The sequence below is a fragment of the Nicotiana tabacum genome, chromosome 8 (genome assembly GCF_000715075.1).
Source record: "Nicotiana tabacum cultivar K326 chromosome 8, ASM71507v2, whole genome shotgun sequence".
Classification (NCBI taxonomy): domain Eukaryota; kingdom Viridiplantae; phylum Streptophyta; class Magnoliopsida; order Solanales; family Solanaceae; genus Nicotiana; species Nicotiana tabacum.
The window spans coordinates 152,591,151-152,735,329 of NC_134087.1; positions in this window are offsets into that span (position 1 = coordinate 152,591,151).

The following is a 144,179-nucleotide window of genomic DNA, read 5'->3' on the forward strand; positions in this document are numbered from 1 at the left end:
GATCTGCACATGAAAAACATATAAAAAGGGCATGAGTACACTACAGCGGTACTCAGTAAGTGCCAAGCCTAACCTCGGTCGGGTAGTGACGAGGAAGGTCAGGGCCCTACTGAGGTTAAACAAAATATAAAGTTCGACACTGTAGAACATAACAGTATAAATAAGTACAGCAATAAAAGTGGCACAAGATATAAAGGACAACAACAACTATTACAGAGGCAAAGTAAGCACAGAAAGAAATACGGCTCAGCACCAAATCACAACAATCGGAGATCTCCCGGGATACAGTCCTGTAGCCCCAAATATACGTATCCAATTGATCTCCTGGGATACCGTCCCGTAGTCTAACTCATAGTGCGTGGGGATTTGACGGAATACCGTTCCGTAGTCCCAAAAGTAAATACCCAGTATCGGGGAAATCTACCGGGTGCAGTCCCGTAGTTCCATATAACTATGCAGGGGGATCTACCGGAATCCCACATCCGTAGTTCCAAATGTAAACAGACAAGAAGGGGGGGGGGAGTTACCGGAATCCCACATCCGTAGACCCAATGTAAATACACAATAGCAATAGGAAAATATTCAGAAATGTTAAATTGCATATTAAGGAAAACAAGTAATTCCAGCCTAGCATGCTACACAGAATTCAGGTAAAGCAGTTTGAGCAAATAAAGCAATTAAATCACTTAGACATACTTTCCTAAGCTAACAACAGGCTTAATAGTGCAAGTAATAAAAACATGAAAGGAAACATACTAGTAATTACTTAATGAAAATTGAATTTCCAACAATTAGCACAAGTACGCACTCGTCACCTCACGTACAAGGCATTTCAATTACCAATAATACCAAATCCTAAGGTGAAGATCCCCCACACAAGGTTAGGCAAGCCACTTACCTCAAACCGACTCAAAATCAACCCGAGACCACGTTCTTGCCACGAGTACTCAACTCCAAATGGCCCAAATCTATTCAATTCAATTGCATAATGTAAATAACACTTCAAGTAACTGATTCTACAAAGAAATTCTAAGCTAATAAGTGAAATTAGGTAAAATGACCAAAATGCTCCTCGGGCTCACATCTCGGAATCGGGTAAAATTTATATTTCCAGAATCCTCACACTCTTATGAGTTCAGTCATACCAAAAACACCAAAATCAGACCTCAAATGGTCCCTCAAATCATCACTCAAAGATCTCTAATTAATCAAGCCCTAACCCCCAAATTACCACTGATTTTCCTTAATTTTTCATGCTTATAATGATAAAAATCACTCCAATAATGAGTTTAGGGACCAAAGACCTTACCCCAATGAACTCCCCTGAAAATCTCTCTTGAAAATGCTCCCTAAGCCTTATTCCCATTTGAAAAGAGGTGAAAAATAGGTCAAATTCGCGAAGGCAAGCATTTATAAGTTTCTGCCCAACTAATCCGCTTCTGCGGTCCCGCTTTTGCGGACAAACGGTCGCATCTACGACAATCACTAACTATGCCTATTTCTGCACCTGCAATTCCCCATTTGCAGATGCGGTACTGCTTCTATGGCTCCTGCTGGCTTGTCCCCTTTCCTTTTCTGCGATGGATTCGCCGCTTCTGTGGCTCCGCACCTGCGGAACCCAACCGCAGGTGCGGTTATAACGGAGATCAGCAGCTTCAGCTGCTTCAAACCACTTCCAATTATTCCGACGACTATCCGAAATCATCTCAAGGCCCCCGGGACCTCAACCAAAAGCACAAACAAGTCGAATACCACTGTCTAAACTTATACCAATCCTTAAAACACCTAAAACGACATCGAAACGACGAATCAACCATGGATTCAAGCCTAAGAACTCCAAAACTCTAAAAATATGATTTCGATCGAAAAGTGTATCAAACCTCGTCCGAATGATCTGAAATTTTGTACACACGTCACATTCAACATTACGGAGCTTCTCCAACTTCCGAAATTCCATTCCGACCCTCGAATCAAAATCTCACTATCGAACTGGCCTAAATTAGCTACGGACCTCCAAAACACAATCCGAACATGCCCCTAAGCCCGAAATAACCCAACGTAGCTAATGGAACCATCAGAATTCCATTCCAAGGCCGTCTTCACACTGTTCCGACTATAGTCAAATTTCCAACACTTAAGCTCTCATTTAGGGACTAAGTGTCCCAAAACTCTCTAAAACGCAATACCGAACATTCCGACAAATCAAAATAGCAGAAATAAACACGGGGAAAATAGTTAATAGGGGATCGGGGCATTAATTCTTAAGACGACCGACCAGGTCATCACATCCTCCCACACTTAAATATTTATTTGTCCTCGAACGAGCATAGAGACATACCTGAAGTAGTGAAAAGATGAGGGTAACGGCTGTGCATATCCTACTTAGTCTCCCAGGTCACCTCCTCGACTGGCTGACCCGGCCACTGAACCTTTATTGATGCAATGTTCTTTGACCTCAGCTTTCTAACCTGCTTGCCCAATATTGCCACTGGCTCCTCAACATAGGATAGATCCTTGTCCAACTGGACTGAACTGAAATCCAACACGTGCGACGGATCACTGTGATACCTCTAGAGCATCAAAACATAAAATACCGGATGAACTCATGCTAAGCTGGGAGGTAAGGCAAGCTCATAAGCAACCTCCCCAACACGCTGAAATATCTCAAAAGGTCCAATAAACCTTGGACTCAACTTTCCCTTATTCCCAAATCTCATAACGCCTTTCATAGGTGAAACCCGAAGCAGAACCCGCTCTCCGACCATATAGGAAACATCACAAACCTTCCAGTCCGCGTAACTCTTCTGTCTGGACTGGGCTATACGGAGTCTATCCTGAATCACCTTGACCTTCTCCAAAGCATCCTGAACCAAGTCTGTGCCCAATAATCTAGCCTCACTCGGCTCAAACCAATCCACCGGGGATCGACACCGCCTACCATATAAAGCCTTATACGGCGCCATCTGAATGCTAGACTAATAGCTGTTATTGTAGGCAAACTCTACCAATGGCAAGAACTGATCTCAAAAACCTCCAAATCAATCACACACGCACGGAGCATATCCTCAAGAATATGAATAGTGCGCTCGGACTGTCCATCCGTCTGATGGTGAAATGCTGTGCTTAACTCTACCTAAGTACCCAACTCATGCTGAACGGCCCTCCAGAACCGTGATGTGAATTGAGTACCTCTATCTGAAATGATGGAAACTGGAATACCATGCAGACGAACAATCTCCCGGATTTAAATCTCTGCTAGGTGCTCCGAAGAATAGGTAGTACACACAGGAATGAAGTGTGCGGACTTGGTCAGTTGATCCACAATCACCCAAATAGCATCGAACTTTCTCAAAGTCCGTGGGAGCCCGACTACAAAGTCCATGGTGATCCGCTCCCACTTCCACTCCGGAATCTCTATCTACTGAAGCAACCCACCCGATCTCTGGTGCTCATACTTCACCTGCTAGCAGTTGAGGCACCGAGATACAAACCCAACTATATCTTTCTTCATCCGCCTCCACCAATAGTGCTGCCTCAAATCCTGATACATCTTCGCAGCACCCGGATGAATAGAATACCGCGAATTTTGGGCCTCCTCTAGAATCAACTCTCGAAGCCCATCAACATTGGGTACAAATATCCAACCCTGCATCCTTAATACCCCGTTCTTACCAATGGTCACATCTCTGGCATCACCATGTTGAACCTTGTCCTTGAGGACAAGCAAATGGGGGTCATCATATTGACGCTCCCTGATACGATCAAACAAGGAAGACCGAGAAACCATACAAGCTAGAACCCCGACTGGGCTCCGAAAGATCCAATCTCACAAACTGGCTGGCTAAGGCCTAAACATCCATCGCCATAAGACTCTCCGATGCTGGTAAATAAGCCAAACTCCCCAAACTCTCTGCTTGGCGACTCAAGGCATCGACCACCATATTGGTCTTGCCCGGATGATACAAAATAGTGATATCATAGTCCTTCAGCAACTCTAACCATCTCCTTTGGCACAAATTTAGATCTTTTTGCTTGAACAGGTGCTGCAAGCTCCGATGATCGGTATAAATCTCACAAGGAACCCTGTATAAATAATGACGCCAGATCTTCAGGGTGTGAACAATGGCAGCTAACTCAAGGTCATGGACAGGGTAATTCTTCTCATGTACCTTCAACTATCTGGACGCGTAGGCAATCACCTTACCGTCCTACATCAACACCACTCCAAGGCCAATCCTCGAGGCATCACAATAGACAGTGTAAGATGCATGCAATATCAAAATTGGGGCTATAGTCAAAGCTGTCTTGAGCTTCTGAAAGCTTGCCTCACACTCTTCCGTCCACTGGAATGGAGCACCCTTCTGACTCAACCTGGTCATAAGGGCTGCAATCGATGAAAACCCTTCAACAAAACGATGGTAATAACCCGCCAAGGCAAGAAAACTATGGATCTCTGTAGTTGAGGATGGTCTGGTCCAACTTTGCACGGCCTCTACTTTCTTCGGATCCACATAAATACCCTCACTCGACACCACGTGGCCTAAGAATGCCACAGAATCCAACCAAAACTCACATTTCAAGAACTTAGCATATAACTTCTTTTCTCTCAAGGTCTGAAGCACTGTCCTTAGGTGCTGCTCATGATCTTCTCGACTCCGGGAATATACCAGAATATCATCAATAAAGACAATGACGAACGAGTCAAGATACAGATGGAACACACTGTGCATCAGATGCACGAAGGCTACTAGGGCATTGGTCAGCCCAAATGACATAACAAGGAACTCGTAATAACCATACCGAGTCCTAAAAGCAGTCTTTGGGATATCTGGCTCCCGAATCTTCAACTGATGGTAACCTGAGCACAAGTCAATCTTAGAAAACACTCGTGCACCCTGAAGCTGGTCAAACAGATCATCAATGCGAGGCAAAGGATAATGGTTCTTCACTTTAAAATTTGATCAATTGGCGATAATCAATGAACATACGCATAGAACCATCTTTCTTCTTCACAAACAAGATAGGAGCACCCCAAGGTGATACACTGGGCCTAATAAAACCCTTATCAAGCAATTCCTGTAATTAATCCTTCAATTTCTTCAACTCAGGAGGAGCCATACGATATGGAGGAATAGAAATGGGATAAGTGCCCGGCGTTAGATCAATGCCAAAATCAATATCTCTATCAGGCGGCATGATTGGAAGATCAGCTGGGAACACATCAAAAAAAGTCCCGTACTACTAAAACTAAATCAACTGAAGGGGTATCAATACTGACATCTCTCACATAAGCTAAATATGCTTCACACCCCTTCTCAACCATACGATGAGCCTTAAGGAAGGAAATAACTCTACTGGGAGTGTGATCTAATGTACCCCTCCACTCAACACGCGGTACACCTATCATAGCCAGCATCACGGTTTTGGCATGACAATCAAGAATAGACTAATGGGGCGAAAGCCAGTCCATGCTCAAGATAATATCAAAATCTACCATGCTGCTCAACAATAAATTGGCTCTGGTCTCAAAACCACTAAGAAAAACCAAACACAACCGATAAATACGGTCCACAACAAGAGAATCTCCCACAGGAGTAGAAATATAAACAGGGGAACTCAAAGAATCCCGAGGTACACCCAAATGCAAAGCAAAATAAGAAGACACATAAGAATAAGTGGAGCTTAGATCAAATAGAACCGATGCATCTCTGTGACAAACCAGTATAATACCGGTGATGATAGAACCGGAGGCAACAACCTCGGTACGGGCAGGAAGGGCATAGTATCGAGCCTGGCCTCCCCCTATAGGGAGACCTCTACCTCCTCGACCTCTACCTCTAGCTGGCTGAGTAGGTGGGGTAGCAACTGGAGCTGTAACCATAGCCTAAGAGCTCTACAGGGTGCGTTGTGGTTGAGAAGTCTGTGGAGGCACACTCCTCCCAAGACTAGGGCAATTCCTCACCACATGATGGGTGTCACCACACTCAAAACAAGCCTTGGGAGGACTTGGCGGCTGTGACTGGCATAGGCCAGTTCGGTTGGACTGACCTTTCAAAACACCCCGCACAGGAGGCACGTTAGACACGGAGGTACATAATAAGGCTCCCGAGGTCTAGGAGGAGTTGTAATACCACTGGCTACTGGAAGAGCTGAATGAAAAGGGAAACTCATATAACCCCTACCACGACGACCTGCAGCTGGGGCACGAGCACTAGAATAATGGCCCGACTCTCGAGACCTCTTGGCCTCCCTCTCCTCTCTCTCCCTAGCATGCATACCCTCAATCCTCCTAGCAATGCTCACCACCTAATGATAAGAAATATTCATCTCCAACTCACGAGCCATGATAGACCTAATGCTGGTAATAAGGCCCTCAATAAACCGGTGAACCCTCTCGCAAATAGTAGAAACCAAGGCTGGTGTATGTCTAGCCAAACTAGTGTAACAAACAGCATACTCTGAGACAGTCATAGCACCCTGATACAAATAATCGAACTCTGCGTGCCATGCGTCCCTGAGGCTCTGAGGTACATACTCTCTCATGAACAAATATGAAAACTGAGTCTAAGTTAGTGAAGCAGTCTCATCCGGACTGTCTAACTCATAGGTGTGCCACCACTCATAGGCGGCTCCTCGAAGTTGGAAAGTAGTTAAGGAAACCCCACTCGATCCTGAGATACCCATGGTATGGAGAATATGGTAGCACTCCTCCAGAAATCCCTAGGAATCATCTGAATCTAACCCACCGAATACAGGAGGATCATACTTAACCTCTCAAGTCTCCGCTGCTCATCCTCTGAAGCCGCTACCCAGGGCTGACCTGGGACTACAGGTTGTACAGGAATAATCTCTAGGACCTGATCAACATGCACTCGCTGCTCAGGAGTGCGGGTAGTGGTAGTTTGTGTTCCTCCCCTAGCCTGAGATGTGGCTGCAGCAAGGGGAAGCATCCCTGCCTGAGCCAGAGTGGTGTACATGCTCATGAACTGCGCAAGAGTCTCCTGAAGCGCTGGAGTGGTAGTAGCAGTAGGCATATCAGGTGCCTAGGCTCCGGTTGGAACTGCTAGTGGTACCTCAATGGCAGCTCGCGCGGGTGATCTAGATGCACCACATGCGCGTCCTAGGCCTCTACCCCAGCCCTGGCCTCTGACGGCTGCAGGGGTGTGGGTGCCTGATCATCTCGGGTAGCACGTGTCCTCACCATCTGTGGGAGAATAGAAGATAGAAGTTTAGAATTGCGACATCAAAATCTCGCACGATAAGGAAATTAAATGAAATGGAATTTTCCTAACAGTTACATAGCCTCTCGTAGATAAGTATAGATATCTTCGTACCGATCAACAAGACTCTAATAAACCGGCTTGTGATTCATGACTCCTATGAACCTAGAGCTCTGATACCAACTTGTCACGACCCCGGTTCAGCCCTCCGTGAATCATTGTGACGGCAACTAATCTCTGCGACTAGGTAAGCCTAAAATGCGGAAGATAAACCAATTGTGGAAGAAAATAATTTAAAATAGAAATAGTGAAATAAACAGTGTTTAATAGTGCCGCTCGACATACACAATATCAACTCTCAAAACTAATACTTTTCCCAAAACCCGGAATCTCATGAAACCACAAGCTTTTGAATGTCTACCAGTGTCTAAGTCTGAGTCAAAGTATCTGGATCTGCACATGAAAAACATGCACAGAAAGGGCATGAGTACACCACAACGGTACTCAGTAAGTGCCAAGCCTAACCTCGGTCGGGTAGTGACGAGGAAGGTCAGGGCCCTACTGAGGTTAAATAAAATATAAAGTTCGACAGTATAGAACAAAAAAGTATAAATAAGTACAACAGTAAAAGTGGCACAGGATATAAAGGACAACAACAACTATTATAAAGGCAAAGTAAGCACAGAAAGAAATACGGCTCAGCACCAAATCACAACAATCGGGGATCTCCTGGGATACCGTCCTGTAGCCCCAAATATACATATCCAATAGATCTCCCGGGATCTCGTCCCGTGGTCCAACTCATAGTGCGCGGGTATCTACCGGAATCCCGTTCCGTAGTCCCAAATATAAATACCCAGTACTGGGGGAATCTACCGGGTGCATTCCCGTAGTTTCATATAACTGTGCAGGGGGATCTACCGAAATCCCACATCCGTAGTCCCAAAATAAATAGACAATGGGGAACTACCGAAATCTCACATCCGTAGTCCTAAAATAAACAGACAAGGGGGAGCTACTAGAATATTTAGAAATGTCAAATTTCATATTAAGGAAAACAAGTAATTCTAGCCTAGCATGCTGCACAGAATTCAGGTAAAGCAGTTTGAGAAAATAAAGCAATTAAATCACTTAGACATGCTTTCCTAAGCTAACAACAGACTTAATAGTGCAAGTAATAAAAACAGGAAATGAAACATACTAGTAATTACCTAATGAAAATCGGATTTCCAACAATTAGCACAAGTACGCACTCGTCACCTCACGTACAAGGCATCTCAATTATCAATAATACCAAATCCTAAGGGGAAGGTCCCCCACACAAGGTTAGGCAAGCCACTTACCTCGAACTGGTTCAAAATCAACCCGAGACCACGTTATTGCCACGAGTACTTGACTCTAAATGGCCCAAATCTATTCAATTCAATTGCATAATGTAAATAACACTTCAAATAACTAATTTTACAAAGAAATTCTAAGCTAATACGTGAAATTAGGTAAAATTACCAAAACGCCCCTCGGGCCCACATCTCGAAATCGGGTAAAATTTACATTTCCAGAATCCTCACACTCTCATGAGTTCAGTCATACCAAAAGTACCAAAATCGGACCTCAAATGGTCCCTCAAATTATCACTCAAAGGTCTCTAATTAATTAAGCTCTAACCCCCAAATTACCACTGATTTTCCTTAATTTTTCATGCTTATAATGATAACAATTATTCCAATAACGAGTTTAGAGACCAAAGACCTTACTCCAATGAATTCCTCTGAAAATCTCTCTTGAAAATGCTCCCCAAGCCTTCTTCCCATTTGAAAAGAGGTGAAAAATAGCTCAAATTTGTGAAGACAAAAATTTATATGTTTCCGCCCCGCTTATCCGCTTCTGTGGTCCTGCTTTTGCGGACAAATGGTCGCATCTGCGACAATCACTAACTCAACATGTTTCCGCACCTACGACTCATCATTCGCAGATGCGGTACCGGTTCTGCGGTAATTCTCCCGCTCCTGATGGCTTCTCTCCTTTCCGCTTCTGCAATGAATCCGCCTCTTCTGCGGCTCCGCACCTACGAAACCCAACCGCAGGTGCGGTTATGACAGAGATCAGCAGCTTCAGCTGCTTCAAACCACTTCCAATTCTTCTGAAGACCATCCAAAATCATCCCGAGGCCCCCAGGACCTCAACCAAAAGCACAAACAAGTCTAATACTGTCCAAACTTATACCAATCCTTAAAACACCTAAACAACATCGAAACGACGAATCAACCACGGATTCAAGCCTAAGAACTCCAAAACTCTAAAAATACGCTCTCGATCAAAAAGTCTATCAAATCTCGTCTGAATGACCTAAAATTTTGCACACACGACACATTCAACACTACGGAGCTTTTCCAACTTTCATAATTTCATTCCAACCATCGGATCAAAATCTTACTATCGAACCGGAAACTTCAAAATTCAACTTTCGGCATTTCAAGCCTAAATAAGCTACAGACCTCCAAAACACAATCTGAACACGCCCCTAAGCCTGAAATCATCCATCGGAGCTAATAGAACCATCGAAATTCCATTTCGAGTCCGTCTTCATATTGTTTTGACTACGGTCAAATTTCCAACACTTAAGCTCTCATTTAGGAACTAAGCATCCAAAAACTCTCCGAAACTCAAAACCGAACATCCCGGCAAATCAAAATAGTAGAGATAAACACGGGAAAAGCAGTTAATAAGGGATCGAGGCGTTAATTCTTAAGATGATCGGTTGGGTGGTCACAGAGTGATATTCATCTAAAAGTACATATTTTTTTCTATATTTACGCCTCATATCTTATGTATATTTGTTGTGTTTACATTGTTCTTGGGGTATTTTGAGCTCATTGCGTGTTGTACGTATTTAGGAATATTTTGCATGAAAGTGAAAGTAAAAGAAGTGATTTGGTGTGAATTAGAGCTAACTAATTTGTTTGGATGAAAGTTTGTTGAAAGAGGATGAATTGGTACAACACAAAAAATAAAGACACAAGAAAGTGTAAGAAGGCATAGCTCGTCCACTAGCCGCGCATCAGGGGAGAGGAAGACGAGCTAAGAGAGTCTGCCCCTGCACAAAATAATTACACAAGCCCTATCATGCGAGGCATCACGGGAAAAGAAGGAAACAAAGTTACTAGGAGCTTGTTCGCATAAAGCGCATTGCTCGAAGGCCAGACACGGTGCCTGGTCTCTCTATCTAAAATTAGATTGATTAGATTGCCGTCTAACCGCACTAGGTTATATATACATCTTTTTGAGGAGACACTACTTGAGAGATAAGAAACACACGTGGAGTGGAGGCCAATGGAATTCGACGACAAATTTACCTTCTCTTCTTTTCTCTCTCTTATTGGTTTATGAATTGCAATATTATGCTTTTGAGTAAAATGATGAGTAGTAAACTTGTCATTTAGGGTTTTGATGGAACCAATTATTGGATGAATTCTTGATTGTGTTTTATTATAATTGAATTTATTTACTCTATTTGTTCAACTATAATTTTCTTGTTGTTAATTGAATGACCATCGATTAATTGTACTGTTATATCTTTATTTCTTGAGAAAAAAAATGTTTGATTAGATTGTTATTGAACAACATGGCTTGGTGTAATTTAAAAATTAATTACCTAGGTTTAAAAGCGGGATTAGATTTTTGTGGGTAGTTTGAATAGCAAGCTAGAGTTAGTTCGAGAGAATAACTCTAAGACAATTACTGCTCTTGATCGAGAGATAATTGCATTAACAAGAGATCATGATTTGTAGTTAATAACTCGGCGAGATTATAATAAACATGTTAGGTGTTCATCGCGATAATGGAGAAACTCACAATCCTAGGCTTTTTACTCTTAAATTTTCCTTAGTCTCTTTAGTTGATAATTTTTATTGCTTTTTAATATTTGTAATTAATTAATTTAAAATAAAAATCACAATATTTATAACTAAAAAGTTACTTGAACTTGTGTTTCTTAGCAATATCGAAAGTTGTAACTGAAGTATAGTTCCCTGTGGGATTTGACCCTAGATTCACAAACTACGTTATGTTTGCAGCGATTGCTTATCCTTTTTAAGACTAGAGTTAAGCATGATCAAATTTTGATGTTGTTGCTGGGGAGCTAATGAATTAGTTGTAGCTGTAAATATTACTAAGTTAAAAAATTAACATTTCATTAATATCTTTTTTATTTTGTTTTTTTACTTGTTGATTTGATAAACATGGCATCTTGAAACTATAGGAGTTTGGATATTGATAATTCTTCTTTGATTTTTCTTGTGCATATTATGGAGGAAACCATCCATGATAATAATGTCTAGATGTTCTTAAGAGTGAGTTATGGATACCAACTCAATATTATGTGTGAAATTTGTGTGATATGTGTGGTGGTCAAAATGATCATTTATATGATTTTGTGTATATTTCTTATCATCTCCCAATCCATTATTATGATGATTCTAATCCTTCTTGTGACGTTAGTACGAAAAATGAAAGGGAGGACATGGACATAAAAGAGATCAGTGATATGTTAAAGTGCCTTGTGGAGAAAGATGATGAGAACCAATGTCACGATCCAAAATCCCACTAAAGGTTGTGATGGTGCCTAACCTGCTTACTTAATGAAATCCAATTATTAAGTCATTAATAGAGTTATGATATAGATGTGAAAGCATAATAAGTCTGAAAATAGCATTATAATATACATAAGTCTCTGACAGGGTCAAAACATGAGCACAACTGTCTTATAACATCTCAAAGCCTGGTTTCATAATGTCGCAAACAACTAAAAAGAGTAAATAGTCTCAATTGAGCATAAAAAGGAAGTAAATAGACAAAGGTAGATAAGTTGGGAATGGGAACTCCATGTGTTACAAATCGGATTAAGTAAAGTAGCTCGCCACAAAGTCTCCAACAAAAACTCCTATTCAGCTGGATGGGTTGTCCCGTCCCAAACCTGGGGAGCCGTGGTTGGCACCCGGTACCATAGTGGCCCGAGCGAATCACTATGTAACTCATTCATTGCTTTTATAACTATCATGGTCTAACATGACCATATCTCGTAATGTATAATTGTAAGTGGGCAATACTGTATCAATAAACTATCGTTCTTAAAATATGAATACATATGGGCCGTCAAGGCCTTTGACATACTGTACAAACTGAACATCTGTCTACAAAGCCTCTAAGATTAATTAACATCAAATGGGACAGGGTACCGGCCTCCCCGTAAGTCGGTAGTAAAACTTTGACACGATGACTCATAGACTCGGCTGCACTCCGAATGAGGTGGAGTCTTACCGATCCTTCGTTGAATGCCAATCTCGTCTACTATGAGGGCTCGTCAAACTGATTACCTATACCTGCAGGCATAACCAACAAAAGAATGTCAGTATGAATAATGTACTGAGTATGTAAGACATGTAAATAAATATATAAAGAGGATGGAAGAAACATGGAGTAAAGGACTCAACCTGTAAGTCAGGATAGCTTTTTAAATTATGAAATACTTATAATGTCATGCATATGCGTATGAATGTCATGTCGTGCATAGTTACATGTGTTTATCATATCATCAAGCCCCTGAGGGTATCCCATCATATCATTTTGGCCACTGTGGGCAAAATCATCAATGTATACCAGCTGATCAGATGGTGGTGCGTATATAACGTCATAACTGTCACACCTCATTTTTCCGCCCCCGCGAGGGTGCAAGGGGTTTTTTCCAATTAAAGGACAGTCGAAACGGGATTTATTTCTTTATTTCAGAGTCGCCACTTGGGAGATTTAGGGTGTCCCAAGTCACCTATTTTAATCCCGAATCGAGGAAAAGAATGACTCTGTATTACAGTCTGCGCACCAGAAATCCGGATAAGGAATTCTGTTAACCCGGGAGAAGGTGTTAGGCATTCCCGAGTTCCGTGGTTCTAGCACGGTCGCTCAACTGTTATATTTGGCTTGATTATCTGATTTTATTCAAATATGGACTCATGTGCAAGTTTTATCTTTTTATTTCATTATTATATTTTTTAAAGAATGTGAACATCGTTTAAAAACATGTCTTTGGATTGGGTCACATAAAATGCATCCACGATCCGGAACGTATTTTTATTCAATGTTTTGGGATTTGGTTTTGGGTCGCATAAATGCATACCCGTGTTTAAGAATGTATTATTATTATATCGCGCCTAAAGCAATTAGCGATTTATTACTTTGGGGTAGGGCCGTGAAATTTGCTAAACGACTCCTCCTTAATTCTAAGCAATTAAATGTACATTTATTGAGGGCCCCGCAATCTATACATTTTATTAAGCGAGGCTCATCTCATTTATTTTCCTAAATGGATAAATCTTAAAGCGACTACATTTTGCTATTTAAAATTAGTCTCTAAAATGAATAAAGAAAATCCTAATTAATTACAATTTTTTTTTATTATTATTATTTAAGAAAACATGACACGCTAATTGCTTGATTCATACAAATATTGATGAAAAAGGAATTTTATTCTTAATTTCGAAAATTATAAATTAAATAAAAATTCAACAACTAATATTCAAAATAAATAAATATAGCTAGATTAAAACTCAGCATTGTTATTTTTAAAAAAATATTATTGAGATTAATTATTCGCAATCATTTGAAACTAAATTTAACCATAATTACTAAAGCTTATTAGAAAGTTTATTAGACTTAAACGTTCTTCTAATCTTGTTTAAGCTCAAGTCATGCCTTAATGCCTAATTTACGATGTTTAATTTAAATTCGTGTCTTAGCTAAATTTAGCTACTTGTTCATGATCAACCTATAATCTTGAAGCCTTCATAACTAGTGAATTAACCTATTTTGCCGAACCGATTTATTACAGACTAACTTATGATATTATTTTCTTATTTCAGTCATTATTTAGTAATTCATGAAATAGCTTAAATACAATCAACAAAAGGAACAAAGAAAAAAAAACGAAATTAAAACTTCAAATTTTCATTCTTCATATGTATTCACGCTTCATATTTCGGATTACAATAACCAGCTTTTCAGTTGTGTACCTGATATTGGAAGCAAAAGAAAATGAATATGAGAATCAGCAGCAGCAGTAAAATCAGTACAATACAGCAACAATAGCCCAACAACAGTAACAACCCAGTAACAGACCGGTGGAGTAGTAATCCCAAAAAAAAAACAAAAGCTTCCGGCTTTGATGAAACAACAATATTCTAATTTCAAACAACAAAAGAAAGCAGAATGTTTTTTCTTAGGTTTTTTTTTTTATTTGAAAGCTTAAATATTTTTCGGAATTTTCTATCTCTTAAATGTTCAGCCCTTTTCTCTCTCTTATTTTCAGATTTGTTTCTCTCTCTCGTATCTATGTATTTTTCTCTATCTCTCTCTCTATTTTTTTTTTTTTGCACACCAAAGAAAAATCATTTTATTTTTGAATTTTTTGGGAGTAATTCTCATATAGGGCAAAAATCACGTGCTTACAGCTGCCCCTCTTTGCCCGAAGACACGAAGGGTTTTCGTGCAAAGATAAAGCGAGCGATTTTTGCCCATCCGAGTACTCCGTTGAAGCATTTTTTGAAAAAGATTTGACCAAACCTTTGCTTCAAAGGTTTCCTACATATCCTGGGCTAAACAGGAATCAGGTCAATGTAGTTCAAGAAATTTTGGTAGCTGGGACTACCGTTGGATTGCAATGTTACTGTTGTTGCATGCTATTACTACTGCTTACCGATCTCCTTGTTACACCGTGCTTAAAAAAAACAAGAAGCTAGGCTAGAGTACAATTTGTTTTTGTTGCCTTGCTTCCTTGTCTGCTTGCATTTCTTTCGGTGCTTTACTTCTTTTGACACATGTACTTGAGTTTGTACTGTGACCTCTTGTTGCAACCTTCTGTTTCCCGGTGCCGGGGAATTTTATTGTTTCCTGCTGGGGATTCCTATTGTAACCCTCTGTTTTATTGTCCTCTGACTTGATCTTGAAATGTATGCCTCTGTTATCTGGGCGGGCTCCCAACTTCAATACTTGAAAATTAAAGACTTGAAATGTATGCCTCTGTTATCTGGGCGGGCTCCCAACTTCAATGCTTGAAATGTAAAGATTGAAATTTATGCCTCTGTTGTCTGGGCGGGCTCCCAACTTCGACGCTTGAAAATAAAGACTGAAATGTATGCCTCTGTTATCTGGGCGGGCTCCCAACTTCAATGCTTGAAATGTAAAGACTGAACGTATGCCTCTGTTTTATGGGCGGGCTCCCAACTTCAATGCTTGAAATGTAAAGACTGAATGTATGCCTCTGTTCTATGGGCGGGCTCCCAACTTCATCAACTGAAATGTAAAGAATAAAATGTATGCCTCTGTTATCTGGGCGGGCTCCCAACATCAACAACAACTTTTAAAAATAAGCGTCATTCCTCTCTTCAGGCGGGCTCCTGACTTCAAATACACAACTTTTAAAATAAATGCCTTTCCTTTCTTCAGGCGGGCTCCTGACTTCAACAACAATTTTGAAAATAAATCGCCATTCCTCTCTTCAGGCGGGCTCCTGACTTCAACAATACATCGTCATTTCTTTATTTAGGTTGGCAAGATTTCAAACACTAAATCGCCAATCTATTCTTCAGGGGGGCTCCTGACTTCAACAACTTCTTCTTTTTTTTTTCAAATTCAAACTTCTTCTTTTTTCAAATTATCCTAGGAGAAAATTCATAAAACTAGGATTTGATATCTTATCTTAGGAGAAAGATTCATCGGACTAAGATTTGATATCTTATCTTGGGAGAAAAATTTCATCAGACCAAGATTGTGACTCTAGGAGATAAATCGACAGACTAGGTCCATTTTGTTGTGATCTTAGGAGAAAGATTCATCCGACTAAGATTTTATCTTGGGAGAACAATTTCATCAGACCAAGATTTTGACTCTAGGAGATAAATCGTCAGACTAAGTCCATTTTGTTGTGATCTTAGGAGAAAGATTCATCCGACTAAGATTTTATCTTGGGAGAACAATTTCATCAGACCAAGATTTTGACTCTAGGAGATAAATCGTCAGACTAGGTCCATTTGTTGTGATCTTAGGAGAAAGATTCATCCGACTAAGATTTTATCTTGGGAGAAAAATTTCATCAGACCAAGATTTTGACTCTAGGAGATAAATCGTCAGACTAGGTCCATTTGTTGTGATCTTAGGAGAAAGATTCATCCGACTAAGATTTTATCTTGGGAGAAAAATTTCATCAGACCAAGATTTTGACTCTAGGAGATAAATCGTCAGACTAGGTCCATTTGTTGTGATCTTAGGAGAAAGATTCATCCGACTAAGATTTTATCTTGGGAGAACAATTTCATCAGACCAAGATTTTGACTCTAGGAGATAAATCGTCAGACTAGGTCCATTTTGTTGTGATCTTAGGAGAAAGATTCATCCGACTAAGATTTTATCTTGGGAGAAAAATTTCATCAGACCAAGATTTTGACTCTAGGAGATAAATCGTCAGACTAGGTCCATTTTGTTGTGATCTTAGGAGAAAGATTCATCCGACTAAGATTTTATCTTGGGAGAAAAATTTCATCAGACCAAGATTTTGACTCTAGGAGATAAATCGTCAGACTAGGTCCATTTTGTTGTGATCTTAGGAGAAAGATTCATCTGACTAAGATTTGATATCTTATCTTGGGAGAAAAATTTCATCGGACCAAGATTGTATTGGGAGGTAAATTCATCAGACTAGGACTTTTTATCCTAGGAGAAAAATGTAAAGATCAATGATTTGAGAACTTACCTTCGTAATTTCTTCTTTTCTTTTCTTTTTCCTTTGCGCTGCTTTGTTCTTGCTTGCTGGGGATAATACCGCTGTGGGAGTCTCCTTTCTTCCCCTCCTCCATTCTTTATATATTTTTTTATTTTTTTTTCTTTTTTTATCTTCTCTCAACACTGCTGGGGATAAAAGTGTTATCTTTTGGGATAACGTTGTTGAGGATAATGCTGCCGGGGAATTTTATCCCTTCAAATCGATGCTTCATTCTTCTGGAAGCTGCTGGGGATGATAATGGCTTTTTGCTTTTCTGAGCACAAGCGTCATCCCTTTATTCTGTCTGCTGGGGATAACTTCCTCCATTGAAACTTATTATGTTGGGGCAACACTGGTTCAAAGACCACTTCCTTGAGACTGGTGTTATCTTTATTCTTCCTCGAGTGGGTACCTGACTTCCAGAAAATTTTCCAAATGAAAGGAAAATTTTCTGCCCCAGTTTTACAGTCTCCCTTATGGCATGCATTTCTGTCATCAATGCCATTCCCTTTACCTGTTTCAAATCAAACAAAATTTGTTAGTTTAAAACGTGGTGGTTGGTTGTGATACTCCCACTGGGATGGTTTTCCCTTTTCCCTTCCTTGCTCTGCGTTCCACAACATGTTGGGGATGATATTATTTGCTGGGGATAATCCTTTTCTGCTGGGGATATCCCTCTTCTTTCGTGGCATGGCTCGGAAACTTGCATTTTTCCGACCTTTTAGTCTCGCATGAATTTCCCAAATCATGCTTATTGTTTTTCTTGTTTTGTCCAAGGGCTCTGGTCTTGAGGTTTAATAACCTTTGATTTCGGCAAGGATATCCCTCTTGACACTCGTCAATCCTTTTGCTGGGGATATCTTTCTTGACACTGGCCTCGCGCTTGTTCCTTCCTGACTATATCACTTGGATGTACTAGTCAGATCTTATCTTGGAAAGCTGATGGTCTACTTTGAAGTCATTTCCCACTGGTCTTGACCAAACAGACTCTACTGGGGAAATTTCTATGAAAGGAAAAGATAAAAGGGAATAGAATAAAAGACAAAGGAAAAAAATGACTCTTTAACAAAAGAAACTATAAATAAAAACCTATCAAACGAAAACACTGACTCTAATGGTCATGACATGCATATGTGGCCTATCCTTCGTCATCAATCGTCTTTTGAGGTCTTCCCTTGACTATCCCCCATCTGATTCCCAATCTTATTCGACCTGTAGTGCCCGAAGGGTTTTCACTATCAAGCCTCTCTCATTTTGGTTTTTCTCTCAGCTTGCGTCGCCTTATGGTGTCCGTGAAAATTTTCACCGATAAGACTCTCTCATTTGTATCACTTTCCAACTGGGGATTTGGAGTGTTGCCGGTATGACTCTCTTTGCTGGAGATTAGAGTCCTTTCTGCTGTGGAACAGAATGTGATGTTCGTCGGTAAGATTCTCATTTGTCTGACTTGGCATCTTTTGCAGACTGATCAGAAGGTCTTTCTTTGGACCGTAATGTGGGTTTTTTGGATAGGCTTAGAAAGAAAGGGTATTAAAGGCACAAAAACAAATCAATTTGGGGTTCAAAATTACAACCTTCGAAATCATATTTGTTTATAACAAGCACAACCCTTGCCCCAGTTTCTTGCTTGGGGATTATTTATTTATTATATATATTTTTTAAATTTTTTTGTTACACTATGCATATTACGCACATTATGCGCACTATGCACCCTATGACCGAGCTGTGAAGCGCCTACGTATCCTCTTTGAGGAATCAGGTCAAACGTAGTTCCCAACTCCTCTTTGTCATTTGACTTTCTCTTTTTTTTTTTATTTTTTTTTATCATCTTTCTTTTCTTTTCCTTTTTTCGTTTTTTTTTTGATTTTTTTTTACCTTCCAGGCTCGTATTTCCTAGTCGTTGCTATTGATTCCGAACGAGGGGTATGAAAGAAAATAAATAAGGCTCAAAGGGGGTAACGAAGGATAAAGTGTTTAGATAGCAGAACAAAATGCCTTCTTCATTCCAGTCTTCAAAACATGCCAAATGCAAACAACACAATTGATCATAGATTTATAGTCTCTTCCGATGGTGCTGGACTTGACAATTATGTTAAACACTTGCTTTTTCATTTGTCATTTCTAAAGCACCGTTGGGCGACACTCTTATTCTCATGAACGACCCTCATGCCAATTTGGCGAATCTTGCATTTAACGGTTTTCTTTAAGTTTTACTTGCCCTAGTTCCACATGACTCGGGCTTCAAATAATCTCAAACCGTTCTTATTTCCTTTAAATGCTTTGATCACCTCTCTAGGGTTTTATGATTAACTTTAAAGACCAGGCCCAAACTGTGTGCACATGTCATGTCACTAGAATCGGCGTTGAATAAAAATGATAAAAGTACTAAACCAAAAAATGACTGGAAACAATAAAAGACCGGCTTTTGTATTAGACTACCGGCGAAATGGTTTGAATAATAAAACAAACAAAACAACCAGAATAAAATCCTAACACAGCCTTGACAAAACTTAAACAAATTGATATGACAAACTGGAAAGATAAGAAGGTTTCACACAAGACAATATTCGGATTACAACCCTAAGAATAATCCGGACAACAGAAATGACAACAAAATAAGACACCACCAGCTTCTCTTTTGCTAACCAAGGAACGGAACGTCCTCCCACTTTATCAAAATTGGCATTTTAGCCACTTGAGCGTTCGCATCAATACTGCCAAGACCATTATCAGCTTTAATATCATCAACCTTAGTCAACAAGTCCCAATAGGATTCGAGTGCTTCTGTTATCAAGCCTGATCCCTGCAAAGTGTGCTTCTGGGTCTTGTATTTCCGGCTTACCACAAACCAACCACCTTAACTTTCTTTGTGATTCAAAGCGAAACAGGTTAGAATGGACTCCGTTGGTCCCCATTGTTAACAACATTTTTTTTTCTTTTTTTTTTTCGATTTTTTTTTCATTTTTTTCATTTTTTCTTTTTCATTTTTTTTTCATTTTTTTGTTGTGGTCGAATCTTATGGAGATTGCCTACGTATCATGACCCCGCATGAATCAGACCTTGCGTAGTTCGGACCAATAAAAGATGAACAATACTAATCATTTTTTTTCAATTTTCATATTAAAATAAACTGGGTTTCAATGGTTTGAAGATGACCTACAAACTCGAAAATCAAACAACCCACATATTTTAATCAAAAGATTTACAAACTCAAAAACAAACGGCCAGCTTCCTTTCCCCGTTTGACAAATGCAATCAAACGGCTATTTTTGCAAATGTGGCCCCTTCCAAATCTCACATGAATTTTGAGGTCGGGGAGGATTATTTTGACACTTTACAAACTTGTCCGTATTTTTACGAAAATAGCCTTTCGACAACTGAAAGATACTCTAAGGCTATTTCGGTAAGAACGGTTTAAGACGCGCCCGAAGCTAGCTCGGCTTTATTTTGACCAAAAATTCAAATGGTATTCACCTAACCGCTGACTCTTTGTTGTTTTTTTTTCAAATTATAATAAAAACCTAGTGTTGCAAACACGGCCCTTCAGCACCTCGGGGACGAAGATTTTTTAAGGCTGTGTGGGTCAACTTGTCCAAAAATTCTAAGCATGACCCAAAAGGTGGCTGTTTATGCAAAGTCAGCCTTCCGGCGTCCCTTTCGGGAACATTCGGCTATGTCTTGATAAAACAGCGTCACCCGACTTCTTTATGACAAAATTAAAATTTGACATATTTTTTTTGTTGCTTTTAGCAAAATGGGAGGTTGGACACCGCCCGACTTATTTATGACAAAATTAAAATTTTGACACGTTTTTATTTATTTATTGGTTTTTGGCTATTTTAGCAAAAAGGGGGGTTGGACCCGATGAGGGTTGCCTACGTATCTCACATCCGGTGAGAATCAAACCCGCGTAGTTCGGGCAGGTCATGAATAAAGTAAATAAACTAATTTTAATTTTTTTTTTTTATTTTTTTTTGTAAAAGAACTGCTTTAAAAGAAGAAAGGAAGTATATTTTTTGGATTTTTGATTGATTTTCTTTTTCAAAGAAAGACTTCTAAGAATTCCTTTTCTTTTGATTTGAACTTTGAGAATTTCAAAAGTAAAAGGAAGATATTTTTTTTTTGTTTGAATTTTTATTTGTTTACTCTTATTCTAAAGAAGAAAGAAAATATTTTTTGGAATTTTACCTCTAATAAAAGAAATGCTTCCTAAAATGTTTTTTTTTGAATTTTCTTTTCAATTGTTAAAGAAGAAGGAAAATATTTTCGGATTTGTTTTATTTTATTATATATATATTTTTTTTAATAATTAAAAAGACTTTCTAAAGAAGTCAATAATGGAAAATATTTTTGAATTTTTTGTTTTGAAAATTGGGAGTCTAAAAAAAGAAATTTCTAGACTTTTTGGTAGGACAAATATTTTTGCAACAAATAAAGATATATATACATTTTTTGGAAATAAAGAAAAACTTTTTGAATTTTTATATATATATATATATATATTTGCAACAAATAATAAAACCACTTTCAACGGCCGACTCTTTTTATTTTTTAATTTTTTTTTTTTGCATTTTCATAAACAAATAAATAACAAAAAAAAATATTTTTAAAAATAAGACTCTTTTTTTATTTTCATTTTCATGGCAAGACAAACTATATATTTTTTCTATTTTTTTTTGAAAAAAACAAGACAGAACAACGACTTTTTTATTTTCCTTCTATTTTTTCCTTTGCTTTTAGTAAAACAAACTAATAAAATATTTTTTTTTTCAAAAGTTCAGCAGAGTTTTGACAGTATTTGGGCATTGGTTTTTTTTCAAAAATAAACAATCAATTCCCTAACCACTATTTCTTTTTTTTTTCAATTTCAAAATATTATTCCTGATATTCAAAAGTCAGTCAACACACAAGTCCGAATCAAATAAATGCGCAAATAGCAGCAAGTAAGATGCATCAGGATGGTCATTTTCATTTTTTGGTACACCTGTCCTAGACAGACCCAACCCCTGTGTTGAGCCTCCAAAGTCAAATGCACGTGATGCAAACAAACGCTCCTACTAGGGATCCGGCATGTAGCTGAGTTATTCTAAGTGAAAAACCTGAGGCATATTGTTCTAGCCCTGACTTACCCAAGTGGACAACTTGAGCCGAAATGGGGGCAACGTACCGGGAGCACGAAAGTCTGCCCGGCCTAGTTACTTGTCCCAACTTCGTCTTATTTGGTATGACTTTTAACAGAAAGGTGGTCCACACGCACGTGTACACCATAAATTCAGAAGACTCGGAAAGAAGAAGGGTTTCGTAGCAATTTTATATACATAATTCAGATAATATTAAAGCGGTAAAAGCATCATTTAGCACATTAGGCATATAACATGTAAAAATCAGATAAAAAATAAAGCCAACTATAACAGTTATTTTAAGCTCGAATTCTTGAAACTTGAACCAGTGGTTCTGGAATTAATCCAATCCCCAGCGGAGTCGCCAGAGCTGTCACACCTCCTTTTTCCGCCCCCGCGAGGGTGCAAGGGGTTTTTTCCAATTAAAGGACAGTCGAAACGGGATTTATTTCTTTATTTCAGAGTCGCCACTTGGGAGATTTAGGGTGTCCCAAGTCACCTATTTTAATCCCGAATCGAGGAAAAGAATGACTCTGTATTACAGTCTGCGCACCAGAAATCCGGATAAGGAATTCTGTTAACCCGGGAGAAGGTGTTAGGCATTCCCGAGTTCCGTGGTTCTAGCACGGTCGCTCAACTGTTATATTTGGCTTGATTATCTGATTTTATTCAAATATGGACTCATGTGCAAGTTTTATCTTTTTATTTCATTATTATATTTTTTAAAGAATGTGAACATCGTTTAAAAACATGTCTTTGGATTGGGTCACATAAAATGCATCCACGATCCGGAACGTATTTTTATTCAATGTTTTGGGATTTGGTTTTGGGTCGCATAAATGCATACCCGTGTTTAAGAATGTATTATTATTATATCGCGCCTAAAGCAATTAGCGATTTATTACTTTGGGGTAGGGCCGTGAAATTTGCTAAACGACTCCTCCTTAATTCTAAGCAATTAAATGTACATTTATTGAGGGCCCCGCAATCTATACATTTTATTAAGCGAGGCTCATCTCATTTATTTTCCTAAATGGATAAATCTTAAAGCGACTACATTTTGCTATTTAAAATTAGTCTCTAAAATGAATAAAGAAAATCCTAATTAATTACAATTTTTTTTTATTATTATTATTTAAGAAAACATGACACGCTAATTGCTTGATTCATACAAATATTGATGAAAAAGGAATTTTATTCTTAATTTCGAAAATTATAAATTAAATAAAAATTCAACAACTAATATTCAAAATAAATAAATATAGCTAGATTAAAACTCAGCATTGTTATTTTTAAAAAAATATTATTGAGATTAATTATTCGCAATCATTTGAAACTAAATTTAACCATAATTACTAAAGCTTATTAGAAAGTTTATTAGACTTAAACGTTCTTCTAATCTTGTTTAAGCTCAAGTCATGCCTTAATGCCTAATTTACGATGTTTAATTTAAATTCGTGTCTTAGCTAAATTTAGCTACTTGTTCATGATCAACCTATAATCTTGAAGCCTTCATAACTAGTGAATTAACCTATTTTGCCGAACCGATTTATTACAGACTAACTTATGATATTATTTTCTTATTTCAGTCATTATTTAGTAATTCATGAAATAGCTTAAATACAATCAACAAAAGGAACAAAGAAAAAAAAACGAAATTAAAACTTCAAATTTTCATTCTTCATATGTATTCACGCTTCATATTTCGGATTACAATAACCAGCTTTTCAGTTGTGTACCTGATATTGGAAGCAAAAGAAAATGAATATGAGAATCAGCGGCAACAGTAAAATCAGTACAATACAGCAACAATAGCCCAACAACAGTAACAACCCAGTAACAGACCGGTGGAGTAGTAATCCCAAAAAAAAAACAAAAGCTTCCGGCTTTGATGAAACAACAATATTCTAATTTCAAACAACAAAAGAAAGCAGAATGTTTTTTCTTAGGTTTTTTTTTATTTGAAAGCTTAAATATTTTTCGGAATTTTCTATCTCTTAAATGTTCAGCCCTTTTCTCTCTCTTATTTTCAGATTTGTTTCTCTCTCTCGTATCTGTGTATTTTTCTCTATCTCTCTCTATTTTTTTTTGCACACCAAAGAAAAATCATTTTATTTTTGAATTTTTTGGGAGTAATTCTCATATAGGGCAAAAATCACGTGCTTACAATAACATATGACGACCCGACCAGTTGTCTTATGAGTTACCGCTCCGTTTAGCCCATTTCTGCTTCTTTATGCTTCGTTATACTTGTTTTAATGTGATCAAGTTGATTAGTTTGCGTTCGGAGAGGATTTGGTAAGAAATGAGACACTTAGTCTCTTTTAAGAAGACTTAAGTTGGAAAAGTCAACCAAATATTGATTTATGTGTTAGAGGGCTCGGATGTGAGTTCCGATGGTTCGGTTAGCTTCGGGGGGTAATTTATAGCTTAGTAGTGTGATCGGAATTGGTTTTGGAGGTCTGGTGTAGACTTAGGCTTGAATTGGCGAAGTTGATATTTTGGCAATTTCCGGTTGGTAGGTGAGATTTTGATTCGGGGTGTCAGAATGGAATTCTGAGAGTTGCAGTAGCCTCGTTATGTCATTTGGGATGTGTGTGCAAAATTTCAGGCCATTCGGATGTGGTTTGGTTAGGTTTTTGATCGAAAGCGTATTTCGGAAGATTTTAGAAACTTAAGCTTGAATCCGATGTGTTTTGAGTGATTTGATGTTGTTTGAGGTGTTTTGATGATTGGAGAAAGTTTGGATAAGGTTTTAGGATATTTTGGTGCCTTTGGTTGAGGTCTCGGGGGCCTCGGGTGAGTTTCGGGTGGTCAATCGGACCATTTCTAAGTTTGAAAAATTGCAGAAGTTCAGGTTCAGCTGTTGCAGGGTTTTGCCCTTCGCGATCGTGAGGGGAGTCCTGCGATCGCATAGAAGGAATTGAGGAAGTGGCGCAGTTGCTCTTCACATTCGCAGAGCTTGGCTCGCGATCATATTATTTGGGGAGAGTGTGCATCGCGAACGCGTGAGGTGGTCCGTGATCGCATAGGGTCAGGGGCTCAAGCATTGCGATCGCAGGGTCTTGGACGCGATTGCATAGAGTTATTTTGGGAAGTTTAATAATTTGTTCATCGCGATCACGTGGGAAGTGCCGCGATCGCGAAGAAGGAAATGCAGGCCTGGGCAGAATGTTTTAATTCATTTCATCCGCGATTGTAGAGCTCATTTACTCCATAGTTGGTCTTTTGAGAGCTTTTTAGAGGAAAATTGAAGAGGGATTCAAGGAGAAACGTTTGGAGGTAAGAATTTCGGACCTAAAACTCAAATCTATTATGAAATCCACCTAGAAATCATGGAATCTTAAGCTAAAAATGGAAGAACTAGGGCTTGGAATTTTGGATTTTTGATTTGGGGATTTGGAGAACTATTTGGGGTCGGATTTGAGAACTTTTGGTGTGTATGAACTCGTGGGGTGATAAGAAACCCATTGATGTGAAAATTTCTAAGTTTCCAGAAGTGGGCTCGGGGCTTGGGTTTTGCTAATTTCGGGATTTTTGGTATTTTTCGATTGTTTCCACTTGGGCTTTGTTCCCTTAGCATATTGTGACGTATTCGTTTTGATTTTGGTTAGATTCGACGCGAGTGGAGACCGATTCGTGGGGTAAAGGCGTCGCGGAGTAGTATTTTCACCGGTTTGAGGTAAGTAACCATTGTAAATCTGGAACTGAGGGTACAAAACCCCGGTATTTGACTTGATTTAATAAAAGCGAACGCACATGCTAGGTGACGAGCCTGTGGGCGTGCACCGGTAGGGATTTTGACTTGGTCTCTCTCGTAGCGACTATTAAGCCGTGTAATTGATTTGGAAATCTATATTATTCTATGCTGCAGTCAATTATACTGTATTATGGGTTGTATGCCATGTTTGGGGCCTTGTGCCGATCTGTAGAGACCCTTAGGGGCACTTTGACTGTTTTCATCACTTTCCTTGTTTAAAGCATAGCCTCAGTCATGTTTTTACCTGTCAAATGTTTAAAACTGGTTTTGCCATTTTGCTCCTTTTGTGAGGGATGTATGGGCTGAGTTTCCTAAATTATATTGTTACGCTCGAGAGGCGATGAGGTTAATGACTAAGAGAGGTCGAGAGCCTAATCGTGAGGATATATATATAGATCGGGCTGCACACCGCAGCGATATACCGTTTGGGATGTAGGAGCTCCTCCGGAGTCTGCACACCCCAGTGAGCGCAGTCGACTATATACATGGATCGGGCTGCACGCCGCAGCGGTTATTATGATTTCTGTTATTATGAGGAGCCGAGTGCTGAGAGTGAGCACTCAGTGACGAGAATTTAGTCCGGAGTGATTGAGAGGCTGCCCGAGGGGCCACATTCTGAGTGATTCCTTTCCCGAGAGGCCTTGTTATGGTGTTTTCATTACTTCACTCTTCCTTTTTAAAACTAAACCTATGTCGGAAATACTGCTAAGTATATGATTTCAAGTTTTAAGCTGAAAGTGTGGATTTTATGACGAAACGCATTTTAAACTGTTAAGTTGAGCTATTATCCTGTTGCTATTTTCAGTTATATGTTTTAATTACTCGTCACTATCTTCAGTCTTTATTTATTTTAGTTACTCACTGAGTTGGCGTACTCACGTTACTCCCTGCACCTTGTGTGCAGATCCAGGTGCCCGAGGGGCAGAGTGAGGACTTTTTGCCGAGTTAGTATTCACTGGAGATTATGAGGTAGCTGCATGGCGTCCGCAACCCTATTTTCTACTCTCTATCCAATTTATTTTTTTGCATTTCCTAGACATGATGTACTAGATGTTCAGTTATGTATTAGAGGCTCTAGACTCGTGACACCAGATTTGTTGGGCTGTGTAGTAGTGGCTATGTTGATTTTTCGCATATTTCTATAATTGTAATACTATTAATGGATTCCGCATTCAAAACTTATGTTAGAAAAATGGCTTAATGTTATTGGTAACTGGGATGTGATTATGGTTGTCGGCTTGCCTAGTATTGTGATAGGCGTCATCACGATCGGTATTCGGGGTTGTGACAAGTTGGTATCAGAGCCTAGGTTACATAGGTCTCGTGAGTCATGAGCCGATTTAGTAGAGTCTCGCGGATCGGTACGGAGACGTCTGTATTTATCCTCGAGAGGCTGCAGAACCTTTAGGAAAAACTTCATATTCTTGAAATTCTTGTCGTGCAAACTTATTGATTCGATTACTAAACTTCCGTTATTCTATTCTCTCACAGATGGTGAGGACACGAGCTATCAGACGGGGTGGACGACCACCGGCGCCACCATCTGAGGCCACCAGAGGTCGAGGTCACGGTCGAGGCCGTGGCAGGGGTAGAGCAGTTAGATCAGCACTAACAGACCCACCAGCTGCCCTAGTTCTCGACTAGGTCCCTGTTGTGGATGTTGCAGCAACACCAGTGCAGGCACCAGCTGTGCCTATCGTGATTCCAGGCCTTTAGGAGGCCTTAGTTCAGATCTTGTCAGTGTGTACCGGTTTGGCACAGGCGGTTTCAGCTACTACAGCCGCAGCTACTTCCCAGGCCAGGGGAGGCACTCTGACTCCCATTGCTCGCACACCTGAGCAGGTTGTGCAGGGACTTCAGATGCCAGGGGCACCTCCACCCCAGCCAGTTTCACCATCTCAGGAGTTTATAGTACCAATTATGCCCGATGAAGAGCATCGTCGACTTGAGAGGTTTGGTAGGCTCCAGCCTCCGTCATTTAGTGGTGCAGAGGGCGAGGATGCCCAGGGTTTTCTAGATAAGTGCCAGCGGATGCTTTGGACAGTAGAGATTCTTGAGACTAGTGGTGTGGCATTTACCACCTTTCAGTTTTTTGGGGCTGCCTTCACTTGGTGGGAGGCGTATGAGAGGCGTAGGCCTGCTGGTGCAGCGCCCCTTACTTGGCAGTGGTTCTCTGTTCTCTTCCTAGAGAAGTATGTACCGCAGCCGTGCCGAGAGGAGTTGCGCAGGCAGTTTGAGCAGTTGCATCAGGGGGAGATGTTTGTGATGCAGTATGAGATGTGGTTCTCTGAGTTAGCTCGATATGCAGTTTGGATGGTTCCCACGGATCGAAAGAGGATTAGGAGGTTTGTTGATGGCCTTACATATCAGCTTCGAATTCTCATGACTAGAGAGAGGTGATAGGTGCTACCTTCGAGGAGGTGGTTGACATCGCCCGTGAGATTGAGTCGGTTCGCCAGCAGGAGCGAGAGGAGAGGGAGGCCAAGAGGCCTTGGGGATTTGGTAGCTTCAGCAGTGCTCTTTCGAGGGGTCAGTCCCAGTAGGGCAGAGGCCGTTCTTTCAGGCAGGCACATTCAGCCCGCCCAGGTTACCGTGGAGCATCTTCGGGTCATGGTTATCATGGATCTCAACAGGGCCAGTCATCACTTAGTGCCCTTTCAACTCAAAGCTCTTCTCGTTCTCCATCAGTCTAGGGTTCTTCCATGCCAGGTTCTTCTGCTGGTCATTCCGGCGCCAGGGGTTCCCTTTAGTCCCCATCCCCAGCACCGGGGAGTTGTTATGAGTGTGGATAGTTTGGGCATATGAGGAGGCAATGTCCTCATCTTCGTGATGGTCAGTCTCAGTAGAGGGATCAACCCTCAACTTCTGCTCCAGTTACTTCACACCCGTCCAGCTAGCTAGGGGTGGAGGTCAGGCAGCCAGGGGCCGCCCTAGAGGGGGAGGTCGATCTGGTGGTGGTCAGGCTCGTTTCTATGCCCTTCCGAGTAGATCAGATATTGATGCTTCAGATACCGTGATTTCAAGTATTGTTTCAGTCTGCCACAGAGATGCCTTTATATTATTTGATCCCGGTTCCACCTTTTCTTATGTGTCCTCGTATTTTGCTCGTTATTTGGGTACGCCCCGTGATTTTCTTGCCTTACCTGTTCATGTATCTACCCTAGTGGGTGATACCGTTGTTGTAGACCGTGTGTACCGGTCGTGTGTGGTGATTATTGGGGGTCTAGAGACCCGAGTAGATCTATTATTATTGATCATAGTGGATTTTGATGTCATTTTGGGCATGGATTGGTTATCTCCGTGTCGTGCTATTCTGGACTGTCATGCTAAGACAGTCACTTTGGCTATGCCGGGTGTGCCAAGGATTGAGTGGTGAGGTGTGACTGATTATGTTCCTAGTAGAGTGATCTCTTTCTTGAAGGCCCAACATATGATTGGGAAGGGTTGTCTTTCATATCTAGCGTTTGTGAGGTATGTCGGAGCTGAGACTCCTAGTATTGATTCTGTTCCAGTTGTGAGGGATTTTCCCGATGTGTTTCCTATAGACCTATCGGGCATACCACCAGACAGGGATATTGATATTGGTATTGATCTGGTGCCGGGTACTTGGCCTATTTCTATTCCGCCGTATCGTATGGCACTAGCGGAGTTGAAGGAATTGAAGGAGCAGCTTCAGGAACTCCTAGATAATGGGTTCATTCGGCTTAATGTGTCACCTTGGGGTGCGCCAGTTCTATTTGTGAATAAGAAGGATGGCACAATGAGAATATGCATTGATTATAGGCAATTGAACAAGGTAACAATTAAGACCCCTTTGCCTCGCATTGATGATTTATTCGACCAGCTTCAGGGAGCGAGAGTGTTCTCCAAAATTGATCTCCGTTTGGGCTATCACCAGTTGAAGATCAGGGATTCAGATATTCTTAAGACTGCTTTCAGGAACAGATATGGTCATTATGAGTTCCTTGTGATGTCTTTCGGTCTAACCAATGCCCCAACACCATTCATGCACTTGATGAACAACGTGTTTCAGCCTTATCTTGATTCATTTGTCATAGTCTTCATTGACGATATTCTTATGTATTCGCGTAGTTAGGAGGAACACACAGAGCGTTTGAGAGTCGTATTACAGAGATTGAGAGAGGAGAAGCTTTATGCAAAATTCTCTAAGTGTGAGTTCTGGCTCAGTTCAGTGGCTTTCTTGGGACACGTGGTGTCCAGCGAGGGTATTCGGGTTGATCCAAAAAAGATAGAGGCAGTTCAAAGTTGGCCTAGGCCGTCCTCAGCCACAGAGATTCGCAGCTTTCTTCGTTTGGCGGGCTATTATCGCCAGTTTGTTCAGGGATTCTCATCTATCGCATCGCCCTTGACCAAGTTGACTCAGAAGGGTTCTCCATTTGTATGGTCGAACTAGTATGAGGAGAGCTTTCAGAAGCTCAAGACAGCTTTGACCACCTCTCTAGTGTTAGTTTTGCCATTAACTTCAGGTTCCTATACTGTGTATTGTGATGCTTTGAGAGTTGGAATTGGTTGTGTATTGATGCAGGAGGGTAGAGTTATTGTTTATGCTTCTCGTCAGTTGAAGCCCCATAAGAAGAACTACCCCGTTCATGATTTGGAGTTGGCTGCTATAGTTCATGCACTAAAGATTTGGAGGCATTATTTGTATGGTGTATCTTGTGAGGTATTCATTGATCATCGCAGTCTTCAGCATTTGTTCAAGCAAAAGGATCTTAATTTGAGGCAGCGGAGATGGTTGGAGTTGCTTAATGATTATCATATCACTATATTGTACCATTTGGGAAAGGCCAATATGGTGGCCGATGCTTTGAGCCAAAAGGCCATGAGTATGGGGAGTTTGGCATATATCCCAGTTGGGGAGAGACCTCTTGCAGTTGATGTTCAGGCCTTAGCCAATCGGTTGGTGAGATTAGATATTTTGGAGCCCAGTCGGGTGTTGGCTTGTGTGGTTTCTCGGTCTTCCTTATATGATCGCATCAGAGAGCGCCAGTATGATGATCCGTATTTGCTTGTCCTTTGAGACAGAGTTCAGCATGATGATGCTAGAGATGAGACCATCGATAATGATGGGGTGTTGAGGATGTAGGGCCAGATTTGTGTGCCCAATGTGGATGGGCTTCGGGAGTTGATTCTGGAGGAGGCCCATAGCTCGCGGTATTCCATTCATCTGAGTTCCGTAAAGATGTATCAGGATTTGAGGCAACACTATTGGTGGAGAATAATAAAGAAGGATATTATGGGATTTGTGGCTCGGTGTCTCAATTGTCAGCAGGTGAAATATGAGCATTAGAGATTGGGTAGCTTGCTTCAGCAGATGTTATTCCTGAGTGGAAGTGGGAGTGGATCATTATGGATTTTGTGGTTGGACTTCCACTGACTTTGAAGAAGTTCGATGCTATCTGGGTGATTGTGGATCGGCTGACCAAGTCCGTGCACTTCGTCCTTGTGTGTACTACCTATTCTTCAGAGAGGTTGGCAGGGATCTATATCCGAGAGATTATCCGTTTGCATGGTGTCCCAGTTTCCATAATTTCAGATGGAGGTACTCAGTTTACTTCACAGTTTTGGAGAGCCATACAGAGAGAGTTGGTTACTCGGGTGGAGTTGAGCACAGCTTTTCATCCTCAAATGGACGGACAGTCCGAGCGTGCTATTCAGATATTGGAGAATATGTTGCATGCCTGTGTCATTGATTTCGGAGGGTCATGGGATGAGTTTCTATCGCTGGCAGAGTTTGCTTATAACAACAGCTTCCAGTCGAGTATTCAGATGGCTCCATACGAGGCTTTGTATGGGAGGCGGTGTAGATCTCTAGTTGGTTGGTTCGAGCCCAGTGAGGCAGGCTATTGGGGACTGATTTGGTACAGGATGCTTTGGAGAAGGTAAAGGTGATTCAGGAGAGGCTTCGTACAGCGCAGTCGAGGCAAAAGAGTTATGCCGATAAGAAGGTTCGAGATGTGTCTTACATGGTTGGCGATAAGGTTCGATTGAAGGTTTCACCCATGAAGGGTGTCGTGAGATTTGGGAAGAAAGGGAAATTGAGTCCACGGTTTATTGGGCCTTTTGAGGTGCTTCGGAGGATTGGGGAGGCGGCCTATGAGCTTGTTTTGCCACCCAACTTGTCGAGTGTGCATCTGGTATTTCATGTTTCTATGCTTCGGAAGTATATTGGGGATCCGTCTCATGTTTTGGACTTCAGCATGGTTCAGTTGGATGATGACTTGACCTTTAATGTAGAGCTAGTAGCTATTTTGGGTCGTCAAGTTCGGAAGTCGAGGTCAAAGGATATAGCTTCAGTGAAAGTGCAGTGAAGAGGTCAGCCCGTGGAGGAGGCAACCTAGGAGACCGAGCGGGAGATGCGGAGCAAATATCCTCATCTATTTGAGGCTTCAGGTATGTTTCTTGACTTGTTCGAGGACGAACGTTTGTTTAAGTTGGGGAAGATGTGACGACCCGGCCAGTCGTCTCATGAGTTACCGCTCCGTTTCCCCCATTTTTGCTTCTTTATTCTTCGTTATCCATGTTTTAAGTGATCAAGTTGATTAGTTTGCGTTCTGAGAGGATTTGGTAAGAAATGAGACACTTAGTCTCTTTTAAGAAAGTTTAAGTTGGAAAAGTCAACCATATGTTGACTTATGTGTTAGAGGGCTCGGATGTGAGTTCCGATGGTTCGGTTAGCTTCAAAAGGTGATTTATAGCTTAGGAGTGTGATCGGAATTGGTTTTGGAGGTCCGGTGTAGAATTAGGCTTGAATTGGCGAAGTTGATATTTTGGCAATTTCCGATTGGTAGGTGAGATTTTGATTCGGGGTCGGAATGGAATTCCGAGAGTTGCAGTAGCCTCTTTATATCATTTGGGATGTGTGTGCAAAATTTTAGGCCATTCAGATGTGGTTTGGTGGGGTTTTTTGATCGAAAGCGTATTTCAGAAGATTTTAGAAACTTAAGCTTGAATCTGATGTATTTTGAGTGATTTGATGTTGTTTGAGGTGTTTTGATGATTGGATCAAGTTTGGATAAGGTTTTAGGATGTGTTTGTGCCTTTGATTGAGGTCCCAGGGGCTTCGGCTGAGTTTCGGGTGGTCAATCGGATCATTTCTAAGTTTGAAAAATTGCAGAAGTTCAGGTTCAGCTATTGCAGTTTTGCCCTTCGCGATCGCGAGAGGAGTCCTGCGATTTCATAGAAGGAATTGAGGAAGTGGCCTAGTTGCTCTTCACGTTCGTAGAGCTTGGCTTGTGATCGCATTGTTTGGGGAGAGTATGCATCGTGAATGCGTGAGGTGGTCCGTGATCGCGTAGGATCAGTGGCTCAGGCATTGCGATCGCAGGGTCTTGGACGCGATCGCATAGAGTTATTTTGGGGAGTTTAAAAATTTGTTCTTCGCAATCACGTGGGAAGTGCCGCGATCGCGATGAAGGTAAAGCAGGCCTGGGAAGAATGTTTTAATTCATTTCATCCGCGATTTTGGAGCACATTTACTCCATAGTTGGTCTTTTGAGAGTTTTTTGAAGGAAAATTGAAGAGGGATTCAAGGAGAAACATTTGGAGGTAAGAATTTCGGACCTAAAACTCGAATTTATTGTGAAATCCACCTAGAAATCATGGAATCGTAAGCTAAAAATGGAAGAACTAGGGCTTGGAATTTTGGACTTTTGATTTGGGGATTTGGAGGACCATTTGGGGTCGGATTTGAGAACTTTTGGTGTGTATAAACTCGTGGGGAGATAAGGAACCCGTTGATGTAAAAATTTCTAAGTTTAGAGAAGTGGGACCGGGGCTTGGGTTTTGCTAATTTCGGGGTTTTGGTATTTTTTGATTGTTTTTGCTTGGGCTTTGTTCCCTTAGCATATTGTGACATATTCGTTCTGATTTTGGTTAGATTTGACGCGAGTGGAGACCGATTCGAGAGGCAAAGGCGTCGCGGAGTAGTATTTTCACCGGTTTGAGGTAAGTAACCATTGTAAATCTGGAACTGAGGGTACAAAACCCCATATTTGACTTGATTTGATAAAAGCGGATGCACATGCTAGGTGACGAGCATGTGGGCGTGCACCGGTAGGGATTTTGACTTGTTCCGTCTCGTAGCGACTATTAAGCCGCGTAATTGATTTGGAAATCTATATTATTCTATGTTGCAGTCAGTTATACTGTATTATGGGATGTATGCCATGTTTGGGGCCTTGTGCCGATCTATAGAGACCCTTAGGGGCACTTTGACTATTTTCCTCACTTTACTTGTTTAAAGCATAGCCTCAATCATGTGTTTTACCTGTCAAATGTTTAAAACTAGTTTGATCATTCTGCTCCTATTGTGAGGGCTGTGTGGGCTGAGTTCCCTAAATTATATTGTTATGCCCGAGAGACGGTGAGGTTAATGAGTGAGAGAGGTCGATAGCGTAAGGTAAATGACTGAGAGAGGCCATAGGCCTGGTTGTGAGGATTATATATATATATGGATCGGGCTGCACGCCGCAGCGATATAGAGTTTGGGCTATAGGAGCCCCTTCGGAGTCTGCACACCCCCAGTGAGCGCAATCGACTATATATATGGATCGGGCTACACGCCGCATCGATATATGGATTGGGCTGTACACCGCAGCGATTACTATGATTTTTGTTATTATGAGGAGCCGAGTGTTGAGAGTGAGCACTCAGTGACGAGAATTGAGTCCCGAGTGACTGAGAGGCTGCCCGAGGTGCCATATTCTGAGTGATTCCTTGCCCCAGAGGCCTTGTTATGCTATTTTCATTGCTTCACTCTTCCTTTTTAAAAGTAAGCCTCTGTTGGAAATACTGCTAAGTATATGATTTCAAGTTTTAAGCTGAAAGTGTGGATTTTATGACGAAACGAGTTTTAAACTATTAAGTTGAGCTATTATCCTGTTGCTATTTTCAGTTATATGTTTTAACTGCTCGTCACTATCTTCAGTCTTTATTTACTTTAGTTACTTACTGAGTTAGCGTACTCACGTTACTCCCCGAACCTTGTGTGCAGATCCAGGTGCCCGAGGGGTAGAGTGAGGACTTTCTGTCGAGTCAGTATTCACCGGAGATTATGAGGTAGCTGCAATGACGTCCGCAGCCCTGTTTTCTCCTCTCTATCCAGTTTATTTTTTTTAATTTCCTAGACATGATGTACTAGATGTTCAGCTATGTATTAGAGGCTCTAGACTCGTGACACCAGATTTGTTGGGCTGTGTAGTAGTGGCTATGTTGATTTTTCGCATATTTCTATCATTTTAATACTATTAATGGATTCCGCATTCAAAACTTATGTTAGAAAAATGGCTTAATGTTATTGATAACTGGGATGTGATTATGGGTTATCGTCTTGCCTAGTACTGTGATAGGCGCCATCATGATCGGTATTCGGGGTCGTGACATAACCTTTCCCGTATCCCATATACATATATATACATATATATATGCGTATATAATGTCATCTAGTCATGGGTCAATGTACATGTATAAATGCATGAAATGCATATGAAATACGTTAATAAAATCTCTCGGTACGTCATAAGACTATTATGCCTCTGATTAATATCATGAAACAAACTTTATCAACTTACGTATTTTCTGAGACCCATGAACAAACGATAGAATAATAAGACATATGGGAATTCAAGAACATAGCCATCTCTAAGACTTCTATAAATAGAGTCATTTATGAAAGTTGTGCATTTACTCGTTTCATTCGTATCATATAGATCATGCCAAAAGAAAAGAAGGAATAGCCTTAACATACCTGAGGAACCTCTCCTGTCTATTGTTAATTCACTATTATGTAATAGGATCCTCCGATACAGAAAAAAGATAGTGCTTACAAACTTTTGGAATTATTTTAAGTCAATGCAGAGATTGATTCTCTAGAAACAATTGAATTTCGTAACATATATCTTCCAAATTATCTGACTCCTTATCACTAAAAACTTCATTTTGCTTCAAATTCTCTTCACAACAAATACTTTCAACATGCTCTTCTGCTATTTCTTGATCATTAGCTTCTTTTTCATCAAAAACCTCAGCTTTTGCTTTTTCATCAATTCCATTCTTGAAAAAAGAGAAATAGAACAATTTTTCCTTAGAATTTGGTGAATCTTCAAAACTCTTATCAATCTCATCTTCTTTTCTAATTTGATCCAACTTCAACTCTTTAGCTATTACAATTTCTTCTCCTTCATTAGAATTCACAAAGATTTCTTGAATAGTAAAGCTTTTAACTTCTGGCTTTTCTATTAATCCAAAAGCATATTGTCCCCATATATATATTCAAACTTACTCTGAACAAAAACAGAGCTCTCTATTTTATCAAATTCTAATTTTTTGTCACTTTTGCATTCCAATTGAATGGCTCTAAAATGTGAATCACTCTTCTTATCTCCCTCCACCATCCTGTCTATGTATTTCTCCAAGAGAAAGAAAATCTTGAACATGAAGCTAGAAAAGAAACTCCATAGGGAATTGACCACCAAGTTATTGTTGTGTACATAAATTGACTCAAAAATATTTTATTAAAGTAGCTTTTGTGCTTAAGGTATTTATTGGTACTCATGACTTTTCCAAGTACAAGTAAAGGAGAAAAAACACAAGCTAATAGTAGACTACAACAACAACAACAACAACAATAACGACCCAATATAATCCCACAAGTGGGGTCTGGGGAGGGTAATATATACGCAGACCTTACCCCTACCCCGAAGGGTAGAGAGGCTGTTTCCAGGAGACCCTCGGCTCAAAAAAAGCAACAGAAGCCGATATATTAGTACCATAAAAATGCATAATAAAATAACAGCAATATAAGAGACTAGTAGTATAGTAATCTTGAATTCATAAGGAGAAAGTGGAGAGATCACTAAAGGAGAATGAAATTTGAGGAGAAAAAATCCTAAGCATCTGCTAAAAACATGTCTTGTTTTTACTATTTTTTTTGGAGACCTAACATGTTGGCAAAAATTGAGGAGAAGAGAGAAATGAGAGAAGTCATGAGAGTGAAAGATACGGACATGAATTGATGAATGATCAGTACAAATAAAGAGATGAAATGAATTTATTTTGTATCAAGGCTAACCCATTACTTGCCATCTAGCCAAAATGACTAAGAGTCATTTGGTTAAGAATTGGCTTGTTGCCACGTGGAGGGTGGGGTGGGGTAGGGTGGGGATTCTAAATCTTTATCTACTAATTTATTAATAAATTAAGTAATATCCCGTTACCCGATAATTAACCAATTACACACATAATTAAGAATTATTCCAGATTATTTAAAATTCTACTTATTTTTAATACACTTTATACATCCTATAATCATGGTCATATGGTACCGCATAAAATAAATACATACACCATTATTTTTATTAAAAGATCCATGTAAAAATACATATATTTTCTCAACTTATAATTTTCCTAATCTTATATAAAGAGTAAAAAATTCTGGTAGCTTAATTCTTAAAATGGTAAAAAGATAACCTTCTTTTTTTGTGAGAAAATAATTTCTATCTTTACAATAAAGAAAATCCCATAAACTTCCTCATATTATGTGTATAATTTAAAATATATTTGAAAGTAGTAATATTAATAACTATATAAAATCATATTTTTCAAACTTTTTACAAAAATATTTCACTCAATATAAATACCATATCAAAATGTATCTAATGGTATCAAGGTTGTTTTTCCAACTTTATTACAATATTTACTGGATTTTTTGTATTTTATAAATACTTCTTGGTTCAGTTTACATAATTACTTATCAAGAATTGATGCAATCATGCATATAGTAAATCAGATGTATGGCTTAGAGCTTGCATGAGGGTAATGAGGTTTCCAAATACAATTGAGACTTTCGTAATAAATTTCTATTTTTATTATTTTGCTAACATCGGGATATGAACAATGTAGGATCTATTTTTGAAAGTCTCAATCGATAAGAGGTCTTTAATTCAAGTTACAATACTCCCTCTGTCTCATACTAATAGTCGTGATTACTAAAATAGTGTCTCAAATCCTCTGTAGAAAAGTACGGGATGTAACATGGGTACCGCCAGTACTAGCCTCAGAACCTGCGTAATAATATGGAGAATTGTAGTTTGAGTACAAAACCATGGTACTCAGTAAATATCAAGTCTAGCCTCGAAGAAGTAGTGATGGAAGCGCTCGACATCGACACTTACTAACAGTCTAATTATTAGGTAAAAATATAATAAGACACCAAGTAAAGCATGGTATCATCATATAGGTAAAAAGGCTTGAGATACAGTACATATGGAACTTAGGCATGCTTCCCAGGCATGGAGATCAAATCTGGTGTTAAAGACCTCAATTCTCGCATAAAGAGACGATATAAATCAACCAACATTTATATAAAATCTTAGATATCTAAATATGCATACTCAGATCCCTTCTCAAACCTCACAACACAAATTCATGTGCTTGGAATCTGAAATTGATCATAGATATGGCTCACTCATAAACTTACGATTCCAAATATATGATTAGAATCCAAATTAGGTTTTAATTTCATAATCAAAACCCCCAAAATACTCTCTAAAGTTCATACCAAAACCCCAATTTTTACGCTTTAAAATTCTATGTAGATTCTTGAAATACAATCACAAATGAGTAGAAATAACTTACTCTCTTGACTTGTATGAAAATTTCCTTGAAAAGTTTCCCCTCTCCAAGTTTAGGGTTCAAAATATGATTAGAACGAGAAAAAATTCCGAAAATCACAACTTATATAGTCTATCCAGTTATATCCTAAGCGAACGCGGCCACTACCTCGCGATCGCAGACCATAACCTGCCTCAGCCTACAAATCCTCCTTTACAAACGCGATAGGAGTATCGTGAACGTGAAGGCCATCTGCCTCGCCTTATCACTAATGCGACCAGCTCCTTCAAGAATGCGAAAGCCAATTATCATTCACCCTTCGCGAACACAACTCCTCCTTTACGAACGTGATGTACAAAACCTCCAGGCCAAATTCCTTCTTCGTGAACAAAATCCTACTCCCACATTCGCGATGCATACTAGACACTAGCAAAATCATCCATCTCAAACATGCTTCAGGTGGTCCGAAACTCACCTGAGCCCCTGGGACTCCATCGAATCATACAAAAAAGTACACAAACACTATCCGGACCTATCCAAGACCTCCAAACCCATAAAAAAACATCATATCTAAAAATCGAAGATAAAACCACATGTTGAACTTCTCTTAAGTTCAAGAACTTCTAAGCTTCCAACCAAGTGTCTGATTCATGCCTAAACACCTTAGATCTCAACCAAGCTTATCACACAAGTTTCATACAAAAACATGAACATATCCCAAGATCGAAACAACAATCGAAGTCCGATAACCTCAAAGTCAACTATTAGTAAACTTAAGAACTCTTTAATTCTTCAAATTTCCAACTTTACAAATAAAGTCAAAACCTTTTAGCAACCTCCAAATCCAAATCTAAAAATACGTCCAAGTCCAAAATCAACATACGAATCTATTGGAACCATCAAATCCCAATTCTGAGGTCGTTTTCACAGAAGTGAAACATTGATCAACTCTTATAACTTACACTTCCAAAAATGGAACTAAGTGTTCCAATTCACTCTCAAGGATTCCCGAAATCAAACCAACCATCTCCAAAAATCATAAATTATCAAATAGACATACAAGAAATATCAAATAGGGGAACATAGCTCTAATACATAAAATGACTGGCTAGATCTTTCCATTCTGTCCCTCTTAAACAAATGTTCGTCCTTGAATGGGCTTAAAAATAATAAAATGCCAAAAGGATGAGAAAATCTAATTCGCATAACATGTTCGGTCGCCAAAGTCACTTCTTGAACCGGTTTACCTCTCCACTAGACTCACTAAATGCAATATTTTTTTACCTTAATTTCTGAACCTGCCTATCCAAAATGTCCACCGGCTCTTCTACATAAACTAGATTTTTATCCAACTGCACTGAACTGAAATCTAACATATGTGACTTGTCTTCACAATACTTCCAAAGCATGAAAACATTGAAATAGTGGATGAACTCCCAACAAGCTAGGTGGCAAGTTAAGCATATAAGCCACTCACCAACTCTCTCTAAAATCTAAAACGGACCAATATAGCTGGGGCTCAACTTGCCCTTTTTCCCAATTCTCATCACGACCTTCATATGCGTTACTCTAAGAATCTAAGAAGTACCTTCTTACCTTCCATGAAAACGAAATCACGAACCTTCTTATCAGCATGACTCTTCTGCCTGGACTTCTTTGTATGAATCTGCTTGTGAATCAACTTCACCTTCTATAAAGAACCACGAACCAAGTCTGTGCCCAACAACCTTGCCTCTCCAGGCACAAATCAACCAACCAGAGAAAAACATCGTCTACCATATAAAGCCTTATATACTGCCATATAAATACTGGACCGGCAGCTGTTGTTGTTAGAGAACTCTGTTCAATGGTAGGAACTGATCCTTATAGCCTCTAAAATCACTAACACATGTTCTCAACATATCCTCAAGGATATGAATGGTCTGCTCAGAGTGCCCATCCGACTCTGGGCGAAATATAGTGCTAAGCTCCACCTGCATGCCCAACTCTCACTGAACTGCTCTCCAAAAGCGAGATGTGAACTGAGTACCACGGTTTGAGATGATAGAGATAGGCAAGCCGTGCAAATGGACAATCTCTCTAATGTAGATGTGAGCCAACTTATATATAGTGTAAGAAGCCATGACCGGAATTAAATGCACAAACTTGGTCAATTTATCCACAATGACACAAACAACATCAAACTTCCTAAAAGTCTGTGGCAGTCTTACCTCAAAGCCCATAGTAATGTGCTCCTACTTCCACTCTAGTATATCCATCTTCTGAAGTAGACCGCCAAGATTCTAATGTTTATACTTGACCTGCTGACACTTCAAGCACCGTGAAACATGACCAAAAATGTCCTTTTCACCCTCTGCAACTAGAAATGCTGCATCAAATCACGATACATCTTCGTAGCACTTGGATGATTAGAATACCTCAAGCTATGAGCATTCTTAAGAATCAACACTCTTAAACTATCCACATTAGGAACACAAATTCGACCCTGAAGTCGCAATACACCATCATTACCAATGACCACCTCTTTAGAACCACCTCGTAACACCATGTCCTTAAGGACAAGAAAATAAGGATCATTACACTAGCAAGCCGTAATGCACTCATATAAGGAAGAGCTCAGAAATATCCAACCTCACAAATCTATTGGCCAAAGCCAGAACATATATAGCCAAAGGCCTCTCTATAACTAGAATAAATGTCAAACTCCTCATACTCTCTGCCTTCCTACATAAAGCATCCATTACGATATTAGCCTTACGGGAATGATGCAAGATAGTGATATCATAATCCTTTAACAGCTCCAACCACCTACACTGCCTCAAATTAAATCCTTTTGCTTGAACAAATGCTGAAGACTCTAACTATCATTGTAAACCTCACATAACACACCATACAAGTAATGTCTCCAAATCTTGTGCACATGCACAATAGCTACTAACTCCAAATTATGAACTGGTAATTCTTTTCATGGGGCTTCAAATGGTGTGATACATAGGCAATCACCCTGTCGTCCTGCATCAACAAACAACTAAGGCCAATGTTTGAAGCATCATAATAAAAGAGTACATCCTGAATCCTAAGGGTAATAGAAAAACTAGAATGGCAATCAAAGATTCTTAAGCTTTTGAAAGCTCTCTTCACACTCATTGGACCATCTTAACAGAGTGCTCTTCTGAGTCAAATTGGTCAATAGTACGACAATAGATTAAAATCCCTCCACAAAGCGATGATAATAGCTTGCCAAACCCAAGAAACTCCTTATCTCTACAGGTGTAGAAGGTCTAGGCCAAACTCTGAATTGCCTCCATCTTCTTCAGATCCACCTTGATACCATCACTAGACACCAAGTGGCCCATGAATTCCATCGAATCAAACCAAAACACATACTTGGAAAACTTAGCATACAACTTCTTCTCCCTCAGAATCTGAAGCACAATACTCAAATGTTGCCTATGCTCCTCCCTACTATGAGAATATACCAAGATATCATCAATGAATACAATGACAAAAGAATACAAATATGGCTAAAACATATTGTTCATCAAATTCATGAAAGCTTCTAGGGCATTAGTCAAACCAAAAGACATCATCAAAAACTCATAATGTCCATAATGACTCCTGAACACCATCTTAGGGATGTCTGAAGCCCTAATCTTCAACTCGTGATAACCCAACCTCAATCAATCTTTGGGAACTCCCTGGCACCCTGCAGTTGATCAAATAAATCATCAATACGAGATAATGGGTACTTGTTCTTGATAGTGACCTTGTAAAACTGCCTATATTGAATGCACATCCTCATGGAACCATAATTCTTCACAAATAACACTGGTACTCCCTAAGGGTAAATACTCGCCCTGATAAATCCCTTGTCCAATAACTCCTACAACTACTTCTTAAACTCCTTCAACTCAGCTGGAGCCATATGATATGAGGGAATAAATATGGGTTACTATCACGACCCAAGTTTGCCCTCTGTGAACTGTCGTGACGGCACCTAGTCTTTATGACTAGGTAGGCCTAATAATTGAGAAAAAGAAACAAAATGTGGAAAAACTAATAAAAACTGAAGATAAGAAAATATAAAAACGTTTAAGATGCCGCTCGGCATATACTAACTGTTGAATAACTACAAGGGTCTAACTCCAGAATGTCTAAACAAAAGCAAATACATAAGGGCTATAACTATAAGAGGGAATAGAAAGGGACTCCTCGGTATATGGATTCAACAGATATACCTCAAAGTCTCTGAAGGATTGTCTCGCCTCAAGGATGGTAGGGCTGACCCGAAAAACCCGGATCTGCACATGAAAAACATGCGTAGAAAGGGCATGAATACACCACAGCGGTACCTAGTAAGTGTCAAGCCTAACCTCGGTCGGGTAGTGACAAGGAAGGTCAGGGCCCTACTGAGATAACAATATATAAGAAAAAGTAAGACAGTGTAAGGTGCAATAGTATAATAAAAAAAATATCAGTAAATGAGAAGAAAACCCAGACAATACACACTCAGTATACAAAAATAGCGATAGGGGATCTCTTGGGATCCCGTCCCGAAGTCCCAAACGTAAATACTCGGGGTTATCTCAGTATCCCAAGGATCTCTTAGTATCCTCAATATGTGTGCAGGGGATCTCTCGGTATCCCAAGGATCTCTTAGTATCCTCAATATATGTGCTGGGGATCTCTCGGTATCCCGAGGATCTCTTAGTATCCTCAATATATGTGCTGGGGATCTCTCGTATACCGCACTACAGTCCAAATCAATATATGTACGGGGGATCTCCCGGAATACTCATCCGTAGTCCCAAAATAAAAACACAACAATCTCAAGGAAAGAATCCACAATTTCATTCAAGCCCGTACCAAAAAGAACAGAGACTTATATTCTAACATGCTGCACAGAATTCACGTAAATAGTTTAAGCAGATAAGATAATTAAATTCACGTAATCATGCTTTCCTATACTACACAGTAGGCTTAAAGTACAAGTAATGTTCAAGAAGAAAGAATGACACAGTTAATTTACTTAATGAAAACGGGTTTCCAACAATTAGCACGTGTACGCACGCGTCACCTCACGCACATGGCATTCATATAATAACAATACCAAACCCTAGGGGGAATGTCCCCCACACAATGTTAGAAAAGTCACTTACCTCGAACCGGCTCAAAAATCAACCCGAAACCCCACTCTTGCCACGAGTACTCGACTCCAAATGGCCTAGATCTATTCAAAGTAATTGCATAATGTAAATATGACTTCAAGTAACTAATTCAACTAATAAATTTGAAGCTAACACGCGAAATTAGGAAAATCGCCCAAAAAGTCCCCTGGGCCTACGTCTTAGAATCAGATAAAAGTTACGGATTATGAACCCTCATTCACTTACGAGTCTAAACATACCAAAATTGTCCAAATCCGATGTCAAATCCCCAATCAAAACTCGAAAATTAGGTCTAAGAACTTTTTCAATTTTTTCCTCAATTTCTCACCCCAAATTCGAAATTAGATGATGAATTCATGTTTAGATTAATGGGTTATAAGCAAAAAGGAGTTAAGAATCATTACCCACAAAATCCCTCCGAAAATCTCTCCAAAATTAGTTTCCTACCGAGCTCCAAATTCAATTTTGTGATATGAACTCAAAACCCTCGATTTTGAACTTTATGTTCTGCCCAGACACGTCCTTAATCGCGATCGCGGAAACTCCCACACGATCGCGAAGAGAAACTTTGCTGACCCCCAAAATAACCCTACACGAACGCGATAAACCCTACACGATCGCGATGTTGCGCGGCTCAGCTCTACGCGATCGCGGTTGACCTCATGCGATCGCAAAGAGAAAATCTTCCACTCCTCAGCTGCCTCACTTCTTCCTCTTCGCGAACACGACGTAGCCCACGCGTTCGCAATTCAACTCCTGTCAATACTACGCGTCCGCACTTCCTTTCCCGTGATCGCGTAGAACAAAATCCCCTCTGCCTCATCTAAGCCTTCGTGATCGCGAGCCTCCTCACACGATCGCGATGAAGAAAAGTCTGCAACAAATACCAGCAAAAATCTAATCCTTCTGCAAGTCCAAAAACTGTCCATTGAGTATCCGAAACACACCCGAAGCCCCCGAGACTTCAACCAAACATGCCAACCAATCCTAAAACATCATTCATACTTGTTTTTTAAACCTTCAGATTGCTCAAAACAACATCAAAACACCAATTTAACATCAGATTCAAGCCTAAGAACTCCAAAAACTCTCAAATAACGCTTTCGATCAAAAAGTCTATCAAACCTCGTCCAAATGACCTGATATTTTACAAGCACATCACATTCAACACTATAGAGCTACTCCAACTTCCGGAATTCCATACCGACCCCGATATAAAAATCTCACTATCGAACCGGAAACTTCAAAGATTCAACTTTTGGAATTTCAAGCCTAAATAAGCTATGGACCTCCAAAACACAATCCAAACACGCCCCTAAGCCCGAAATCACCCAACGGAGCTAACGGAACCAACGAAATTCTCTTCCGATGCCGTCTTCACACTACTCCGACTACGGTCCAAATTCTAAAGCTTAAGCTCTCTTTTAGGGACTAAGTGTCCCAAAACTCTCTGAAACTCAAAACCAAACATCCCGGTAAATCAAAATAGCAGAAACAAACACGGGGAAAGATGTTTATCGGGTATTGGGGCTTAAATTCATAAAACGACCGGCCGGGTCGTTACATCCTCCTACACTTAAACATTCATTCGTCCTTGAACGAGCATAGAGACATACCTGAAGTAGTGAAAAGATGAGGGTAACGACCTGCATATCCTTCTCGGTCTCCTAGGTCGCCTCCTCGACCGGCTGACCCCGCCACTGAACCTTTACTGATGTAATGTTCTTTGACCTCAGCTTCCGAACTTGCCTGCCCAATATTGCCACTAGCTCCTCAACATAAGATAGATCCTTGTCCAACTGGACTGAACTGAAATCCAACACGTGCGACTGATCATCGTGATACTTCTGGAGCATCGAAACATGAAACACCAGATGAACTCCTACCAAGCTGGGAGGTAAGGCAAGCTCATAAAAAACCTCCCCAACACGCCGCAATATCTCAAAAGGGCCAATAAACCTCAGACTCAACTTCCCTTTCTTCCCCAATATCATAACGCCCTTCATAGGCGAAACACAAAGTAGAACCCGCTCTCCAACCATATAGAAAAAATCACGAACCTTCCGGTCCGCGTAACTCTTCTGTCTGGACTGGGCTGTATGGAGTCTATCCTGAATCACCTTAACCTTCTCCAAAGAATCCTAAACCAAGTTTATGCCCAATAATCTAGTCTCACCCGGCTCAAACCAACCCACCGTGGATCTACACCGCCTACCATATAAAGCCTTGTACGGTGCCATCTGAATGCTGGACTGATAGTTGTTGTTGTAGGCAAACTCCGCCAGTGGCAGGAACTGATCCCAAGAACCTCCTAACTCCATCACACATGCACGGAGCATATCCTTAAGAATCTGAATAGTGCGCTCGGACTGTCCGTCCATCTGGGGGTGAAATGTTGTGCTCAACTCCACTTGAGTACCTGACTCATGCGGTACGGCCCTCCAGAACCGTGATGTGAACTGAGTACCTCTATCTGAAATGATGGAAACTAGAATACCATATAGACGAACAATTTCCCGAATATAAATCTCTACCAATCGCTCCGAAGAATAGGTAGTACACACAGGAATGAAGTGTGTGGACTTGGTCAGCCGATCCATAATCACCCAAATGGCATCGAACTTTCTGAAAGTTCGTAGGAGTCCAACTACGAAGTCTTGGTGATCCTTTCCCACTTTCACTTCGGAATTCTATCTGCTAAAGCAACCCACCCGGTCTCTAGTGTTTGTACTTCACTTGCTGACAATTGAGGCACCGAGCTACAAACCCAACTATATCTTTCTTCATCTGCCTCCACTAATAGTGTTGCCTCAAATCCTGGTACATCTTCGTGGCACCCGAATGAATGGAATACCGTGAACTATGGACCTCCTCTAGAATCAACTCTCGAAGCCCATCAATATTGGGTACACAAATCCGACCATGCATCCTCAATACACCGTCATCACTAATAGTCACATCTCTGGCATCACCGTGCAGAACCTTGTCCTTGAGGACAAGCAAATGAGGGTCATCAAACTGATGCTCTCTGATACGATCGAATAAGGAAGACCGAGAGACCATGCAAGCTAGAACCTGACTGGGCTACGAAAGATCCAATCTCACAAACTGGCTGACTAAGGCCTGAATATCCATCGCCATAGGCCTCTCTGCTACTGGTAAATAATCCAAACTCTCCGCCCGGTGACTCAAAGCATCGGCCACCACATTGGCCTTGCCCGTGTGATACAAAATAGTGATATCATAGTCCTTCAGTAGCTCTACCCACCTCATCTGACGCAAATTAAGGTCCTTCTGCTTGAACAGATGTTGCAAACTGCAGTGATCAGTATCAATCTCACAAGGCACACTGTACAAATAATGGTGCCATATCTTCAAGGCGTGAACAATAGTAGCTAACTCGAGATCATGGATAAGATAATTCTTGTCATGTACCTTCAACTGTATGGACGCGTATGCAATCACCCTACCGTCTTGCATCAATACCGCTCCAAGGCCAATCCTCGAAGCATCACAATAGACGGTATAAGATACCGAACCTGTAGGCAATATTAAAACTGGGGTTGTGGTCAAAACTGTCTTGAGCTTCTAAAAGCTCGCCTCACACTCTTCCGTCCACTGGAACGGAGCACCCTTTTGAGTCAACCTGGTCATAAATGCTGCAATAGATGAAAACCCTTCAACAAATCGACGGTAATAACCTGCCAAGCCAAAAAATCTGCGGATCTCTATAGCTAAGGATGGTCTGGGCCAACTCTACACTGCTTCCACTTTCTTCGGATCCACCTTAATACCCTCACTCGATACCACGTGGCCTAAGAATGCCACGGAATCCAACCAACACTCATATTATGAGAACTTTGCATATAACTTCTTTTCCCTCAGAGTCTGAAGAACTATCCTTAGGTGCTGCTCATGATCTTCCCGACTCTGGAAGTATACCAGAATATCATCAATAAAGACAATGACGAACGAGTCAAGATATTGTCGGAACACACTGTGCATCAAATGCATGAAGGCTGTTGGGGCATTGGTCAGCCTAAATGACATAACAAGGAACTCGTAATGACCATACCGAGTCCTGAAAGAAGTCTTTGGGATATTTGGCTCTCGAATCTTCAACTGATGGTAACCTGAACGCAAGTCAATCTTAGAAAACACTTATGCACCCTGTAGATGGTCAAACAAATCATCAATACGGGGCAAAGGATAACGGTTCTTCACTGTAACTTTGTCCAACTAGCGATAATCAATGCACATACGCATAGAACCATCCTTTTTCTTCACAAACAAGACAGGAGCACCCCAATGTGATACACTAGGCTAAATAAAACCCTTATCAAGCAATTTATATAACTGATCCTTCAACTTCTTCAACTTAGGAGGGGCCATACGATACGGAAGAATAGAAATAGGCTCCGTGATTGGCAACAGATCGATGCCAAAATCAATATCTCTATAGGGTGGAATGCTCGAATGATCAGCTGGAAACACATCAGAAAAATCCCGTACTACTAGGACTGAATCAATTGTAGGGGGTATCAATACTGACATCTCTCACATAAGCTAGATAGGCGTCACACCCCTTCTCAACCATACACTAAGACTTAAGGAATGAAATAACTCTACTAGAAGTATGATCGAAGGTACCCCTCCACTATACTCACGGTACACCTGGCATAGCCAACATCACGGTTTTGGCGTGACAATCAAGAATAGGATAATGGGGCGACAACTAGTCCATGTCCAAGATAATATCAAAATCTACCATGCCGAGCAATAATAAATTAGCTCTGGTCTCAAAACCACTAAGAGCAACCACACACGATCGATAAACGCGGTCCACAACAAGAGAATCTCCCACAGGAGTAGAAACATAAACGGGAAACTCAAAGAATCCCGAGATACACCCAAATGCGGGGCAAAATAAGAAGACACATAAGAATAGGTGGAGCCTGGATCGAATAAATTGATGCATCTCTATGACAAACCAGGACAATACCTATGATGACAGAATTGGAGGTAACAACCTCGGTACGGGCAGGAAGGGCATAATATATGGCCTGTCCTCCCCCTCTGGGAGACCTTTACCTCCTCAACCTCCACCTCTTGCTGGCTGAGCAGGTGGGGTAGCAACTGGAGCTGTAACCATAGCCTGATCTGCGGGGCACGCTGTGGCTAAGAAGTCTATGGAGGTGCACTCCTCCCAAGTCTAGGGCAATCCCTCACCACATGGTGTGTGTCACCACACTCAAAACAAGCTCTGGGAGGACGTGGCGGCTATGACTGGCTCGGGCCAGGTCTGCTGGACTGACCACTGAAAGTACCCCGTGCAAGAGGCGCGTTAGATACTGGAGGCACATAATGAGGCTCCTAAGGTCTAGGAGGAGCTGGAATACCACCGGCTGCTGGAAGAGCTAAATGAACGGGGCGACTTATATAACCCCTACCATGACGAACTACAGCTGGAGCACGGGTACCAGAAAAATGGCCCAACTCTGGAGACCTCTTGGCCTCCCTCTTCTCTCTATCCCTAGAATGCATACCCTCCACTCTCCTAGCAATGCTCACCAAATGCTGATAAGAAATATCCATCTCCAACTCACGAGCCATGCTAGACCTGATGCTGGGAATGAGCCCCTCAATAAACCGGTGAACCCTCTCATGAACAGTAGAAACCAAAGTTGGTGCATGTCTAGCAAAGCTAGTGAAACGGACAGAATACTCCGAGACAGTCATAGCACCCTAGCGCAAATGCTCAAACTCTACGCGCCATTCATCCTTGAGGCTCTAAGGAACACACTCTCTCAGGAACATATCTGAAAACTGAGTCCAAGTCAGGGAAGCTGCCTCATCCGGATTGTCTAACTCATAAGTACGCCACCACTCATAGGCGGCTCCTCGAAGCTGGAAGGTAGTGAAGGAAACTCCGCTTGATCCTGATATACCCATGGTATGGAGGATACGGTGGCACTCATCTAGAAATCCTAGAGCATCATCTGATGCTAGACCACTGAATACAGAAGGCTTGTACTTCTTGAACCTCTCAAGCCTCAGCTACTCATCCTCGAAAGTCGATGCCCTGTCCTTGGGCTAATCTGGGACTGCAGGCTGTATAGGAATAATCTCTGGGACCTGATAAACATGCACTCGTTGCTCAGGAGTGCAGGTGGCGGGAGTTTGTACTCCTCCCTTGGCCTGAGATGTGACTGTAGCAAGGGGAAGAAACTCGGCCTGAGCCAGAGTGGTGTACATGCTCATTAACTATACAAAAGTCTCCTAGAGAGCTGGAGTAGTAGTAGTAGTAGGCGTATCAGGTGCCTGGACTCCGACTGGAACTACTGGTAACACCTCGATGGCAACTCGCATGGGTGCTCTAGCTGCACCACGTGTGTGTCCTCGGCCTCTACCCCGGCCTCGACCTTAGACGACTTCAGTAGGGGGCGCGGGTGCCTGATCATCTCTGGTAGCACGTGTCCTCACCATCTATGAGAGAATAGAAGACAGAAGTTTAGAATTGTGATATCAAAAATCTTGCACGACAAGGAAATCTAATGAAGTGGAATTTTTCTAATAGTTACATAACCTCTCGTAGATAAGTACAGACATCTCCGTACCGATCCGCAAGACTCTAATAAACTGGCTTGTGATTCATATCTCATGTGAACCTAGAGTTCTGATATCAACTTGTCACGACCCAAGTTTGCCCTCCGTGAACTATCGTGACAGCACCTAGTCTCTACGACTAGGTAAGCCTAACAATTATGGAAAAAGAAACAAAATGCAAAAAAACTAATAAAACTGAAGATAAACAAATATAGAAACTTTTAAGATGCCACTTAGTATATACTAATACAAGATCTCAAAAACTGAACAACTTTCCAAAACCCAAAATCTCATAAAATCACAAGCTGTTGAATAACTACAAGGGTCTAACTCCAGAATGTCTAAACAAAAGCAAATACATAAGGGCTATAACTATAAAAGGGAATGGAAAGGGGCTCCTCGGTCTGCGGACGCGGCAGATAAACCTCGAAGTCTCTGAAGGATTGCCTCGCCTCAAGGATGGTAGGGCTAAGCCGAAGAACCTGGATCTGCACATGAAACACATGCCCTTATGAATACACCACAGCGGTACCCAGTAAGTTCCAAGCCTAACCTCGGTCGGGTAGTGATGAGGAAGGTCAGGGCCCTACCGGTTATCAATATATAAGACAAAGTAAGACAGTGTAGGGTGCAACCGTATAATCAAAACAATATCAGTAAATAAGAAGAAAATCTAGACAATACACAGTCAGTACACAAAAATATAGACTTGGGATCTCCCGAGATCCATTCCCGTAATCCCAAACATAAATACTCCATGATCTCTCAGTATCCCGAGGATCTCTTAGTATCCTCAATATGTGTGCTAGGGATCTCTCGGTATCCCGAGGATCTCTTAATATCCTCAATATATGTGCTGGGGATCTTTCGGTATCCCACACTACAGTCCAAATCAATATATGTGCGGGGGATCTCCCGAAATACTCATCTGTAGTCCCAAAATAAAAGCAGAACAATCTCAAGGAAAGAATCCACAATTTCATTCAAGTCCGTACCAAAAAAATAGAGACTTGTATTCTAACATGCTACACAGAATTCACGTAAACAGTTTAAGCAGATAAGATAGTTAAATTCACGTAATCATGCTTCCCTATACTACACAGTAGGCTTAAAGTACAAGTAATGTTCAAGAAGAAAGAATGACACAGTTAATTTACTTAATGAAAACGGGTTTCCAACAATTAGCACGTGTACGCATGCGTCACCTCACGCACATGGCATTCATATAATAACAATACCAAACCCTAGGGGGAATGTCCCCCACACAATGTTAGAAAAGTCACTTACCTCGAACCGGCTCAAAAATCAACCCGAAACCCCGCTCTTGCCACGAGTACTCGACTCCAAATGGCCAAAATCTATTCAAAGTAATTGCATAGTGTAAATATGACTTCAAGTAACTAATTCAACTAAATAATTCGAAGCTAACACACGAAATTAGGAAAATTGCCCAAAAAGTCCCCCAGGTCCACGTCTCGGAATCGGGTAAAAGTTACGGATTATGAACCCTCATTCACTCATGAGTCTAACCATACCAAAATTAATCAATCCGATGTCAAATCCCCAATCAAAACTCGAAAATTATGTCTAAGAACTTTTCCAATTTTTTCCCCAATTTCTCACCCCAAATCCGAAATTAGATGATGAATTCATGCGTAGATTAATGGGTTATAAGAAAAAAGGAGTTAAGAATCATTACCCGCAAAATCCCTCCGAAAATCTCTCCAAACTTTGTTTCCTACCGAGCTCCCAATTCAATTTTGTGATATGAACTCAAAACCCTCGATTTTGAACTTTATGTTCTGCCCAGACGCGTCCTTAATCGCGATCGCAGAAACTCCCACACGATCACGAAGAGCAACTTTGCTGACCTCCAAAATAACCCTATGTTAATGCGATAAACCCTACGCGATCGGAATGTTGCACTGCTCAGCTCTACGCGATCGCGGTTGACCTCATGCGATCGCGAAGAGAAAATCTTCCACTCTTCAGCTGCCTCACTTCTTCCTCTTCGCGAACGCGACGTAGCCCACGCGTTCACAATTCAACTCCTGCCAATACTACGCGTTCGCACTCCCTTTCCCGCGATCGCATAGAACAAAATCCCATCTGCCTCATCTAAGCCATCCTGATCGTGAGCCTTCTCACGCAATCGCGATGAAGAAAAGTCTGCAACAAATACCAGCAAAAATCTGATCCTTCTCCAAGTCCAAAAATTGTTCGTTGAGTATCTGAAACACACCCGAAGGCCCCGGGACTTCAACCAAACATGCCAACCATTCCTAAAACATCATTCAAACTTGTTCCAACCTTTGGAACGCTCAAAACAACATCAAAACACCAATTTAACATCAGATTCAAGCCTAAGAACTCCAAAAACACTCAAATTACGCTTTCGATCAATAAGTCTATCAAACGTCGTCCGAGTGACCTAAACTTTTGCAAGCATGTCACATTCAATACTACGGAGATACTCTAACTTCCGAAATTCCATTCTGACCCCGATATCAAAATCTCACCATCGAACCGGAAACTTCAAAAATTCAACTTTCGGCATTTCAAGCCTAAATAAGCTACGAACATCCAAAATGCAATCCGAACATGCCCCTAAGCCCGAAATCACCCCACGGAGCTAACAGAACTAACAGAATTCCCTTCCGAGGCCATCTTTACACTGCTCCGACTACGGTCTAAATTCTAAAGCTTAAGCTCTCTTTTAGGAACTAAGTGTCCCAAAACACTCTGAAACTCAAAACCAAACATCCCAACAAATCAAAATAGCAGAAACAAACATGGGGAAAGAAGTTAATAGGGGATCGGGGCGTAAATTCTTAAAACGACCGGCCGGGTCATTATAGTTACATTCCCGGCACCAAATAAATACCAAAGCCAATATTCTAATATAGTGTCATGCCCGATAGATCTTTAGGAAGCACATCGTAGAACCCCCTCACCACTAGACTGAGTAAAAAATAGGAGCCTCAACACTGTTATCTCTAACAAAAGCTAGATACGCCAAAAAAGCCCTTCTCAACCATCTGCTGAGCCTTAGAAATGAAATCACCATACTAGGGGTATAACTAAGATAACCCCTTCATTCCAACATCACTAATCCTAGCATAGCAAACGTCATAGTCTTAGCATAACAATTAAGAATAGCATGATATGGAGATAGCCAATCCATACCCAAAATCACATCCAGATCCACCATATTTAGCAATAAAAGATCAACCTTAGTCTCATAACCCCCAATACTAACAATACAAGACCAATGTACATGTTCTACCATAATAGAATCACCAATAGGTGTCAATACATAAACAAAAATATCAAGAGAACCACTAGGCATGTATAACCAAGGAGCAAAACATGATGACACATATGAATAAGTAGACCTCGGACCGAACAACACATAAGCATCTTTATGACAAACTGAAATCATATATATGATCATAGCATCTGAGGCCATTGCCTCGGCCTACCAGGAAAATCATAGCAATGAGCTTGACTGTTGTTGGTCGGACCTACACCAACCTAACCTTCTTCTCTAGGGCAACCTCTTGCTTTATGTTCTCCCCCTCTAGCTGACTGGGTAGGGGGTAATGTATATATGTGGGAACTACTAATTGATAGCACTAAAAGATGATAGAACTAGAGTGTTGAAGAATGGTCGAGCCACTGCACCACGGGCTACAAACTATGTAGAATAAGTTGCCCTACCATGATGGCCTCTACCAAACAAACCCTACTTCCAGATGAGGTACTATTGAAACTACCAAAATAATGAGGCCTCTTATCTCTTATCAGGTCCCCCCCTCCCCTGACTGTGAATATGCTCGATCCTCCGAGCTATCTTTACGACCTGACGGAAGGTATTCCCAATCTTTGACTCTCAAGACATATCAACCCTAATACCATAAGTCAAACCCTCAATAAATCACTTCACATTCTCTACCTCGGTAGGGCTTAATGTAGATAAGAAAGTCCATGATGTGGATTCTATGGAGGTCGAGAAGGTACTTTTGAAAGTTTCACCTAAGAAGAGCATGGTGAGATTTGGGAAAAAGGACAAGTTGAGCCCGAGGTTTATTGGCCCATTTAATATCTTAGAGAGTGTTAGAGAGGTTTTTATAGGAGTACATCCGATATTTCATGTTTCGATGCTTCAAAAATATCATGAGGACAAGTCGCATGTATTAGACTTCAAAATAGTGTATCTTGATGAGAATATGACTTATGAAGAAGAGACGGTAACTATTACAGATCAGCAAGTTCAGAAGTGGAGATCTAAGGAAATTCCTTCCGTAAAGGTGTTTTGGAAAGGTCAACCGACTGAGGAGGCTACTTGGGAGTTCGAGTCCGATTTAAGGGTTAGATATCCACATATTTTTAGTAGTTCAGGTACATTTCTATGTTCGTTCGAGGACAGACAATTCTTTAGAGGGGTAGAATGTAACGACCTGATAGGTCATTTTGAGTTCTAGATCTATGTTCCTTGCTTTATAACTTTGAAAAACTTTAGATGATGATTTATGACTTGTGTGTGTGGTGCATTTTGATTTCTAGAAAGTTTAAATATGTTTCTTCAAAGAAAACTTGATTTTTTGAACATTAAAGTTGTTAGAGTTGACCACAGTCAACAATCTTGGTAAAAAAATTTGGATCGGTATTTTGATAATTCTGGTAGGTCTGTATGATGATTTTGGACTTATACATATGTTTTATTGGTATCCCGGATGATCCGAGACTATTTCGGTGCTTATTATAGATATTTGAAAATTTAAAGTTATGAATATGTGAATTCTTGAGTTTTGAGGCTTGATTCTTGACAGTAGATGTTATTTTGATATTTTGAGCTCACAAGCAAATTCGTATAAGGTTATTATACTTGTGTGGATATTTAGAGTGGGGCCCGAGGGGCTCAGAGGAGTTTCAGATTAGTTTTGATCTGTTTTGGAAAGATTTGGTGCTACAGTCATTGCAATTACAATAAGCTTCTCACAAATGCGTGGCTCACAATTGCAAAGAAAACCTTGCATTTGCGAAGGTGGGATGGGGAGGCCAACTTCGCAATTGTGAAGCTGGAGTCGCATTTTCGACCCTCGGAATTGCGAGGTATGTGTCTCATTTGAGACATATGTGGCTCCAAGGCCATTTTTGCATTTGCAAACAATGGTTCGCATTTGCAAGCTGCTCAATTACGAACCATAGTTTTTAATTGCGACATCTGCAGCTGGGTTAAAATAGGGGATTTCAGGATTAGCTCATTTTATTCTATTTTGAAACCTAGACTTTGTGGGAGGTGATTTTTGGAGAGAATTCTCCTCCTAATTTCAAGGGTTATAGTTTTAACTTGTTTTTTTATCAATTTCCATAACTTTTCATGATTTCATCCCTAAATCTTAGATTTCATAGAGTAGAAATAGGGTTTCGGGTAGAAACTTAGGATTTTATATTTTAGAGATTTATAACTCGATTGAAGTCAGATCTCATAACAAGTCACATATTTGGACTCGGGGATGAATGGGCAATCGCGATTTGATCTTGGTTTCGAATTTCAACCAGGAGGGCTCGAGTTGACTTTTTCAAGCATGTTAAAGATTGAATTTTGATACTAAGGTTTCTAAAACTTGTTTTGACTCATTTAGGCATTATTTGTTTAGATTCAAGTGGTTCGAGGCTTGTTCTAAAGTAAAAGTTGGGTTAGATTGTTGCTTTTGTTTCGAAAAAGGTAAGTATTGTGGTTAACCTTGATTTGAAGGAATTAGGATTTAATTGGATCTATTTGGTACGTGATTTATGTGTTGTGGGTGGCGTATATGTAAGGTGACGAGTGCATATGCGCTGTCATGAGATTAAACTATGCTGGTGAAACTAGTTACTTCATGAATTTACATATTTCATACTTTTACTTGTTATATGTCTTTATTTGATACATGTTTTTATTTGATTTATGCCTTTACTTGTTACATGTCTTTATTTGTCATATGCTTCTACTTGTTTCATTCCTTTACTTATTACATGTCTTTACTTGTTACATGCCTTTATATGTTACTAGCTATATGCCCTTACTTGCTCTATGCCCTAACATGTTTCATGCCTTATTCCTCTATGCTACATAGGATTGTGTGACTAATTGATTGTTCAAGTTCTAATGCCTTGTTGGAGTCATAAATTGAGATATATGTGTGAGGTTAGCTCTGGGACATTGGGTTGGCTATTATACTTTGTTCGTGTTCTTTTTCCTTGGTGAATTAAGCATTTTTGTTCTCTTTTATGTTATGTTGTGAGTTTCACCATACTTGGTTGTTTATTGGGTGCTTTCACATGAATTGGTATGTTGGATCGGTTTTCACGCCGCAACAATATAAATTATTGATGATATTGAGATTTGGGTCAGGTTGCATGTCACAACACTATGTATTTGGATTAGATTGCACACCATAATAAATATGATGTCTTATGGTTATATCTTGGTTGTTGTTCTCCGCTGTAGTGATGTGTATATAGATATGCCATGATGTTACTTTCGGGAACCTTGCAATATATTCTCTTATTTAATATTATTATTTTATTAGTCTATTTATATTTTGCTATTGCTTTCTGCTTATTACTTGCACATACTTATAAGTAAGTTTTTTGTCATAGCCTCGTCACTACCTAGTCGAGGTTAGGCTCGACTCATTGGGTCGATTGTACTCGGTTGTACTCGTACTATATATCTGTGCTTAATATGCAGATCCTGGTATTAGTTCTAGCGGTGCTCCTAGGGGGGATTAGCTCGGAGTATTCAAGAGACCTGAGGTAGTGCTGCATGTCGTTCACAGACCCTAGACTCCCCTTCCTATTCTTTTATTGTTGTGTATTGTGCCAGACATAATTGTATTTTCTTGCAGATGTTATATTTAGTACCCTTAGTAGCTCATGTATTTGTGACATAAAATCTTAGGAAATGGATTAGACAACTCTTGGCTTTAGCCTTATTGTGTATTTATTAGTTTTTACTCTTTATCTTTATTATTATGTTGTAAACTATCAGATTTGCTTTATTTTTCTTATTAAGTGTTGTCTTGCCTAGCAAGCGGTGTTAGGCGCCATCACGACCCCTTGATTGAAATTTTATATTATGACAAGTTGATATCAAAGCCCCAAGTTATCACAATCCAAAATTCCATCAAGTCGTGATGGAACCTAACCCAGCCCGCTAGGTAAGCCAAACAACAAATAACACAACTCAAATAAAATAAAATATTATCAATAATCAATAAATAAGAAGGCTTAATTCCATAAAGTATCCCAAAAATTGGTAGTACAAGTCGTGAGCGACTAAGATTAAGAATACAACTTTGGTACGAAGAATAAATACAACATATGTTCGAAGTTTACATAAATATAGTTATAAGTCCTAAACTATCATGAACAAGTGGTAGCTTGAATCTGGATTGGTCGTAGAACTTCAATGCTAGCCTTCATAATGCACATCAGCTCAACTCCAATATCTTCACGCAAGGTGCAGAAGTGTAGTATCATGTACTCATTAAGTATCAAGACTAACCTTGGTGAAGTAGTAACAAGGGTTTAAGTCACAAGATACTCACTATACTTAACTTGTACAGCTCAATAAGATATACATGTACACAACAACAATGCCGAAATCTAAGCATGAAATACAATTAAGATCATCGGTACATATAGAGAAGATATGCATAAGCATTGTAATCACACTAACACTTCCACATATAGACAAGATACACATTTGATATCAAATAAATCGTCGATAATGGCATATAGAGAAGATATTCATAGGTTTTATACCAGTTTAATAGCTCAACATATAGAGAAGATATGTCCCTAACATCATTAAATCATCAACAGTTGCTTATAGAGAAGATATGCACAAACAAGCAAGCGCAGTAACCTAGGTTGACATAAACGCTCGTCACATCGCATATATGTTGCTTCTCACACATCCCAATTAGACAAAAAGGTCATATTATAAGGGTTAATCCCTCACAAGAATATTAGGCAAGATACTTACCTCATCCAGGATAGCCTTCAACCTCAAATCGCATAAACTCCTTGGTCTATCCCTCCAATCACGCAAATCCATGCCAATAATCGACCAAAAAAGTCAAACAATATCATAGGAAGCATTCCCAATAAATAAAGCTTCAATTTTTGAAGAATTCTCAAAAAGAAGAAAAAAATGTCAACCCCGATTTGTGCGCCCAAAGTCCGAAACCAATACCAAATCTCGATGATTCATAACCCTCTTGCATTGCATGAAAATCTCCTTGAAAAATTGCCCCCTTCAAGTCTGTGGTTCAAAATATGATAGAATGAGTAAAAATCCTGAAATCCCAATCCTATATTCTTCCTAGGGATTACCCTTCGCGGTCGCGAAGCACAAAAATCGGTTGCCCAAAATAAGCCTTCACGATCGCGTTTAGCCCTTGGCGAATGCGAAGGTTTCCATTTCTGCCTGCATTGCGAATGCTATATCGCAATCTCGAACCCGCAGAACAACCCCCGCCTACCTCTTTCTTTACGTGAACGCGGGCCACAACATGTGAACGCTTTAAACCAGCTCCTCCACACCGCACGAATGTGATGATAAAAATATTGCCAGTCCAAGATCCTGCTTCGCGATTTCATACCACACATCAAGAACGCAATTAACAAAAATCCCCTAGCTTAGCAACTCTTCGCGGTCGTGATTCATACGTAAACACTAAAAAACCAGCAACCTCAAAGTGTTCAAAATTATTTGAAACTGCCCTGAATCTAATCGAAGCCTCTCGGGACCTTTCCAAACATGCTAACAAGCCCACACACCTAATTCATACTTATGAAAAGGCTCGAAACACCACAATTAATATAAAAACAAGAATCAAAGGTCAAATCATTCTCTTAACTTTCAAACATTTCAACTTCGCCGAACGCGTCCGAATCACACTTTAACATTCTGGATCATAACTAAACTTTGCACACTAGTTTCAATCAACTAAATGAACCTATAAAAGGTCTCCAAATGACAATATATGTTCGATAACACTGAAGTCAACTCCGATCAAATATGTGAACTCACCAATTCTTTAAATTGCCAACTTTCGATATATAGAATCAAAATGTTCTACGAACATCCAAAATCAAATCCAAACATACATCCAAGTCCCAAATCACCATACTAACATATTGAAACCATCAAATTCTGATCCCGAGATCGTTTACTCAAAAGTCAAACCTTGGTCAACTCTTCCAACTTTAAGCTTCCATAATAATAATTACTCTTCCAAATCAATCTTGAACCTCAAAAACATCAAACTAACCATAAACGCAAGTCATAGTGCATCATATGAAGCTACGCAAATTCTCAAATGGCCTAACAGAATGCTGAAGCTCAAAATGACTAGTCTGGTCGTTAGATTCTCCCCCACTTAAACATAAATTCATCCACGAATGTGCCAAAAGTCGTACCATAGTTACCAAATCGTTGTATAAACTCATCATACCAATACCCAGGGGTGATCTCACATCGCCTCTATCCTGACCCAAACCGATGGGCTACGATGGGCACCCGCTATCACAACCTCTTTTTTCTACCCCGAAAGGGGGTATAAGGGAGTTTTTCCACTTAAAGTGACAATAATCGAAATGGGATTATTTATTTAAGATTCAGAGTTGCCACTTGGGATAATTTATGGTGTCCCAAGTTACCGATTTAAAATCCCAAATCAAGGAATTTTGACTCTTATTTACGGTCTGCGAATACAGAAATCCGGGTAAGGAATTCTGTTAACCTGGGAGAAGGTGCTAGGTATTCCCGGGTTCCGTGGTTTTAGCATGGTCGCTCAACTATTATTATTGGCCTAATTATCTAATTAATTACATCTTTGAAACCTATGTGCATTTTTATCCCTTCTAAAACCGCTTTTAATAATCCACGATTGTCATACAGCTAATTATTTGATTACACATAGTGAATCATGTCACGGGAACCGTACCCACGATCTACAACACGTTTATTTTATTAACAAAATTAAATTATGGTCGGATCACATAAATGTACCCTAGATTTTAGAAATTAAGCATCACAACTACGTCACGGGAACCGTACCCGCAACTATGATGATTTATTATAGCGCGCCTAAAGCAAGCTACAATGTTTATGAATATTAACGGCCTAAGCATGCTCCTAATGAATATAGGTGAGTAACAAAGCAATAGACAATCAAAAACTCAATTTCATAAACTTTAGCACCCGAGCCCCTTTAATCTAATTTAACGTAATTCCGTTGATGAATAGTAACCCAATTTCTATACTGTGACAAAATCATGTTCAGCTATAACCAATTCGAGTAAACACGAGCAGATAACCGAGCAAGAAAATTCAAAACCACGGAGAACAATCTTTTATATCTGAAAAGGCTTCAAATCTTATTTTTGACAAGATTCACTGTACTCTCATATCTGTAGTAACTGCTTTACACTGATGCTCTACTGAAAATACTTTTTCGGGTATCACAGTTTCGATTATAAAAGAACTGAAAGCATAGTCAAATCTTAAAACAATATAATTCAACCCAGTATGCTACGACTTCTAATAATGAAGACAAACAAAGCAAAACAAAGGAGCAACACCATAAAATCATACATACAGTTATCATCTTAAAGCAAACTTTTGATTGAATGCAATTATATTTGTTTTTCAACTTAAAGAAAATTCTTACACGAAAATAGAACACAACAAAGATCTGGAATAGAATAGAGTGAATCATGACCGGAAACAACACCGAGAACCTCGAACGGAAAACCTCGAAATAGCCGCATCTAACGCTGATCGCTCGAACGGGATCTCGCCAACAACTTTGCTTGTTGTGTGTGTAACAGAGCTATTTTTTAATGGAGATTTGTGGAGTTTTTATGGCTGAAATAATGGTGTCTTCAGCTGCGATTAACGGAGCTCGCCGGAACAGATTTTCCGGCAAAAAAATGAAAAGAGATTTCGCCAGCAAATAAAGTCACCGAACAACGCCTCGAATCAACTCGAGCACAAAATAGCTTTCAAACTAAAATGAACTCCATGAGTTTGAAAGTAAAAATTGAGATCGAACGAGAAGAAGCAGAAACTCGGCATATGTATATTGGTTCGAGCAGTCTTCAGGTTTTGGTGTTCTGCAGTTGCTTTTGGTGGTTGGAAGAAGAAGGGGCTAGCTGGTGTATGAGAGAGAGAGAGAGAGAGAGAGAGAGAGGTCTGTTTGTTTGGTGAGAAACGACGATGGCGATGGGGTGGCGTTGAGGGCTGGTGGGGCTGTCCGGCATGAGTAGCCAGTGGAGAAAGGTGGATTGGAGGCTGTTGGTTCTCTTTGGTCTTATGGTTCTAGGGTTTGTCTAATATCTCTATGAAGAAGAAGATATGGGTCCCTAGGGTTTTTTGGTTGTGTCCTTAGGAAGATGAAAGGTCCTCCTCGAGTAAAAACTGCTGAACTTTTTTGCTAGGTCTAGGGTTCTAATTTTAATGTCTTTTTTAGGGTCTTAGGGGTATTGGGCTTGGGTTATTATGGGCTAGGTCCGAAAATTAGGCCTAAAAAATGGGTTGTTTGAGCCAAAATTTTATTCTTTCTCCGTGAACAAGACTAAAAATATGACCTCATTTATCAATTAATCCTACTTAAGTAAAATAACTATTAAAATAAGACTAACCGTTAAAACAAGCCTATTTTTTGATATTTTTCAAATATCATACTAAAAGATAAAAATGGAATTAGAAAAAATCATTGCAAAAAATAAAATAATATTCCTAAAAACAAAGTGGAACTATTTTTGTATTTTTGAATTTTATGTAAAGTAGATAAATTAAAAGTAACTAGATAAAATATTAATTAGCTAAATAAAAGAAAATATTTTTATAATTTTTATTTTTGTGATAAAATAAAGTAAAAGAGTCAAAATTAATTGAAATAGCGATATTAGGCCTAAATTAAATATTAATATGCTAAAATATGTAAAATCTTGGGGAGGGTCAAAAATCACATGTCTACAGTTGCCCCTCTTTACTGGAAACGCGAAGAGTTTTCAGACAAAAAAAGACGAGACATGTTTTTTGACCCGACCCTTATTTAGAGAGACCAAAAACTAAGAGAAAAGAGAATGTGAATGAGCTCTGGTATCTAAACTGCCTACATATCCTTTGTTATAAAGGAATCAGGTCGCATGTAGTACAAAATTAGGAACAGTGATGGAGTATACCGAGGTGGAGAGCCGGTCGAGGTGCCTTTCTGTCGAGGTTCCGGTCTGTGGTCCTGTTATTACATCAAAATCAAAAAATGAAAAAGACTAACTAAGCTTGTCAACTATGAGTTACAAGATTCCTATCTATAAGTCTTCTAAAGCTTGATCTTGAATCTTAAATGGTTCTTCATGCAGACTTTAGATTTGAACCTTGACGCTTGCTAGTTGCAGGTGCTGGTTCATTTTTCTTCAGCTTTTTCGGATCAAGACCAGACATGTAGCACTCGTGACTTCACCCACATCTTGAGCAGTTCACATCTTTTCCTTCTTCTGCATTTTGGATTCACTTCGTTTTCCTTTCTTTTATTCCGGATTGATACTGCTTCTATTGGTCATCTCAGAATGTTGATTCGCCTTCTTACCGCGAGCTTCTGCTGCTTCTAACTTGAATTGTACTCCAAAATGACTTCCCTTGTTCTCCAGGTGGGCGCCTGTTGCTGAATATTTTGAAATGGATTCCCTTGTTTTTCAGGTGGGCGCCTATTGTTGAATATTTTGAAATGGATTCCCTTGTTTTCCAGGTGGGCGGTGATTGCCAAAACTTGAACTGTATTCCCTTGTTTTCCAAGTGGGTGCTTGATTGCCAAAACTTGAACTGGATTCCCTTGTTCTCCAGGTGGGCGCCTGATTGCCAAAACCTGAACTGTATTCCCTTGTTCTCCAGGTGGGCGCCTGATTGCCAAAACTTGAACTGTATTCCCTTGTTCTCCAGGTGGGCACCTGATTGCCAAAACTTGAACTGTATTTTCTTGTTCTCCAGGTGGGCACCTGATTGCCAAAAACTTGAGTTGTATTCCCTTGTTCTCCAGGCGGGCGCCTAATTGCCAAAACTTGAATTATATTCCCTTGTTCTCTAGGTGGGCTCCTGATTTCCCAGACTTGAACTGTATTCCCTTGTTCTCCAGGTGGGCGCCTGATTGCCAGAACTTGAAACTGTATTCCCTTGTTCTCCAGGTGGGCGCCTGATTTCCAAAAACTTGAATACTCCCTTGTTCTCCAGGTGGGCGCCTAATTGCCAACATTTGAATTGTACTCCTTTGTTTTCTAGGTAGGTGTCTGCCATTGCAACAAAACAGACAAAACAAAAGAAATTTTTCTGCCCCAGTTTGGTACTGGGAACATCTGTGAGTGTTAATCGAATCATGTTACCCAAAAGATCTCTAAGAAATTAAAAGCTAAATCCTATTATCCAAGAGGGCCTTTAAAACTTCAAATTAAATCTCATCTTAAGAGTGACATCTTTAAAGCTGAATTATATTTCCTAAAGGTAGAACTTACCTAAATCTTGTTATCTATGAAGGTCTTGAAATTTAACTAGGTCCCATTATCCAGAAGGGTCCTGAGAACTTTTAAAATTAAATCTCATTATCCAGGAGGGCCCTGAAATTTTTTAAATTAAATCCCATTATCCAGGAGGGTCCTGAAAAGCCAAGAATGAACTTACCTGAGCCATGCTCTTTTCCTGGAGGATCTAAGCAGAACGAACAAAATTCCTTGCCCCTGAAGCATGCTTTTCCTCATGGAAGGTTCCTGCAGATAGAACAAATTTTTTTTTTCTCCTTCTCAAACCGCCTTTGTGCCAACAAAATTTGGGCACGACACTTGAAATTCAAGCTTCCAAGCTTTGATTTGGACATAGTCTTCGTCCCTGTTTCAAACAAAGAAAACTTGTGAGTTTAAATATGATGGTTGGTTTGTGGCCTTGACTTTGATGGCGATTGCTCCTTCACTTCCCATGATAACTTTGATTTCAACTCGAAAGACCTTGCTTGTTTACTTACTAACCACGTTCTCTGTCACCCTTATCACAGAAAATACCTCTGATCCATTCAAACCCAACATCCTCTATCTGTTGCATTTTGCTCATGATTTGACATTTATCGAACCTTTGTATTTCACATGAATCCCAAAACACGTTGATTTTTACCAACTCAGTGCGCTTGTTGTTCTTTCCTGATGTAGGCCACTGGCCTTGGCCTTGAGGTCTATTGCTCCTTCACTTGTCATGATAAATTTGATTTCCACTTGGAAGACCTTGCTTGTTGTTGGTTAACCACTTTCTCGGTCAACCTTATCAAAGAAAATATACATTTGATCCATTCAAACCCAAATACCTTATCACATGAATCCCAAAGCGTGTTGATTATTAACAACTCAGTGCCCATGTTGTTCTTTCCTGACTTATGCCACTTTGATGTGCTAGCCAGATCCCGTTTTGGGCAATTAGAAAGCTAGTGGCAAATTTTGAAGTCATTTCTCACTTGTTCTAACCAAACAGACTGAGGAAGAGGAAGTAAACAAGACAAAAGGAATAGAGTAAAGGATAATGAAAAGAGATTATTCCTAATAAGAAAACTACAAAGTAGAAACTTATCAGATGTGGATACCAACACTAGTGACAATGACATGCACCTTTGGATAAAGTGGACTTATATGTCAAGCAAGTCTGATGTTCAACTCTTGTTATACCCCTAAACCGAGAAACTAGGCTTCAATACTCCGATTATCCAATCTGATTCACGATCCTTATTCGACTTGTAGTGCCCGAAGAGTTTTCACCATCAAGCCTCTCTCATTTTGTTCTGTCTTTCAGCTCAACATAGCCTTATGGTGTCTGTGAAGGTTTTCACCAATAAGACTCTCTCATTTTGTTCTTTTCTTTTTGTTTCCTCTGATTCTACAGATGACAAGGCATTAACCATGGTAAAAACATCATATACTATTGGCATTTCTAAACTCAGCACTCTCAAAGATTATCCGGGAGGTCTTATTGGACTGTAATGTGGCTTTTTTGGACAGGGTTAGAAAGAAAGGATATCATAAAGGCTCAAAATAACTAAGACAACGGGGTTAAATTATTTACAACTTTTGGAATCCATTCTAAAAACTTTGCCCCAATTTCTAAAACAAGGGAATTTGATTCTTTTTTTTCTTTTTCTTTTGATGGAGTTACTAAGAAAGACTTGTTTACCATGAAAATGGTAACAATAATTAAATTTGTAAATGGGATTCTAAAAATACGTTATCTATTCTCGAGCTAGATGTTAGACCAGATGGTACTAAGAATGTGGAGTTTAATGATGAAATCAAGATAAAAATAGGGTGATAATCAAACCTGAATGCTTACTGCCCGGGTTTGTTTTACCAAAGGGATACAGGTAAAACAAGGAGCTGAACGAGCCGAGGAACCTACTGCCCAGGCGTAGGATCGGTCGATGGGGGCCTCGGGGCCGAAGTCCGGATCGAGCTCAAGGTATTAGGGACGGTCGGGAATGGGATAACAATTAAGGATATGATTAAATGAGGCTCTTTATGGTCAATACCAAGCAATGAAATGAAGAACAAGTAAGAAAGCGATAAATATTAAGGTGGCCTCGGGCCAATGAGAACGGGCGAGTTTAGAAAGAAGAGAGAGAGAGAGGGAGAGAGATATTATTGTACTTGTGGAGAAATGGAGCAACATCAGCCTCCTATAAGGTAGTGTGAGTTCCCTTTATATAGGAGGGGAACTCGGCTACTAGTACATGGCCATTAATTATAAAGTATGGAGATGGGATCGCTTGACGCGATGCCTCAACATAGGCTCTGGATAGGCCAGCGCTGTCAGACTTAGCCATGTGCCTTGGGAGCTTCCCCTTTTGTCCTAGCTTCGATCTCCGTCTTCTCTGAGTCTGGCCTCGACGAGCCCCGAGGGAGGGGACTCAGTCGTGGCTCCATGTCCTCGGGGTCTCGAGGCATCCCTTCGAAATGACTTGATAGCAAGAAAATAAGTCTTCTAATTTTCACCGCATACAGGTAGTCCCCACGTTTCCCAGAACGAAGCGAAGGGAAATGATTCTGACACTTGACTCCTCGAGCTTCCTACGGTGACGTCACACCATTGATGCAACTTGTGGAGCGAGCTTTTGTGGCAACCGGGGCATCCACAAGCTTGTGTATTTCGACTTCTTTCAATGCACTGCCGATTCCCATTCTCCAAGGTGAATGTACAGCTGTTGATTCGGCTTTTCAAGGATGTAGTAATTGCGTCCGCTGGTAAATCTTCCAAAGCCTCTATGACTGTGTCGTAACCCCCTATAAATGGGGGTGCTTTGGCATTGTTTTTCATATCCCAGTACATTCGGTGGCTTATTTGCCCATTCCTTCTTATCATCTTCTTCTATCCTTGAACACCATGCTTGGGGCGCATGGGCTCATGGCCTCAAGGCCGTTTGGCGGAGCTCCCTTAGATTGTGTTGTGGTCCTTTGCTGGGGATTCCCTTTTATCGAGAACAATCATGTTGTCCTGTTGCTGCTATGGTCATTGACATGTTTGTTGTGGCTGTTGCTGTTGGCCTAAGATAGTGACGGACAGGGAGTCGGTTTTCCCCTTATGTAGACAGCCGTTCGGACTATGCACCGCTGCTCACTCTCCTACCGGGCCCTGGTGTGGCACTTCATCCCTTGGGTTTTTTCTTTCCCAAGGGATAAAATGGCACTACCGGTCGTCGAGGTTGGGGCCCACCGAATCTTCAACCTTTGTCTTCAGCGGGCCATGTCTTTTTTCTCTGCCTCCTCTGCATCCCCTCCTTTTCCTCTTCTTCATCTTCTCCGGTGGGAATCCCCCGGGGGATTGAGCTGGGAACCTAGAGGAGGTGGTCGTCCAAGGAATCGCCCTCGATGATGAGTGCTCGAGGGGGTGGTGCTCGAGGATGCTGATACCGGAGATGGGTTTTTTAGGATGGACCGGGCTCTCGGATTTCATCACATGTACATCCTTTCGTTCCTCTGTTTTAGGCGTAGAGAACCTCTGTAGTCTTTTGTAATTGTATGTAAGGACTCCTAGAGGGCTATTGTACATGGATTTTTATGAATATGAATATACTTCATTGACTTCTGCTTTCGATTCCTACCTCATAGTTGCAGGCTCTCATGCCCTTCGAGGCCTTTAGAATGTCTTCCTTTATTGTCGATCGCTGATATCTAACTTGGACGTGAGCATCCTTTCCGATCCTCTACTGATCTACATGGCTTCTTTCCGAGCCCATTGTCGTATCGACATGGCTTTTTTCCGAGCCCATCGTCCTACTTCGGACCAAACTTGAATTGATCTGATAGGCACGGGTTGTCGAGCCCTCCGAGTTGCATGGAGATAATACGCCGAGTTTCGGAGCTTTCAAGAATGTTATCCTGATTGAAGTCAGCTTTGGGTACCTAGGGGTCCCTTTTGATCTTGATGCATATAGCTTTTTAAAGCGTATAGGATAGACTTCTGTTGAGGAGTTGCCTGTACTTAGGCGCTGCCTCGGGCCTTCGTAGAGCCTTCGTGATCGGAGCTTCGCGTGCTTATGTCTCTTTTTAGAAAAGGAAACCAGGAGACCGAGTATCATCTTGAGTCGAGTGATGGCGTTGAAAGCTTCCCAAAGCTCGACTTTTTTTTGGCAGAGGTCCTCGAGGTCGAACACTGTCTCGAGACTGAAGATAATACAATTGACTCCTTGAGGCCTGACCTTTTATTGATGGATGCCCCTAGGGTCGGGTATCACCCCATCGATCTGTATCGAGGTTGTTAGCATCCCAGGGCTCACTCCAGGTAGGCGAGTCGTCGCTACTTCTCGCATATATGTGGGGCAGCTTCGGCTTCTTCGAAAGACCTCACTATTTTAGATAGCTGCCCTTCCGCTTTGGCATAGGGTTCTTCATTTCTTCAGGCGCAAAAAGGCATTGGCGCGCGTCCTTGCTCTGGTCTGTCAATTTTACCATAGTTATGGAGACTATTTCGGGGTCGGCCCGGCAGGGAGTGGAGATTGCTGCTCCCGGCGCTCAGGATCCGCGGGAGTTCGCTCTGAAAACCGTGTCTTTGATAAAAGATGAACATCTGGAGATGGTGAGGAGATACTGCGGATGGAGTGAGAAGATTATGCTGCAGGTGCTTTCCCCCGATGAGAGTATTACGGAATCTGCTGATGGATTCTTGAGCGTATACCTATATCGTTTTGCATTTGGCCCCCTTGATAGGGTCATTCTTGATTTTTGCTTGAAGTATCGAGTTACTTTGGCATAGATACATCCGTCATTTTGGCAAGTGGTGCTGATGATGAGGTTCTTTGTGGAGAGGGTTGGGCTTGAATTCATGCTTAGCCACCTCTCCAGGCTATACCGGCCCTTTCATCACCAAGGCCTGCTAACCATGAGGTGTCGTCCATCCACGCCCTTTGTTGTCGATGACGGAGAAGATGGGGATTGAGAGTGGGCCAGTTGGTTTATCCGGGTCCGGACGGCCGACATTATCCCTGTGGGCTTTTGCTATTTCCCGAGGGATGGAATTATGCACGTGAGTGGAGTGTCTGGTGCTTTTTCTGATTTTGCTTATAGCGAAAATCATTTGAGTAATTGTGTTTTTACCCTTTTGTAGCAACTTCTTGGACGCCGGGCGAAGTTCTTGACCTGTCCGGCTGGGTCCGGAGGCTGGTGACCTATTCGACCTGCAATGAGTGTAGGTGGCGAGTTGTATTCTGCATCATATGGGGAGCAAAATACCAAGGTATGCGTGCATGCTGCCTTTGCCTTAGTATATTTGAGGTAACATTTTCCCCCTTTCTTTTGCATTGGCTTTGCCATTTGTAAGTATTGAGCGGTTCTTTGGGATGAGGCAGTGCTCTTCCGAAGGGGGGAAGGAGGCATCGGCCTCCGAGCCGAGGGATGATGGCAATAAATGGAATTGTCACTCGCAGTGTGATGGAGCTTTTAGTGGCGACGAAAGGGCTCATTTCTTTGAGGATAGGGCATCGTCCAAGCCTACTGTTCCCAGAGTATCTGATTCTCGGATGGTTGTTCCTCCGAGTGAACATGCTTCGCCCGAGGTTGGTTCTATTGGGGTCGAAGAGGCAGGATCAATAGGAGTGTGCTCTAACTCCGAGGAAGTCCACCGGCTTCACTTCGTGGTGAGTTTAGGCGCAGTTTTTTTGTATTGTGCATCCTCCTATCTTCATCGAGTTTTCCTTTTCCAGGCCTGTGATAGGCTCAGGTCTGAGCTGCTTCGTCAAAGAGCCTGGCTTCGAAAAGTTCTGGACGAGGGCAAGTCCCTTAGGCTCTTTAGAGAGGAGAAGGAGGTTGAGTTGCTGCATTGGCGATATGAGGCATACTGGATCTCAAATTATGAGAGCTATCTGATGGAGCAGGTAACCTTTTGTAGCACGCGCTTCGCTCCTTTTGGACCTTCAGGTTAACCCCTTTTTTTGTTATATTAGCTGCAGAAAAATACGGAGGACTCGGAGTACCTCAAGGGCGACGTCGATCGCGTCAGAAATGCTTGTGGTGAGCTAAGGGGTCAGGTACAAGCTCAAGCTTTGGAGGAGACAGGCGCTTTGGCCAAGGTCCTTGCCTTCGAATCCCAACTCCGCTTGGACCGTGACAACGCTATAGTTCAAGCAGATATGATTGGGATACTCAAGTCTAATCTCTCGAAGATCAAGGCCGAGATAATCGATGCCCGTGCTGAAGCGGCACTAAGCTGAACTAAGGTTGATCAGCAGATGGCAATTCGTATGAAGGACGCTGCTGATGCCCAGGCCGAGCTGAAGCGGGACCTCGATCGGGAGAATTAGATCAAGGAATATGTTCGTTGCAGATCCCGAAGAAAGGTACTCGAGGAAATCGATGCAAGGGGCTTCATTCTCTCAGAGGAATTAGCTCGAGCAAGGGCTGACGAGCGTGACGCTCGGTCACTTCTTGCTGACGTCGCAGTAAGCGAATCCAGAAGGCTATAGCCTTTTGGAGCAGAGTGTAGATTTCGCTATTTTCCGCTTTGTATTTGATACTTGTAGGGCATGTTTGTAGATGGAGAGTGTGCCTTTTTTGTGTATGTAAGATAAGAGGAAACTTGAAGCTTTATTTCTTCTCTATCTCTTTCTGTATTGCTTTTAACCAAGCTGGCTGGCTTCTGTATTTGGTGGGAGCCCCGTAGGTCCGGAACTAATCAGGTAGGCCTGGGGGATTTTAAGTGCAACCTTTGACGTGAAAAGGCGTTGGGGCCTCTATGCTTTGCCCAGCTGTTTAGGCTTAGTCTCCGAGTCAGGCCTTGACTCGAGCTTGCCTGACCTTCGGTCATCTGTGCCCATGAGGGCGGATGGTGATTGTTCTCATTTCTGGCCCTCTGGCATTCGCTGTTTTAACTATTTTGGGTCCAGTCTCCGAGTCGCGTTGCGATTCGAGCTTCAATTGACCCTTAAGTTATTTCCTGCATGCATTGGCGGACAATGGTGGCCTTTATTTCTCACCCTCGGGCGTTTGTTATTTCAACTAATCCAGGTTCAGTCTCCGAGTCGCGTTGCGATTCGAGTTTTAATTGACCCTTAAGTTCTTTCGATTTTCAGACCGGTGATAGTGCCTCTTATGCTATTTTGGTCATTGAGACCTTTTAATATGTGGCTCGGAGGCTTGTCAAGTTAACTATTTTGGATCTGGTCTCCGAATTGGGTTACGATTCGAGCTCAATTTAATCCTCAAGTTGTCAATTTTCAAGCTGGTGACAATGGCTCTTACGCTGTTTGGTCATAGAGACCTTTTAGTGTGCAGCCCGGAAGCTCGTTTGGCTGGCGACAATGGCTCTTACGCTGTTTTGCCCGTGGCCTTTTTGTAGGCTTTGTTTTCCGCTCGCTAAGGTCTTTTGAAATAATTTTGCCTGACCCATCGTCGGTTCCGAAAGAACCTCGATTTCAAGTCATTATTGGCGATGTTTGAGCACCTCGGAAGGTTTTTAGCTTGTAGGTCGAGTAAATCAATGCCTTGTGATTTGGAGCTGACATGGTCGAAGCTCGTTTTTACCTATTGATGGAAGCCTATTTTAATCGGTTCTTTCCGAAGTATATTCGAAGTAGTGGCCTACGATTTTGTTTAGCGACGGTCGGGCATCCCCGTGTCGCGTTATTTTGGCTGTATCAGCCGTTTTGACAATAGTCATGTGCATTTGACCGGAGCCATTTTTTATCCCGAGTGATATTTTAGGCATCTACACCGAGATATGCCCTTTCGGGATTCTTACAAATGTTACGTATAGCCTAATCTTCGGGATTTTCATGCTTGTTGAGGTCTTATAGTTTGTCATGCCTGTTGAGGTCTTACAGTTTGTCATGCCTGTTGAGGTCTTACAGTTTGTCATGCCTGTTGAGGTCTTACAGTTTTTGTTGTAATGTAGAATAGATCTGGTTATGCCGAGTCTGCCCGCTAGAGGTCTTACATTTTCGTGTTTTCCAGTGCATGGTGATTAATTATAGTCTCAGAGTCATCGAGTTTGTTTAAGCTCGAAGGCCGCTTTTCGTGAGCTCGGAGTTGCCTTGCAGGGGCTTTATGAGCCTAGAGTTCTGATCCTGGGGTCGTGCGGCTGCCAAATTATTGACGTTAAGTCTCCAAATATTTCGGGAAGCATTAGGTGGAGGGGTCCCTGCCGGGAGTATACTACGATTTCCTTGTTTGGAGAACGAGATGCTGAAAGATATTCTTTTATTGCTTGGTGTAAACACATATCATTTCATTGTTGTGAGCTCGATCTGCATGGGCGCGGCTCCTTAGACCATTTAGTCCGGTACATAGTTCCCTATTAAAACTCAGTCTGTCTTTCCCCGATCTTTTTGAGGGGATGGCGCCCATGAAAGAAGATCATCGCTCTTCATTTGACTATAGAAGAAGGCCTGTGACCTTATCAGATCCTCATCTGGGGGAACATTGCTCCGCTAATAATTTTGCTGGCAAGACCCTCTTTGGGGCGGAAGTCCGATTGAGGGGAAAGAGCGCGGCGGGCTCTGTTTAGGCCTTGGGATCCCCGGGTGGAGTTAGAACTTCTGAATGTCCTGGTCGATTGTCTGCATACAGGTTAGTGAAAAAATAATCAAAAGAGTGAAGCAGCTCTTCCTTACCGTGGGATGTGTAGGCGACGTTTCGAGATTTGGTATGTTCCCTTTGACCCTTTCGAGGGTGGAGGTATTGACGTCGGCGATGCTTCATATGGAGAGGAATCTCCCCTCATCGCGTATTGCTCCCTGTCAACTATTTTAATCTCGCTCCTTGTGTGGAATTTCATCCTTTTGGTGAAGTGGGGTCATCGTTGTCTCTAGGCAGTGTGTCGGTAGCCGTCTGAATAAGACGTATATGCCTTGTGCCTTCTTTGATGGTACAGAGCTCGGCGTCCCAGCCAGAGCTTAGACGGGCTGTATCAATAGAATGCTCTTTGTGGTGATCGTCATTTGGAACCCGTCAAGGATCAAGAAGCCGGTGCAATTTGGTTCGTCAGTCTGAACCGCCCCATTGACTTTGGTTCGACATCGTTGGTATGCTTGATTGAACCAGCTGAATTCATAAACACATGTTTTATTTGAAGTAGATCAAATGAGGGAGAGGATTACCAATGCGTCAGTGTGAGGCCAAGGCGAAGTCTCAGTTCCTTTTTTGCTGGATGTAAGAGCGTCCTCTAGGACGTATCCCGGAGCCGTCTTTTCCTAGTAATGAGCATTTTTACTTTCCATTTTTATGAGTCCTTGGAGGGTGTTGTCGCTTCTCCGCTGTCGTGGCAACACATTGTGTCTCATTTGCTTCGTTCTGCCTGGTTGCCTTCCTCCCTTGGGGTTGAATTCGAACCTGATCGCCTGACAGCGCTCGGCGGCGATTTTTATTAAGTAACACAGCTGTTCTCCTAATGATCTGGTGACCATTTTCGACCCCGTGGCCGCGCGCGCTCTCCGATTCCCCTACCGGGTTGCGGTTCCTTTGAAGGGGTCTTGGTCGAATAGGCCTGAGTCATTCAGCATCCCTGGTTTCGCTTATGGTGATCACGATGTTTGGTATAGCAATGCTGAAATCGTACTCTGTCGGTCGGGATCCCCCTGCCGGTCGTGCCTCGTCGGATCTGGTTCTACTGAAGATTCCTCGAGGATGTTGCCCTCGAGCTATTTCCCGATCGTTGCAAGGTAGGTTGCATCTTGTGGCATTCCTCTTATCCGCGGCGCATGGGTGGTACCTCTACCCGTTTGGCATTAATCTCTTTGTCGGGAGCCTGATTGGGTACACTGAGCCCGAGGAGGCTTCTGGATGGTCGTCCACGGCCCTGATTCGTGGCTGGTGCCAGGTACAGGTACCCGACTAGATCTCGATTAGGTAACTGATCAAGCTTTATTTGAAATGCCCTGAAGTCATCAAGCATGGTTCGTTTAGGCTTCGGGCGAAGGCCTGTGTTGCCCAATCATCTGAAACTGGGGGCGATCTCATTCCTTTTATTAGGTAACGAGGTGCGACTTCCTGTGGCATTTCATTCTCTCTTATTTCGGCCTTAGATGTGTCAGGCTCTCCCGTTGCTGCTTCGATGGCATCAGCGTGTGTCTCTGCAGAGGAATCTACTGGTACGGTAAGTGAGTTTGTGAGGTTAGGTGCTAGGCTATGGCGCCACATCATGGTTCCTTTTAAGAGTGCTTCCCTAAACTTATTCAATGAGATGGGCTCGAACTCATCATCTTGAAGGTCGCTGCCTTTTCCCGCGCACGTGTAAGCGGTGGTGCGCTCATCAGGATCTGAGGTCCTATCGTACTTAGGGAGTTCCGACATTCTGAATTTTCATATAACGGGTCTCGGGACCGCTTCCTCGGGGGACAACTGTTGTATGAACTTCCACGAACCTGACTCGATACTCTTGGAGAGATCCCCAAGCATCTTCCCTATGGCAGGGTCGGTTACCGATCCGTTATTGCTCGATCTCTTGTTTATTCATTCGTCGTGGGGAGTTGTTTCCGGTGCTACTGTGCTGGGAGTCTCCGGCTGGCTCTGCAGCTGAGCGACAGCCAACTGCTGTGCCTGCAACATTTTAAAAATATCATGAAGACTCACTTCCCGTGCTTCTCGAGCCGGGGTTTTTTGGGTTCATGTTGGTCGATATGATGTATGCTCCCATCGGTGTGCAAGGCTTCATCGACCTGTTGCGCGCCTCGCGAACCTGCGTCCGCTGTAATCGGCCCAGATGCATTATCCGGATTCTACGGTGTTGCGCTAGTGGTCGGGATAGCCACGCCATTTTCCCCGTGATTTTCGAGGTAGCCGTTCTCGACTCTATTTACCGAGCCAGACATTTTGACCTGAAATCAAAGGATCTTGGACAAGAAAAAGTGTGAAAGATAATGTGCATTTGTGCAATGAAACTAGCAAGAAAATAATCACTATTATTTTTAGCCCCATGGTGGGTGCCAAACTGTTTACCGTGAAAATGGTAACAATAATTAAATTTGTAAATGGGATTCTAAAAATACGTGATCTATTCTTGAGCTAGTTGTTATAGCATATGGTGTTAAGAATGTGGAGTTTAATGATGAAATGCAAGTTAAAAACGGGGCGATAACCAAACCTAAAGGCTTACTGCCCGGGTTTGTTTTACCAAAAGGATACAGGCTAAAACGAGGAGTTGAACGAGCCGAGGAACGTACTGCCCGGGCGTAGGATCGGTCGATGGGGCCTCGGGGCTGAAGTCCGGATCGAGCTTGAGGTATCGGGGATGGTCCGGAATGGGATAACAGTTAAGGATATGATTAAACGAGGCTCTTTATGGCCAATACCAAGCAATGAAATGAAGAACAAGTAAGAAAGCGATAAATATTAAGGTGGCCTCGGGCCAATGAGAACGGGCGAGTTTAGAAAGAAGAGAGAGAGAGAGAGAGAGAGATTATTGCACTTGTGGAGAAATGGAGCAACATCAGCCTCGTATAAGGTAGTGCGAGTTCCCCTTATATAGGAGGGGAACTCGGCTACTAGTACATGGGCATTAATTATAAAGTATGGAGATGGGACGGCTTGACACGACGCCTCGGCATAGGCTCTGGATAGGCCGGCCCTGTCAGACTTAGTCGTGTGCCTTGGGAGTTTCCCCTTCTGTCCTGGCTTCGATCTCTGTCTTCTCTGAGTCGGGCCTCGATGAGCCCCGAGGGAGGGGACTCAGTCGTGGCTCCATGTCCTCGGGGTCTCGAGTCATCCCTTCGAAATGACTTGATAGCAAGAAAATAAGTCTTCTGATTTTCGCCACATACAAGATTACCCCACTTTCGACTTCGTGGGATTATGAAATATTTTATTTGGTGCGACCGAAACTTAAGGCTACCTACGTATCTTGTGGTGACAAGAATCAAGTCGAACGTAGTTCAAAAAGATACTTTTTGTTGCTATTTTCCTTTCTTTTTCCTTCTTTCTTACTTTTTTTTTCTTTTTCCTTCTTTTTTTTTCTTTTTCTCTTTTATCTCTTGTTTTTTCTTTTTGACTTTACGTTTAGAATGAACTTTCTAAAACAAACCTATAGGGACATAAACTTTTTTTTAAAATGGTATAAAGTGTTTGGATAGCTGAAAGAGGGCCTCCCAATCTCTAAAGGATGAAAGTTGAAGATCATGCACAACATTTTTTCTTTTTCTTTTTTTCTTTTTGTTTTTGCAGCTTCGGCACGGATATCACTGATATGCCTTCCACTTGTTTAGTGCCTTGCCAAGTACAGAACCCTCTTGACTTTATCTTGTAAATTGAGGTGCACTTGAACTCAAAACTGCTCGCTTCAAATTGTCTGGGATGCACCCTCCTTTAACGAATTCTTGTCATCCTATTAACTTCCCAAATTATTTGCCCTAGTTTCACACAGTTCGGGCATCAAATGATCTCAAAATGCCTTTACTTATTTCCCTCAAATTTCCCTATCATCTTCAAAATTGTTTTATTGTTTCATGATTAAACTAGCTTGTAAGACCAGACTGAAAATTACGCGTGCATGTCATGTCACTAGAGTCAGCAGGAAAAGAACTATAAAGGGAAAAGAGAACTAAACAAACACTGACTAGAAATAACAGAAAATAGGAAATTGTATTAGACAGATGGTGAAAGGGTTTGAACAATAAAACAAGTAAAAGAAGCTGGGGTTACAACCCTGGAACAAAACCAGACAACACTAAACGAGCTACTACGACTAAACAAACTAGGCAAAATAAAAGGATAGAAGGGTTTGAGTCACAAGACAATATCCGGATTACAACCCTGAAAATAATCTGGACAACAAAAATGACAATAAAATAATCCACCAAGACTCCTCCCAGGCTAGCCAAGAGAATGGAGCGTCTTTCCAATTACCAAGCACGGCATCTTAGCCACTGAGTTCCACATTAATATTATCAAGACCATTACCAACTTCAATATCATTAACTTCAGTCAGCAATTTCCCAAGAGGATTCGCATACTCCATGTCACTGTCCTTGATCACAATTATCCCTTCTTGAATCATTCTTTCTATTTCCCTTTTCAAAGCACGACAATCTTCAATGTTATGCCCTTGGACGTTAGAGTGGTACATGCATCATATAGTAGGATCAAAACCTTTTGTATATGGGTCTGGAGTATAGCCGAGGAGCGGCTCAATCATGCCAGAATGCTTTAACTTTTCAAACAAGCTTGTGTAGGACTCCCCGATTGGCGTGAAACTATTTCTTTGCCTTTATTCCCCTCCTTTCCCCTGTTTTCTAGGGTTGTTGGGTGCTCGAAAATGTTGAGAAGGAAAGAATGCATTATGCGGTGTTGGCGCTCGCCATAGGGAGTGACCTGATGGTTGGACAGACTACCGGACATTGTTTGGAGGATAATACTAAGGTGGATTTTGTGGAGCTTGGTGATAGGTTTGGGGTTGGGGTTGAAGCTGGGTATATTGGTGAGGCGGACCCGTTGGATCATGTCGGGATCCTAAGACAACCATGGCAACATCATCATGTTCCTTCTGACCTAGCAAGCTTCCTGTGTCGTTCTGAATTGCTTGTGTTGTGGCCTTTAAAGTAGAATAGCTCGTGATATTGCTCGACTTCAGCCCCTCTTCTACCATTTCTCCCATTTTTACCATATTATTAAAAGTCTTACCCACAGCCGAAATCAAATACCCAAAGTAAGTTGGCTCTTGAGCTTGAAGAAAGTACTCGACCATCTCGTTTTCTTCCATCGGGGGATTGACTCTGGCAGCTTGCTTTCTTCATCTGAGCCTGTATTCCCTAAAGCTTTCATTAGGTTTCTTTTCCATCTTGGTGAGGGACATGCGATCCGGGACAATTTATATGTTGTACTGAAAGTGTCGGGCACAGGCCTGAGCCATATCGTCCCATGTGTACCACCTGCTAGCGTCTTGACGGGCGTACCACTCCAGAGCTGCCCCATTCAGACTCTGACTTAAATATGCCATCAATAATTTGTCCTTCCCACCGGTGCCTCTCATCTTACTGCAGTAGCCTCACAAATGGGATTCGGGATCTCCATTCTGTTATACAAGTCAAACTTTAGCATCTTAAACCCAGCAGGCAGTTGGATGTCAGGAAACAAGCATAAGTCTTTGTAAGACACGCTCATTTGGCTCCCTATCCATTGCATTTTCTTAAAGACTGCTTTAAGATTTTCACCTTCCTGGATATCTCATCTTACTCCACTGTCTTAGCAGGCTTTTCAGTTTCACCGGGAGGCTCAAAATGAGGAGCATGAGAGTATGGATCCGAGACCTTGAAAGTTGGTTCTGGAGTATAGTGTTGGGCATCGGGGACTTTGAACACAGTCTCGTTAGAGGATTGAGGAAAAGCAGCTAGTAGAGGAGCTACAAAAGCATGAGTGGCCAAAGGAGCGGGATATGAGGTGATTTTGAGGGGTGGAGTATGAAAAGGTTATGGGGAGATATCAACAGCAGTGGGAACCTGGGCTTGTGATAGTTATGGGATAGTTGCAGGATTTTCAGTGTAGTTAGTGGGGAATGAAAGTGGAGGATGCCCCCTGGTCCAAGACTGATACATTTTTGCCATCAACCTTTGGACCTCCTCTTTCAATTCAGATTCCGACTCCACAAACTCCCTCGATGGGTCAACAACTCTTGTGTCCAAGTCTCTGCTAGCCATGGCTACCTTGCTCTTTGACCTTGTGTCGTATGGAAGAGTTACCAGTTTAAGAACCACAAACCAACCACCCTTCTACTATAATGAGGATAACAAAGAGGAACAAAATGAAGTCATCATGTTAGGGTTAGGGCATTTAACAGCTAAAAATATCACATTGCGTGCAATGCACCTAGCACCAATTAACGGTTCAAGAATGACTTTGAGGGTTACAAGGTCACTTGGCATCATCCCAATTCGTTCATTTCAATCTTCTCTTTTCTTTTTTTTTCTAGCACTTCTTGGCTTACTCATTTTCCTTCTTCTTTTTTTCTTCTAATTATAACTCTTTACTTTCCTCTCATTTCTCACATCCCAAAATTTCACCTCTCTTTTTTTTCTTTTTTTCTTTTAATTTTAAAAATGATTCGGTCGAACTCTATGTAGGTTGCCTACGTATCATGACGCTGCATGAATCAGACCAAGCATAGTTCTGGAAGATCGTGAATGAAGTAAACAAACTAAAGTTCTCATTTTTTTTCTTTTTTATTATTATTATTTTTATTATTTTTACCGTAATGACTGTTATGATGACAAAAAAAGAAAAAAAATCTCTCTTTTTTTAGACTTAATATTCTATGATCTATTCTAAACTCAATCTTGAACGAACATATATTTTTCTTTTTCTCTTTTTTTGAAACAGATACTCTATGAGAAATTATTAAGAGGAAAAAAACCTAGAAGAGAAAAATATTTTTTGATTCTTATTTTTAGGAAGGAAATCTAAATAGTGAACCAAAGAAAAATATTTTGAATTTTCACTTAATATCCTCAAGAAAGATTTCGAAACAAGGAATGAAAAAGATAAAAAAATATTTTTGGATTTCAGTTTTTTGATTACCTAAAGGAGAAACTCTAAAGATAAACAAAAGATAAAGTATTTTTTTTTCTTCTATGTACAACGTCCTAAAGTTCTAGTAAAAATAGAAAGAATTTTTTTTATATATATATAATTCCCAAAGAAGAACCTCAAAAAGAAAATCTTTTTTTTGAATTTTTTTTTTTGGAATTAATATCTTAAAGAAAACTTCTAAAGAGGTATCAAAAGAAAATTCTTTTTTTTTTTTTTTTTTTGAATTTTTAGCCTTAATATACTAAAGGAAATATAAAAGTGATTTTTTTTATTTTGAGTTCTAACTATTATTTTTTTCTATTATTTTGAATTTTTAGCCTTAATATTTTCTTCTTTTTTTTGGATTTTTGAGTTATAACACATTTTTTCAAATACAAAATAGGAATTACAATAACAAAAGACTCGACATTACTGTACAAAACTAGAAGGTAAAAGACAACATAAAAAGAAAAACATGCTCAAAACATAAAAAATAAAAAAAATCTTCTTAAGCAACTCCTGAATAAGCGATCCTAACTGGATGGTCCCGGGGTGTTTGTCATGCTCAAACTCCGGTAAGTAGACCCACACCTGTATGAGAAAACTGAAACCAACACTATGTGAGACAGTAACACTCCCTACTGGACAAATGCAAGATATGATTGAGGTTATTTTTGTAAAACGGCTTATGTAGCCAAAAGGTGTCTAGAAGTGTAAACTCGACAAAAGTGACCTCTAAGAGAACATCTTGTCGTGGACTTAGAACTCTAACACATGGGTCACTGAACCACTTTTGCGAAAATGGCCCCATTTTACAAGAACGATCGATGTGGCCAAAAGCGGCTAGATATGCAAATTCGACAATGATAGACCTTTAAAGTAAAGAGACACCTACTTATGGATTGAAGGCTTTCCAGACACAATTAAACAAACCACTTTGCAAAAATATCCCTATTTTGCAAAATGATCGATATGGCCAAAGGTGGCTAGACATGCAAGATTTGGCTATGACCCCGCGAAGCCAGGAACCTAAGTGTTTACCGTGAAAATGGTAACAAAAATTAAATTTGTAAATGGGACTCTAAAAATACGTGATCTATTTTTATGCTAGTTGTTAGAGTAGTTGATACTAGGCGTATGAAGTTTAATGATGAAATACAAGCTAAAACGGGGCAATAATCAAACCGAGGGGCTTGCTGCCCGGGCCTCAGGCTGATCGATGGGAGGCTTCGAAGTTGATGCCTGGGCTCGAGTTTGAGCTATCGGGGGTAACCAAGAAGGGGATAACAATTAGGATATAATTAAAGAAGGATCTTTATGGCCAATATCAAGCAATATATGACGAACAAGTATGAAAGCAATAAATGGAAAGAGTGGCCTCGAACGAGTAAGTTAGAGAAAAGAGAAAGAGAGAGAGAGATATTATTGATCTTGTGTAGAATGGTTGGAGCAACAGCAGCCGAGAGTTATAAAGTGATGGGGATCCCCTTTATATAGGAGAGGAATCCTGTGATAGTACAAAGTATATTAATTGTAAAAGCATGGAGATGGGACGGCTAGACACGATGTCTCGATACAGGCTCTTGGCAAGTCGGCTATATCAAACTTAGCCGTGTGCCTTGGGAATTCCCCGTTTTGATCCAGCCTCGATCTTTGTCTTCCTTGAGTCGGACCTCAACGAGCCTCAAGGGAGGGAACTCGACCGTGAATCCACGTCCTCGGGGCCTCGAGACATTCTTCTGAAGTGACTTGATAGCAAGAAATTAGGCCCTATAATTTTGACGCATACAGATAGTCTTCGCGTTTCTCAGAACGAAGCGATGGGAAACGATTCTGATACCCAACTCCTTGAGCTTCCTATGACGAAGTCACACTGACGACGCAATTCTATGGCGCAAGTCTTTACGCTAACTGGGACATCCCATGGACTTGTTTTTTCGACATCATTCAATGCATTATCTATTCCTATTCTCCAAAGTGAAAGTACCACCATCAATTCGGTTCTTCAGGAATGCAGTAATTGCTTCTGCCGATCAGTCTTCCAAAGGCCTCGATGACCGCGTTGTTATCTCCTATAAATGGGGGCGTTCTAGCGTGGTTTTTCTATCCAAGGGCCTTCATCTTCGCATTCACCCTTCTCTCCTTATCATCTTCCTATGTTGTTGATCACCATGTTTGGATTCTACGACCTCAAGGTCATTTGGCTTCATTCCGATAGGCTGTGTCGTGGCCCTTTGCCTGAGCTCCTCTTTGCTGAGCACGACTATGTCTTAGTGTTACCGCTATCCCTATTGGCTTGAGATGACGACATATAGGCTGTGTTGTGGCCTCTTACCTAAGCTCCCATTTTTAGAAAGTCATTCGGACTATGCACCGCTGCTCACTCTCCTACCCTGGCCTGGTGTGGCACTTCATCCCTTGGGTTTTTCTTTCTCGAGGGATAAAATGTCACAACTGGTCGTTGAGGCTAGGACCCGCCGAATCTTCAACCTTTGGCTTCGGCGAGCTATGTCTCTTTTCTCTACCTCCTCTGCATCCCCTCCTTTTCCCCTTTTTCATCTTTTCCCTTGGTGAAAACTTCCCGCGGGATTGAGCTGGGAACCTAGAGGAGATGGCGGTCGAAGGAGTTGCCTTCGAGGATGCGAGCTCGAGGGGGCAGCGCTCGAGGATGCTGATACCGGAGATGGACCCTCGAGGATGGACTAGGCTCTGAGGTTTTCACTATGGGTGTATACCCCTTTGTTTTATTGTTTCTGCGTAAGGACCACTTGTGGGCTTTTGTAATTGTATGTAAGGACCCCCCGAAGGCCGTTGTAAGCCAATATTTATGAAATCTGAAGACATTTTCTTTACTTCTCCTTTTGATTTTTGCCATGTTCTTGTATATTCTTGTGTGTTTGCAGAGATTTTGAATGTATGCCTCTGCTGATAATCGTCAATATTCTTTCAGACCTTTGGTCTATAGAAATGGTTCATTTCCGAGCTCATCAACGTTCCTGGGATCAAGCCTAAAGCGGTTCGGCAAACTTGGATCATCGGGGCCCTCGAGCCTCGTGGAGATAGAGCACCGAAGTGAAAGTTAACTTCGGGCGCTTGGAGCTTTTGCTTTGAGCTTTTACGTAGATAACCTTTTAAGGTGTTTATAGGCAAGATTCTGAAGAAGAGGCCATTCGTATTTAGCTGACTTCCTAAGGTCGAGCCCTCGTGGACTATGCTCGAAGCGCTTATTTTTCTTCTCGAGGGAAAACTTCGAGGTCAGGTGCTATCTCGGAAATGGAGACGATGTCACTGACCTTCTGGGGCCTAACTTCTTCTCGACGGAGATCTCTGGGGTCGGGTACCACCTTGGGATCCGTACCGAGGCCGTTGGCCTCCCGGGGCTTATCCTAGGTAGGCGAATCATTGTTGTTTCCCACATATACATGGGGCGGCTCTTGCTTCTTTGGAAGATCCCATCATTTTAGATAGCTATCCTTCCGCCTTGGCATCGAGCCCTTCGTTACCTTAAGCGCGAAAGTGTTGGTGTAAATCCCCGCAAGTTTTGCCAATTCTACCATAGCTATGACTGCTACTTCTAGGCCTGCCTGGCAGGGAGGTGAGAGTTCTATTCCAGTGCTCAGGATCCATGGGAGTTTACTCTGAAGACTATGTCTTCGATAAGATAGGAACATTTGGAGAAGGTGAGGAGAGACTGCGGATGGGGCGAAGGGGTAGCGTTGTAGGTGCTTTCCCCGGATGAAGGTATTACGGACCTCGCTGATGGATTCCTGAACGTATACTTGTACCCTTTCACACTAGGCCATCTTGATAGGGTCGTGCTTGATTTCTGCCTGAAGTATAGGGTTATTTTGGCGCAGATACATCCGTCGTTTTGGTGAGTAATGCTAAAGATAAGATTCTTTACGGAGAAGGCTGGGCTTGAATTCACGCTTAGTCACCTCGTCAGGCTGTATCGGCCCTTTCATCATTGAGGCCTGCTAACCTTGCGGTGCCGTTCATCCACGCCCTTTGTTGTCAATGATGAGGAAGATGGGGATCGAGAATGGGTCAGTCGATTCGTCCGGGTCCGGACGACTAACATTATCCCGGTGGAGTTCATTTCATTTCCCGAGGGGATGGAAATATGCACGTGAGTGGAATGTCTCGTGCTTTCTTAGATTCACTTATAGCGAAAACTAGTTTGGTAATTGTGTTTCCTCCTTTCCTGCAGCTACTTCGTGGGCGCCAGGCGAAGTTCCTGATTTGCCCGGCTGGGTCCAGAGGTTGGTGACCCATTTGACTTGCGACGAGCGTAGGTGACGAGCTGTGTCTCAGGGTAGATGGGAGGGGAAATACCAAGGTATGTGCGTAAGCTACTTTTACCTTGGCCTTCGTATATTTGAGATGATATTTTTCTCTTTCTATGTACTGACCTTGCCGTAGTAGGTATCGGAAGGTCCCTAGTGCTGAGGTTGTGCTCCTTCGAAGAGGGGGAGGAGTTGCCGGCTTCCGAGCCAAGGGACGATGGCGATAAACGGGATATGCACTCGTAGTGTGATGGAGCTTTTAGCGGGGTTAAACGGGTCTGTGTCTCCGAGGAGAAAATATCCCCCGAGCCTACTGTTCCTGAAGTCTCTGGTTCCGAAGCAGTGGTTCCTCCGAGTGATCATGCTTCGATCGAGGTTGGTTCTTCCAGGTCCGAGGGGCTGGACCAATAGGAGTGTGCTCGACCTTCGAGGAAGTCCGCCGGCTTCACTTTACGGTGAATTTCGGCATAGTCTTTCCGCATCTTGCGTCTTCCCTTCTTTAGCGGCTTTTTCTTCTATAGGACTTTGATTGGCTTATGTCTGAGTTGATCCGTCATGGGGCTAGGCTTCGGAAAGCCCTAGATGAGGGTAGGTCCCTCCGGCTACTCTGTAAGGAGAAGGAGGTTGAGTTGATGCACTGGTGGTATGAGACGTACCGGATCTCGAATTACGAGAGTTATTTGATGGAGTAGGTACCCTCTCAAAGTATGCATTTTGCCTTTTTAACCCCTAGGGTTAATCGGAGGTTAGCAAGCAAGTGAAACTGAAGTGAAACTGTACTCGCCTCTTCTCCTTCTTGTCCTCTTGTACTTCTGTTCTTCTTATTCTCGTATCTGGAACATGTTCCCCCCTTTAATGAAGGACCCTTGCCTCGCTTCCTATTCATTTATGGGTCTGGACCCGAGGGCCTTTTTTTTCAAGAGGTGATTTCGAGAATCAACTAACAGAAAAATTCGTAGCCTAGGTGACTCACAACCTCCCTCTCGCCCAAATAAATGAAATGGGATGAATCAAATCATGTCCGTCTCAGTCTCTGATTAGCGAGTTCAGTTGCTTGCTGGGCGGTAGAGTCGCTAGACTGATGACTGAGTGCCCTCTCTATCGCTTTTCCTATCTCAGTTGTAGAAAAAGATGGGGGCTTTAGAGCACCTCAGGGGTGAAGTCGACCGAGTTAGGAACGATTGTGGCGAACTAAGAGCTCAGGTTCAGGCTTGAGCTTCAGAGGAGAAGGGTGCCTTGGCTAAAGTTCCTGCCTTCGAAGCCCAACTTCTCTTGACTCGTGACAACGCTACAGTTCAGGAAGATATGATCACGAAGCTCGAGTATGAAGTTTTGAAGGTCAGGGCTGAGATCGTTGATGCTCGGGCTGAAGCAGCATTGAGCCGGAATAAGGCAGATCAGCAGATGGCGATTCATTTGAAGGATGCTACTAATGCCCATATCGAGTTGAAGAGGGCCCTCGATCGTGAAGAGAAGATTGAGAAATATGTTCGTTGCAGATCCCGAAGGGGAGTACTTGAAGAGATTGGTGCCAGGGGTTTTATCCTCTCGGAAGAGCTGGCTCGAGTGAGGGTGGATGAGCGTGATGCTCGGTCACTTCTTGCCGACGCCGCGAAGAGTGAAAATGGGGCTGGTAGGCCATAGCCTTCTGGAGCGGAGCGTAGATTTTGCCATTTTATATTTGATATTCGTAGAGCATGTTTGTAGATGGAGAATGCACCTTTTGCATATATAAATAAAAGAAAACCTGAAGCTTTTATCTCTTATGTATCCCTTTCTACTTTGCTTTTGACCAGGCGGACTGGTTTCGAAGTTGGCGAGAATCCTTAGATTCGTAACACGGTTCCGGAGCTCGTCAGGTAGGCCCGGAGGCTCTTATACGCTTAGTTGATGTAGCCTTTAGTGCAAGCTGGCATTAAAGCTCTTATGCTTTGCTCAGCTATTTTGGATTGAGTCTCCGAGTCAGGTTTTGACTCGAGCCTACTTGACCTTCAATCTTTTGTGTCTGCATGGGCAGATGACAATGGCTCTTATGCCTTGCCCTTGGGCATTTGTATTTTAACTATTTTGGGTTCAGTCTCCGAGTCGGCTCCGACTTGGGCTCAATCGACCCTCAAGTTTAACATCTGCCTGGGCTGGCGATAATGGCTCTTACACCTTGGGTAGAAGTGACCTTTTATGTATGTGGCCCTGAGGCTATGTGGAGCTGGAGACTATGGCTCTTACATTGTGCCATTAGGCACATATAGTTAACTATTTTGAATCCGGTCTCCGAATCGGGTTACGACTCGAGCTCATTTTAATCCTCAAGTTTTCAAATTTTGAACTGGCGATAGTGGCTCTTACGCTTTTAGTCATTGCGACCTTTTTGTGTATGGACCAGACGCTCATTTGGCTGGCGACTATGGCTCTTACGCTTTTGTACTTAGGCATATGTAGGCTTTGTTTTTCCCTCATTAAGGTCTTTTTTGAAATAATTTTGCCTGACACGTCATCAGTTCGGGAAGAACCTCTATTTCAAGTCGTTAGCGGCGATGTTCGAGCACCTCGAAAGGTTTAGCTTGTAGGCTGAGTAGCTCAAAGGCTTGTTATTTGGTTCTGACATGGTCGAAGCTCGTTTGCCTATTGAGGGTACATGTTTTAACTGGTTCTTTTCGAAGTAGATTCGAAGTAATCGAATGTGATTTTGTTAGCGACGATCGGGCATCTCGAGTCTCATTTATTTGGCTGGTGTAGCCGTTTTAACCGTAGTCATATATGTTCGGCCGGAGCCATTTTTGATCCCGATTGATAGTTTAGGCGTCTACATCGAGGGTATGCCCTTTCGGGATTCTTACAAATGCGACATATAGCCTAAACTTCGGGATTGAGTTTTATGCCTGTAGTAAGGTCTTACAAAATTTTCATGCCTATTGAGTCTTACAGTTTTTTCATGTCTATTGAGGTCTTACAGTTTTTTCATGCCTGTTGAGGTTTTACAGTTTTTCATGCCTGTTGAGGTATTACAGTTTTGTCATGATGTTGAGGTCTTACAGTTTCTGTTGCTATGTAAAATAGATTTGGCTAGACCGAGTCTACCCGCTCGGGGTCTTACGGCCTCGGTTTTTCAGTAAATGGAGATTGACGACAGTCTCCGAGTTATTGAGTTTTCTTAAGCTCGAAGGTCATTACTCATGAGCTCGGAATTGCCTCGTTGGGGCATTATGAGCACGGAGTTCCGACCCTGAGGTCGTGCGGGTGCCAAATTTTTTATGCTAAGTCTCCGAGTATTTTGGGACGTACTTGGTGGAGGGATCCTTTCCGTGAGCATGCTGAATTTTCTTTTGGAGTACGAGATGTTTTTGGCAAAAGGTATTCTTTGATTGCTTGTCGTAAATACATGTTGTTTCGTTGCCGTGAGCTCGGCCTATGCGGGCACGGCTCTTTTGACTGTTTGGCCTGGTACATGATTTCCTATTTGAACTTGGTCTGTTGTTCCCCGGCGCTACCGAGCGGACGGCATCTTTAAGGGGGGTTCCTTCCAGCATTCTGGGTTAATTGCAAAAGAAGCCCTGCGAGCTTGTCGGATCCTCCTTAGGAGGCACGTCGCTCCGCTAAGAACCTTGCTGGTGAGACCCCCTTTGGGGTGAAAATTCGGCCAAGGGGAAGGAGTGTGACGGATGCCGTTAAGGACTTGGGATCTTCGGATAGGGTTAACACTTCCGAACGCCCTGGTCGGGTGTCTGCATACAGGTTAGTGTAAAATAACGAAGGAGGGAGGTAGTTTACCTTACCGCGGGATGCACAGGCGATGTTCCGAGGTCCAATATGTCCCTGCTGTTTTGGAGCGAGGACTCTAGTACATCCCTCCGCTGTGTTTAATCGGGCTTGGACGAAGACATGGTTTGATTACCCTTTGACTCTTTTGAGAGTGGAGATATTGATGTCGGCGATACGTTATGTGACATGAATATTCCCCTTGCCGTATGTTGCTCTCTACCGATGGTTTTAATTCCGTCCCTTGCGGGGGATTTCATCCTTTGGCGAAGGGGGAATGGCACTGCCTTCACACAGTGCATCCGCGGTCATCTGAATATGGCGTTTATTCCTTGCGCCTCCTTTGATGATACGAAACTTGGCACTCTGGTCTGTGCCAGCTGTGCTAACTGAAAGAATGGTCTCTCTTCATGTCGTCTCGATCACCGTGTGGAACCCGCCAAATATTCGAGAGGCGGGCATGATTTGGTCCGGCGGTCCGAGCCACCCTATCATCCTCGGCCCAAGAATGTTGATCGAGCCATCTGAATTCATGAGCACATGTTTTATTTGAAATGGATCGAATGAGGAAGAAGGTTACCAGTGCATTGGTGTGAGGCTGAGACACAATCTCGGTGTCCTCTTCGCTAAATGTGAGGGTGTCCTTGGGAATACATCCCCGGATTCGTTTTTCTCTTATGACGGGCATTTTTACCCTCTTCTTTATAAGTTCTTGGAGAGTGTCGTCGTTCCTCCACTATCATGGTAATACATCGCGGCCCATTTGCTTCGTGCTTCTTAGTCGCCTTCCTTACTCGGAATTGAACCTAAATCCGATTGCTCGAAAGTTCTCGGCGGTGATTTTTTGTTGAGAGGCTTGGCTTTTTTCCTTCGGAGCTGGTGGCCATCTTCGGCCCCGTGGCCATGTGTATTATATAGTTCACACACCAAGTTGCAATTCCTCTGAGAGGGATTCGACTGAATAGGCCTAGACCATTTGGCGTCCCTAGTTTTGCTAACAGTGAACACAATATCTGATACAACGATGTTAAAATTGTATCCTGATGGGCGAGGCGCCCTCACTGGCCTTGTGTCCCCATCGAATCTAGCTCAGTTAATGATTCCTCAAGGATATTGTCCTCGATCCATTCTCCGATCGTAACGAGGTAGGTTGTGTCTCGGGGCATTCCTCCTATCTGCGGCTGTCACACCTCCTTTTTAATACCCCCGAGAAGGGTATAAGGGAATTTTTTCCAATTAAAGTGATAATCGGAACGAGATTATTTATTTATTGTTCAGAGTCGCCACTTGGGATAATTTATGGTGTCCCAAGTCACCGGTTCAAATCCCGAATCGAGAAAAGATTGACTTTGTTTTCAGTCCGCGAACATAGAAATCCGGGTAAGGAATTCTGTTAACCCGAGAGAAGGTGTTAGGCATTCCCGAGTTCCGTGGTTTTAGCAGGTCACTCAACTGTTATTATTGGCCTATTTATTTTGATTTTAAAACATCTTTGAAACCTATGTGCATTTTATTCTTTTTAGCTGCTTTTAATATTTTTTGGAAAATTCAAGGTTATTTAAAACACCTCGCAAGCCACTCTACATGAAATGCACCCGCAGTTCACGATACGCTCTATTTAACTTTGTTGGGAATTAGAATCGGGTCACATGAAATGCACACCCGAATTTGGAAAATGGGTATCATAACTATGCCACGGGAATCGTACCCGTAATCGCGATGACTTCTATGACTAAACAAATGGAAAAGTAAACCAACATGAACTACAAACTAACGTGGGAAAACAAATCATTTTTTCTACAGTGCACTCACTTTCAGCAATTAAATCCGTTATAGTTGTACACAGTGAATTGGCAACAGTTGTGGCCATCGTGCATTACCTATACAAGTATCTTTTCCTAACCTTATCCACTTATTAATCTAAATTCTAGAAAATATTACCCTTTAAGATTGAATAGTTCAAAACCTACATTGGTCCAAGCAAAAGTAACGATCAAAATTTTTAAGTAAAAGCATCTAGAGATAGTCACCATCATCCAAGGAATAAACTAATACTACCTTAATTGAAATATGAACAACAGAAAACAAAACCTCAATTCTTGAAAAACACTCCCTTAGTCACATATATTGTATCTCCTCCAAATGGATAGCCAACCATAGATACAACATCCTTTGATGAAGCTAAAACTGTATTTCTTGATTGAATAGAGAAAAGCTTCTCTAACAAAGCTTTACAATATAGACAAACACCAGACAAAAGCTCCAAGCTAATATTCCAAGAAATTCGAACAAAATCTAGAACCAAGACCACGTCGGAACCTCGAACTTGACGACTCGAACGGCACACTCACTCCAAATCACCTTTTTCAGTATATTATATAGAACCACCAAGCCAAGATTTGTACAGCAGCAATGATCGTTGCTAGTAGAACTGACGAGCGTAAAGATTGGAGAAGGAAAAATCGAGTCTTTGGCCTGATTTCTCAAAAACCGAAGAAGAAGATGACATGTGGTGGTGTAATTTGAAAATATTATCTCTAATAATCATCCCAAATACTTAGTCATAATGTAATTGTAATATCTAGAGTTGGAATATAGAAGCTCATATAGCAGACTATTGGAGGGGAGGGGCGTTCTCTTTTCTTGCGGCTGGTCTTCAGATTTTTCCTTAGGTCTATGTTTGCTTTTCAGATTTCCTTAGGTCCTCTAGGTCTAGTCCTTATTTTGTATTTTCACTGATAGTCTTCTATAGAAAACGGTGAATCCCCTTTTTAAAGACTAGGTTTTTAGGGTTTTTTAGGTTAAGGGATATGGGCCTAGGAATTATGGGCTAGATCCAAAAATTAGGCCTAAAAATGGGTCACTTGAGCCCAATTTTATTCTCTCCGTAAACAACATTAAAATACGACCTCATTTACTAATTAATCCTATTTAAGTAAAATAACTATTAAAATAAGACTGACCGTTAAATAAAACTATTTTTGGTATTTTTCAAGATTAAAAATGACTACAAAATATTAATGAAACTATTTTTTTGTAATTTTTGTTTTCTTGTAATAAAATAAAGTAAAAGAGTAAAAATGAGTATATTAGGCCTAAATTAAATATTTACGTGCTAAAATATGAAAAATCTTGGGGAGGGTCAAAAATCACATGTTTACAGCTGCCCCTCTTTGACTGGAAAGACGAAGTATTTTCAGACAAAGAAAGACTAGACAGGTTTTTTGACCCGACCCTTATTTGGAGAAACTAAAACTAAGAGAGAGGGGAATGTGACCGAGCCCTGGTATCTGACCTGCCTACATATCCTTGGCTATAAAGGAATCAGGCCATGTGTAGTTCAGAAGTGAGTGAGATGACGGAGTATGCCTAGGTGGAGAGCCGGTCGATGTGCCATTCCGCCGAGGTTCCGGTCTGCGGTCCTGTTATTACATCAAAAATCAAAAAATGAAAAAGATTAGCTAAGCCTTTCAACTACGAGTTACAAGATTTCTATCTATAAGTCTTCTGAAGCTTGATCTTGAGTCTTGAATGGTTCTTCATGCAGACTTTAGATTTGAACTTTGGCGCTTGTTAGCTATAGGTGCTAGTTCATTCTTCTTCAACTTTTCGGATCAAACCTGGACACCACACCATGCTTGTGACTTCAGTCATGTCTTGAGCAGCTCACATCTTTCATCAACTTCTGCATTTGGATTTACTTCTTGCCTTTCTTCTTTTTTCTTTTTTTCTTTTTATTTATTCTAAATTGTGACTAACTTCTGTTGATCATCTCGGACTGTTGACTCGCATTCTTGCCGCGAGCTTCTTTGTTCTCCAGGTGGGCTCTTGATTACCGACACTTGAGTTGCTTTGTTCTCCAGGTGGGCTCCTGATTACCGACGCTTGAATTGCTTTGTTCTCCAGGTGGGCTCCTGATTACCTACGCCTGATTTGCTTTGTTCTCCATGTGGGCTCCTGATTACCGACGCTTGATTTGCTTTGTTCTCCAGATGGGATCCTGATTACCGATGCTTGATTTGCTTTGTTCTCTAGGTGGGCTCCTGATTACCGACACTTGAATTGCTTTGTTCTCCAAGTGGGCTTCTGATTACCGATGCTTGGTTTGCTTTGTTCTCCAGGTGGGCTCCTGATTACCGACACTTAAATTGTTTCCCTTCCTTAAAACTGGTGTTTTTCTCCCTTGCTTTTCAGGTGGGTGCCTGATTGCCAAAGCTTTAACTGTATTCCCTTTCTTTCTAGGTCAGCACCTGATTACCAAAACCTTAGTTGTATTCCCTTGCTCTCCAGGTGGGCACCTGATTGCCAAAACTTGAACTGTATTCCCTTGCTCTCCAGGTGGGCGCCTGATTACCAAAACCTTAGTTGTATTCCCTTGCTCTCCAGGTGTGCGCCTGATTGCCAAAACTTTAACTGTATTCCCTTGCTCTCTAGGTGGGCGCCTGATTGCCAAAACTTGAACTGTATTCCCATGCTCTCCAGGTGGGCACCTAATTGCCAAAACTTGAACGGTATTCCCTTGCTCTCCAGGTGGGCGCCTGATTGCCAAAACTTCAACTGTATTCCCTTGCTCTCCAGGTGGGCGCCTGATTGCCGAAACTTTAATTGTATCCCCTTCCTCTCCAGGTGGGAGCCTGATTGCCAAAACTTTAACTATATTCCCTTGCTCTCCAGGTGGGCGCCTGACTGCCAAAACTTGAATCGTATTCCCTTGCTCTCCAGGTGGGCGCCTGATTGCTAGAACTTCAACTGTATTCCCTTACTCTCCAGGTGGGCGCCTGATTGCCGAAACTTTAATTGTGTTCCCTTGCTCTCCAGGTGGGTGCCTGATTGCAAAAGCTTTAACTCAATTCCCTTGCTCTCCAGGTGGGTGCCTGATTGCTAGAACTTCAACTGTATTCCCTTACTCTCCAGGTGGACGCCTGATTGCCGAAACTTGAACCGTATTACCTTGCTCTCTAGGTGGGCGCCTGATTGCCAAAATTTCAATTGTATTCCCTTTCTTTCCAGGTGGGCGCCTGATTGCCGAAGCTTTAATTGTATTCCCTTACTCTCCAGGTAGGCGCTTGATTGCCAAAACTTTAACTGTATTCTTTTGCTCTCCAGGTAGGCGCTTGACTACCAAAACTTGAACCGTATTCCCTTACTCTCCAGGTGGGCGCCTGATTGCTAGAACCTTAACTGTATTCCATTACTCTCCAGGTGGGCGCCTGATTGCCGAAACTTTAATTGTATTCCCTTGCTCTCCAGTTCGGCACCTGATTGCCAAAACTTGAATTGTATTCTCGTGCTCTCCAGGTGGGCGCCTGATTGTTGAACTTGAACTGTATTCCCTTGCTCTCCAGGTGGGCGCCTGATTACCAAAAGTTAAACGATATTCCCTTGCTCTCCATGTGGGCGCCTGATTGCCAGAACTTCAACTGTATTCCCTTTCTCTCCAGGTGGGGTCCTGATTGTCGAAACTTTAATTCTATTCCCTTGCTCTCCAGGTGGGCGCTAGATTGCCAAAACTTTAACTGTATTCCCTTGCTCTCCAGGTAGGTGCCTGACTGCCAAAACTTGAATCGTATTCCCTTGCTCTACAGGTGGGCGCCTGATTGCTAGAACTTTAATTATATTCCCTTACTCTCCAGGTGGGTGCCTGTTTGCCGAAACTTTAATTGTATTCCCTTGCTCTCCAGGTGGGCGCTTGATATCCAAAGCTTTAACTGTATTCCCTTGCTCTCCAGGTGGGCGCCCGATTGCTAGAACTTCAACTGTATTCCCTTGCTCTCCAGGTGGGCGCCCGATTGCTGAAACTTGAGCCGTATTCCCTTGCTCTCCAGGTGGGCGCCTGATTTCCAAAACTTCAATTGTATTCCCTTGCTTTTCAGGTGGGCGCCTGATTGCCGAAACTTTAATTGTATTCCCTTTCTCTCCAGGTGGGCGCCTGATTGCCAGAACTTTAACTGTATTACCTTGCTCTCCAGGTGGGCGCCTGACTACTAAAACTTGAACCGTATTCCCTTGCTCTCCAGGTGGGCGCCTGATTGCTAGAACATCAATTGTATTTCGTTACTCTCCAGGTGGGCGCCTAATTGCCGAAACTTAATTGTATTCCCTTGCTCTCCAAGTGGGCGCGTGATTGCCGAAGTTTTAACTGTTCATCTGAAACTACTGCCTTTGAACCTGATTACAACAAAACAAAAGAAATTTTCCTGCCCCAGTTTAGTGCTGGGCGCATCTCTGAGTGTTAATTGAATCATGTCACCAAATATCTCTATAAATTTCAAAGATAATTCCCATTATCCAAGAGGGTCCTGAAAACTCCTAGTTAAATGACAGCTTTAAATCTAAATTATATCTTCTAAAGGTATGACTCACTAAACCTTGTTATCTAAGAGGGTCATAAAACTACATCCCATTATCCAGGAGGGTCTTGAAAATAAAAAATCAAGTCTTATCTTAAGAGTGATAACTTTTACGGCTGAATTATACTACCCTACAATAGAACTTACGCTAAATCGTGTTATCTAATGGAAATCTTAAAGCTAAGTACCATTATTCAAGAGGGTCCTGAAAGATCTTAATTGAATCCTATCTCAAGCATGAAAACTTTGAAGACAATTTATATTCCTTTGGGGTACATTTATGCTAGATTTTGCTACTCATGATTGCTTTGAATTTTAAACTAGGTCCCATTTTCCAGGAGGGTCCTGAGAATTTATAGTCAAACCTACCTGGTGCTTGCTTTTCCTTGCGGAGGGTTTTTCCGAAACAAACGAAATTTTCTTCCTCTGTTTCAATCAAAGAAAACTTGTGAATTTAAACATGGTGGTTAGTTTGTGACCTTGAACTTTGAGGGCGGTTGCTCCTTCACTTCCTATGGTAACTTCGATTTCAACTCGAACGACCTTGCATGTTTATTGACTGACCACTTTTCTCTCTCACCTTTATCATGAAGAATACCTCTGATCCGTTCAAACCTAATACCATTCATCTGTTGTATTGTGCTCTTGCATTGACATGTACTGAACCTTTGTTTTTCTCATGAATCCCAAAGCACGTCAATTGCCTCCCGCTCAGTGCGCATGTTGTTCTTTCCTGATTTAAAACACTGGCCTTGGCCTTGAGGTCTATTGCTCCTTCACTTGCCATGATGACTTTGATTTCCGCTTAGAAGACCTTGCTTGTCACTGGTTAACCACTTTTTTTTGTCAATATTATCACAGAAAATACCTTTGATGCGTTCCAACCCAAAACCCTCTATTTGTTGCATTGTTCATGAATTGACATATACCAATCCTTTGTATTTCACCTGAATCTCAAAGCGCATTGATTGTTACTAACTCAGTGCGTTTGCTGTTCTTTCCTGACTTATGACACTTTGATGTGCATAGCCATATCCCGTTTTGTGCAATTGGAAAACTGGTGGCAAATTTTGTAGTCATTTCTCACTTGTTCTAACCAAACAGACTCAGGAAGAGGAAGTAAACAAGACAAAAGGACCAGAGTAAAGAATAATGGAAAGGGATGATTCCTAACTAGAAACTACAAGTAGAAACCTATCAAATGTGGATCCCAACTCTAATTACCATGACATGCATATTTGGGTTAAGTGGCCTAATCTGTCAGGAAAGTCTAATGTTCAACTCTTGTTGGACCTCTAAGCCGTGAAACTGGGCTTTAATACTCCGATTACCCTATCTAATTCACGATCTTTATTCGACTTGTAGAGCCCGAAGGGTTTTCACCATCAAGCCTCTCTCATTTTGTTCTTTCTCTCAACTCACCATCGGCTTATGGTGCCTGTGAAGGTTTTCACCAATAAGACTCTCATTTTAATCTTTTCTTCTTATATCCTCTGATTTTGTAGATGACAAGGCATTGACCAGAGTAAAAACATCATATGCTCCTGGCATGTCTAAACTCAGCACTCTCAAAGATTATCGGGGAGGTCTTTCGGACTGTAATGTGGCTTTTGGACGGAGTTAGAAAGAAAGGATATCATAAAGGCTCAAAAATAACTAAGACAACGGGGTTAATTTATTTACAACTTTTGGAATCCATTCTAAAAACTTTGCCCCAATTTCTAAAACAGGGGAATTTGAATCTATTTTTCCCTTTTTTGAATTTCCTACTCTCGATTTCGTCGGATTATGAAATATTTTATTTGGTATGACCGAACCGTGAGGCTGCCTACGTATCTTGGGGTGACAAGAATCAGGTCAAACGTAGTTCACGACACTACTTTTTGTTGCTATTTTCCTTTTTTTCTCTTTTTTCCTTTTTCTTTTCCTTCTTTTTCTTTTTTTTTCTTTTTTTTATCTCTATTTTCTCTTCTTCTTCTTTTTTTGAATTTTCCTTTTGGAATGAACTTTCTAAAATAAACCTATGGGGACATGAACTTTCTCTTCTTCTTTTTTTGGCTCTAACTTGATTCCAAAAGAGGGCAGATCAAAGAAATTAGTACATGCTCAAAAGGGTATCAAATGGTATAAGTGTTTGGGTAGCTGAAAGAGGGCCTCCCAATCCTTGAAAATACCAAGTACAATACATGCAACTTGAAATGAAAATTGAAAATCATGCACAATATTTCTTTTGCGGCTTCGACATTGATATCACTGATATGCTTTCCACTTTTTTAGTGCCTTATCAAGTACAGAACCCTTGTTGGGTGATTCCCGCTTCACAATGGATATCCTCCGTCAATTCGGAGAGAACTTCCTTGACTTTATCTTGTAACTTGAGATGCACTTGAACTAAAAGTTGCTTGCTTCAAATCGTTCGGGATGCACTTTCCTTTAACGAATTCTTGCCATCCTATTAACTTCCCAAATTATCTGCCCCAGTTTCACCCAGTTCGGGCTTCAAATGATCTCAAAATGTCCAAATCTGCTTATTTCCCTCAAATATCCCTATCATCTTCAAAATTATTTCATAGCTCCATGATTAAACTAACTATTGAGACCAGGCCTAGAATTATGCGTGCGTTCCATGTCACTAGAGCCAGCAGGAAAGGAACTAAAAAGTAGAAAAGAACTAAACAAAAAATAACTAGAAATAAAATAAGACAAGAAATTGCATTAGACAGGCGGTGAAATGGTTCGAACAACAAAACAAGCAAACTAAACTAGGGTTACAACCCTAGAACAAACCTAGACAACACCTGACGAGTTACTACGACTAAACCAACCAGGCAAAATAAAAGGATAAAAGGGTTTGAGTCACAAGACAATATCCGGATTACAACCCTGAAATCACCCGAACAACAGAAATGACAACAAAATAAACCACCAAGACTCCTCCCTGGCTAGCCAAGAAAGGGGCGTCTTTCCAATTACCAAGCTCAGCATCTTAGCCATTGAGTTCCGCATCGATATTGCCAAGACCCTCACCAACTTCAACATTCTCAACTTTAGTCAACAAGTTCCCAAGAGGATTTGCATGCTCTCTGTCACTGTCATTGATCACAATTACCCCTTCTTGAATCATTCTTTCTATTTCCCTTTTCAAAGAGCGACAATCTTCAATGTTATGCCCTTGGACATTATAGTGGTACTTGCATCGTAAAGCAGGATCAAAGCCTTTTGCATATGGGTCTGGAGTATAGCTGAGGAGCAGCTCAATCAGGCCAGAATGCTTTAACTTTTCAAACAAGCTTGTATAGGATTCTCTGATGGGCGTGAAAGCATTTTCTTTTTTCAGTAGTCTTTTCATTTTATACTCTAGCCTCGGTTGGAACCTTTTGCGGGCAGGTGGTTAATATGCCTGAGGGGGTGGGTGAGACATCTGTGGAAGTAGCGCGGGCCATCGCAGGCCTCGGGGATGTGGAGCATATGGTGGTGCATTGTGGACGGGGTATTGGGGAAGTGATGTACGATTTTGGGGGTTCTGTGGAGGAAAGTAGCAGTGGGGAGGATTACAAGGATATCCACGGGGTCGACATTGAGGCTGAAGGTGTTTAGCAAGAACGACCACTGGACCCTGTCGTCGGCGGGGCTCAGCAACATCTTTTCTGTCAATGGGAGGACTATCCTGAGCAACTTGTTCGTTCCATCTGAGCCAAAAGTCCCTAAAACTTTCCTTGGGTTTCTTTTTCATCTGAGATAGGGAGGAGCGGTCTGGGACAATGTCTATATTGTACTGAAAGTGTCGCACAAATTCTTGAGCCATGTCGCCCAATGTATGTCACTTACCGACATCTTGACGATTATGTCATTCCAAAGCTTCCCCAGTCAAGCTCTCACTGAAATACGCCATCAACAAATCATCTTTCTCGCCAACACTTCATTTCACTGCAATAACCCTCAGATGGGCTACCGGATCTCCACACCCATCATACAAGTTAAATTTTAGCACTTTAAACCCCGCGGGAAGGCGAACATCAGGGAACATACACAATTCATTGTAAGTCGTGTTAACCTGGTCTCTCATCCCTTGCATGTTCTTTAAGGACTGTTCTATGTTTTTCAGCTTCCTGGATATCTCATCTTGCCCTTTTTTTCCTGTGACCTTTTCATTTTCAGCATGAAGCTCATCCCGAGGGCTCTGCTTGTATGAGTCAGGAACCTTATGGGCAACCTCTGCGGGGTAGTATTGGGCATCATGAGCTTTGAGTGGATATTCATCGTTGGGAATAACGGATATGACAGGAGGACAATTTTGGGGAGAGGTAATTGGAGGATGAGTGATGGAGCTACTAGGGTAGTTGGGAAAGCTGTGATAAACGGGTGGATCTAGAGAGTACGGGGAATCATCTGGCACTATGACCGGAGTTTGGGTAAGGGTAGCATCTAAGTAGCCAGGTGGTGGCAGGGGTGGTGTCTTCCCAGTCATCCAGGCCTGATACATATCCGTCATGTGTTGTCTTAACATCCTTACCTCATCAGCCAAACCAGTGTCCTGTTCAACCAACTGCTTTCGGGCACTGGTATCAACCAACCCGATTCTATTATCGTCTGCCATTGCCTTTCGACCTTATGTTGTAGAGAAGAGTTACCACTTTAAGAACCACAAACCAACCACCTTTATGCTATGAAGATGAAGTCATCACGTTAGCGATAGGGCATTTTAACATAAGATAATCTCACTTTATGTGCAATGCACCTAGCCACAGTTATCGGTTTTAAATGACTTCGAGAGTATGAAGGTCAGTTGGCATCATCCCCATTTTGTCCATTTGAATCTTCTCTTTTCTTTTCTTTCCTCGCACTTCTTAGCTCGCTCATTTTCCTTCCTTTCTTTTTTTTTCTAATTATCACTCTTTTCTTTCCTCTCATTTCTCACATCCCATAATTTCATCTCTCATTTTTCATTTTTTTTCCTTTCTCTTTTTCCTTTTTTTTTTCTTTTTCTTTTAATAAAAAAATGATTCGATCGAACCCTATGTAGGTTGCCTACGTATCATGACGCCGCATGAATCAGATCTTTCCGTAGTTCTGGAAGATCGGGAATAAAGTAAACAAACTAACTTTCTCATTTTTTTTAATGACTACTCTGACGAGATAAGGAAAATAAAAGAAACAAATCTTTTTTTTTTTTGAGTTTTCTAGAGTTAATGTTTTATAACCTATTCTAAACTCAAGCTTAACGGATTTTTTTCTTTTTTTTTTCTTTTTTGACACAAATTCTTTATTAAGGAAAAATCCTAGAAGAGAATTTTTTTTTTTTTTGACTATTTTTTTTTAGGAAGGAAATCAAGTTGTTTTCTTTTTCTTCTATGTACAATGTCCTAAAGTTCTAATGAAAATAAAAGGATTTTTTTTTCATTTTTCATTAGTTTCTCAAAGAAGAATCTCAAAAGAAAATCTTTTTGGATTTTTGAAATTAATACCTTAAAGAAAACTCTTTAAAGAGTTACTAACAAAAATTTTCTTTCTTTTTTTTTTTTGAATTTTTAGTCCTAATATACTAAAGCAAAAATTTTCTATTTGGAGTTATAGATATTAACTTCCTAAGGAGAAACACCTCAAAAGATTTTTTTTATTTTTATTCTAGAATTGGTATTCTAAAGAAAACTTCCAAAGGAAATAAAAACGCAAAATCACTTTTTTGGGGATTTTTGATTTATAACACAGTTTTTTTTTCAATACAAAAATAGAAAATACAATAACCAAAGACTCGAAATTCATGTACAAAACTAGAAAGTAAAAGACAACATAAAAAGAAAAACAGACTCAAAACATCAAAAGAAAAATCTCCTTAATCAACTCCTGAATGGATGGTCCCGGGGTGTATGTCATGCTCAAACTCTGGTAAGTAAATCCACACCTGTATGAGAAAACTGAAACTAACACTATATGAGACAATAATATTCCCTACTATACACAATGCAAGACATGGTTGAGGCTATTTTTGCAAAATAGTTTGTTTGGCCAAAAGTTGGCTAGAAGTGCAAATTTTGACGAAGACCCCGCAAAGCCAAGAACATAAGATTCACTAGGAAGATCGGACCCTATGTGGGTTGCCTACATATCCCGCCCCGAAAGACGAGAATCAGGTATGCGTAATTCGGGCATATTGGATACGAGCGAGAATTAAAACAAAAACAACTAATTTAGAGAAAATATATTTTTTGCCTTTTCCTTGAAAATGATGAAACATGCAACATCTTTTTTTGGATTTTCTTTTTCCTTCTTTTTTTGATTTTTGATTTTCGGAAAATGATGAAAAAGTGTAAAATCTTTTTTTTGAATTTTCAAGCTCTTTTTTTTCCTTAACAAAAATGTGATAGAAAACATAATTAGCCTTCACTCGCTTTATCTTCACACTTCACCCTCTCTTTTTCCTTTTTTTTTCTTTTTTTCATTTTTTCATTTGCCCTCAACTATCATTGGTCCGCCAAATAACCCTTTTACCCTTGAAGAAATGCAACATGTAGCACATAGGATGCATCAAGATGGTCTGTTATTTTGGGGTACACCTGTCCTAGACGGACCCAACCCTGTGTTGAGTCCCCTAAGTCAAGTGCACATGATGCAAACAAACATTCCTACTAGGGATCCGGCATGAGGCTGAGTTATTCTAGGTTTAAAAACCTGGGTTTATTTGTTCTAGACCTGGCTTACCCGAGCGGACAGCTCAAGCCGAGGGGGGGCAGCGTACCGGGAATACAGAAGCTTCACCGGCTTTGCAACTTGTCCGAACCTCGTTCTAAAATTGGGATATGGATCTAGACAGAAGAGAAGTCACACGAAGTGCACCCTTCTCAAATGATTTAGAAGACTCAGAGAGAATAAGGGTTTCGTAGCAGTTTATAAACAATTCATAGAATATCAAAGCGGTAAAAGCAACATTTAGCACATTAGGCTCAAGCATGTAAATAAAACCAGATAATAAATAAATCCAAATATAACAATTATTCTAAGCTCGAATTCTTGAACCCTGAACCAGAGATTTCGGGTTCTTGTCCCCAGCAGAGTCGCCAGAGCTGTCACACCTCCTTTTTATACCCCCGAGAAGGGTATAAGGGAGTTTTTTACAATTAAAGTGACAATCGAAATGGGATTATTTATTTATTGTTCAGAGTCGCCACTTGGGATAATTTATGGTGTCCCAAGTCACCGGTTCAAATCCCTAATCGAGGAAAGATTGACTCTGTTTTCAGTCCGCGAACACAGAAATCGGGGTAAGAAATTCTGTTAACCCGAGAGAAGGTGTTAGGAATTCTCGAGTTCCGTGGTTTTAGCACGGTCGCTCAACTGTTATTATTGGCCTATTTATTTTGATTTTAAAACATCTTTGAAACCTATGTGCATTTTATTCTTTTTAGCCACTTTTAATATTTTTAGGAAAATTCAAGGTTATTTAAAACACCTCGCAAGCCACGCTACATGAAATGCACCCGCAGTTCACGACACGCTCTATTTAACCTTGTTGGGAATTAGAATCGGGTCATATAAAATGCACACCCAAATTTGGAAAATGGGTATCATAACTATGCCACGGGAACTGTACCCGTAATCGCGATGACTTCTATGACTAAACAAATGGAAAAGTAAACCAACGTGAACTACAAACTAACGTGGAAAAACAAATAACTTTTTTCTACAGCGCACTCACTTTCAGCAATTAAATCCGTTATAGTTGTACACAGTGAATTGGCAACAGTTGTGGCCATCGTGCATTACCTATACAAGTATATTTTCCTAACCTTATCCACTTATTAATCTAAATTCTAGAAAATATTACCCTTTAAGATTGAATAGTTCAAAACCTACATTGGTCCAAGCAAGAGTAACGATCAAAATTTTTAAGTAGAAGCATCTAGAGATAGTCACCATCAGCCAAGGAATAAACTAATACTACCTTAATTGAAATATGAACAACAGAAAAACAAACCTTAATTCTTGAAAAACACTCCCAAAGTCACAGATATTGTATCTCCTCCAAATGGATAGCCAACCACAGATACAACATCCTTTGATGAAGCCAAAACTGTATTTTCCGATTGAATAGAGAAAAGCTTCTCTAACAAAGCTTTACAACATAGACAAACACCGGACAAAAGCTCCAAGCTAATATTCCAAGAAATTCAAACAAAATCTGGAACCAAGACCACATCGGAACCTCGAACTTGACGACTCGAACGGCACACTCACTCCAAATCACCTTTTTTAGTATATTATATAGAACCACCAAGCCAAGATTTGTACAACAGCAATGGTCGTTACTAGCAGAACTGACGAGCGTGAAGATTGGAGAAGGAAAAATCGAGTCGTTGGCCTGATTTATCATAAATCGAAGAGAAGATGACATGTGGTGGTGTAATTTGAAAATCTTATCTCTAATAATCATCCCAAATACTTAGTCGTAATGTAATTGTAATAGCTAGAGTTGGAATATAGAAGTTCATATAGCAGAATATTGGAGGGGAGGGGCGTTCTCTTTTCTTGCGGCTGGTCTTCAGCTTTTTCCTTAGGTCTATGTTTGCTTTTCAGATTTCCTTAGGTCCTCTAGGTCTAGTCCTTATTTTGTATTTTCATCGATAGTCTTCTATAGAAAACGGCGGATCCCCTTTTTAAAGACTAGGTTTTTAGGGTTTTTTAGATTAAGGGGTATGGGCCAAGGAATTATGGGCTTGGGAATTATGGGCTAGATCCGAAAAGTAGGCCTAAAAATGGGTCGCTTGAGCCCAATTTTATTCTTTCCGTAAATGACATTAAAATACAACCTCATTTACTAATTAATCCTATTTAAGTAAAATAACTATTAAAATAAGACTGACCGTTAAACAAAACTATTTTTGGTATTTTTCAAGATTAAAAATGACTACAAAATATTAATGAAACTATATTTTGTAATTTTTGTTTTCTTGTAATAAAATAAAGTAAAAGAGTAAAAATGAGTTGAATTAGCTATATTAGGCCTAAATTAAATATTTACGTGCTAAAATATGAAAAATCTTGGGGAGGGTCAAAAATTACATGTCTATAGCGGCGTACGGCTGGTACCTCTCTTTGTTTGGCATATGTTTCTTTGCCAGGAGTCTGCTTGGGTATACTGAGCCCGAGGGGGTTCCCATCTGGTCATCCACGACCCCGATTTGCGACTGGTGCCGGATGTGGGCGTCCGACCAGGTCTTGGCTGGATACCTGATCAAGTTCTGTTTCAACTGCCTTGAAATCATTGGGCTTTGTTCGTTTAGGCTTTGAGTGAAGGCCTGCATCGCCCAGTCATCTGAGACCGGGGGTAGTTCTGTTCGTTCCACCTGGGAATGAGGTGCGAATTCTCGTAGCACTTCATTCTCCCTTTGCTCAATGTCAGATGCATCGGGCTTTCTCGTCATTGCTTCGATGGCACCGGCATGTGCCTTTATGAAGGAGTCCACCAGTATGGTAAGTGAGTTTATGGGGTTGGAAGCTAGGTTGTGATGCCACATCATGGCCCCTTTTGAGAGTGCTTCTCCGAACCTCTTCAATAAGATAGACTCGATCTCATCGTCTTTTGTGTTATTGCCTTTCACCGCGCACGTACAGGTAGTGATGCGTTCGTTGGGATCTGAGGTCCCGTTGTACTTTGGGAGTTCTATCATTCTGGACTTCTTTGGAATGGGTTTCGGGGCCGCTTCTTCAGGGAATGGCCTTTGTATGAACTTCTTCGACTCCATTCCCTTGAAGATCGGGGGTGCACCCGGGATCTAGTCGACCCTAAATTTATAGGTCTCGACCTTCTAGTCGTTGGCTGTTATCATTTTCTCGCCTGACTCGATCCTTTTGGTGAGGTCCTCCAGTATTTTCACGATGGCAGGATTAGCTACTAACCCATTGTTGCTTGACCTCTCCGGTACCTGTTCGGCCGGGGAATAGTTTCCGGCGCTACTATGCTGGGAGTCTTCGGGTGGCTTTGCAACTGAGCGATAGCCAACTGTTGTGCCTGCAACGTTTCAAAAATATCATGAAGACTAACTTCTTGTACTTCCCGGGCTGGGGTATTCTGGGCTTCTTGCTGGTCGCCATGTTGTATGCTTCTGTCGGTGTGTGAGGTTTCATCGACCTTCTATACGTCTTGCGAACTCGCATCCGCTGGAATCGGTCCAGGTGCATTATCGCGGTTCTGCGGTGGTGTGCTAATGACTGGAATAACCACACCATTTTCTCCGTGATTTTTAAGGTAGTCGTTCTCAACTCAGTTTACCGAGCCGGACATTTTGACCTGAAATCAAATGATCTTGGACAAGAAAATGCGTGAAAGATAACTTGCGTTTGTGTAATGAAACCAGCAAGAAAATAATCACTATTATTTTTAGCCCCACGGTGGGCGCCAAACTGTTTACTGTGAAAATGGTAACAACCATTAAATTTGTAAATGGGACTCTAAAAATACGTGATCTATTTTTATGCTAGTTGTTAGAGCAGTTTATGCTAGGCGTATGAAGTTTAATGATGAAATACACTAAAACGGGGCAGTAATCAAACCGAGGGGCTTGCTGCTCGGGCCTCGGGCTGATCGATGGGAGGCTTCGAAGTTGATGCCTGGGCTCGAGTTTGAGCTATCGGGGGTAACCGGGAAGGGGATAACAGTTAGGATATAATTAAAGAAAGCTCTTTATGGCCAATATCAAGCAATAAATGAAGAACAAGTATGAAAGCAATAAATGGAAAGAGTGGCCTCGAACGAGTAAGTCAGAGAGAAAAGAGAGAGAGAGAGATATTATTGATCTTGTGCAGAATGGTTGGAGCAATAGCAGCCGAGAGTTATAAAGTGATGGGATCCCCTTTATATAGGAGGGGAATCATGTAATAGTACAAAGTATACTAATTGTAAAAGCATGGAGATGGGACGGCTAGACGCGACGTCTCGATATAGGCTCTGGGCAGGCCGGCTCTGTCAGACTTAGCCGTGTGCCTTGGGAATTTCCCGTTTTGATCCAGCCTCGATCTTTGTCTTCCTTGAGTCGGGCCTCGACGATCCATGAGGGAGGGAACTCGTCCACGACTCCACATCCTCGGGGCCTCGAGACATTATTCTGAAGTCACTTGATAGCAAGAAATTAGGCCCTCTGATTTCGCCGCATACACGAAGACTTGCTAGGAAGACCGGACTCTATGTGGGTTGCCTCCGTATCCCGCCCTGAGAGACGAGAATCAGGTTCGCGTAGTTCGGTAAGATTGGATACGGGCGAGAATAATTAAAAAAAACTAATTTAGAGAAAATATATTTTTTGTCTTTTTCTTGAAAAATGGTGAAACATGTAAAATCTTTTTGGATTTTCTTTTTCTCTTTTTTTTGATTTTTTTTTTTAAAAAATGATGGGAAAGTGCAAAATCTTTTTGGATTTTTTCATTTTCATTTTTTTTTTGGTCTTTTCTTGAAAAAGTGTGAAAGAAAATTATAACTGGGCTCTAGTTGCTTTATTTTACACTTCACCCTCTTTTCTTTCTCATTTACCCTCAACCCTCATTGGTTAGCCAAATGACTCCTTTTACCCTTGAAGAATGTAACATATAGCACTTAAGATGTATCAAAATGGTCTTTTATTTTTGGGTACACCTGTCCTAAACGGACCCAACCCCTATGTTGAGTCCCCAAAGTCAAATGCACATGATGCAAATAAGCGTTCCTACTAGGGAACCGGTATGAAGCTGTGTTATTCTAGGTTTTAAAACCTGGGTGTATTGTTCTAGACTTGGTGTACCCGAGCGGACAACTCGAGGCCAGGGGGCTACGTACCGGGAACCAAAAGGTCATCCGGCTTTGTAACTTGTCCGAACCTCTTTCTAAATTAGGGTATGACACTAACAGAAAAGAAGCCACGCCAGCGTGCACTTCCCCGAAGATGAGAAAAGACGGGTTTCGCAGCAGTTTATATACAGTTCAAATAATATCAAAGCGGTAAAAAACGATATTTAGCACATTAGGCCCAAACACGTAAAAATCAGATAATAAACAAAGCCAACTATAACAATTATTCTAAGCTCGAATTCTGAACCCTGAACCAAAAGTTCTGGGTTTTTATCCCCAGCAGAGTCGCCAGAGCTGTCACACCTCCTTTTTTCTACCCCGAAAGGGGGTATAAGGGAGTTTTTCCACTTAAAGTGATAATAATCGAAATAGGATTATTTATTTAAGATTCAGAGTCGCCACTTGGGATAATTTATGGTGTCCCAAGTCACCGATTTAAAATCCCGAATCGAGGAAGTTTGACTCTTATTTACGGTCTGCGAACACAGAAATCCGAGTAAGAAATTCTGTTAATCCGGAAGAAGGTGTTAGGCATTCCCGAATTCCATATTTTTAGCACGGTCGCTCACTATGATTATTGGCCTAATTATCTGATTAATTACATATTTGAAACCTATGTGCATTTTTATCCCTTTTAAAATCGCTTTTAATAATCCACAATTGTCATACAGCTAATTATTTGATTACACATTGTGAATCATGTCACGGGAATCGTACCCACGATCTACAACGTGTTTATTTTATTAACAAGATTAAATTGTGGCCGGGTCACATAAATGTACCCCCGAATTTTAGAAATTAAGCATCACAACTATGTCACGGGAATCGTACCCGTAGTTATGATGATTTATTATAGCGCGCCTAAAGCAAGCTACGATGTTTATGAATATTAATGGCCTAAGCATTCTCCTAACGACTATAGGCGAGTAACAAAGCAATAGACAATTAAAAATTCAATTTCATAAACTTTAGCACCCGAGCCCCTTTAATCTAATTTAACATAATTCAGTTGATGAATAGTAACCCAATTTCTATACTGTGACAAAATCATGTTCAGCTATAACCAATTCGATTAAACACGAGCAGATAACCGAGCGAGCAAATTTAAAACCATGGAGAACAATCTTTTATATCTTAAAAGGCTTCAAATCTTATTTTGGACAAGATTCACTATACTCTCATATCTGTAGTAACTGCTTTACGCTGATGCTCTACTGAAAATACTTTTTCGGGTATCACAGTTTCGATTATAAAAGAACTGAAAGCATAGTCAAATCTTAAAACAATATAATTCAACCCAGTATGCTACGACTTCTAATAATGAAGACAAACAAAGCAAAACAAAGGAGCAACACCCCAAAATTATACATACAGTTATCATCTTAAAGCAAACTTTTGATTGAATGCAATTATATTTGTTTTTCAACTTAAAAAAAATTCTTGCCCGAAAATAGAACACAACAAAGATCTGGAACAGAATAGAGTGAATCGTGACCAAAAACGACACCGAGAACCTCGAACAAAGACCTTGAAACAGCCGCCTCAAACGCTGATCTCTCGAACGAGATCTCGCCATCGACTTTGCCGTGTTGTGTGTGCAAAGGAGCTATTTTTTAATGGAGATTTGTGGAGTTTTTATGGCTGAAACAATGATGTCTTCAGCTGCGATTAATGGAGCTCGCCAGAGCAGATTTTCCGGTAAAAAAATAAAAAGAGATTTGTCCAGCAAATAAAGTCACCGAACAACGACCTCGAATCAACCCTAGCACAAAACAGATTTCAAACTCAAATGAACTTCATGAGTTTGAAAGCAAAAATCGAGATCGAAATCAAAGAGAAGAAGCAGAAACTCGGCAGAGGTGTACCGGGTCGAGCGGTCTTTAGGTTTTGGTGTTCTGCGGCTACTTTTGGTGGTTGGAAGAAAAAGGGGTCAGTTGGTGTATGAGAGAGACAGAGAGGTCTGTTTGTTTGGTGAGAGACGGCGATGGGGTGGCGTTGAGGGCTAGTGGGGTTGTCCGGCGTGAGCAGCCGGTGGAGAAAGGTGGACCGGCGACTACTAGTTCTCTTTGGTCTTAAGTTTCTAGGGTTTGTCTAATATCTCTATGAAGAAGAAGATATGGGTCCCTAGGGTTTTTTGGTTGTGTCCTTAGGAAGATGAAGGGTTGTCCTCTTGTAAAAACGGCTGAACTTTTTTGCCAGGTCTAGGGTTCTATTTTTAATATCTTTTTTAGGGTCTTAGGGGTATTGGGCTTGGGTTATTATAGGCTAGGTGTCACCGCCCCGATTCACCCTCCGTCAACCATCGTGACGGCACCTAGTTCCCTACAACTAGGTAAGCCTAATAATGCGAAAAACAACCAATTTGCGGAATAAAATAATTTTAAACAGAAATAGAGTAATAAAACAGCGTTTAAAAGTGTCGTTCGGCGTACACGACATTAACTCTCAAAAACTAATACATATTCCCAAAACCCGGAAACCCATGAATCACAATCTAAGGATACTACATAGTGCTCTAACTCTAGAATAGTCTAAAACAAAGTAAATACAAAAGGGCGGTAACTATAATGAGAGAATGGAGAGAGAGACTCCTTGGTCTGCGGACGCGGCAGATATACCTCAAAGTCTCCGAAGGATCGCCTTGCCTCAAGGATGGTAAGTCTGAGTCGAAGTACCTGGATCTGCACATGAAAAACATGCACAGAAAGGGCAGGAGTACACCATAACGGTACTCCCTAAGTGCCAAGTCTCGGTCGGGTAGTGACGAGAAAGGTCAGGGCCCTACTGAGGTTAAATAAAATATAAAGTTCGACAGTGTAGAACAGAACAGTGTAATTAAGTACAACAGTAAAAGTAACACATGATATAGAGGACAACACCAACTATTACAGAGGCAAGTAAACACAGAAAGAACTGCGACTCAGCACCAAAATAACAATCGGGGATCTCCCAGGATACCGTCCTGTAGTCCCAAATATACATATACAATGGATCTCCCCGGATCCCGTCCCGTAGTCCAACTCATAGTGCGCGGGGATCTACCGAAATCCCGTTCCGTAGTCCCAAATATAAATACCCATTACTGGGGGAATCTACCGGGTGCAGTCCCGTAGTTCCATATAATAGTATAGGGGGAACTACCGGAATCCCACATCCGCAGTCCCAAATAAACAGACAAGGGGGAGCTACTGGAATCCCACATCCATAGTCCCAAATATAATTGCACAGCAGCATCAGGAAAATATTCAGAAATGTCAATTTCATATCAACGCAAACAAGTAATTCTAGCCTAGCATGCTGCACGGAATTCAAGTAAAGCAGTTTAAGAAAATAAGGCAATTAAAACACTTAGACATGCTTTCCTAAGCTAATAACAGGCTTTAAATGCATGTAATATAAACAGGGAAAAGAAACATACTAGTAATTACTTAATGAAAATCGGATTTTCAATAATTAGTACAAGTACGCACTTGTCACCTCATGTACAAGGCATTTCAATTAACGGTAATACCAAATCCTAAGGGAAAGGTCCCCCACACAAAGTTAGGCAAGCCACTTACCTCGAACTGCTCTAAATTAACCCGAAACCGCGTTCTTACCACGAGTACTCGACTCCAAATGGCCCAAATCTATTCAATTCAATTGCATAATGTAAATAACACTTCAAATAACTAATTCTACAAATAAATTCTAAGCTAATAAGCGAAATTAGGTAAAATGATGAAAATGCCCCTCGGGCTCACATCTCAGAATTGGGTAAAATTGACATTTTTAGAGTCCCCATACTCTCACGAGTCTAACTATACCAAAATTATCCAAATCCGATGTCAAATCCCCAATCAAAACTTGAATTTTTGGTCTAAGAACTTTCCCTCAATGTTCATATAATTTCCGAAATTAAATGATGAATTCATGTTTAGATTAATGGGTTACAAGCAAAAAGGAATTAAGAATAGTTACCCAAGCAATATATCTGAAAATCCCTCAAAACCTCGCTCAAATCCGAGCTGCCAAGCTTAAGTTTTGATAAAAATGATCAAACCCTCGTTTTTGAAATGTTTAATACTGCCCAGGTATTTCCTTCTTCGTGTACGCGGAAGGACCCTCGCGTTCGCGAAGTACAACTTCGATTGGGTCCAGCTTCATTCATCGCGAACGCGATGTCCTGGTAGAATGCAGGAAAGACTTCGCGAACGTGAAGCGTTAACCTCCCCCCCCCCTATCCCCAGCTCCTCTTCGCGAATGCGAGACCCCACTCGCGAACGCGAAGAAGGAAATTAGAATTGGGCTGCTGCAATTTCTCTAAGTTCTAAAATGACCCGTTGAGCATCCGAAATAAACCCGAGGCCACCGGGCCTGAACCAAACATGCCAACCAATCCTAAAACATCATTCAAACTTGTTCCAGTCTTTGGAATGCTCAAAACAACATCAAAACACCAATTAAACAACGGATTCAAGCCTAAGAACTCCAAAAACGCTCAAATTACGCTTTCGATCAAAAGGTCTATCAAACCTCGCCCGAATGACCTGAAATTTTGCAAGCACGTCACATTCAACACTACGGAGCTACTCCAACTTCCAGAATTCCATTCCGACCCTCAGATCAAAATCTCACTATCGAACCGGAAACTTCAAAATTCGACCTTTCGGCATTTCAAGCCTAAATTAGCTACGGATCTCCAAAACATAATCCGAACACGCCCCTAAGCCCAAAATCACCCATCCGAGCTAACGGAATCATCGTATCTCCATTCCGAGTCCGTTTTCACACTATTCTAACTACAGTCAAATTTCCAACACTTAAGCTCTCATTTAGGGACTAAGTGTCCCAAAACTCTCCGAAACTCAAAATCGAACATCCCAGCAAATCAAAATAGCAGAAATAAACATGGGGAAAGCAGTTAATAGGAGATTGGGGCATTAATTATTAAGACGATCAGCCGGGTCGTCACACTAGGTCCGAAAATTAGGCCTAAAAATGGGTTGTTTGAGCCCAAATTTTATTCTTTCTCCGTGAACAACACTAAAAATATGACCTCATTTACCAATTAATCCTACTTAAGTAAAATAACTATTAAAATAAGACTAACCATTAAAACAAGCCTATTTCTTGGTATTTTTCAAATATCATACTAAAAGATAAAAATAGAATTAGAAAAAAATCATTGCAAAAAGTAAAATAATATTCCTAAAAACAAAGTGGAACTATTTTTGTATTTTTGAATTTTATGTAAAGTAGATAAATTAAAAGTAACTAGATAAAATATTAATTAGCTAAATAAAAGAAAATATTTTTGTAATTTTTATTTTTGTGATAAAATAAAGTAAAAGAGTCAAAACTAATTGAAATAGCGATATTAGGCCTAAACTAAATAATAATATGTTAAAATATGTAAAATCTTGGGGAGAATCAAAAATCACATGTCTACACTTGCTACCTTACTACCGAGTACCAACGTAACGTATCTTTTAGTATCATACTCTTATAGGTAAATGAGAGAGAAAGGCTTTTGTGATATAAGTAGAATAAAACATGAGATTACACTCAACTTGATAAGACTTATACATTTGACGTACGGGCCTATAAGGCCAAAATAATCACTTGTACACTGAACATAGGCCGACAAGGCCATGCAATCTTTCATATACATAACATGTGTCTGCAAGCCTCTAAGATTACTTAAATGTCATGAGGCCGGGACAGGCCCCCGACATACCAACCAATACAAGTCTAAATCATACTAACCAAATAAGCAACTCTGGAGCAAATGGAGCGCATCAATCTCTTCCGCTGAGTTGATAGCCTACTTGGAGGGCTCTCAACCTATCTATCGGGACCTACGGGCATGAAACGCGTCATCCAAGGCAAAAGGTATGGCAGTATAAATAATGTATTGGGTATGTAAGAAATGAAAATTAGTAAACAATAGTTATGAGAGAAACATGGAGTAAAAGACTCAACGTGTATATCTAAATAGCTCTATGAATCATTTAATATTATAATATCATGCATATGCATATAAATGTCATACCATACATGGGTATATGCGTTCATAACATCATCAAGCCTCTGAGGGCATCCTAGCATATCATCTCGGCCACTATGGGCAAATCAGCAACGTATACCAGCTGATCAGGTGGTGGTGCGTATATAACGCCGTAACCTTTTCTCATATTCCATATACATATAACATACATATATACGCGTATATAACACCATCTGGTCATGGGTCAATGTACATGCATAAATAAATGAAATGCATGAGAAGTACGTCAATAAAATCTCTCAGAACGTCATAAGACTATTACACCTTTGATTAATATCATGAAACAAACTTCATCAACTTACATATTTTCTAAGACCCATGAACAGACGATAGAATAATAAGATATATGGGAGTTCAAGAACATAGGTATTTCTAATACTTCAAATAATAGAGTCATTTATGGAAGTTGTGCATTTGCTCATCTCGTTCGTGTCGTATAGATCATGCCAAAAAGAAAGAAGGGATAGCTTTAACATACCTGAGCCGATTCTCTTGAAAATCCCTCTAACACACGTCAATTGCGATAACACATAATGGCAGATTGAAGTAGGGAAAAGTCTGCATGAATTCCTTTGCTGAAGATCGTTATTTGGTAGATGTAAAACATCTCCATTTTTTGTAATTTTGATCATAATATATAGTACAACCTTTCTTGCTGAAACATCCATAACTTTTGAAGATAAAGTATCTTCATTTTTGTGAATTTTGTATTAGTGGGTGGGCCCCACACTTTTGATGACCAAGCCTTTAAATGTGACATCTTATCCACTTAGCCAAAGAGTCATAATTTTTATTTGTGAGTCACTTTCATTTGCTGCCACGTTTGGGCACCTTAGGCTTATCCAAGATTCCTTAATCAACTTTGTTTTCCCTCACTAATCCAATAATTTCTTAATTATAAGTTAATCTCCCATTTAAAAATTCATAATTATTTAATTATCTATATAATTAAGAATTATCCCAAATCACTTAAAATAATACTTTATTTTAACGCACCTTATACACCTTACTATCATGGTCATGTAGTACCTTGTATGGAATTAGTCCATAAATACCGGGTATTATAGCTCGGACGTATTTTATCCCAAAATGTCAAACTTTGACAAAAAAAAATTTTTATTTTATTACCCTCTCACCTTCACGAATTTACTCATCACTCATTTGAAATAGCATAATGCTTATAATCTCAAAATAATCTCATTCCCGAACTTATGTGAATTAACTTACGATGAAACTTTATCGTGCGAAAATGCAGGATGTAACATCTCATTTTCGAGCTTCCATCAATTTATTTATGGCGTACTTTCACGTACAAAAATATGGGGTGTAACATCATCCCCCCCTTTGGAACATTCATCATCGAATGTTGATTGATGCACTTATCATTTACATAACTTATGTCTTTCGAATACTTTAGTACTCTCTTTGCCATCTAGGCAACTGCCCTATGAATAAATCCAATGGTCAGGACATTCCCCCCTTTAGGCCCCTTTCTCACACCATGACTTGTGGTCAGAATCCTTCCAATCTCGTAACTATTTCTACCTTCTATCACGTAGCCTGTACGACTCTGATTTTGTAAGTGCGCCTATGCGACTCTTCTCTCCTTTTTCCTCAAGCTTTTAGCCAATCTCTAGGCTTCACTTTGTATAGATATACAGAGCTTGATAAGAGGTCCCAATGAGCATCTTTGGGTATACTGAAGTTCTTCGGTCGGTACTTTGTTGAACTTACAGATATTGCTATACCTTATTTCATAGATCTGTTTATGCATCTGTATGACTTTACTGCTTCTAGGTAGGTCATACGATACAATAACTCTTTCTTCGATTTATCGTTACTAAGGTCTGCTACCAAACTCCAGGTTACTCTCGTTGCTTATCCTATATGTATAAATCTAAGTCATTTAATGCTTCCTCATTACTGTTCATCTCAAGAATGGCGGCCTAATCTCATCTTTTATCTATCATAATTACACCCTCATTCTACTACTAGGGCAACATTCCATCTCTTCTAAATGTTATTAGTCTTAGACTCTTTGAGTTCATTCAGGCTATATTGAACTTTCTATAACTTAAAGAAACCATCAGCTATCTTATTTTCATGGGCTTAATCCCGAGGACTTATCCATTCTCGTCACCTTCTCACTCGCCATTTCCATTCCCTACTCTTGTCTTCCTAAAACCTTGTCACTTTACCATACTTTAGCTTGCGACCTACACATATCTATTTATACTACTCGCAACTTTTCTTCAACTTGCTTGCATCATAAATTTCTTTGTGTTATTCTGGAACATCGAGTGAGATATTGCATCGTCTCTAACTCTTCTTTACTCTCTTGACTAGATCTCTCGGTACCTAGAAACCATAGGCTGGAAGATATTCTACTGACGATGCTGTTATTATTCCTGGATATCCCCACGCTTCTAGCCCTTTATCCAAAGTATGGAATATTCACAACCTTTTACATTTGAGTATTTCGTATGTTGTTCACCTTTACCCTACTACCTTAAAATCTTGCATCATATCTTCTATTTCTTCCATGACCTCCGTTCCACATAGGTATAATTCACGTCCATAACTTGAAGCTCTATTATAGTACTTGCACCTTTGGTGCATGCACAATCCGGTGGGAGCTTCGTGATGACTCCTTATGAGGCTGGTACTTTTCTAACTGGCTTTATTGTAGGGCCATTATAGAATATGGTTGTTGTACTTTCTCTCTTGTACATCTGATATTAAGAGTGATCCTGCAATGTTCTTAATCACGATTTCTAAATTTTCTGGGTCCAATAATCAGACTCCTGATTTACTTGGTTGATGTAATTCTTTAGTTTCTTCTTTCTTCTGATCAGCCTTTATGTAGGCTTAAGCTATCTTCCGATCTGTGACTCATGGCATTAGTTATTACCTTAGCCTTTTATTGACGCTATGGAATATCCATGATACAATCTCTTAACAACCTTTGTCTATGACATGGACTCAATTCTTTCTTTTAACTTATACCGGAGCTTCTACGGTTGTATGATTGTCAACATATATGCTGCATGGATAATACTCCAAAATCTTGAGTGCGTTTATAATGTAGCTAACTCTGGATCATTGATCGAATAATTCATTTCGTTCTTTCTCAATTTTCTTTAAATGTAAGCAATTACTTTTCCTGGTTTTCCTGCCCCCTTGTTGCGTGAATACTTAGCTTACCTTAGTGCCCACACATATTGGAATTCCATACAACTCATATGATCTGGTTTTATTATTTTTCTCTTAATTTTAAAGATTTTTAAATCAATTTATTGCGCTATTTTATCAAGAAAAAACAAGTAATTATCCCCACAATTATCATTTTGGGTGACTCATTTATTGTATTCTCATATTTATATTAAAATATAGCTAGCATAAGTTTTGCATATTTTTACAAATTTATTTAGTATTTTTAAAGCTAAATTGCATATAATTGCAATATTGGCCTCTTTCAAGATTTAATTGTAATTATATTTATAAAATCGACTCCAGTATTTTTAATTTGATAATTATGTATTATTAATCATTTAAGTACCTTTAATTTATTTCCAGAAATTATTTTACTATTTTTTATAAAATAAATAAGGGAAAATGGCTATTTAAATGTTAGCCCATTTGCATTTCAATTTTAGCCAGATTTGACACCCCAATTAAACCCAATTTCAAATCCAATTGCCCAGCCCAAATCCTAAATCTACCCGACCCACGACCCTTTAAAATAACTCGCCCGGATTCCCCTTCAATCTAGGCCGTTAATCAAAATGATCAACGGCCACCCTTAACCCCTTCCTTTTTTAACCCGACCTAACCCCTAAACCTAATCATTTCCCTTCTGTAGCCGCCCTTGAATCCCCCCTTTCTCCCAGTTCTCTCTCAAGCTCCCCTCAAACCCTATCCGCCTCCCTCCGCTTCCACCCTAAAATCAACGGAATCCATGGCTTCCAAGGCCACTGAAGTCCTATACCGGCCTCCTATAACTCCTACACGCCTAGTTACTATAGTTTCATGGCCTGAACCTGAAGAAACTTGGCCCAGACTTTGTTCGATTCGAGTTCTATGGCCATCTCCAACCTTGCTCCGGCCATCCATGGCTATTCGAGCCTGATCTCGACTTATCATGCTTAGATCAATGACTTTCCAAGCCTTTCTCACCATCTGGATTCTTCTGAAACCCTAACTTTAAGGTTCTTCTAATTTCATTAGATCTGTTCTAGATCTGTGTTTTCCCTAAACTTTCAAATGCTTTCTCAAAGTTTCTTTTAAAACTCTACTTTCAAAACCTTTATCTTTTCCGATTTAGGGTTTTGGCAAGATATTTAGAAGTCTTTCTGATCTTTAGCATGTTCTATTGTGTTTCTTATGTTGTTCTTCTACTATGTTTCTTATGTTGATTCTTCTACTGTGTTTCTTTATGTTAAAGTCTTAAGTTCTTTCTTAGGGTTTCTAATTTTATTTTCTTTGTTGATATTTTGCCTGATTCTCTTGTCTTTCACCTCTACACCCGATTGATGGCAAAAACCCTAAGATTTTGGGTTCATTCGAGTTCTGATATTATTTGCTATGTGATTTGTTTGTTCCTCATCTCCGAACTTGTTTGGTTTCAAAACCCTAATTTCTTCGAACCTATTTGAGTTTCTGAAGTTGTTTCATCTATTGCTCGACTGAATTTCAAAATCTTTTGTTTGTTTATATGATTCTGAATCCCTGCTAAACTCTTCTAAGGTCTTTCTACTGGACCCTTTGCAAGCTATTTGACACTCTCTCCCTTCTCCATTGCTGAGTTACTGAAACTGATCTATGTGGCTACCTTGTTCTTATAGTCCACTACTTACTGATTTTGCAATTGCATGACACTCTTCTTTGTCCTAAATTCAGCCTCGCATGCCTAATACTTGTGTGCTCTTTATATATGTTGAGCTTCTCCTCTAAAATGACTTTAAATTTTTGACTGATTTCCAACGTCCTCGTGTAAGTCTGATTGATTCTCTCCTTGTTTTACTAATTTCCCTATTTCTTGGATTGATTTGAAAATTTTCCTTTACCTTTCTGACTTGGTTTATTCATGAACCAGTGATTTCGAATCTCTGACTCCTTGATCTACTATGAACTGATTGATTGTTACCTTATTTGTTTAACCGTGTATTTCAAAGATCCTTCCCTTAATTAAACTCTTATATATTTACCCCTAATTTTCTACTTTGCACAAGATGCTTATTTGATCTCTTTCCTTAAATGATTTATGTTCATTACCGTTTAAGTTTGAACTCCTTAATTAAAGGAAGTTCTTCTACTGATTGATTTTAATTGGTACATGGTTATTTTCTTGCCTTATTCTCTGCCTGTTTTCAGACTATAAATACCATGCTCTTTCATTGACACAAACACACGAACACTCTTAGTTTTCTGAACACACACTCACATTCAAAAAGCACTCTCTCTCTTGTTACTTGTACTGTGGCCTATTTTTTTTCAAGTACTGCTACTACTGTATTTTGCTCCTTTGAAATTGGTATGTCCTGATTAAGGTTTTCAGCAACCACAAAAATGTTTTTATTTAATACCTTCACTTGCATGACTGCTTATTGCTTATGTTTAGTTCAGAATTTGCCATAGCATGTTGTAATTTCCTTCCTATTATGAATCCCAAAACCCCTACCCTAATGTGTTTGATGCTAATGGTTTGTTTGAGGCATGACAGTAATAAGTATTATTGTCTATGGCTCAAACTTGATTCCCCTGGAATCATAACCTCCATGTCACTATTATATGTTGTATATTCTTGTTCATTTGTAAGCATAACAACACTCTCTATTGTTGTGCATGCCCAGAATTAGCTAAATGTCTAAGCACATGGACTCTTTGCAACTTTCCTATTCCCCTGAACCCCTTTTGTGTACTTGTTTGTAGTTGTTTCCCTCTCCTTCACCCCTTTAGAACTCTGTTCCTCACTTGCACTCTCTCTTAGACTTTAAGTTCTGCCCCCCTCTTGTGAGCCTTACCTTGGGACCCCTGAACTCCCTCTGAACTTGGACACTTGAGGGATGGCCCTTCCACACTGCACTTATCCCCATTCTGATAATGCAATTTGGGTGTGAGCATTGCCCGGAGTCCCATTGAGGCCCTTAGGGAACTTTGACACACTCAGATTGGAGAAAGGCTTTGGATCAATGGTCTTTGAGTTGGGTCTATCATGTAACTCAGAGAGGAATTCAGAATCAGGTTTCCTCTAGTTGTACTTTTTTTTTACTTTTCCTGATGTAATTTTATTTATTCTGGTTTGTAATAATTTGTAATAAATATTTGGGGCTGGTTAGTGGAAAGGGGTGGGTAACTATGTATGCAAAGGGTAGAAACCATGACTATAGAACTACTATATTCCTGCATAATCAACCTCATATAGAAACCATGTCTATAGGATTCTGCATATTCAAACTTCAGTTAGAAATCATGTCTATAGGATTCTGCATATTTAACTTCATTTAGAAATCATGTCTATAGGATTCTACATATTTAACTTCACTTAGAAATCATGTCTATAGGGTTCTGCATATTTAACATCACTTAGAAATCATGTCTATAGGATTTTGCATATTCAAACTTCACTTAGAAATCATGTCTATAGGATTTTGCATATTCAAACTTCACTTAGAAATCATGTCTATAAGGCTTCTGCATTTTGACGCTACGTCTACAAGGTCCTAAAATCAGTAACGCCTAGAAAGCATGCCTATAGGAGTTTCTAATAAAAAATCTGATTCGCCTCACTCAGTGTTAGATGTAAAACCAGTAGTAATGGCTGCTATTGTTTGCAAAACTTGTAATAAATTCGTTTAAATTCTACCTCTCTTTCAATAATCTGAGTCCCTCACTTAGCAAGTTTAACGAGTATGCATTCAAACAGTTCATTTCGAGCCTTACTGTTTCATTGCTTTTTGAATCCAGTAGATACCATGCTTATAGGATCATTGTCCAACACTTAGGTAAGCCCTAGGGTAATAAATATAAACTGAATCTGCTTCTGTTAATAATTACAACCAACAGGCAGGCCTGATTCGGACTTCTTATCGGAGTTATGTGATATGCTGAAACTGTCTCAACAATTTCCTCTCACTCGTCTTTAATACCTTTTAAATCAGACCTAAACAGTATGTGTAAGTCATGCTAATTACGTGCTTCTTTGTTTAAGGAGGTATATCTAAGCCTCTGCTTGTTATATGTTTTCTCCAATTTGCAACGCGTGTTTTGTGTGTCGCCTTAGAGTTTTTTTCCTTTGAAACTACAATAAGCCTAATATCCCTCCCTTTTAGGATTAATAGTCCTAAATGCCTCCGAGACTGATAGGATTGGGATGGGTAATAGCATGCAATAAGTAAACGAGACAAATTCGTGCTTTAAATACCTTAACGGGGTGGGAAGGGTAGATATGGATATGATGACCACGCGATAATGTCACGTGTAGCCCCTCATTGAGGAGTGATTACCGGGCATTGTGTGGGGTGATCCATATTGTTAATAAACCTAGGACCCCTTTCCCTTATTTCTTTATTTCTTTTATCATTTCAACTCCTTCTTAAAAATATCAGCTTTCTTTGCTCTTCCAAACTTTGTTTATTTCAACAACAATAATAACAACAACAACAACCCAGTATAATCCCACTTAGTGGGGTCTGGGGAGGGTAGTGTGTACGCAAACCTTACCCCTACCCTGAGGTAGAGAGGTTGTTTCCAAATAGACTCCCGGCATCCTTCCCTCCAAGAACTTCCCACCTTGCTCTTGGGGAGACTCGAACTCACAACCTCTTGGTTGGAAGTGGAGGTTGCTTACCATCAGAGCAACCCCTCTTATTTGAGCCCTATTTGTCTACATGTTAATTGCATCCCAAATTCACAATAAATGTCTGGCTGGGAACCACACTAGTGGATTCTGCGGGGTGCCTAACACCTTTCCCTTGGAATAATTTCAAGCCCTTACCCTAATCTCTGGTTATTCAAAATCAACTTCTTTTGGTGTCCTAATGCACCCTAATCATTAGGTGGCGACTCTTCAAACGCAAACCCAATTCCCAAAAGGAATGAGTTGTCCCTCCAAATGTCATAAACCCGATTTCGCTTTAGAAAAAGGGGGCACGACAGCATGGCGACTCTGCTGAGTATTTTTAGGCTTTTACCATTTCAGACTATTATTGTGAATTTATGCTTCTTTATGCGCAATTATCTGTTTATTTCTTTCAAGCATTCAATTTTCTTTTCGATTGCAAAACTGACTTGTCTTTTTGTTTCTTTCCTTTATTACTTTCCTTTACTGCTTTCTTTTACTACCGCTTTAAATTATGAAAAACTGTTGTATTTACTGCTTTCCTAACATGCAAATACGTGACAACCTGCTTTAACTATTGCATAATTATGCTCAACATCATATTTCACTCGTGCCAAACAAAATACCATAGCAACGCTTATAATGAGTGGTTGAGCTCTTCCGATATTATCACCCCCTGAATCCGAAAAAGGCATAATTGCGGTAAAACCAGTCGATCAACGGTGTAGTCGACGGTTCCGTGCCTTTCCCCCTTGAGTTGTCCGCTCAAGGATACCAGTCTAAAACCCCATAGAAACCTTACTCTGTTTAACTGTGCATGCATCATGATCAAACCTAGCCGGGTCAGTTATGTTGTCCACATAATGATCCTTTCAGATAGCCTCGTCCAAAGTCCGCCGGGTTTCCCTGAACCCAAACGGACATCACCACATTCTGTGTATTTATTTGGAGAACTAAATGCTTCATGCTAATTGCTGGTATTAAATAGTCGAGTCTGGTAGGGGTAAGGGCCTAACCTTATTTGTTTTGCAGAAAATGAGGCACGAGGTCCCCAGTTTTGTTATGATTAGCACGCCCCCACTCTTGCTAGATTGGTGGAGGATTCTTCCATCAAATGACCAAATCAACGAGTGGAAAGAGAGGGCCGCCAAAGCTAGCGAAAAGTTGAATATCTGGAGTACAGTCTGCTAGAATTGGAAGGGAAAGTGAGGAAGAGAGTCATCAATTACCAGAATGCCGCGGGAAACAAAAGAGAACACCTGGCAAAGGCATTTTTACTGGTGAACCTACGCGAACTGGAGAATTTGATCAACGAGAGCATTCAACCTGAGGAAGGTCCTTCTGGGACCAAATAGATAGGAGTTTTTCTTTTTCGCTTTATAAAATGTAATAAGGCCAATGGCCATTAGTGATTTTCATTTCCTGTTTATTTAGTGTCAATTTGGGATTCGTCTACAATTTATCAATAAAATGAGGAATTTAGCATCCTAAGTTCTCCAAATCAATTTGTCGCTAGGCCTACCTCGGGGACAAAGAAGTTACCAAAATAGGACACGATTTAAATTCTCTCACTATGTGTTTAAATACTGCAATACTTTTTATAATCCTCACTAACTTGGTTACCTTTTGTTTTATTTTTTGTTTTTGTTTTTATTATTCGCCTCCCCAAAGGTTAGTTCGTGCGCTCTCGCATCATCATTTTACTTCACAAGGCCCTTCCATACAGGCTGTAAACAGAGGTGCACATCTCAATAACTAGACCATCAGGACAACCAGAGCCCGACGAGCCTTGGGGTAGCAAGGCTAAAACAAGCATTTCCATTGTTTTTACTAAATGATTTTCTTTTCGCATTTTCAACTCCCGCAATAAAACCTTCAATGTTCAAAACGGTTATGCAATTTATCAAAGCATTTTGATTTTTTTTTCTCGTAAATCAACACTCATTATCATTTTCTCTCATTTATTTACTTATACAGCATTACTATTACTTATTTTGATGAACCAATGACTGTGACATGCAATGAGACAACGCAACAAACAGACATTGATTCAGAGGAAGATGACATACCAGAGGAGATTGTCAAAGAAGTTGAGAACTTTGAGAACAGACCTAAGTCCAATATGGACGAGACCGAGATTGTTAACCTGGGAGATGCAGAGAACGTCAAAGAAACGAGAATCAGTGTCCACTTATCGCCACCAGAAAAGAATGAATACACAGAATTTCTAAGGGAATATGAAGACATATTCCCTTGGTCGTATGATGACATAACTGGTCTAAGCACATCTATTGTGGCTCACAAACTGCCAACAGATCTAACATATCTGCCGATAAAGCAAAAGCTTAGAAAGTTTAAGCCTGACATGAGTCTGAAAATCAAGGAAGAAGTCACTAAGCAAGTCAAAGCCAAGGTTCTCAGGGTAGTAGAATACCCAACATGGTTAGCCAACATTGTGCCAGTACCAAAGAAAGACGGAAAGGTCAGAGTCTATGTCGACTATTGGGATCTCAATCGGGCCAGTCCAAAAGACGACTTCCCCTTGCCAAACATACATATCCTGATCGACAATTGCGCCAAGCATGAATTGCAGTTATTTGTGGATTGTTTCGCTGGGTATCATTAGATCTGGATGGATGAAGAAGATGCTGAGAAAATGGCTTTCATTACGCCATGGGGAATGTACTGTTACAAGATGATGCCATTCAGCCTGAAGAATGCAGGGGCTACCTATATGAGGGCCATGAATACCATCTTCCACGATATGATACAAAAGGAGATAGAGGTGTATGTAGATGATGTTATTACCAAGTCCAAGAAAGCCACTGACCACATGGAAGATTTGAGGAATTTCTTCAACAGATTACGGAGGTACAACCTGAAACTGAATCCCGCGAAGTGTGCATTTGGGGTTCCTGCCGGAAAACTACTTGGGTTTATTGTGAGTCGCCGAGGAATAGAACTGGATCCATCAAAGGTCAAAGCTATTCAAGAAGTGCCACCGCCAAAGAACAAGAAGGACGTGATGAGTTTCTTGGGGAGACGTAACTACATCAGCCGGTTCATAGCATAATCTACAGTTATCTGTGAGCCGATTTTTAAGATGTTGAAGAAGCACGCCACTACCAAATGGACTGATGATTGCCAAAAAGCTTTCGACAAAATCAATGAATACCTGTTAACACCACCAGTCTTAGTTCCGCCTGAGCCACGTAGACCCTTATTACTCTACCTTGCAGTATTGGATGGAGCATTCGGTTGTGTTCTGGGGAAGCATGATGAAACGGGGAGGAAGGAGCAGGCCATTTATTACCTCAGTAAGAAGTTCATCCCATACGAGGCCCGGTATTCTCTGTTAGAGCGCACCTGCTGTGCTTTGACTTGGGTAGCTCAGAAGTTGAGGCACTACTTCTGTGCCTATACTACATATCTCATATCAATGATGGATCCTTTAAAGTACATCTTCCAGAAGCCCGTGCCCACTGGCAAGCTAGCCAAGTGGCAAATCCTGTTGAGTGAGTTCGACATTGTCTACGTGACTCAGAAAGCAATCAAGGGTCAGGCATTGGTAGATCACCTTGCTGAAAATCCCGTAGATAGAGAATACGAACCCCTGAAAAATGTATTTTCCTGACGAAGAGGTGTCATTCATAGGAGAAGACATTGCGGAATCCTATGATGGTTGGAGATTATTTTTTGATGGAGCAGCAAATTTCAAAGGAGTTGGCATAGGAGTAGTCCTGGTATTAGAAACCGGTCAGCATTATTCGGTGTCCGCTAAACTCAAGTTCCTGCGCACCAACAATATGGCCGAGTACGAAGCTTGCATCTTAGGGCTCAAAATGGAAAATGACATGAACATTCAAGAGTTGCTAGTGATCGGAGATTTGGACCTACTAATACATCAGGTCCGAGACGAATGGGAAACCAAGAACTCCAAGATACTCCCGTATATGCATTATGTACAGGAATTGAGAAAGAGGTTCATAAAGACAGAATTCCAACATGTTCCCAGGGTCCAGAATGAATTCGCCGATGCATTGGCTACCCTATCATCCATGATACAACATCCATACAAGAACTTCATTGATCCTATTCTGGTAAAGATCCATGATCATCCAGCTTATTGTGCTCATGTTGAGGAAGAAGCAGACGGAAAACCTTGGTTTCATGATATCAAAATATTTGACGAAAGGAGAATACCCAGAACTTGCAAATCCTAATCAAAAATGCACCCTTCGGAGGTTGTCCAACAATTTCTTTCACAGCAGAGGGATCCTGTAGAGGAGGACTCCTGATTTGGGGTTACTAAGGTACGTCGACGCAAAGGAAGCATCCAAGCTACTAGAGGAAATTCATGCAAGGACCTGCGGTCCGCATATGAATGGCTTCGTCTTAGCAAAGAAGATACTCCGAGTTAGTTACTTTTGGATGACTATGGAAACGAACTGCATCCAATATGTCCGGAAATGCCACCGCTGCCAAATACATGCAGACATGATAAAGGTACCTCCAAATGAGCTTAATGCAACGAGCTCACCATGGCCTTTTGCTGTTTGGGGAATGGATGTTATCGGACCAATCGAACCTGCTGCTTCCAACGAGCACAGGTTTATCCTAGTAGAAATTGACTATTTCACTAAATGGGTCGAAGCAGCATCTTACAGAGCAGTAACTAAGAAAGTCGTGGCAGACTTTGTTCGCGACCGCAACGTTTGTCGATTCGGGATTCCGGAGTCAATCATCACTGATAATGGTTCCAACCTCAATAGTGGCTTGATAAAAGCCATGTGTGAAACCTTCAAGATCAGACACAAGAATTCTACAGCCTACAGACCTCAGATGAATGGAGCAGTAGAAGCCGCCAATAAGAATATCAAGAAGATATTGAGGAAAATGATAGAGAAGCATAAACAATGGCACGAGAAGTTATTGTTTGCTTTACTGGGATACTGCACCATAGTCCGCACATCAACCGGGGCAACCCCCTATATGCTAGTTTACGGTACAGAGGCAGTCATTCCCGCCGAAGTGGAAATTCCCTCCCTAAGGATCATACAGGAAGCTGAGCTCGGCGATGTAGAGTGAGTGAAGAGTCGTTACGAGCAGCTGGCTCTTATCGATGGAAAGAGAACGAATGCGGTTTTCCATGGTCAACTTTATCATAACAGAATGTCCAAAGCCTTCAACAAAAGAGTCAAGCCGAGATAGTTCATACCGGGGCAGCTAGTGTTAAGGAAATTTTTTCCGCATCAAGATGAATCCAAGGGGAAATTCTCTCCCAACTGACAAGGTCCATACATGGTTCACCGGGTTCTGACAGGAGGAGCCCTCATACTCACAGAAATGGACAGAGAAGTCTGGCCAAAGCCAATCAAGATGCAGTCAAGCGTTACTATGTGTAATCTTTATGCTTTCCTCATATGATGTAATTTGAACTACACCTGACCTAATTCCCGTTTAAGAGGGGATACGTAGGCAGCCCTATGGGTTCGGTCACAATTCAATAAAACTTTTATTTCCCCCCGCAATTGGAAAATGGGGCAGAATTTTGAGGAGGACCCTCAAAATTCTGAAGTTAATTTCAGCCAATCATCGCTAGCAGCAGTCGAAAACATCAATGCATTAAACTAGGGCAGAAATTTAGGAGGACCCTCAAAATTTCGTAACAAGAAGGGTTGCAATGTCTTGAACCACGTCGCAGTCGTTGGTTTATCTAAAGAAAACTATTTTTTATTATGTATTTATGTATGCCTTTACTAAATCATGCATGTTTATTGCAAAAATTGCCTTGTTTAGCAACGCTACCCCAATGATACGTACAGTATCACCAGATCAAAGCCAAGCAGGTCAAGCAGAGCCAGTGGGGATACGAGCTAACCTCCCCCCCTTTACAAAACTCGCGATTTTTCTTTGGATGCAGGCACTTGAGTTGCAAAATCATCAAATATACTATACACTCACGAGACTCGCATTGCTCAGAAATACAACTCTCAGAACCGTTGTACTTACTCACAGCTGTTATCCGTATGTAGTGTCCCCAGCAAACACAGTATCCCCAGCAGTCGCAATATCGCAATCCGCTATCAGCTAAGAAAATTCTATTATTATTTGCCTTTTTACTTCCTGCATAAGGCTACCATTCTGCCTTCCAAGACTAAGCTTTGTCTCCATTTGCATTCTTGCATTGCATACCATTCTGCCTTCCGAGGTTAAGCTCTACCTCTATCTGTATTTCTGCATTGCATAAGGCTACCATTCTGCCTTCCGAGGTTAAGCTCTACCTCCATATGCATTTTTGCATTGCATAAGGCTACCATTCTGCCTTCTTAGTTAAGCTCTACCTCCATCCGTGTTTTTTTCATTGCATAAGGATACCATTCTACCTTCCGAGACTAAGCTCTGTCTCCATCTGCATTCTTACATTGCATAAGGCTACCATTCTGCCTTCCAAGACTAAGCTTTGTCTCCATCTGCATTCTTGCATTGCATAAGGCTACCATTCTGCCTTTCGAGGTTGAGCTCTACTTCCATCTGCATTTCTTGCATTGCATAAGGCTACCATTTTGCCTTCTGAGGTCAAGCTCTACCTCCATCTGCATTTCTACATTACATAAGGCTACTATTCTGCCTTCCGAGGTTAAGCTCTACCCCCATTAGCATTGGTTGAAAGATCGCCACCTTATTTACATTCGCATCGGCTGAAAGATCGCCACCTTATTTACATTTGCATCGGCTGAAAGATCGCCACCTTATTTACATTCGTATCAGCTGAAAGATTGCCACCTTATTAACATTCGCATCGGCTGAAAGATCGCCACCTTATTTACATTCGCATCAGCTAAAAGATTGCCACCTTATTAACATTCGCATCGGCTGAAAGATCGCCACCTTATTTACATCTGCATGGCTGAAAGATCGCCACCTTATTTACATTTGCATTGGCTGAAAGATTTCCACCTACTACATTGCATAGGCTGAAAGATCGCCAGACACTGCATCTCATGGGCTGAAAGATCGCCAAATTATCTGAAGGCATCATTATTTGGAGGTACCATTCTCATATCCCAAGAACACCATTTCATGGCCTGAGAACCCTTTTTATCTTTTGCATATCATTATTCAAAGGCATCATAGTTCGGAGGCATCATTCTCATAGCCCGAGAGCATAATTTCATGGCCTGTGAATCCTTTATTATACGCTTCATGGCCTAGGACATCATGGTCTAAGGACGTCATCCTAACCGTCCAAAGACAACTTTCATGGTCCAACGGAAATTTGCATCATGTTTAAATTTACGCACAATATATGCTTGTATCGCTTACTTGCAGGTAAACCAACGAGCAACGGTTGTATCGTCAGGAGCGATCTCGCTCCAGTTCCCGCAGCCCTGTCAGGTTTCAAACCATTCATCCCAACCTGAATATTGCGTCCGTTCTTGAAAAGTCTCCATCGGCATATTCCGCCGATGAATCCCGAACTACATACGGCCTGATTCCTGTAAAACCAGGGATATGTAGGCAGATCAGAAACTAGATTACGGCCTAAGTCTCCTCGAACCATTTCTCTCGGTCAAAATTGTCCATCATATCTTTACCTGACAACTCTTTCATCCTTCCCGGGTAAAGAGGGGCAGCTATTGATACACAATTTTTCCCTGTATATTTTTAATATGCAAAATACTCTCAGAATAGCATGTATGTGCATATATAAGTATGTCCCAATGTTATATTAATTTTCTCTTAATTTTTAAAGATTTTTAAATCAATTTATTGCCCTATTTTATCAAGAAAAACCAAGTAATTATCCCCAAAATTATCGTTTTGGGTGATTCATTTATTGTATTCCTATATTTATATTAACATATAGCTAGCATAATTTTTTCATATTTTTACAAATTTATTTAATATTTTTAAAGCTAAATTGCATATAATTGCAATATTGGCCTCTTTCGAGATTTAATTGTAATTATATTTATAAAATTGACTCCAATATTTTTAATTTGATAATTATGTATTATTAATCATTTTAGTACCTTTAATTTATTTCCAGAAATTATTTTACTATTTTTTATAAAATAAATAAGGGAAAATGGCTATTTAAATGTTAGCCCATTTGCATTTCAATTTTAGCCAGATTTGACACCCCAATTAAACCCAATTTCAAATCCAATTACCCAGCCCAAATCCTAAATCTACCCGACCCACGACCCTTTAAAATAACCCGCCCGGATTCCCCTTCAATCCAGATCGTTGATCAAAATGATCAACAACCACCCTTAACCCCTTCCTTTTTTAACCAGACCTAACCCCTAAACCCAATCATTTCCCTTCTGTAGCTGCCCTTGAATCCCCCCTTTCTCCCACTTCTCTCTCAAGCTCCCCTCAAACCCTAGCCGCCTCCCTCCGCTTCCACCCTAAAATAACCGAAATCCATGGCTTCCAAGGCCACTGAAGTCCTATACCGGCCTCCTATAACTCCTACATGCCTGGTTACTATAGTTTCAAGGCCTTACCCTGAAGAAGCTTGGCCCAGACTTTGTTCGATTCGAGTTCTATGGCCGTCTCCGACATTGCTTCGGCCAGCCATGGCTATTCGAGCCTAATCTCGACTTCTCCTGCTTAGATCAATGACTTTCCAAGCCTTTCTCACCATCTGGGTTCTTCTGAAACCCTATCTTTTGAGGTTTTTCTGATTTCTTTAGATCTGTTCTAGATCTGTATTTTCCCTAAACTTTCAAACGCTTTCTCAAAGTTTCTTTCAAAACTCTGCTTTCAAAACCTTTATCTTTTCCGATTTAGGGTTTTGGCAAGATATTTAGAAGTCTCTCTGATCTTTAGCATGTTCTATTGTGTTTCTTATGTTGTTCGTCTACTATGTTTCTTATGTTGATTCTTCTACTGTGTTTCTTTATGTTAATGTCTTAAGTTCTTTCTTAGGGTTTCTAATTTTTTTTTCTTTGTTGATATTTTGCCTGATTCTCTTGTCTTTCACCTCTACACTCGATTGATGGCAAAAACCCTAAGATTTGGGGTTCATTCGAGTTCTGATATTATTTGCTATGTGATTTGTTTGTTCCTCATCCCCGAACTTGTTTGGTTTCAAAACCCTAATTTCTTCGGACCTATTTGAGTTTCTAAAGTTGTTTCATCTGTTGCTCGACTGAATTTCAAAATCTTTTATTTCTTTATATGATTCTGAATCCCTGCTAAACTCTTCTAAGGTTTTTCTACTGGACCCTTTGCATGCTACTTGATACTCTCTCCCTTCTCCATTGTTGAGTTACTAAAACTGACCTATGTGACTACCTTGTTCCTATAGTCCACTACTTACTGATTTTGCAATTGCATGACACTTTTCTTTGTCCTAAATTCAGCCTCACATGCCTAATACTTGTGTGCTCTTTATATACGCTGAGCTTCTCCTCTAAAATGACTTTCAATTTTTGACTGATTTCAGACCTCCTTGTGTAAGTCTGATTGATTCTCTCCTTGTTTTACTAATTTCCCTGTTTCTTGGTTTGATTTGAAAACTTTCCTTAGCCTTTCTGACTTGGTTTATTCATGAACCAGTAATTTTGAATCTTCAACTCCTTGATCTACTATGTACTGATTGATTCTTACCTTATTTGTTTAACCGTGTATTTCAAAGTTCCTTCCCTTAATTAAACTCCTATGTATTTACCCCTAATTGTCTATTTTGCATAAGATGCTTATTTGATCTCTTTCCTTAAATGATTTTTGTTTATTGTCGTTTAAGTTTGAACTCCTTAATTAAAGGAAGTTCTTCTACTGATTTATTTTAATTGGTACATGGTTATTTTCTTGCTTTATTCTCTGCCTGTTTTCAAACTATAAATACCATGCTCTTCCATTGACAAAAACACACGAACACTCTTAGTTTTCTGAACTCACACTCACATTCAAAAAGCACTCTCTCTTGTTACTTTTACTGTGGCCTGTTTTCTTTCAAGTACTACTACTACTGTATTTTTCTCCTTTGAAACTGGTATGTCCTGATTAAGGGTTTCAGCAACCGCAACAATATGTTTATTTAATACCTTCACTTGCATGTCTACCTATTGCTTATGTTTACCTTAGAATTTACTTTAGTATGCTGTAATTTCCTTCCTATTATGAATCCCAAACCCCCTACCCTAATGTGTTTGATGCTAATGGTATGTTTGAGGCATGACAGTATTAAGTATCATTGTCTATGGCTTTAACTTGATTCCCCTGGAATCATAACCTCCATGTCACTATCATATGTTGTGTATTCTTGTTGATTTGTAAGCATAACAGCACTCTCTATTGTTGTGCATGCCTAGAATTAGCTAAATGTCTAAGCACATGGACTCTTTGCAACTTTCCTATTCCTCTAAACCCCTTTTGTGTACTTGTTTGTAGTTGTTTCCCTCTCCTTCACCCCTTTAGAACTCTGTTCCTCACTTGCACTCTCTCTTAGACTTTAAGTTCTGCCCCCCTCTTGTGAACCTTACCTTGGGACCCCTGAGCTCCCTCTGAACTTGGACACTTGAGGGATGGCCCTTCCACACTGCACTTATCCCCATTCTGATAATGCAATTTGGGTGTGAGCATTGCCCGGAGTCCCATTGAGGCTCTTAGGGAACTTTGACACACTCAGATTGGAGAAAGGTTTTGGATCAATGGTCTTTGAGTTGGGTCTATCATGTAACTCAGAGAGGAAGTCAGAATCAGGCTTCCTCTAGTTGTACTTTTTTTTTACTTTTCCTGATGTAATTTTATTTATTCTGGTTTGTAATAATTTGTAATAAACATTTGGGGTTGATTAGTGAAAAAGGGTGGGTAACTATGTATGCAAAGGGTAGAAATCATGACTATATGACTACTATATTCCTGCATTTTCAACCTCATATAGAAACCATGTCTATAGGATTCTGCATATTCAAACTTCACTTAGAAATCATGTCTATAGGATTCTGCATATTTAACTTCACTTAGAAATCATGTTTATAGGATTCTGCATATTTAACTTCACTTAGAAATCATATCTATAGGGTTCTGCATATTTAACTTCACTTAGAAATCATGTCTATAGGATTTTGCATATTCAAACTTCACTTAGAAATCATGTCTATAAGGCTTCTGCATTTCGACACTACGTCTACAAGGTCTTAAAATCAGTAATGCCTAGAAAGTATGCCTATAGGAGTTTCTAATAAAAAATCTGATTCGCTTCACTTAGTGTTAGATATAAAACCAGTAGTAATGGTTGTTATTGTTTGCAGAACTTGAAATAAATTCATTTAAATTCTGCCTCTCTCTTTCAATAATCTGAGTCCCTCACTTAGCAAGTTTAACGAGTATGCATTCAAACAGTTCATTTCGAGCCTTACTGTTTCATTGCTTTCTGAATCCAGTAGATACCATGCTTATAGGATCCTTGTCCAACACTTAGGCAAGCCCTAGGGTAATAAATATAAACTGAATCTGCTTCTATTAATAATTACAACCAGCAGGCAGGCTTGATTCGGACTTCTTATCTAAGTTATGTGATAATCTAAAACTATCTCAACAATTTCCTCTCACTCGTCTTTAATACCTTTTAAATCAGACCTAAACAGTATGTGTAAGTCATGCTAATTACGTGATTCTTTGTTTAAGGAGGTATATCTGAGCCTCTGCTTGTTATATGTTTTCCCCAATTTGCAATATGTGTTTTGTATGTCGCCTTCGAGTAGATATGTATATGATGACCACGCGATAATGTCACGTGTAGCCCCTCATTGAGGAGTGATTACCAGGCATTGTGTGGGGTGATCCATATTGTTAATAAACCTAGGACCCCTTTCTCTTATTTCTTTATTTCTTTTATCATTTCAACTCCTTCTTAAAAAATCAGCTTTCTTTGCTCTTCCAAACTTTATTTATTTGCAAACCATTATATGAAACCCCCTCTTATTTGAGCCCTATTTGTCTACATGTTAATTGCACCCCAAATTCACAATAATTGTCTGGCCAGGAACCACGCTAGTGGATTCTGAGGGGTGCCTAACACCTTCCCCTTGGAATAATTTCAAGCCCTTACCCTAATCTCTGGTTATTCAAAATTAAATTCTTTTGGTGTCCTAATGCACCCTAATCATTAGGTGGCGACTCTACAAATGCAAACCCAATTCCCAAAAGGAATGAGTTGTCCCTCCAAATGTCATAAACCCGATTTCGCTCTAGAAAAAGGGGGCGCGACATGGAGTGCATACAATGTTGTTGTAAGACTGTTGTTAAAAGACCATTTCCTCTTTAGGTTACTGAGTTTAGGTTGAAGCCTTCTTCCTTACTTCCTCAGCTAGTCTTTCATTGTAGTATTTAGGGAGGATTTTCTGACTCTTGTAAGGTTGCAAGCTTATTACATCATATATTCGACGGAATTTTTTATGTCCTAGCTCGCCTATAATTATTATCTCCATGCCCTTGTGCTTGTAGGGTTGCTTTTGAACTTAAAATTTGATTGTTTCACAGTGGCACTATCTTTTATCTCTATTACACTCATACGGTACCCTTAACTACCCCAACTCCTATCTTAATATTTCTCAAGGTTACGATGTCATATCTGCGAGACTGAATTTCCCATGTTGGGGTTTACTGAGTTTATCTTCCACAATCTGTTGATTTGTCTGAATCCTCTTGTTTAGCCATAACTAGGCTCTTCTTGAATCAGTTGCTAACTACTCGTTGGTCCATTCTTATAGCAATATTTCGTGTAATCTTTCTCGGGTTATTTCCTTTGTCTTAACATATCTCTCGCACTGCTCCTTATTAATCAATAACATCTCGGGCAGGAACCCTTACTTCCTCTCCTTGACGTTGTATTTGCATAATATTCTAGAATCATAGCAAATTTGTGGGACTTGGATAAGTGCAATCCCATTCCTTTTTCATTTTTATCGCATTCTTTCTTTACCAATCCATAGTCACTAGAACCACTTAATTCTGATTTAATGCCACATTACTCCATATTCCCCCCTTTAGGGGATTACTAAAAGTTGGAGCTACGACGACCTACTTATAGATGTTTTACCTCTTTATCTTTGGCGTCCTTTCACATCATCGATAACCCTTACTCGCCTTATGGTAATCATTTTGTGCCAAGGATAACGAAATTCCTTACTTACGAGGGTGATACTCAGTATAACTGGCACATATAGTCCCTTAAGATTAACTTTGTTCACATTGCTTGCCTTAGGGAAGCATCTTCCTGAATGACCTTTAAAGGTTATTCTTTTGTCATCCATTCTATTATTGCCGGAATGAAAGCTGAAATTCTCATGATGTCGACCATTATCAAATCACTCAATCCCTATCTCAGGTTTAGTTTATCTTGTTCACCAGCCCATACCAATTTTTATTATTTTGGGGTTTAATTTTTCCTTTTGGCGGTCGCGTTGGAGTCACGAACTTGTTTCTCAAAATGAGGATACAACTTTATGCCTTATACTCTTATGTTGTCTCAAGGCCTGGCATCTCTCATCTTTTCCTTCCCTCGATTATAGACTATGTAATACTGTCATTTCATTTTTTTCCACTGTTATTATCCATGTATCACATCTTACTCATAATGTTTCATTAACTCTCTTCTTATTTCCCACTAACGTTTATGTTTATCACTTTATTCTTTTGCTCTTAGCTCCTCTTGCTCCATTCATTAGTTCTTCAAATTGCCTAACATTCTCCCTCTACTAAGGACATGAGCCATACTAAGATAATATTTATCCCTTCCAAGCTTCCAGTGACCATCTTTTTAGTACTCATATCTAGTTGTACTATTTTAGAGTGTATCATCTGGGTGTCTCATAAGGAGATCTATTAGCATATTTGCACTATCCTTCAGAAATGTCAATTAATGCAAATAATCCATTCACCATTTTGGGTCACTTTGACCCCAGCCGGATCCTGATATCCTTCCTTCTCTTATACTACTTCTGTTATTGTTGAAGGTAACTCAAAAGGCTTATATCTCTCTTCCTGAATGGTAAATAATGATAATCTTCATTAATTGGGTACCTCGTACCCTTCTTTACCTTGCTTCTTTTACTTGCTGAAACTTGTGTCTTTCTTCCGATTTTGTAAGAGTGGATAAGTATTCTTGCTTTAGAGCTCCTTATCAAGAACCTTACACCTTTTAGCACATGCATGATCTGCTGAAAACTTCACATTTACTCATCATAAGAATAATGCAAATCGAGTTCCTCTAACTCAAAACTTCCACAACTATATCTCTTACCAACCGTCTTTCTGAATGTAGGCATCGTAGTATGACGAATAAGATAGAGTTTAAGAAATTGAGTTCTTATAACTGAGCTTTACCACACGATCCAGAGTAAGAAGAAATAGTGACAATCCTAAATGCCTTGTAGCCTCCTGCTTATAAGTGTGGTGCACGACACACCCATAAACAAGACTCTACTAGACACGACTTGTAGACTCCCTAAGACAGAACTGCTCTGATACCACTTTTGTCACTACCCAAATCAATGGGCCGCGACGGGCACCTGGTACCTTACTACCGAGTACCAACGTAACGTATATTTTGTATCATACTCTTATAGGTAAATGAGAGAGAAAGGCTTTTATGAGATAAGTAGAATAAAACATGAGGAAATACTCAACTTGATATACCGATTTATACATATGACATACGGGCCTATAAGGCCAAAATAATCACTCGCACACTGAACATAGGCCGAGAAGGCCATAAAATCTTTCATATACATGACATATGTCTGTAAGCCTCTAAGAGTACATAAACGTCATGAGGTCGGGACAGGTCCCTGACATACCAACCAATACATGTCTAAATCATACTAACCAAATAAGCAACTCCGGAGCAAATGGAGCGCACCAATATCTTCCGCTGAGATAATAGCCAACTTAGAGGGCTCTCAACCTGTCTATCGGGACCTGCGGGCATGAAACGCAGCATCCCCAAGCAAAAAGGGACGTCAGTACAAATAATGTACTGAGTATGTAAGGAATGAAAAATCAGTAAACAATAGACATGAGAGAAACATGGAGTAAAAGACTCAACGTGTATATCTGAATAGCTCTGTGAATCATTTAATATTATAATGTCAAGCATATACGTATAAATGTCGTACCATGCATGGGTATATGCGTTCACAACATGTGATGACCTAAAATGTCATCTTTAAATTAAATAATCATCTCGCTATTTTAAGACCTTAAAAAGTGGCATCAATAATTCCTCGACTTGCGTGCGCAGTCCATATAATTTTTCGGAAGGTTTTTATGTGAAAAATGGATTAAATTGTGAACTAGAGCTTTAAAACTCAACTGAGTTGACTTCGGTCAACATTTTGAGCAAACGAACCCGGATAAAAGTTTTGACCATTCCGATAGTTCCGTATCATGATTTGGGACTTGGTCATATGCCCGAAATCGAATTCGGAGGTCCCTAGATCAAATTATCGCCATTTAACGGAATCTAGAAATCTAAGGCTAAAGATTTCTTAAGCTTGACCGGAGATCTGACAAAAAAAGACCCCGGAATAGAATTTTGATGATTCCAATAGTTTCGTATGGTGATTTTGGACTTAGGCACATGTTCGAATTTGGATTTGGAAGTCTGTAGGATAGTTCGGCACATTTTGGAAAAAGTTGGAAAATAGAAAAATTTTGGAAAGTTTGACCGAGGGTTGACTTTTTGATATCGGGGTTGGAATCCAGTTCTGAAAATTTTTATAGCTTTGTTATGTCATTTATGACTTGTATGCAAAATTTGAAGTCATTCGAACTTGATTTGATAGGTTTTTGCATCAAATATAGAAGGTGGACGTTCTTAGATTCATTAGGCTTGAATTGGGGTGTGATGCACGGTTTTAGCATTTTATGATGTGATTTGAGGTTTCGACTAAGTTCGTATAATATTTTCAGACTTGTTGGTGTATTTTGTTGAGGTCCCGAGGGCCTCGGGTGGATTTTCGGAAGGTTAACGGATCAATTCGGACTTGTATTTATCTGCTGAAATTTTCTAGGCAGTTTCTGCATTTTTCGCATGTGTGAACAGTGACCGCACATGCGTGAACAGTATTCGTGAACAGTAACACGCATGAACAGTAACACGCATGAATAGTAACACGCATGAACAGTACCGCGAAAAATTCTAGACAGTGTAAAGGATGAGCAGTCCGGTTTTCCTCATTTTTTGGACTTCCAAGCTCGGATTTTGGGCAATTTTAAGTAAAAAGTTGCGGAAATTCCTGGGGTAAGTGTTCTTGACTCTCTTGTGATTATATTCCATGAATAAATCTTCATTTTTGGCGTTAGATTATTGATATTTGAAGAGAAACGGAGGAATTTTCTAAAATTCCATAAAGATGAATTTTTAAGATTTGAAAGCCAATCCGATGTCGGATTTTGGTAAAATTTGTATGGTTGGACTCGTGGTTGGATGGGAGTTCATATTTTGTGACTTTTGTCGTATTCCGAGACGCGAGCCCCATGGGCGATTTTTGGGTTAATTTCGGATTTTGTTGAAAAATTAGTATTTTCATATGGAATTAATTCCTAGAATTTTTATTGACTGAATCGAATGAACCGTGACTAGATTCGGGACGTTTGGAGGCCGATTTGAGCGTCAAAGGCATTGCGGAGTAGGATTTTGCTCGGATTGAGGTAAGTAACGGTTATAAATTTGGTCCTGAGGGTATGAAACCCCGAACATTGTGTCGTATGACTAGTTTGGAGGTGACGCACATGCTAGGTGATGGACCTGTGGGCGTGCACCGTAGGGATTGTGAATTGGTCTGTCCTGGGAGACTGTGGAATTAATTAGCCTACTGTTTAATACATGTTCCCTCTACTTTCATAGAAATTGACTATACTTCATGTGAGAAATCATGTTTAGGCCTTATGTGATCATTGTTGAGACCTGCGAGGTCATGTACTTGCTGAATTAGCTGCTAATTGATGTTTTGTACTCAGTCATAGCTTTTCTTGCTTATTATGCCTCCGTCTCTTGTTGTTCATTGTTGATACATGACATTAACCTCTGTTTGGGCTGTTTATATGATTTTTGAGAGCCCGAGAGACTAGAGAGATTGATAACTAAGTGAGGTCGAGGGCCTAGTTGTGAGGTTATTGATATTATAGCACGTGAGTTTTCCGAGCAGCACGTGAGTTGTCCGTGCGAATCCAGATATTATATTATAGCACGTGAGTTGTCCGTGTGGATCCAAATACTATATTATATTATAGCACGTGATTTGTCCGTACAGCACGTGAGTTGTCCGTACGGATCCAGATACTATATTATTATAGCACGTGAGTTGTCCGTGTAGTATATAGCGCTTGGGCTGAAGGAGACCCTCCGGAGTCTAGACACCCCAGTGAGTGCAGGTACCTACTGACTGCGAGTGCCGAGTGTTGAGCGACTTGGAGGAATGAGTGAATGTGAGGAATGAGTGATTGTGAGGTTTGAGTGAATGGGAGGACAAAGTGATTGTTATTCTGAGAAAATACATTTACTTCATTACTGTTGCATCGCAGATGTCATATCACTATTTTGAAAATTATTGAAAGATATTACTTACTGCTCAGTCAAATTTGATATCTTGAGTACGTACTGATGTGACTTAAATTGTTAAATTGAAAGTATGACTACTCTTATTTGAATGTTATTGAGATAATTGTATTTGCATAGCTCGTCACTACTTCTCAATTCCTTATTTATTTCTATTACTTACTGAGTTGGTTTACTCATGTTACCCCATGTACCTCGTGTATAGATCTAGACACTTCTGGTCATGGCGGTTGCTGATTGAGGAGTCAGACTCATGAGACTATTGAGGTAGCTGCATGGCGTTCGCTGACCTTGACTCTCCTTTCCTTTCATGTTGTACTGTTCTATATTTCCAGACAGTGTTTTATTAGTCGAATGTTATTATCATTTAGATGCTCATGCACTCACTGACACCGGGTTTTGGGGATGGATTATTTAGTACTTTTGGAGTTATATTCTGTTCTAAAAGGTTTATTTAATATTAACTGCTTCCGCCTTTATTTTAAAGTTCTACTGTATTGAGATGTTGAGTTGAGGCTTTCCTTGTACCACGATAGGCGTCATCATGACGAGTGAGATTTTGGGTCGTGACAAGTTGGTATTAGAGTACTAGGTTACATAAGTCTCACGAGTCATGAGCAGGTTTAGTAGAGTCTTGCAGATCGGTACGAAGACGTCTTACTTATCTTCGAGAGGTTGTAGAACCCTTTAGGAAATTCCACATTCTTGAATTCTTATTGTGCCACATTGATTAAACTTGAAGCATAATTCCTTGAATTCCTTCCACGCATTCGTGTGCGCACATGAGCGCTCGGTATCTTATTAGCATCGACAAATTGTGATTCCCTGGATGAGATGTGAGATGTGATTTCTATGTGTGATATTTGTCCAATCTGGAGAATTTGAGGTCGGGTTTTGTCTGTGGCTTGAGTACTGAGATTTCGATTGTGTGAGCACGTGCATGTGGGACTTATATGTCCGTTTGTTTCCTTACTGGTAGGATTTGTGACTGGATGACTAGGGGTGAGTATGATTTGATTGCGAGATGTGTTCAAATTATTCGAATGTGACAGGAAGAGTTTGTTGAGTATGTAGCAAGGATTATTGGGTGTTTGACATCTGTCTTGAATTGGCATATGGCCTCGAGCTATGGGTGTATTGAAGGACCTCTCGTGTAGTTTAGTTGTGGAGCGGAGTAAATCTTCATGTTGTGTTATGAGTTCAGACTCAAAGGGGGGTTAAGTGATTGTGTAATAGTTATGATTATTGAAGAGTATAGAGAGACACCAGTTTGAGGCTAAGCAAGTAGATTATCTCCTGCGGGATGTTCTGAAGTTTGTGTGACCCTTATGTTGTTGGTTGACAGTCCTCTTTTACCAGTGAAATATACGTGTTGCAATTTGAGTTTGGATCGCTTATGAGAGTGAGCTTGACTGTTACGAGGGTGAATGCGAGATTTGCAAATAGTTTGAGGAATTAGATGGGTTGTGTTGCATTAGCTTATAAAGGATTTAGCTTAATCTCATCCAGTTGGGGCAGCTCAACCAATTATTGCGGCACAGGCCGATGACAGACTTGTTTTGTCTTTTGAGGCTTTGCTGTGATTGGATAAGTTTACCTAGCTATTTCCAGTCCATTTCAGTGGTACACCTTCTGAGGACCCATAGGATTTTCTGAACCACTGCCATAAAGTATTGCAGAATATGGGAATAGTTGAAAGCAATAGAGGTTGATTTTACTGTGTTTCAGAAGACGGATTCCGCCAAGAGGTGGTGGAAAGATTATGTATTTACTAGACCTGTTATGGTTCTATTTGAAGATGCGTACGCATTGAGAAGATCACCCAATGAATCATGTAGGGGTGCAACGGACCTTGGCGTCTGGTTGATTTATATGAGTTACAAAGGTCAACATTGTAGATTATTGGACGTTGTGACCCATGACTTCGCGCCAAATGGGGATGTCTACTATCAATGAATGGATCGAATGGTCATATGTTGTATCAGTCTTGACCTGAAATGTATATATATATATATATGGTACTAAAAGTATTGAAAGTCTCCCCAATAATTTACACATATTTAAGGCCTGAGACATGTAGGGGATAAGGTTAGGACTTGCGGTATGTCTGCCTCCTTAATAATCCAATACTTCAGTTTCAAAGGAGTTAGAAAAAAGCTCACGCCTGGCCTGGCCAACTTCATCCCAAAGGTGCTCCAGAGCCTCCATCTTTTTCTATAACTGAAATAAACGAAGCGTTAGCCTCGGAAACTAGAAGGAGGAGTGCACACTCACCCAGAACAGAAAATTACCTGCTCCTTCAAGTAGTTCTCATAATCCAAGCTCCGTCCCACCTCATACCGCAAGTATACCAACTCGACCTCCTTTTCATTGCAAAGGAGCCTAAGGGACCTCTCCTCATCCAGAGCTTTCCACAGCCTGGCTTCATAACGAAGCAGCCCGGACTTAAGCTTGTCGAAGACCTGCAAATGAAAACCTAATAAGGAAGGGAAGGCATGAAGCACAAAAGGCCTGTGAGAAAACTCACCACAAACTGAAGCCGTCGGGCTTCCTCGAAGGCCGAGCGCACACCTGCCAATCCAATTCCATCAGCCCTGAAAGAGTCGACTCTGGTCGAGGCACGGTCGCTCGGTGTATGCAACCTCGGGTTTCTAGTATCTCCCGAAGTATTGTCGACAGAAAAGGAAGACGGCAGCAACGGGGAAACCCTCTTTCCAGAACCAGGAATCATGGATGTGGCAAGCTCGGACGATGTGTCCGCTCCGAAGCCTCGGTCCTGTTTTGCCTTGCTTTGAGCAACATCACCCTATAAAAGCATCTCTCGCTTATTGTTGTCATTCCTTAGCCTGGGGGCTGGAAACCCTTCCCCCTCTCCAGAGGAGCGCGGCATAACCTCGGAAGGCTCTCTGATGCCTACAACAGTAGGTTTAATGTACATAAAGGGAAAATACCTCTCCAAATGAAGGAAGGGAGAGGAAAGAATAGTACAGCACTCACCATGATGTTTTGCTTCCCATCTACCCCAAGACAAAGCTCGCCACTTGCGCTCATCACAGGTCGAGTGGGTCGCCAATTTTCGGACCCAATTTGGCAAATTAGGAATGTCACCCGGCGCCCATGAAACCGCTACAAAAAAAAAAAAAGAGGGCACGATTACGAAACCAGTTTTTGCTATAGGCAAAACTAAGAAGGCACGAAATATACCACTTATGTGTATAGTTCCAATCCTCAGGGAATGGCATAAGCTCCACGGGGATAATGTCAGCGGTTCGCACTTGGACGAAGTGACTCATCCACTCCCAGTCTCCATCTTCCTCATCATCAACAATGAAGGGCATGGTCGATCGGCATCGCAAGGTTAGCAGACCTCGATGGTGAAAGGGCCAGAATAGCCTAATGATATGGCTGAGTGTAAATTCAATCCCTGCCTTCTCAGCGAAAAATCTTACCATCAATACTATTCGCCAAAATGACGAATGGATCTGCGCCAAGGTAACCCGATACTCTAAGCAGAAGTCGAGCACAACCCTATCAATGGGTCCCAGTGTGAAAGGATATGTGTACACATTCAAGAATCCGTCGGCATGATCCGTGATGCCCTCACCTGGGGGAAGTATCCATAACACTACCTTTTCCCCCCATCTACAGTCTTTTCTTACTAACCCAAGATGTTCTTATCCTATTGAAGAAGCAACCTTCAAGGCATACTCTCGTTGGTCCTGAATACCGGAGGCGGAGCTCTCCCCTCTCTACTGGGCAGACCCCGATGCAGTAGTCATGATTACGGTAAAATTGGAGAACTAAAGCGGGAATCTGTGCAAGTACGTTAGTGCTGAAATAATAAAAGGTTTGACGCGGAAAGAGAAGGGCAACTGCCTAAAATGGTAGGATCTCCAAAAAAACAAAAACATCCTTGTATATATATGGAAAAAATAGCGACGATCTGTCTGCCTCAAAGCCGATTAAAATCACCATCGCCAGTCCCGAGGTGGTACCCGACCTCGAGGACTTCCATCAAAAAAAGGTTAGACTCTAGGAAGCCAATAACACCTTCGCCAATCCCGAGGTGGTGCCCAACCTCGAGGACCTCCCTCAGGAAGGATTTAGGCTTTTAAAAACCAACAACATCTTTGCCAGTGCCGAGGTGGTACCCGACCTCGAGGACTTCCATTAGAAAAAGGTTAGACTCCAGGAAGCCGATAACACCTTCGCCAGTCTTGAGGTGGTACCTGACCTCGAGGACCTCCCTCAGGGAGGATTTATGATTTATTAAGCCAACAACATCTTCGCCAGTCCCAAGGTGGTACCCGGCCTCGAGGACCTCCACCCAAGGAAAGTTAGGCTCCAGGAAGCCGATAATATTACCGCCAGTCCCGAGGTGGTACCCGACCTCGAGGACCTTCATTAGGGAAAAGCTAGGCTCTAGGAAGTCAAAAATGCCTTTGTTAGTCCGAGGTGGTATCCGACCTCGAGGACCTTCATCAGAAAGAAGTTAGGCTCTAAAAGGCCAACGGCGTCATCGCCAATTCCAGGGTGGTACCCAACCTCGAGGACCTCCACCAAAGAGAAGTGAGGCTCAAAGGAAATAAGCACTTAAACTCCATCCGCATGGGCTTGGCCCCGGGACACCATCTGAGTTCGGATAAACCCTCTTCCAGGATCTATCTACAACGCCTTAAGGCTATCTACACTAAATTCAAAGCAAGTTCCCAGGTGGTCCGGATTTGAATAAACCTCCACTCGGGGACTGCCCTCGAAAGAACAAAGGCAGTCCCTAAGCCACGGGCTTCTAAACAAATTTCTCCTCAAAGGTTACCGCGGAGCCTAAGTGATATATCACGGTTTAAAGGCTCGAAGTGTTATATTCATTCGACTCGAAGTAAGGGGCCCGATGACCCGAGCTTATCGGTCTAATACAGGCTCGATCCAAGGAATGGCTAAGGGTTCCGTGGAAGGTCGTATTAGTCAATCAAAGGTCAGGAAAAACACTCACATCTGGGTTTGACATTGACAGTAGCCGATAGAATCATGCATTCAGAGTCTCCATAAACACAAATAAAAGGAAATATGGCAAACATCGAAGACAAAACTAGGAAAACATCTTTGTATTCAGAAAACACTTGATTACAAGAGTCCTCGAGGGGCCATTACATATGATTACAAAAGCCCATGAGGGATCCTTACACAGAAACAAAGAAGTAAGAAGGTGTACATATAGTAAAATCCTAAGAGCCTAGCCTACTCTCAAAGGTACATCCTCAGTAGCAACATCTTCAAGCATCATCTCTTCGGGCATACGTCCTCAAAGACAATATTTCCCAGCACAATCCCCTCGGGAGTCTTATCTCGATCCTCTAGAATGGCATCTTCAAAAGGGGAGACGACGAAGAGGAAAGCGATGGAGAAGAGCAAAGTGACGCGAAAGAGGCAGGAAGGAACGAAGAAGTGGCTGGGTGAAAACTCTGGCTAGTACGGATTTCACCAGGCTACTATTGTAAAGCCACTTCATGAGACATTGCCCCGGGGCGGGATGCAATAGTTAGTAGATAGTACCACCTCACTCCATGGAAAGCAAAGGGAGTGAGGCGCCGCACCAGGTAATCGGGGGAGGTGAGCAGCGGTGTATAGTCCGAGATCCCTCTTGAGCAGCGATGTAGAGTCCAAATATTTCCTTAGGTCAGAAGAAATCGGCCCTCTACTTCATCGTCCCGAGCCAACGACGACAGCAACAATAACAGCAATGTAGATGTATCAAACATCATGTTCGCCATCAGTAAAATTAGAGATGCCAGGTGGACCAGGCCTATGCAATCAGATCCTTCGCAAAGAAATCATAACTTAGTTTGTGAGTTTCACAACACGCACGACCACAGGACCAAGGATTGCCACCAGCTCCTAGAGGAAGTAGATATACTACTCAGCAAAGGTCACCTCCGAGAATTCCTCAGTGACCGGGCCAAAAATCATTTCATAGAAAGAGAAGCGACTAAGAAGAACGAAACAAGTGAGCCGCAACACGTTATCCACATGATCTTGGGAGGCATCGATGCCCCGCAGGAGCCCATGATGAGAAGAACAAAAATATCCATCACCAGAGAAAAGCGAACTCGGGATTACATACCCAAGGATGCCCTCACTTTCAGTGATGAGGACATTGAGACCTTGTCTCAGCCTCACAACGACGCACTGGTAATATCTTTTCTTGTAAATACATTTCAAATTAAACGTGTACTTGTGGATCCGGGTAGCTCGGCCAACATTATCAGGTCAAGTGTGGTAGAGCAGCTCGGACTTCTTGACCAAATCATGCCCGCCTCTCGAGTCCTCAACGGATTCAACATGGCGAGCGAAACAACAAAAGGGGAAATCACCCTTCTAATCAATGTGGCTGGCACGACCCAAAATGCCAAATTCCATGTCATAGAGGGAGACATGAGGTACAACGCCTTGCTCGAAAGGCCATGGATGCACTGCATGAGAGCAGTACCATCCACCCTCCATCAAATGATGAAATTCCCCACAAAAGATGGGATTAAGACCGTCTATAGGGAATAACATACGGCGAGAGAAATGAGAGCTAAAGGATAACCAAATAGTAAAATAGCAATAATAAGCTACACTCTCAGTTATTCCCAACTAGACAAAGTAGGGGACCATACCATGTCCTCATCACAAGCAACTAAAACATATCAGGGCTTGAAACATCGTCGGCACATTCTACAGTAAGGTATGACCATTCCCTTTCTCTTTCAATTATATTCTACATTGACCTTAGTGTAGGTATCCGATCGAAACGGCCAAAGCACTCTCCAACTCGAAGGCTTTAGGTTTCAAAAGCATGCGTTATACTCTTTTCCTTCGATCGGGTTGTTATCCCAAAAAGGGATTTACCAGTGAGGTTTTTAACGAGGCAACATCCATATGCTGCCTAAGAAAAACTCAACAAGTATTCAAGGACTCTTTTGCAGTCAACCTCGAACACTAGGGGGCATCCCCCCGGAAGGTTACCTACTCGGAGAAGACAAGATGGCCTAAGTGGGCTCTCGGTAGGAAAATAATGCACCAGCCCAAACGGTCGAACAAACTGTGTCCACATAGAACAACTGAGCCCGGAATAGCAAAAACA